Source organism: Rissa tridactyla, chromosome 15 (genome assembly GCF_028500815.1).
Source record: "Rissa tridactyla isolate bRisTri1 chromosome 15, bRisTri1.patW.cur.20221130, whole genome shotgun sequence".
NCBI lineage: Eukaryota > Metazoa > Chordata > Aves > Charadriiformes > Laridae > Rissa > Rissa tridactyla.
Window position 1 is genome coordinate 4,806,188 of NC_071480.1, and position 144,179 is coordinate 4,950,366.

General features: G+C 45.5%; 1 protein-coding gene across 2 annotated transcripts; it reads right to left on the minus strand.

Moving 5' to 3' along the window:
* Window positions 1–10,395: 10,395 nt before the first annotated feature.
* Window positions 10,396–120,702, minus strand: LOC128917909 (protoheme IX farnesyltransferase, mitochondrial). Of its 2 annotated transcripts, XM_054221600.1 has the most exons (8): window positions 120,581–120,702; window positions 119,864–119,988; window positions 118,037–118,361; window positions 109,011–109,135; window positions 47,411–47,481; window positions 27,897–28,129; window positions 13,031–13,507; window positions 10,396–11,697 (listed from the first exon to the last, which is right to left on the minus strand). In XM_054221600.1, the coding sequence occupies exons 1-7, from the start codon at window positions 120,621–120,623 to the stop codon at window positions 13,065–13,067; spliced, it is 1,365 nt and encodes a 454-aa protein (XP_054077575.1). In that variant the 5' UTR covers window positions 120,624–120,702; the 3' UTR covers window positions 10,396–11,697; window positions 13,031–13,064. The 2 variants fall into 2 exon arrangements, with proteins under 2 accessions (XP_054077575.1, XP_054077574.1); XM_054221599.1 differs by having other exon boundaries at window positions 10,404–13,507.
* Window positions 120,703–144,179: the final 23,477 nt, after the last annotated feature.

Consider the following 144,179-nt stretch of genomic DNA (forward strand, 5'->3'; position numbering starts at 1 on the left):
CAGAGACGAGACGCAGTCGCAGGAGGAATCGCTTTCTAGTTTCCCTCCGCGTGCTGGCAAAGCCCTGCCAGCTGGCCCAGACTGGTTAATTGTGGAGAGAATTACAGAGGACACTTCCAGGCGATGCGTGAATCACGGCTGGGCAGCCACCGTGCCACGGGTGACACAGGCTGCCTCTCCTGCACCCAGATTTACTCACCTCTTTTGTGTTTTCTACAATTCCAACCAGGAAACCTGCTCCTTGCGCGCAGAGGTTGCTCCGTGGCACGTTCCTACGCCCATGAGGTAAGAGGAAAACCCTTCAGATGGAATAATTCTCCTTGTTCCTCACATCCACCAGCACCAGCCAGGATAACATCAACAAAATGTCACAGAAAGTTTGGTTTAAGCCCTTAATATATGTCAGCTGTAGCTTGTAAAAGTTGGATGGGCTTTTTAAGAAAAATAGCCCCAAGATAGGTTTTACTGTAATTGTATCTTCAGCAGTTGGACGTCAGGAGGTTTTTTTCCCTAGGAATGGCAAACGGGATCAGAAACAGCATGGGAGCAAAGGTGGGTCAGGAGGAGGGTTGAGACCTCTGAGTCTGAGCCCTCCCTGGAGCAGGGGAGGTGGGTTTTGACAAGTGGTTTGGGAACCAGCCATGGCTCTGTCCTCCAGAGCGAGCCACCGGCCTCCAGCCAGAGCCTGCACGTCTGCTCGGTGGCACAGGTCTCCTCCGTACCTGCTGCCACCTGGAGAGCAGGGCTCCAGCAGGGCTCACCCTCGGCTCTTGCGATTTAATGTCCCACACGCGGCAGTTGTGGCAGGAGCACAGTGTGTTGTGCCCCACTGATGAGGGCGACGGAGCAACGGGGGCTACATGGTGAGGAAACCGGGGTTGCTAAGAAATGGGCGCAAACAGAAACGCAAGACTGGGTTTGCTCCGTGCAGTTGCTGCAGAGACCTTTAATCATAATAGCTGCCGTCTCGCTAGCTGGTTAATCAATAAACTAATTGAGCTGCATCAGTACGGTCTCTGGATCCCATTTCTTGATGATCGATTCATTACAGAGCCGGCACTGGGAAGGTGCAGCTCCTGACAAGGGGACGTGGTGGCACTTACTGGGGCAGCGCTGAGACGGGCCCGAGGGTGCAAAACGCCCTTGTTAAACCAGGGCAGAAGGCAGAGAACCCAGCACACCTTCAAGCCAAGGTGACCAAACTCACCCAGCAAGGACGGAGCTGCGGGCTCACCCTGCCGGCACCCACCTTGGCTGACCCTTCCCAGGCCGCGTGCCCAGCAGCTGCAGCCATCTGCTTTCCAGCATCTTCTCCGTGTCTTGCCCAGTGCAGCATGTCCCAGTGCCGATCCCACCCTGTTGGTCTACTGCCGAGTTTCACCTTGTTGCTTTATCTCTTCCCAACTAGAAAATCCGTACGTCCTTTTGTACGTTATTTTCCTGCCACCAAACAGGCCGGTTCTGAAATGCTCGGCATCTTCTTTCTTTTTTCTGCGGCGTGAAGACTGGTGTGTCAGTGACAGGGCACACACGGCTCTTCCAACATCTGTGGGGGCCAGTCCTGCTGGGGCGATAAATAGGAGCAGGTACCCAAAATGAAGCCAGGGTGCTCTTGGTCCCAATCCAGACACGATGCCGTTTTTCCCGACATGGTCACTGTTCTGCTCGGAGAAAAGTCATTTACCTTTTCATGATGTTACTCAAGTGCCTGTTCATGGGGAAATAAACCATTCCAGAGTGTGTAAGCCTGGAGGGCTGTGGCACGCAGTGACCTGGCCAGAGAGGAGGTGACCAGCCACCACCACCTCCTTTTTGGGAATGCATAGCACCTAGCACACCGAGATGTAGGGCTTTGGTCCGGGGCTTTTGCATGCTATCACGTGTCCTCTTCTATACATATGTTCCTATAATGGTTTTTTGACCTTAATGTTCTTCTGCAGTGCTCTGAGATGTTCCTCAGCCATGGGTCCATGTCCCCAGCCCTTGTTCCCTTGCAGGGTCCCAGGAAGAGAGACCTTGTGTATTTTTATCCCACTTCATCCACCCTAAGAAGTCCTCGGTGCTGTCCCCTCTCATCCTCTCTGCCACACGTGCCCTTTGCCATGCTCCCTGTGGCCTGGTGGCCTGCGGCTCTTTCAGAGCAGAGGGGAGCTGAGGATTGCCCATGTCTAAACCTCACGTGTCAGCCATCAGCCCTCTCTCCTTTGGTACCGCAGCAGCTCCATCACCGCTCATGTCTGCTGAACTCCTATTAATGTCACGATAGATTGGGATTTTGTCCTGAAAAACATATGCGTTGGTATTGACCCGCGGAGGCACAGCTTGTGGTGGGTCAGGATGGCTGGACCAGCAGCCAGTGACCACCCCAGCTGCAAACAGCCAAATGGTGGGGCCGGGCCACCCTGGGGGTGAAAGGGAGTGGGGTGACAGCGGGGAGCATCACCAGGACTCAAAACAGGTCAGCTACTGGCAAGGAAAGTGCCCAGGGCTTCGTGCCATCCTTCCGCCCATAAGCCCAAGTGCCACATAGAGCCCTCCAGCCCTCAGATGTGGCTTCGTAACCACAGCAGCACCCAGGGACACCCCAGGGACATCGTCGCCTCTTGCAGCATTTTGCTGCCCGGTCCCGGGCGCGCTCCCGCCGGGGCAGCACCGCTGTGCAGATGTAAGAGGAGATCTTGTTTCTCTCAACCTGAAACCATTTCCTTTCCCCCACTGCCCTCCCTCCCTTCGCCCCCTAATACGTCCCCGGGGTTTTAATATCTATTTCTCCAAGTGCCACGGGCCAAATTTACTGCTCGCATAACTCCACCGACTTCAATGGAGAAGAGCGTTTAGGGTGCTCCAAGGAGGCATAAGTAGGAGTGATGTGATGGAATTGAGTAAAGGAAAATATAGTCTGACTGTCAAGAAGAGTTTCCTACCAGCGAAATCTATAGACTGTGGAAGTTTCCCATGGGAACAAGCAGAAACCAAGTTGCTGAAGTCATTTTAAAACAGCACAAGAGAATAGGAAATCAGCCCAGCGACTGGCCAGAAGGAAAGGCGAGATGACATAATGCTACTTCTCCTTCTCTAATTTCTGCGGCTGCGTTGCTTTGTCCATGGAATTATTTTCAGGCAACTGGATTTCTCCTTGGTTTTTGAGCGATACGACGGCCCTTGCTGCTTCTGAAGAGGTTTCAATTCCTCCGCTAAATTCTGTCCTGGATTACAGCAATACCCGCTACAGCCCCCATTCGTCCTCCTGTTACTCCTGCTGCTTCCAAACCTCTTCTGGGGTCTTTTTCCCTGACTTACCTGAGTCTTCGGCTCCAGTTCTGTCCTTACGGAGCTGTACAAAGCAAGTCAGCCTAATTTGGGAATAGTAGCAGGGCTCACGCAGGCCAACACAGAGGCGCGCCAGGCTACGGAAGCTTTTAGACACGGATCTGTAACTTACTGGCAAGCAGGAGATGGAAATCTTCCTGTCTTCAGGGATCCTTCGGGTAGATTCCTGGTGGATCACCTGCTGGAAAATCAGAAAGGCAATTAGCACTCGGTGAAACACGGCTTCCCCTGGTGACCTTGGGTTCTGGTAACTACTGCCTGCCTGCTTGGGGCTCGGTGTGTGACACCGGGTCCGCACACGCCGCGGACGTGCCCAGCCGCCACCCGCTGCCTTCTGCGATCTCTTGCCCATGGAACTCCCTACTGGATTTATGAATGACTTAACATTCGCTCGCCGTCTCAACATCAGCAACTTAAAGCTCCACTGCTAGCAACCTCCTACCTCGCGCGGTTCCCAGATAATTACAGATTAGAACCGGCTAATTTTTATTTTTGTAAAGCTGTCAGAGATCTGTGTTTGTTATTATTGTCTCCTAGGTTGCCAGTTGCATAAATACATATGTAAAACCCCCTTTGATCTCTAAGTATAATGACACAGATTTATCAAATGTTTGCCTTTTTCTGTCTCTTTGAAAAGGCTGATTTATGGAGTGCAGTCCCTACCTCCCTTCCTCTCTTGAAATATGAAGTGTTTGTGAGCAGCCAAGGTAATATTTAATATCCTGCCAAGAATCCTTTGCACTTCCTAACAAATGAACTACAACCTAACCAAATGGTTCACATCTGTTTAGCCTCTTCTCCTTTTTAACTAAACAAATTAGCATTAGAATACCTGGGAGGCGCACAAAGTCCCTTTCTAGATGACAGAACACAGACAATTATTAGCAAGGGGAGTAACTGTACTGAAAGGGGCAGGCAGGGACCCAGCAGATGTTTTCGCATCTCCTGGAGCGTCCATGAATGACCCGCGCCGCAGCGGACACGCTGCCACCGCCTTTTGAAGCGGGCGAGGAGTCCATTCACGGTCCCCTTCTGAATGAAATGAAAGGCAGCGGCCTCAGCTAGCGAAATGTTTCATTTAAAGCCCTTCCACGTCACTTTTGCTGGGGTTCCCCCCCCCCCCCACCCCATAATCGGCTAAAATAAAGAGCATCGCCCCACTCCTCCCCGCGCTTGGAGGTACTCCTCTGCTCAATGGGCAGATCTGGTTTTATTCCTGTTTTCAGCCATGGGTGCTCATCCCAAAAGCATCAAACCCCCCCGCCTCATTGCCCTTTCCCTCCGTGAAATAAGGTGTAACGGGTTATTTGGCTTTTCGGAGAATGGCGAGGCGCAAACCAACATCTGCGAAGTGTATTTTGGATTATTACAGACTTCCACAGTCTACACGCAGGCAATTAGACCCTCCAACCACGCGGGGCCTTTCAAGCACCCCTCTTCCCGCTGGAGTCCCAAACACCTTTTAATCAGAGGTTGGGGAGGTTTTGGGAGGGGATGGGGTAAGATGGGCTCTCTGTTGAGCCCCCGTCTCATCGCAATCGTCGCTGGAGGAGGGAGCCACACGAGACACGCCGTTTTATTAGGGCTAACACTTAGCCTTTGTTGTAAATGTTTTTGGAGAAGAAAACACTCAAAAGCCTCACAGAGATACTGCTATTAATATATCATCCTAATAACAAGTGATTAAAACCAACAACAGCGACTACAAAAATGCGGCTTTGTAGCACTGGACCGCATGGGACGCAGCAGGGAAAATCATTATGAACACACCAGCGGGGTGCAATTATAAATAAAAACAGCTCTGTAAAGGCTACAAAAGCAGCAATAATCAGTCCGGTCTGCGGTTTAGTAAGGGCGAAAGACATTTACGGAAGGTGCTATTTATTACCAGCGACAGGGACACCACTGGATTACGGGGTGCAACTTCAGGATAAGTCAACAGAGGGAGTTCCCTGCCATCGCGGCCGAGCCAGCCCCAGCCTGCGCATCCCTGCGAGTGGCCTGGATGCCTGTCTGTCCATCCGTCCGTCCGTCCAGCATGGCCTTCCCGCAGTCCCCACCGTCAGCAAAGCCCGGGAAGGGATGGCAACGCTGGAACAGGTTCGTTCGCTCCGAGCTGCGGCGTCAGACAGTGGCTTTGGCGCTGGGCAGGGCTGTAAGGACAGTCCCCGGCCAGGCTGAGCCCTGCAGGTGGTTCCTACAGTTCTGCTCCTTCCAGCATGAGGGATCCTGGCCTCACCCACGGGCAGCTCCGGGATGTCCTCGCGGAGCCGTCCGTGCAGCAATCCCAGCCAGGCTGCTCCCGTGCGGAGTGCGGGATGCAGCGCAAGATGCTGGGTGACCCCTGGGGACCAGCACTGCCGGGCAGCAGAGCAGCAGCGCGGAGCACAGACCCCTTCCCGTCCCCAAACGGAGGCATTTGTCACCTATCGGCAAATCCCAGAGGCAGTGCCGGGCTGGCCGAGGTGTCCCTCGGGATGGGGACAGACCCATACCTCGTGCAGTGCCGTGAATGAGGAGCACGGCGCAGAGCCGCTGCGGGGCCGCGTGCCCGAGGATGCTTCCATTGCGCTCGTCCCACTGCTCATTAGTGAAGTGAGGAGGGTTAATTAGCCCCAGCCCTGACACATAGCCAGCTCCTGCCCGTCCTCGTTCCTGCTGAAAGCCAAGTGCACGTAACAAGCAGACGGTGGCCCTAAGGGGCATCAGACGGGGCAGAGAGGATCGAAATAATATTCCCCTTTCTGCCGCTGGGGAACTCCGCGGCACCAGCATCCTTCTTCCCCTCGTCGTGCCTCAGTTTCCCTCCCGCGCTGGCTGGGAGCCGTTGGGACAGCCAAGGGACAGCGTGTGGGTCACCCAGCCCTTCGGCTGCTCTGTGGCACGAGTATCGCTACGAACCTCCGAGTTCAGCTGATAAACCCAGGCTGTTCCCTTCCCCGGTTTGGACGTCGTCCAGCAGCTCCCCTGGAAGCACGGCGGAAATGCCTTAATCACCTCGTTTGTATCTCTGTTTCAAGTTTAATTTGATACAGTGCCTCCTTCTCCCCGGCCAAAAAAAAAAAAAAAAAAAAAAGAAGAAAAAAAAAGAAATATAAAAAAAATCCCAAACATCTCCCAGCTTTTCTCGGCTGCGCAAATCTTCATCTTTTTCCTTGCTCAGAAAGCAAAAGACGAGTCCCCGTGCCAGCATCTTCCTCGTGAATGAGCTTCGCTGCCCCGTGCCCGTCGGCATCTGGGCAGCCAGTCCCCCAGCATCGGGAGGAGAGGGTCGGTGGTGGACCCTCTGTCCCACCCCAGCACCACGGTCTGGTCTCCATCCCACCCCACCCGCAGGGACCCCTCCTGCCCTCTTCCCCCTTCTTGCTTTTCGGAGGAGGGAGACGGGCGAGATGTCCCTGCTGGTCCCAGTTAGGGACAGGCCGGTCCGTCTGGGAGACCGGAGCCCTTCTGTTTCCAATCGCGCAGGGCAATTCCCCAGATCTGTGTTTCTGGTTAAGAAAAGACAGTCCGGCTACAGCTGCAGTTTAGACGGGTACAAGCGATATATTTTATAGCACATATTTCATGAAGAAAAAAAGAAAGTATCAAAGGGAAGCTGTAGTTACAATAGAAAGTGTTAAAAAGGGGAGCGGGGGACAGAAAGGACCTTGCCATGTGTCTTGGACAGCAAAAGTCGGGGGAAAAAACCTCGACCACCAAACTGCCCCACTGGCCTCTGGGGCCACGCGTGGCTGAGATCCATCGGGTACCGCACGCTGCCGCGCTCAGCCGGCAGGACTGAGGCCAGGATCCTACAAAAATGGTAACACAGGTGTGAATTTAGGGCATTTTTTCCAGCTCTGGAGGGAGAGCACGGCATCCTCCTTTCCAGGCATCTCTTTTCAGCCCTTGTGGCCCCTTTAGGGACCGTGGCAGCATCTCCCCGCCAGCTCCCCAGTACGGTCTGTGCCCACCAGGCTCAGAGCATCTCTTCGGAGGCGTCAGCAGCAACGCTCAGACAAGAACGGGAAGCAGTAACCTTGCAGGGACATGGGGAAACGTGCGGTACCTTCCCAGAATGGAGAAATGCACCAACCCGAACCCGCTCGCGCCCGCTGTCAAACCCTCAGTTCTCGCGCCAAGGCCTGGAGGTGCCAGAACTGGTTAGGGAGCGGTAGGAAAAACGTCTCCGCATTGTGGGAAAACAGCTTGTTTCGCCAACCTGGTTCTGTGAAACAGTTGAACTGCGCCTTTTTGAAACACTGGAAACTAAACCCCAGCCCCAGGCGCTGACCCGGGCTGGAAAATCTTCAGCGCAAACAGTTAAAAGTCTGGAAGCAGCAAAGTGGAGGTGACGGGAAGCGTACGAGGCAGGGCCGAGGACAGAGATTCCTGCCGGCTCTTTTAAACACACGCACTTCTGATGGCGGTCTAAATGGCTTTGGGACACCGCACGCACGCTGTGCTCTCAAAAGACCTCCTTTTCTTTGGGTCAAGGAGAATGGGATCGTTCTGGGGCTGAGAACTGCCTTTCGGAGGAGCGGGCATCCTTGCGACACGGCAACCCAGACCAACGCAAGCTCTAACAGAGCACAGGATCCCTCTCGCGTTCAAGAAACACTGCAAGCTCCATTGGCAGAAGGGTTCGGAAGGCAGCTCCAAAGCTTGCTGAACTTTGTGTCAAAGCCCTAATATTCCGTAGTACATTCCATTTCAGAGGCCGCTAAAAAACATCCATGGAACCACGCAGTAAATCCCAGTCCGAGGGTCTCCTGAAGGAGGGTCCTCACCAGTGACACTCCTGACCTCCTCGCTTGTCATCTCTGACTCCAAATTAACAACATGCTGTTTGGGAGATGACAAACATTGGAACCAGACTCTGACTTTGGCAGGGCCAAAGGGCACAGACCGAGGGGCGAGAAGCCCTGCCCCGCAGGACTGACCTTCTCCATGACTGGGAGGAGGAACAGCAGCACCAAGAGGCAAACGACCGACCCAAGGCCGCCCCACCAGCGTGGTGGCATCCTGCATCCCAGGAGCCCTGGCTGGGGACGGCTTTTTGCCTGCTTAAGAAATACCACCACTACAAATGCCATCAGGAACATCTTGCAACGGAGCTTCTAGGATTACCACCTCCAGCAGAGCTGCTTGGTAGGAAAACAGCGCTGATATTTCTGTTTTAACAGCAAAGTGTTCTGTAGACAGCCTGTATTTCCAAGGAAAGGGGAATATCTAATCGCCTCTGGAGGGCAAGCAGGACAACACGCCTTCTATCTGTAACGATAACGATTTCTAATCGTATCACTCTGTTTCCACTCCTGCTCTGGTGGGATCGTCGGAACTGAAAAGGACGTGTGTGTTTTGTATAAGCCTTGAAATGCCGCGGCCCGGCGGAGTGGGAAACGCCGCTGGAGCCCGGGGAGTGTGAATGTGTTACTCTGCTGGGGCAGATTATATCGGAGATTGAGACGGGAAGCGAGAAAAAAAACCAACCCAGTGGGGGAAAGGAGAGGGGAAAAGAGCTGTGTGTGCCGGGGTTGGGTTTCCTCACCCCCGCCGGGACACAGCACAGAGCCCCCCCGCCTGCCGGGCTCGCTGGGACGCCCGTCACGCCGAGGTACCGCGGGGGGGGTCACGGTGGAGCCGGGGGGTCCTCGTCAACACAAGAGCTTGGCGCGATTCAGAGGCTCAGCTGTGGGCTCTCCTGCGAGGAAAGGCTTCCGCCAAGATGAAGCGATTCGGTGAAGGTCAAAGGAGAGACGCGGGGCGGAATCTAATCATTAGCCATCGCCTGCTTTCCAGGGCCGTACAGAATAACGGGTACGGGACTGACGAAAACACGAGCTGTTTACTCGTCCAACAAGGAGAAATATCATCATCCCTGTTTTACAGATGGAGCGCATTCCTTCGACGCAGATCTGGAAAGAATGAAGATCCCCTGAGCCTTAGGGCTACTGTTTTATCCACAAAACCACACAAAAGGTTTAAAGTCCAAACAGACTAAAACCAGCTTTGTCCTTCTGAGTCACTGGCTCAGATTCCTCTGTGAGCTTCGGTACGGGCTTCTGGTGGGGGAAAGCTGCCCGCTGTAACAGCGACACCGAGATGGGACCCTCTCGGCTACCAGCAGACCCTGGGGGTGGAGGGACGTGGCACGTCGCTGCTATATTTTACACTACTACATAAATAGCAGGGGCAATTGTCCAGGAGGGGCAATTCATGGGGAGAACCTGAATAACCAGGATAAGGGGACGACAAGAGAGTTGGGGGTGTTCAGCCTGGAGAAGAGAAGGCTCCGGGGAGACCTTCCAGCCCCTTCCAGTCCCTAAAGGGGCTCCAGGAAAGCTGGGGAGGGACTCTGGATCAGGGAGGGGAGCCATGGGACGAGGGGGAAGGGTTTTAAGCTGAAAGAGGGGAGATTTAGATGAGATCTCAGGAAGAAATTGTTTGCTGTGAGGGTGGTGAGCCCCTGGCCCAGGCTGCCCAGAGAAGCTGTGGCTGCCCCATCCCTGGAGGGGTTCAAGGCCAGGTTGGACGGGGCTTGGAGCAACCTGGGCTGGTGGGAGGTGTCCCTGCCCAGGGCAGGGGGTGGCACTGGGTGGGCTTTACGGTCCCTTCCAACCCGAATCATTCTATGACTCTATGACAAACAACCTATATTCAAGTTCTCCAAACGGGACAAGGCAAAAAACATTGCAATTGTACACAGGATTCAGGTTCAGATTCCAGCCTGACGCTGGCACAGCCCAGGACTGAGATGCAGGAACTCCAGGCACTGCCCCAGGTGTGCAAAGCGGCCACCGCCAGACACTCTCATGCTCCTCAACTGCCTCCTTCCCTGCAGAATTTAGGCAGCAAGAAATATCAGCAGTGCTGGCGCGGGGATGGCTGACATTAATCCTCCACGTAGGGTCACAGGGACCACAAACACCTACAGACGGTTCAGTATTTTTTTCATTTCCATAGTGGCACCAGCACTGTTGAAAAGGACACCTGAGAGCAGATACTGTACTACCCATCGGTAACCAAGATTTCAGTTTGGCAATGTTTTTATTTTCAAAGCACACGCGACAGCAAAAATTCCTAAAGGCAGTAAAATGACGGCAGATGACATCAGCCATACCTGATACATGGCCACTTTGGAGCACAGCAGAGAACGCCTTCTAGGTGAAAAAAGGCCCCCCCCTTTTTTTTTGCAATTAAAAAATTAAGGTATTTCTTACCTTCAAATCCCAGATCCACTCATTGTAAAACCATGTTCTCTCTCCAGGCCAGCCCAACTGGGTGTGGAGATGTTGGTGCAACTCTGTGACCTGCATTTTGCAGACACTCAGCGATGATTATAAAGCTCCTGTCTGGCCCTAAAACCCGTGAACGTTACACATTTTGGCCCAAGAAATGAAGATGACTGCTCTTCAAAACTCAACCACAGGCATCTCCTGGGGACCTTTAATCAACGTTGAGTTTGTCGGGACAGACCCCGTACTTGCAGGCCATCCCCAAGCCTGGCTTCGGAGAAAACCACAACCCTCCTGCTTCAGCATCACTTTCTGCCTCTGGGAGCAAAACCTGTGGTTTGCGCGCGCCATCTGCTCTTTTCAGGTTCCTCTCCCAGCTAAAGGTTGACCAAATTCTTCGGTTTTCCACAAACCCTTTCTACTCACACGCCAACTTACTTTCAGCATCCTTTTTGCACAATAAACCCCTATTTCGCAAGCTGTCCTTGCTCTTGCAGCGATCGAGAAGAATATTGTTGCTGCGAGAAATGCCACAAAACCACCACATACCTTTGCAATTAACTGAGCTGTCCCGGAGTTCCGATCACAAGCGAATTGTTTAAAACAGATTTTGAGCATTCACATATTTTTTTTTTTTTGTACAGTACGCACTTTATTGCAGAGAAGACCGGATGCATTTTTAAAACAAATTGAGGAGTCGCACAGTTTCCAGACATTTCTACAAAGTGTTGCCCGCAGTAACCCGAGTACAACGGAGTCCGTCAGACCAAGAGTCAGAGGGAACCCAATCCTGTCATCTGCAATCACTCGAGAGACTCCGAAAATCTTGCAAACCCGTTATTTAAGCGCCACGTAAAACAGGTGGCTCTGCTCTGGCGAGCGCCTCCGCCCGCAGAACAGAGGTTAACCGTGTCACTCCTGATTTACACCGGCGGAACTGGGACCAGAAGTTGGGCTCGTAGCATGAAAGCAGCCAGCGAAGGTTTTATGTCGGCGTGATACGCACGTGGTGGCAGATTTGTGACGTTTCCTGAAGGGCTTTATCCGGGCTGAGAGCAGAGCCAGCGTCTCCCGTTTCAGGTGTGACTCCCTCTTTGGATCGACGCACGGCCGTGCTGCCCAGTCCCTCTCCACGGGGGAAAGAAATCTTGGCAGGAAAACACATCAAGTCATAACAGGCACTGACTACCACAATAAACCGTAACACAGCCTTCGTCTACCCTGGATGCCGCCGTGTTTGGACGCATCCCAGCGGGTCCCAGCCAGCCCGGGAAGGCTGCGGGTTAGCCGCAGCCCCGCGGTGGCACGGCAAGCGCGTTAGACTGGGGCTAGAAATGTTCTTCAGCGTATCAGTGAACAAAGATAATGCATTTTCCTAGTGGGACCATCCACAGTAACTGCTTTTGAGAGAGGCTGGCTGCATCAGGAATTTGAACGTTATAATAGGAGAGAAAAATCCCAAACTTGTTTTGTTCTGTAAAATTTGTTTCCTTAACCAATTACGCAGCCCAAAAGCGAGGTGCCTTCTCTCGGAGCCACCCCAGTGTGATATTAAATACTGATCAAACTCTTGATGCAAGTCCAGAGCTCGCCTGAGGACGCTGGCACTGAGTGGGCTGGCACAAGACACGTCAGCGTAGAAAAGCCTTAGAACTACCAGGCTCTGGGATGTGGTTCTCGCCTCCCACACCTCTTCAAAGCTTCGCTGACACCAAAGAGGAACGGCAATTTTTACCAGCTGAAGATCTGACACACGGGGCTCAAAGCCTAACGACGGAAAACCACCCGGGAGTCGGAAATTCCCCGGGATGGATGTAGGGCAGAATGGCTCAGAGCGTGTTCAAGGTACGTGGTAGAGGAGAGCCGTTCATCTGGAGGCTGTTTAACTGCTGGTGTGTAGCGTGCTGAAAGACAGTCTGCTGTACTCCTTTAGCATTGCGCCAGCTGTATGAAAGCTAAAAAATCTACCGAGGTGAATGGGAGCCTTGGGAAAAGTAACTGATTGGAAAAAACCTCAGAAATTGAAGGCTTCTGCGTAATAACAGAGCAGGGACGGCACGGATCGAGACAAGAGTTCACCCAACCCACCACGTGCCTCAAAGCTTAATTTGGAAAGGATGCTTGGGGAGCAGGGGTGATAAATCATTCATTTGTCGCTTCCCGACGGCGTGGCCAAGGCTGGCAGTGCTGGCGGTCAGTAAGTGTGCGCATGAGAACTGAAAACCTACCCACAAGGTGAGAGCCACGACTCACGGAGACTTTAGAAGGCCACCCCGAAGTGATGTGCTTCTGACATAGGCTAAATTTGAATCTGTGATGAGTGAGTGAGCCTAAGGGCTGTGAATGCTTTAAGCTCTCGTGTCTATTCCCTTTCAGAAGAAAATAGAAAATTATCGCATGAAGTGGTCGCTAGGCACAAATGATTCTTCTTCAAACACATCCCCACAGGTTTCCCCCTTGTAATTACTAAAATATACTACCTGATGTGTCACGAGGACGACAAGCAATTGACATTTAAGGCAATCTGATTTCCACAGCCCTCCCATGATCTCCACCGAGCAGATCGCCTTTGTCTTCCTTGTCTAGGAGCGACTTCTTGCATGTGAACATGACAAGCAGCAGCATCGGCAAATGCCACAGGCTGCAGAAGAAGAGCTTCCTGGAGCTGCTGCGATCCGCGTCCCTGTAGAACCGAAAGGCGAGGTAGGAGATGTAGAGGTTGATAGGGAGCGAAACGACGGGGAATGTCCACGTGGTCATGTCGAGGACAGGAGCCAGGGTTGAGAGTCCGATTAAGGCCAAGCAGTGACGCAGAGCCACCCGCCTGCAGAGCCCGGGGTGGGTGACGGACATCATACAGTAGCCTCCGCGGGAGTAGTCTTCCCGCAGACCCCAGCTCAGGGCGTTGAAGTGAGGGAACTGCCAGGAATAGAGGATTCCTCCCAACAGCAATGCACCTGCAGCGGGAGAGAGAAGGAAACGCGCATTAGAGGGGCCACCGCGAGAAGTGCTACGTTAAAGACGGCAGCGGATTCGGGCTGTATTTGCACAAGAGCAGCGCTACGAACCTGCCCCACGGCGCCGTGCAGGAGCCGAGGCACGCTCTGTAAGGTAAGGCACACTTTGCTTTTAACGGCATTTACACGGGGCTGCGCGCAGTGGCTCTTCTGTTTTTCGAGCACTTCATTTGAAAAGCATTTCAACAAGTCACTTCCTCCTAACGAACCATCGCTAATTGGTTTCTGCACCACTTTCAGTCTCTACCTGAGGGAAGATTGATGGAAATGAAGCAAAGTTGGGCAAGAGGCTGTTTTCCTGGGAGCCTCTGGCTTCTGCTCCCGGGTTCTTGAGTTGGAGCATCCAGAGAAGAAGAAAGCTGGTGGCAGAGCAGTGTCACACCGAGCAGGAACAGGGAGCCTGCTCAACGAGAGCAGAAAAGGAGGATAAGCTGCTTCCTCCTGAGAACGGGGAAAACACCAGCAGCCCGGGAGCCAGGAGCACGGCTGAGCTTTCTGTTTGCCCACTGCGAGAAGGAATGGAGCCGCTCCCGGCACGGGAGCCCCTCCATCACGGACCTCGGGCAGGCGACAGAACTGGCAGAAGCTGCTAATGAAGCGACAGAAGATGGAGAACTTTATATTCCTTCAAACCAATCGTAGGAACTTCTAAATAGTTTGACCAAGCAACTCTGTTCACGGCAATCAGCTACTTTTACCTTTAAAAAGGCGCTATGGCAGCACCACATTTTTCACAGCTATCCTCAGGACCCAGCACGGGGCTTATCGAGGCAGAAGCAGCTCATGTGCCGATTTCAGCGAGCTTCAAGGAGGCCCTCAGACTAAACTCCCTTCACTAATTTTGTCTGAAGACACAAAAAATCCCCCAAGGCTGTTGCACATTATGAACATTCCTGGATTTTCCTTTTGTTCCCCCAGCTCCCAAACACTCCGCTCCGGCATTAACACTTTCTTTGCATCTCCCTGCCTTCATGAGCTCCTTCTCTATGGAAATTACTTCTCAGTTGGAGCCATGAGTCTATCATTTTCTTAACGACTTGATAGAAACAGAAAGAGCAACACTTATCTGCGCACGTGTTAATGTATTTAAATTCTTCCCCAAATGTTCGCTTCTTCCCCAGCGACTGCTTGGGCTCTAACAAAGACCTTGTCACTGTCTCCTTCATGGTTCACGTCTTCTCCCCATCTGTTCCTTGGGCTGTGCATGTCCAGTTCGTGTCTTAAACAGCCACCATACGCTGGTGTTGACATGCAAATAATAATAATGATAATCTAAATTTGCAAAAGAGACCTTTCTTTTGCCCTACCTTATCGAGCGATGAAGGAACAACCCATTAGACTTAATGCGGGTTTCCCGTTGCCTATAAGGTCCGGTAGTGGTATAAAAGACCCATCTCATCACTTACTACAATGAGTAACAAACAGCCCATCAGGGAAGTACGTGCCTCTGAACGTTGATTACATTAAGGATGGGGATAGATCCTCATATATCGGACGTGCAGCTTTCAGACCAACTTTGCTAGGCATCGCAGGTGATTTCCTGGACTACCCCCAAAACACTTGCAAATCCCGCCAGTCGATCCTCCCAAAGTCGACTTTCAGGGTGCGGATGCTTCAGGTGTAAGCACCTTCTCTAAAGTGGAACCTTTTAAGACGGTTGAAAATGGTGCACCCCAAAATTACCATGAATTTCAGAAAATCGCGGCAAAAAAATGTAATTTTGTCCCTAACAAAACAGGATTTGATTCAGTTCTGCTGAAACCTAAGGGAGCAGCTCTACTGAAAGAAACTGAAATAAAAGTTAATCAAGCAGCAGTACTCCCTACACCAGGAGAAACAATGGGGGAAAATGTTTTTGGAATATGTCATTCTTTAGCTTTTTCCTATTCTTGATCCTGAACGCGATAAACCTCAGATAGGAATATTTTTCAAGCTTCCCCTCTGAAGCGCTTTAGAGATATTAGCTTGTCATTTTTCAGAACTTTGGGAAAGGGAAGCTACAATTCTCCGTCAGCCGAGGAGCCGTGAGTAGGTGGAGCCGGGGCCGGGATTCCGAGGCAGAGGCCGTTCCTGCTTCCCACGGCTACGGAGCAGCCGGCTCTTCGTCCCTGCGTTTGGGCTGGAACACGGGCTTTGCTTATTCAATTGTTCAAACGTTGTGTGCAGCCAAGCTCAAAACACACCCTAAACCTCAAACACACAAAAACCTTTCGCAGTTCTCTCTAACTATAACACCATTAAAAGAAAAAAAGTCATCTGGAGAAACTTTTAAACACAAACAGACCAACTAAACTACTCGAGGCTGGATTCCCATTTACAAAGCTCTGGTTTTTACATGCAAGCCTTTGGAATTTAATTACTTTGATTACATTACAACCATTGAGATAATTGATATTTTACAGAGAAGCCGAACAGTAAAACAATTTAATAGCCCATTATGGGGATTTTAACCGACCCCATCTTTTTGTTAAGTTTCCCATGTGCCCTGGACATCCTGTAATTTCCTCTGCCCGGGCTGAGACCGTGGGGTTGTCGGAGATTTTTAAGTGTCACGTTAAGAGCGATGACTCGCAAAGCACAGCACACGGTACGGTACAATTCAGCATCAAATGAGCCCACAGTACGAATCCCGTCCAGCCCGGAGCAGACACTGCAATACTCATAATTACTAGATGAATGCTAACTATGTCATAATTAGGTCAACAATGTTTTTAAGCAATATTACAGCGAGACTAACTCTGGAGAATTACCTGGTTCAAAATAGCGCGGAGTCTACTCTGCTGCTTCCCGACAGTTTGGGAACTCAGTTTAATCAATGCAAATCTCCTTTTTCTCCACCGAGTTTGTAATTTAGCGAAAACCAGAGACGAGGTCGTTCACAGCCGTAACGTGTGGAGCTGGCGGGGGGTTTGGAAAGGCAAAGGCGGGTGTCGGAGCAGAGCCCTGGTCTGCGTTGGCAGCGGGGGACAGCAGCACCCAGGGACACCGCAGCCCTCGGGCTTCTCCACGGCACGTGGAAAACCTGGGCGCAGGCAGACCCGTATGGAATTCTTGCTTTTCCATAAGCATTTATACACCGCAAGACCACAAGCACCCGGCTCGTGGATATCCTAAACTCGTTACCCTTATTTTTGGCCAAATTTTTAACAGCTGCAAGTTTAGCCCATTTGTGACCACTTCCAAACTCTTCACTTCTCCAAGTGCGAGAGCGGGAGAGCTGCGAGCACACGCTTCTAAATCCTGGCACCTCGGCACACAAGTCCTGTTTGATTATGGAAAAATAATGGCGTCTATTTAGTCAAACAGCACCAAGTCTCCAATATTCTTTCGCTCTTGTGTGCAAAACAGGTATAAAATAATTTCTTGTTGAGTTCCTATCATTTAACCATTTTGTACAAGTTTAAATCATCTCAAAAGTTACAGGATTGCACAGAACCATGCAGGCGGCCGCAGAGTTAGAGATAAATAACAGATTTTACCATTCATCATGAATTTGAAGGTTAAGCTATTATTTCTTTTTAAAAATTCTTTTGGAAGTATTTAAATAGCGATAATATATCTTCTTTTTAATAAACAAGAGCAAGCTGAGATTTTTATTTTATTTTAATATCTAAGATAAAGCCAAAATGTCAACCGGCACTGAAGAAGCCAGAAAATGGTTCTTTCTTTCTGTAAATGTATTTTTATCTAGTGAAATACTGAAGCTTTATAAATCGCCCTTTTTCTAAAACAAACAAGACACTAAATTCCACAGTGATTCGGAAACTGCTTGGCAAGACATTTTAAGGTTCAACAAATTTGGGTAAGACTTGGAAATAATCGTGAGACGAGGCTTCCAAATCCAACTAGTGATTCCGGGCTTGCAAACCGTGGTAGCTGACAGTCTAATTTTTAGAATTACGAGAGCAAGAAGCATCCCTCTCTGAAGCTACACTTTTCACGGTGTCCAGAAGGCCACGTGGTACCTCTGAACTTTGATGAAAATTTCACGCTTTATCCTTTTTAAAGCAATTTATGATGACCTCATTTGCTGGATGGTCCAAATCTCAGGCGAGGGATGAGGCCTTGAGCAACCTGGTCTAGCGAGAGGTGTCCCTGCCCATGGCAGGGGGTTGGAACTAGATGGTCTTTAAGGTCCCTTCTAACCCGAACCATTCTATGATTCTATAATGTCATCCCGATGAGTCCTTGGCCTCTCTGCTAAGAAGAGGACCTAAGAGCAGGGAAGTGGGAGATGGTTTTTAGGGTGCAAGCCCTTGCAGGGTATGAACTCTGCCCACTGGCCAACATGGGGAGAGCAGAGCAGTCGGGGAGCAACACCTTCTTGTCTCATCCACCCTGGGCTTGCATCGGGATCAGTGACCCAGAGACTCCCTCATGGACATCCCCCAAATTACTCACATCCTGTAAAGGATATGGAGTCTGTTCAAGTCTATACACCATCTGCTCAAGAAAGAGTGGGCACATTCAGCCGCTGAGCTCACAGTGCCAACAGAAAGTGGCCCAGGTTGCCCAGAGAAGCTGTGGCTGCCCCATCCCTGGAGGGGTTCAAGGCCAGGTTGGACGGGGCTTGGAGCAACCTGGGCTGGTGGGAGGTGTCCCTGCCCAGGGCAGGGGGTGGCACTGGGTGGGCTTTACGGTCCCTTCCAACCCAAACCATTCTATGATTCTAAATCATGCTGGTAGCATCGTTGTGAGCAAACAGTTTAATTCACATAAAGCAGCCTGAGGACTGCAAACCTATTTTCTCACCCACTAAAGGGCAGAAGTAATGTCTGGATCCTGCTGGACTGTCTCGTGCTGAGGATGCCACTCTCTTAAGCAGTGATTTGAAATATGCCTCTTTCATGCTGGCAATACCTTTCATCATCAAAGAGCTTCATACATCGTACACTTGGCACATGGAGCAGTAGCGATGATTTCACCCACAGCTGAATTATTTCAGCTGTCTGCCTTGAACAAGGCACAATAGTTGGGGATGATCCCATTGAAACTCTCCAAGAAATTTTTAAAGGCAAGTTCTTCCAGGGCAGAAAAGGATTTTGAGCTACAAGAGGGCACAGGCTGGAGCCCAGCGTGCATCGGTGGGAGCACCAGCAGAGTCAGCTGGAGCCCAAGCAGCCCGGGCAGGCGGATGAACGTGGCCCTGTCTGCACAAGTCAAGGCAAACATCTCCGAGGTTATCTCCAGAGACCGCTGCATCGACATCGTGCTCCTGAAAACACACCGGGGATGAACAACTTATTATTTCTTCTTATCCTTCTCATTGTTCTTCAGACAACACACAGTGCCTGCCCTCTGCATAGTGTTCTGCAAACCTCTGGTATCACTTTCAAGCTCTGGACAGGACAAACGTTATTTACTTAACCAATAAAACAAAACAAAAAAAAAAGGAAGGGGGAGCTGATCTGTAGCATCGATTCAAGAACGGACTCGCTCCTTCCGTCTTTGCTTTGGTGCTGCATATGTACGACTGGGAAGTGGCCAACCAGGCATTAAAATAAACATGGAATGGTTAAAATATCAGCTCCAAAACAGATGTTGAAATCTTACTGCATTTCCCAAAGCTGGTGTTTACTGCCTTGGCAACCTAAGAATGCTGTTTTGCTTAAAGCACAATTTTAGTAATTCTTCTGCCTTGAATAATGTGAAGGAATTTTAAAATTATTTCCAGACCTTGGTAGCTCCCTGACTTCTTAGAGGAAAGCACCGGCCTTTTGTCTTTAGGAAACTGGTCTGAGTTTGGCTGCTGTCAGGAGGGAAGGCTTTGGTAGTCGAAGCTCGGCCTTTTAACGGATCGTAGCCAGGAAACAACCACACACCGCATTTCCTTGATAGCACACAACTGGCTCTCCTCCCTTCAAAGATGTTGAACAAATTACTGCTCTTTAATCCAGACAAGGTAGATTAGAGCTCAGAGGCTTGACTTGGACCAGCTGGATCCACCTGCTTGGGAGCAACCGCGCTGTCTCAGACCGCCTTTTTCACCTTTCCTACAGGAAATTTAACAGAACCAGTCCAAAACTCTGTTAACTGTGATCCCGCGTGATTTTTACAGGATGTTACGCTCGCAGGGACCGTACTGGATACATCCCAAAAGCTTTTATTTTCTCTCTTTTCTTTTGCGCTCGTTCACAACAAGTTTAACACGGTGGCCTTCCCCGGCGATTTCTAACCATGCAGCAATTATGGGGGTAAAGAAAGATTTTGAAGCCTCGTCAAAGCCTTGCTGCCCATTGCAGGTTCAATGGAATATTAAACACCCAAAGATTATTTGGAGGGGTCGGTACAAATATTCCGAGTGGGTTGGAGAGTCGCGTCCCTAACACAGCTGTACAGTCCTGGTTGATTAAGCTGGCGGAGGCATTTTCTGGCTGTGAAGGTGAGTTGGAAGTTGCGATAATTACTGCCCTTCCTTCAGCTTATTTTGGTGATGGAAAATGACGATTAGGGTAAATCAATCAGCCTCCAATTACGAGTGTTCAAGACACTGCCCTGACACAGTCACTCCTGAGGAAAACTGCTACCTACTATTTAACTTTTCCCATTGTCTTAGGGAGTAGAAAAGGGGTTAACACCACAAAACTTACATCTCAATTTCTGATTATGAAGCCTCCTCAAACACAAAGGACTTCGGGAATTGCCTAGTCACGAACTTTAACCCAACCAATTTAATTCCCCCCTATTCTACCGCCGTGGCATTTCCCATATTAGCACCACCCCAAGACAACAACCGCCGCTTCTGCTTCCACTGGGAAACAAAAGCAGATGCTACTGCTTGTGTCGGATGCCACGCAAGCGGCCTTGAGAAGGAAAATAGGAAAAATATCACTTCTAAAGCCGTGCACAAGGTCTCCGGGCCGCAAACAATGGTCCCGGCTGTCAGTGCGGGCACGTACAGCCCTGCGCACGGCCCTGATTGTGAGCCTTCAAGGTTACACGGTCGTGTAAAGGAAGGGCGAGGAGGAAAACACTGGAGAACTCAAAAGCTTCATGGTCATGGGTTTCAATAGCTGTTTCTTTTGAAGGCCGGCACAAAAGGCTTGTGGGACAGGAGCGTCACGGGGCTGTGATAGACTTCTCCGGGCAGCACACAAAGGGAAGGGGATGTTGGCCGTGTGTACGGCTTGTCTGCAGAACAAAAGGACGATCCTCGGTGTCCACCAGGAATGGGAAATGAAGTTGGCAGTGGGGTTTTGCACCTCGAGGGAGCGTTCCTGGCCTCTGCCTTCCACAGGAGGCAACCAGACGCCCTCAGGTACGCTCGCCATGGGGAGAGAAGCTGCGTGCGTACGGGTAGACACGGGCATGCACACTTCTTGCACGACACACGACAGGTTATTACAGCTGAAAGCCTCACAGGGAAACACCTCTCATTATATAGGCAAGGTTGAGAAAAGCACCACCGCCGTACAGAATTCATCTTAGCTAAGCCCAGCAACGTATGCCATAAAAAAAGCGAGCCTGTTGGGTAAGATGAAAATATGGTCTTTGCACAGACCATTCGTTCTGCGCTAATCTCTTTAGGAAGCATTTGCCAAAGGGCCAGACTCAGTGGAGGACTGAAAACCTGCAGAGCCACACAGGGGCTCCTCGTCACCCTGTGTCACACACCAGGACATCGGTGCTTCTCCCATGGGCATTATGTCACACACTGGGACATCGGTGCTTCTCCTACAGGTGTTGTGTCACACACCAGGACATCGGTGTTTCTCCCATGGGCATTGTATCACACACTGGGACATCCGTGCTTCTCCCATGGGTGTTGTGTCACACACTGGGACATCCGTGCTTCTCCTACAGGTGTTGTGTCACGCGCTGGGACATCCGTCCTTCTCCCATGGGTGTTGTGTCACACACCAGGACATCACGCCTTCTCCCGCAGGCATTGTGTCACACACCAGGACATTGGTCCTTCTCCCATGGGTGTTGTGTCACACACCAGGACATTGGTCCTTCTCCCACAGGCATTGTGTCACACACCAGGACATTGGTCCTTCTCCCATGGGTGTTTGTGTCACACACTGGGACACTGGTCCTTCTCCTGCAGGTCTCCTGCAGGTATTGTGTCACACACCTGGGGCACATGTCCTCCTGTGCTCCATGAGCCGTGCGTGGGGCAGAGAACCGGCAAAGGGCACGTTGCCTCTGAATTCGTGGAGTTGGTCCCCCAAGGTGTCCCAGCAGTGAAACTGCCATTTCTTTTGTCTCTTGTGAAGATGGAAAGGGGGGAAAAAACCCAGCCCACTGGCTTTTGTCCTAAATTCAGACCAGCTGCTTACTACTATTGTCCCTCTGCCTCGGTTTTTACAGTCTTTACCCCCACAAAGCACACTCCTGGGCCAATTCTCATATGTCAGTGACATGAATACCTCCGTTTCCTCTGGAACAGGCCACAAATTCTGTCGTCTTTCATCCGAGAAGTGAAAAGCATCCGAAAAGCTGAGTTTCCTAGCGGGAGTTGATAGTTGGAGCCTCCTCTGCTCCCACAGCGGGACGCGGAGGTGCCCAGCTTTGGGGGGCGGCTGGATCTCAGACCCGCTCCCACATGAGGGGGCGTTGGAAGCTCCCAGTGCTTAACTGGAAGGGACACAAAGATCTCCCAGCTTATTTTGCAGGCAATTAAGCTGTTGCTTTGCTCTCCCTCCTCCCGGCAGCCAAGTGCTACACCAGGGAAGGTATGAGAGACCCCAGCCATTGACAGGTCGGGGGCAGCCCCCCCTCGCCCCTATTCTCTTTTTTTTTTTGTTGTTACTGAAACCATCCATCTGCCAAATGTCACTAGCTGATAAGAGCTGCCCGTTTTTAAATCCCCATTTGTAAATAGATGTTGGCTGACATAATTAATGTCTACCATACAACACAATTTGAATTACAAAGTAAAGGCAATTTAAAAATCAGCCTCCACATGATTACAATTGATACTCAGTCTATAAATTCCATAGCCCCAGGAATTATTTAAATTTCGGAAAATGAATGAAAATCAGTACAAGATGTCTTTCGGGAAAGCGAGACCAGAAGTGGAGCATCTGAGATAAACTAAATAGTCTCTTGAGATAAACATTCTTTGGTGCAGTAATACCTATGGCTCCAGGCCACCGTGGGTCTGTAATGTCTGCTCCGTCAGGGCTCTTATCTGCTGTGCCACTGCCACCTACTCAGAATAAATCCCCTTAACTGATAAGCACATTATGTTGAGGACCCCTGCTTGTCACTTCCATCTAACTGGGTGGTTTATCTGAACACCGCCGCACTGGATGGCTCCGCTCTAAGACACCGATACCGCGCGCCGGCTGGGATGGAGCCTTCAGAGCAGAAGTACAAAATGTATAAGGCAAAATACGGGTTACGGCACTGGGAAATGTTTACCCCAGATTCCGTTTCTCCGCTACTGAGAAACAACAAGTTTAAATGGACAACAAACATTTCTAACAAGCAAGCTGCGGAGTTAGTCTGGGGAGAAAGACCAGCAACACAAGAGTAATTTAAAGCACGTATAAGGTCGTGCCTCTCGCACGCCGAAATAAATAGTTCTGGAACATCCTAAAGACGCCTGTACACGGGCTCAGCATCAGCGGGGCACAGCCGGGGATCCCGCGCGTGGGTCCTGTGTAGGAGGAGGATCCAGCACCCAACAGGACGCTGCTGAACTTTGCCTCTTTCTCCTGGCTTTGTGCTATTTTAAGGCTTTAAGTGAATTTCGTATTTTCCTTTGTAAAAATAATTTGAGGGCGTCTAGGTTTACTAGAAAAACCAATCTCTTTGGAAATAAACAGCACCACAAAGGAGCAGTGAAATCTGCTTTCAAGGAAGCAAACGTGTTACTGCAAATCACGGGCCGGCGGTTAAGTTCTGCATAAATACAGCAGATACGTGGCAGCGATAGCCACGTGATAAATTACATTTATCACACACCTTTGACCATCTCACCTGCACTTGGCTCCCCCAGCGAGGAAATGTTAACTTTCCCAATCTTTCATCAGTTTCAAACAGCTGCCATTAAAAAAAAAAAACACCGCACAACCCCCCCCCCCCCCGCCCCAAACCCACAACAAAGAGTTCCACATCTTCCCAGAGATAACCTTATCTTTCTCTTTTGAAATGTGAGGTTTTCCCTAAATTACGTTGGCACAAAACCTAGGGTTGGGGGCAGGATGTTCAATCAGGCTTAAGAGCATATAATTAAAGTTACTTAGCAGGGACAGAAATGGAAGCATCGCTGGGAATCGCCGTAAGATCTGCAAAAGATAGTGCAGTGTCAGAAATACCAGCAAGCGGCAAAGAGTCCAGTTGGAGGTCCGTGCCAAGTGGTGTTCCCCAGAGGTCAGTACTGGGTCCAGTCCTCTTCAATATCATAGAATCACAGAATGGTTCAGGTTGGAAGGGACCTTAAAGCCCACCCAGTGCCACCCCCTGCCCTGGGCAGGGACACCTCCCACCAGCCCAGGTTGCTCCAAGCCCCGGCCAACCTGGCCTTGAACCCCTCCAGGGATGGGGCAGCCACAGCTTCTCTGGGCAACCTGGGCCAGGGGCTCACCACCCTCACAGCAAACAATTTCTTCCTCAGATCTCATCTAAATCTCCCCTCTTTCAGTATAAAACCATTACCCCTCATCCAATGGCTCCACTCCCTGATAAAGAGTCCCTCCAATATATTCATCAATGACCTGGATGAAGGGACACGGTGCACCCTCAGCGAGTTTGCTGATGACACAAAGCTGGGGGGGGTGGCTGACACAGCAGAAGGCTGTGCCACCATCCAGAGAGACCTGGACAGGCTGGAGAGTTGGGCGGAGAGAAACCTTATGAAATTCAATGAGGGCAAGTGTAGGGCACTGCACCTGGGGAGGAATAACCCCCTGCACCAGGACAGGTTGGGAGTGACCTGCTGGAGAGCAGCTCGGTGGAAAGAGACCTGGGAGTCCTGGTGGACAACAGGATGACCATGAGCCAGCAATGGGCCCTTGTGGCCAAGAAGGCCAACGGCATCCTGGGGGGCATCAAGAAGAGTGTGGCCAGGAGGTCAAGGGAGGTCATCCTCCCCCTCTGCTCGGCCCTGGGGAGGCCACATCTGGAGCGCTGGGTCCAGTGCTGGGCTCCCCGGTTCAAGAGGGACAGGGAACTGCTGGAGAGGGGACACCAAAGGGCTACCAAGATGCTGAGGGGACTGGAACACCTCTCTTGTGAAGAAAGGCTGAGGGATTTGGGTCTCTTGGGGCTGGAAAAAAGACGCCTGAGGGGGGACCTTATCAACGCTTATCAATACTGAAAGGGGGGGTGTCAGGAGGATGGGGCCAGGCTCTTTTCAGTGGTGCCCAGGGACAGGACAAGGGGTAACGGGCACAAACTTGACCATAGGGAGTTCCACCTCAACATGAGGAGGAACTTCTTTGCTGTTGAGGGTGGCAGAGCCCTGGCCCAGGCTGCCCCGAGAGGTGGTGGAGTCTCCGTCTCTGGGGACATTCCAAACCCGCCTGGAGGCGTTCCTGTGCCACCTGCTCTGGGTGACCCTGCTCTGGCAGGGGGTTGGACTGGGTGATCTCCAGAGGGCCCTGCCAACCCCTGCCATTCTGTGAGTCTGCAAAGTGTTTGCATCGCTGGAAAAATAAGGGTCCCAGATTTTTATCTGCAAACATGTGATATTTGTTTCTTGTAATAGAAACTGTCAAGGTATTAAACTTTGCAATAAGAAAGTTATAAATAAAATGAGGATAAATTAAAACAAGGCCACTCCCATTCTGAGACACTTCGTTATTATCTCTGGAGGAACCTAGGAATCATCTCCAACTCTCTGTAACGACCGAGAGCATCTCGCAGCACGAGCTATGCGCCAGTGATGCTATTGCACTCCGGACGTTACAGAAGGATGCGGCCACGGCTGTCCCAGGGTACCACACACTACGCTGCCGCGCTGGGTTACCCCTGTCAAATGCCAATGAGAGGTAGGTCCACACTCTAAAATATTGCTTTCCCTACAACCAGCAACACGTACAACAATGTGGCTGCTGTGAGAAGATTACAAGGAGAGAAAATCCACAGGAAAATGTAAAACGCAAAAAGCCAGCAGTTAAGTGGTGAGAACTTTCCTTCTCATTAGTTTTCTAACTCCCTTCCTTCACATTCCTCTCTGTTATTGAGTGGAATGATCCTTTTTTTTTTTTTTTTTTTTTTAAACGAGGTGCAAATGCATTTTCACACCTCTACCTAAAACTAGGTGAAGTCTCCAAGCTAATTACACATTATTAATGAGTTCAACAACTGTGGGTAGGCTGGTTAGCGAAGGGGCGCAGGTCTGCGTGTCGTGTATGGATGCACACGGACACACGCTTCTCCTGGCACGGGTCTGATGCTGTCAGGTGCTGAACCCTCTTCTCCTTTGCAATAATAGAACGTTCAACACTCAAAATTATAGTCTACAATGCAATTCTTTTCTTTTATTTCTCTATTTTCTTTTTAAAGGTGTTTTAGGTTTTGTTTGTTTTTTAACACTGAAATGCACTGAAGTATTACATTCAGGGCACCGTTTTCAGGACTCTCCCCAGGGGTGCTGTATTCCAAAGACCAGTATCAGCTCCATAACATTTTTTTCACCGACACACGCCGGAAGCTGACTGTAGAAAGTTTTAGCTGCCCAGAACACACAACGCAACACCGGGTCACGCACCGGCAACATCATCACGTGCTGGCGAAGTCTGGCTCTGAGCTATCATCTTCCACCGGTGGCACCACTGCCAGAGACTATCCCTTCCACAGCAGAGCTGGCAGAGGGACACACAACCACATCTCAGGCGCAAATTAGAGAGGAAGAGCTTATTTGGGACAAAGACGGTGCTCCCTGCTGCCCGCCCTGCCTGCCCTACAGGGACAGCTTCGCGCTTTGCGAAATAGGTCTTGAAGAGCAAGTTGCAACTTGACGAATTCAAGACGATGAAAATCAGTGCCAGTTGACTTTAACGTGCCAGGCTTTACCTGCAGCAGTTTAGCTAAAAATCCGGGGTGACAATTTGAACGGTGACAGCCTCTACAGCAAGGGGTTTTAGTGAGCTCCCCCAGTCCGGTCTGCGCAGGTGAAAACGTGGGCACGTGAGAGTCATCTTCTAGCATCAACTCTGCGAAGAGGTGCCAAAACCTACGCAGAAATCCCTAAACGACGTCAGATCCAAGATCTAGGCAACTGCAGACAGAACGCTACAGTCCTTAAAAATATACATTTTGTGGGTTTAATTCATTGTCTCCTCTTTACAAATACAGAATTTCTAATGATGTCTGCTATGCACTCCTTAACACGAGACACTCTACATACACACACATACCATTTATAGGTCTAAATATAAAAAAAACCCAAAACTTTCAGAGATGTAAATGTTTGTATAGAAGTACTACACGTGATTAAAAAAAACCACCACAAACCCCTTCCTCCTAGCTCTGGATCAGCTCTGGATCGGAGCACGCGTACACAAAGCCAATTCAGCCTGACTTTTATAGGGAGCGCGCAGCACAAATGAGGAACGGCGTGCTGCCGATTTTGCACAGATCCTGATAATTCCTGCTTAAAAGCCTTGTTGTTGAAAGTATTATTCAAGCCTTAAATATGCCGCGCTGCGGGATGAGTGTGCGCTCAAAACATTCTTAACAGACCTGTTAATTGAACTCCCTGAGTTTCTTCAGAATGTAACTATGTGGAGCCACTTTGATTCTTAAGTTTCTCGCTGGCAGGAAAAACAAGCCCTAATTGTGTCGGAGTTTTGCTGCTGAAGAGATCAGTGTTTTATGAGGGATGTAAAAATGGTTCACAGTTACTAAAATAGAAATCTTCGTTTGCTTTTCAAGGAGAGGGGGAAGGAACATTTATAACTCAGAGTTTAGAAGTGAGCAATTAAGAAATACACCAATAAATTAATCTTCCCAGGGTATTTTCTGGCTTGTGGAAAGACAGTAATAAACACATCTGGGAATTTTCCAGCTGAAAGCTCCTGACTTGTGAGTCAGATCTTACCGGGTATGGTTTTAATCCTGAAATTACATAACATTTTCTTCCATGTGAACCCCAAAGACACTCTTCTCCTTCTAGATTTTTTTTTTAAGATGGCCTAAACACATATTCAATAAGACACGCTCTTTCATCAACTCACGTTTGCCCCTGAAATGTCGCCGTAAGGATGATAAGACCATGTCTACTTCTTCAGTCTGTATGGTACCGCACCGTAACAGGCTTTGGCACTGCCAACAGCAGAATATATCTGCTTTCAAAGCAGTATCGAGTCAAAAAAGCATAAAGAATGAGGTTTAATGGCAACCGCTCGCTCAGACGCGCGGGTTTTATACTCACCAGCATCCAGAGTACCGGTGGCCGCAGTCCAGCCCATGACGGGGGGAATGGCGCCAACGACGGCTCCCACCCAGGTGTTGGCGATGCTCATCCTCTTCATGGGCGTGTAACAACACGTGTACAGGAAAATGTTGAAGGCTCCCAGGCCGCCGGTGAGAGGGTTTACCCCCAGCGTCAGCAGGGCGATGCCCGGGACTCCGCAGGAGGCAGCGAAACAGACGGCGAGCAGGGGGCTGCGGGGAGAGCAGAGCCACACACTCAGCCTTCGAGAATTACTGCTGCCCCGCTCCTTTTGCCTCCTCCCAAAAACGGAGACGGCATTTTTTGTTATTTTTCGCTCGCCCAGCCCAAACGTTCCCATCTGACCCCCCATCCTAAGACAAGCCTTTCTAGAAAAGGTGAGCCAGTCCTGCCGCAGATTCGCAATGCCAGGGGCTTCCTACCCTTGGGGTCGCTGCGTTCAACAAATACATTCAACCCAGGCAGGAAAACAGCCCTTACGGAGAACGGGTGCTTCCAGCAGATCTTTCATTTTAATCTTAGCAAATTTTGACCTCTGGAAAAAGCGCCCAGGGTTTAGAATAAACGAGAATGGTTGTAGCTTGTCAGATTTTTAATCGATTGCAATTATCCAATGGGATTCTTTGGCTGACACGCAGCAGGGCTAGACACAAAATTAGGAAGCGTTTATGAGGAGAAGAGTACACTCTATCATTTTGAAACTACATCAGCAGCAATACAGTATTTTTTGGCTTTACTGAAAAAAAGGACGAGTTTTCTACGTTCCCATTTAGCTTCTGCACTGTGCTAAGCAGGGGCAGCACACCAAAGCAATTCTGGCAACAGGCTCGAAATCAAAACTTATTACCTTCTAAGTATGACTGGAATTAACTGAAGATATTTTAGGTTTGGCCAAAAGCAGCAAACAATAAAGATGCAAATTATTCCTGTTGATTTCTACTGCACATCAGCTAGGTGCTCAGGGAAGGTTGGAAATTGCTGTTAAAATCTGTAAGCAAGTGGCTGAAGCTATGTAAAATTCTGCTAATGTATTCCACAATTAACATCCAAATAGGATGAACAAGGTTTTTTTGTTTGGCTACCAAACCCACACTTCAAAGGCAGCACCGTGATGCACCCCAAGGAAGCTTTAGTTGTGTTCCCTTGCACCAGGACAACGTAGAACCCTAGAATCGTCGAGGATGGAAGGGACCTTTCAGATCATGGAGCCTGCGGAGGGCTCCAAACCTTCCCCAGGAGCAGGCATCTTCCTCACCACGGATGGGTCCATGTGCTGATGGACCTCAGCTCCTGCCCACCGCTGCTCTTGCAAACATGACTTACTCCGCCCGCAGAGCCAAAAAGTCCTTCCAGCTGAAATATTCTCCAAACGGGATTTATCTTCCCAGTCTAGACCATCGCTTTGAAGAACCGATATGAAAGAAAAAGTATGAACCGCAGCATTCTGGTCCTTCAGCGGGGAGGGTGAACACAGAATCGTAGAATGGTCGAGGTTGGAAGGGACCTTTCAGATCATCGAGTCCAACCATCAACCCGACACTGCCAAAACCCCCACTACCCCATGTCCCTCAGCACCACGTCTGCCCGGCTTTTCAATACCTCCAGGGACGGTGACTCAACCACTTCCCTGGGCAGCCTGTTCCGTGTGTGGAGATCTCTTCCCACACCCTTGTTCGAGGGTGTTTGGTACGATGGAAAGAGAGAACTAAATGCCACTAAGAAATAACGTGGTGTGGGAGACCTCTGGAAGGGAGGAAAATGCCATTAACTCAGTTGCATTTAATAACCCACGTGGCTAAATACACGCTTCCAGTCATCCATATAAGAGCAGAAAATATGCGTGCTTGCACCAAATGTCTCGGCATGAAGTTTAGCTTTACACGTTTTGTCTAATTGAAAACTATGCAGCCTTTGTATTCTGTGATCACTCTGCCCTCTGGCCAAATCCTTACCCCTAAAATACGTGTTGCAAGCACTGCTCCAAACCTCGTAAGAAAAGCTTTGCTGTTTGGGATGAATTTTATGGGAGTTTTATCAGCAAAAAATCCTACCATTCAAATTTTGATTGTTAAGACCTTTGTTGGACCAATATGGCACAGAGATCCTAAATAACTGCAAGAAGCAAAATGAGCAAACCTCACACTAAAGATCTGCCTTCAATTTAAATTAAATTGACTAAGTCATTTTATCCAGCTTCTCAAAACCATCAACAGATTTTAGGTTATGGAGCATGCACAGAGCACATTTACGCTCCCGCATTCCCAGGCTCGGTGTTACTAATACATCAGGAATAGGGGCAGGGCACGTCGTTGCCATCCATTGACAATGAGATGTATAAAATTTGAGAGTGTTTTTGGGAGCTGCACTGTGAAAGGAGCCATACGGTGCTGTGCCCTCTGTATTTGCAGCTCGCGGTGCCCTTTTGCAGAAAGGCAGGAAAACACAATCTGTACCAATAAACTGCCTCGACGCCGACTACAAAACTCCGCAGACGTTGCCCCTCTGTAGTGAAAGCCTGACTGGGTTTGGTTAAACAAATCTATCTTGACTGATTCCTGAATAAAATACAGTCAGACAGTAAACACCAGATTAACACAATACACACTCTGAAGGCGACAAAAGACCAGCTTGACCCGACAAGGCCGGGCTACCCATGTTCGCTCCCGCAGAGCTCGCAGACATAAATGAGGACACAGTTTGACCTAACGCAACGAGCGCTTTTCTCACTAATCAGGAGTGAAGACTCATCTACACGCCTCCAATTCAACTGAACGTTACACACCATGAGCCGGGCAGACACCAGCCCTTCGTGCCTGTCCGGGGAAGGGAAGGTCAAGGCTGGGACGGCAAAACCCTTCTCCATGGTTGAACCCAGCATTGCGTCTCTCCCACGTTGCTTCCCTGCGGGCACCAGCCCTGACAGCAGCGCTGCCTTCCGCATCCAACTGATGGGTTGGAAAAGTACCTTTAAAAAAGGAGGTTTTATCAAAAGGGAAGGGTGAAGTTACCTGACTGAGACCTCCAAAAAAGTTGTTCTGTTCCTCATAGATGAAAACACATTTTTGCTTCTCAGTTTCTTCCTTTTTGCCTCTTTAAAAGGAGGCAGTTTGCTCCGTGTCTGTAATACTCCTGACAATCTCAGGGGACAGTATCAAGTCAACGACGGCTGTTCTTCACAAGCAGTTGAACTATATTACTTTTAGACGTCCCGAAAGTATCGCATTTTCTACTTCTCTCCAGTGTTTCCTTAGCAAACAAGGAACTGTAAAAATCTTCAGGAAGAGTAATTGTCTGACTTACAAGTGCCTGCCCCTAAAACTCCAACTGAGATCAGAAACTCCAACTGTGATCTGATGATTCAGCTTTGTTGTTTCTGCCCCTTAAAATACTATTTGGCACTGCAGCCAGAAATTAGGACCTTGCTTTCTTGGCGAGACATGAGGTAGAGGAGAATTCAACTCATTCTCACGTAAATATGTCATGTTTATAAGGTCTGGGAGAAGTAAAAGCAACTCACTCATCAGGGAGAAAGAGACTATTTGAGGAAAAGGTAGAGAGATTTCAGTCACTGGTGCAGCTTTTTCTGCTTCAGCGACTCCCAGGATTTTAAGAAGAAAAGACTGACTCTCAGTTTAAATCACAGCAGTTTAAGGGGTATTCTGATTTCTACTAGTTTATGGTTTTCTAGGGACCATTATGCATCTCCATGCTCACATTAGGTCTGTCAAAACTCTGGCATGTGGTATGAGGCTCATTGAGCTGATGCACGTTCCTTTGCCGGGGCAGCACAGGAGAAGAGGACCCCATTCTGGCGCAGGAGAAGGGCTGGGAGGCTGAGATGTCACTGGAATTGCCCCATCACCTAATGTCCACGCGGTTGCTCCCACCACAGCCTCGTGCCAGCACGCAGTCCAGCGTGCATCACAGGAGCATCGGTCTTGGGTAACCCAACGTCGGGGAATTCTCACGTGGTGGTCAAAAGTGGCTGCGGGGTCTCTGCTGGTTTCCTTCATCCTTAAACCATCCCATGTAGTAAGCGCAGGCTGATGACAGACGCTGGTACTTAAGTCTCAATTCATTTGGGCGTTCACTAAGGGAATCACTCCCATGGGAAAAAAAGGCAATCTTCCCTTGGAAAACTGGCCAAGGAGCTAGCTCAGAAAGCAAACATATTGAGTAAGAAACTAGGTTTTATGATGGATTCTTGGGAGGAGTTGGTTTCAGTGATTCGGCTGATTAAAATCAGACTCTGGAAAAATACTACAAGTGCCAAATGAGTTCTCTTCAAATTTCAACTCTAAAATAACCAGCATGTCACCACATAGGACACCTCCTAAAGGAAAACCCAAAACTGGTCATTCTACCTTGTCCCTCTTCACTGCCTTATTGAGCATGCACATGCCAAAGTCTGGCTAATAATACTGCTAAAAGACATTCACTTTCAACTAAAAGCTTTTGAGAGAACTTCAGCTTCAACAGCGAATCATCAAACCTTTCTTGATCCAAAGAAAACGCGCTGACGCTTCTCTCCCCTAGAGTTCACCCAAGATGGACCTTCCCCAGTCACACTGCACTGAGAGCATCCAAGAGGAGGAGGAGGAGGAGGAAGAGACCCAGGTTTCTCATTCAACTCAGGCTTTTGTTGACGCAGAGGTGTCTGGAGAGATGCTGTGGGTCAGGCTGGGCAGGATGGCTCAAGGACAGCCCAGCGCTGCTGGGGAGGAACGGGAACGCAGGAGGAATCCCAGCTGGGGGATATTCAGGCATCCCTTGCACAGGCGACCACGAGGCACGCACACGGACCCTCACTCACCGTATCGGTCACGGCAACTTTGGACAATGCAGCAGCCTCGTTTAATTCATGGGCGCCAGCATAATCTCCAAATCTAGTGCCACTTGTATAACGATCTTACACACACGTGCATGAAATATATTTATTTAATGGGCTCCAGAGCCATGGATAATAGGACTTATTGACTCACAGCGCTAGTTGGAAAAATTGAGAGGGGAAAACAAATTAAAGCGTTTGCCCATCTATAAAATTAATGTACTATTTTACCTATTTCACAGCAGCATTAGCAAGCTTAATGTCTATAAAGATCAATAGCATCACTACTACACATGCTTTTCTTTGCTGTTTTTGGCTCTTTGGCAAAACATTTTGTGAAGACGACTGTCAAAGTACAGTTAGAACTACAATTTAAAAAAAAAAACACAACAAAACAGTATTAAAAAAGGGGAAAAAGTTTAAAGAAAATTTTGTTTGAAAAGAAAAATCCAGAAGCCAGACAAAATTCCCTCTTAAAACCTATCAATATTTAGAAACATGGAAAATTCCTGTATCAGCATCTAATGCTTCGACCTATCTCTGTGAATATATTGACACTCATAGAAATACAAACACAAAGCCCATCTGAATCCTGAATAGGCGCATTCATGCCATCAGCAGTCGTATGCAATTCATGTTCAGATCTTATGTAAATACATAAGAAACTTAATTTGTGACCTTGTGTTAATGGGAAATTGGGCACGCAAAATATATTTACATAAAAGCATAAGCCTGACTGTAAGTGCCCATTTAGGACTGCCTGCATATTTCTTTCAGGTGAAGCATAAGTGCTTATATTTGAAAATTAGATTCAAAGCCTAACACAAAAGGTAATAAAACAATTTCTGTCTTCTCCCTGTCTGTCAAAAACCTTTTATAGACACATCACCCGCTTCTAAAAGAGCAAACTAAAAAAAAAAACCAAACCCAAACCAACAATGCTCTCTTGTTTTGCTGCAGCGTGCATAGAATACCTTAAGGGACTGAAACATTCCAATTCCTGGTTGATCGTTAGATCTTATTATTATTGACAACTGTCCCTAGAGCCACGAGGCCAGGCATCGGTTCCACCAAATGCAGGATGATGATGTGAAATAAGCAGGACGGGGCTGGTGAAGGGCGCTTATTTAGAGTCACCTCCACACCCGAACGAAGCCAGGATGCGCATCCTCGCCTGCCTCAGCCTGCGACTTTAATAACGGCAAACACTCTCCATAGACCATACCCTTAAATTGCAATTTTACTTATTTTTCGAGGAGGCAAAAACTGATTTGGGTTCTATCCGGTGTGTTTTCTGTTTCATTTAAGACACAGGTTCAGCAAGGCCGCCACGCTTCCTCCCCTCCCTCGTTTGCTGCCGCTGCCCGCAGGAACGGCCCGAAATTATCCCTGACTTCAGCATCTTCCACGGCGGCAGGTAAACGGTGCCGAAGACAACAAAGGTGAGATTGATGGCTCAGATTAATCTCAATATTGCTACTCCGGGCGCAAATTCTATCTGCATATAGTGTCAAAACAATTTGTCGTAATAAGAAGAGGAAGAGTCTGAACCAGCCTCATGCGCAGACGGGCTGAAAATGCCGGGAGCTCAGAAGAAGGTATTTGGCAGACAAAGAATACAAGTGTGATTCTCATTTCTGCAACTGCATTTCACCATCACGGGCTGAGATACGAGTCCAGTGCATGAGCGCTGTTCCAAAGCCATAATTAAAATCAGATTTCAGGAGTAAGCATCATAAGTTGCTTATTATTTCTGGAATCTGTAGGTACTAAAAATGTCCCCAGACTACTCACCAGTACAAGGCTGCCGGAGGAAGCCCCCTCCTCTTCCTAATTTTTTCCAGGTCAGCAGCAAGTTATTAAGGCTTCTGAAGCCGCTTACAAACTCAGACAAAAGCATCAGGCTGAAGTTTTTACATTTTTCCGACAGCAGTGACAGGTTACGCAAACTGAAGTGCAAGTCACAACTCTTTGAAGGTTTCCATGGTGGCGACAGCCGGTGGTCACAGAGTCATAGAACGGTTTGGGTCGGAAGGGACCTTAAAGAGCATCCAGGTCCACCCCCTGCCCTGGGCAGGGACACCTCCCACCAGACCAGGTTGCTCCAAGCCCCGTCCAACCTGGCCTTGAACCCCTCCAGGGATGGGGCAGCCACAGCTTCTCTGGGCAACCTGGCCCAGGGGCTCACCACCCTCACAGCCAAGAATTTCTTCCTGAGATCTCATCTAAATCTCCTCTCTTTCAATTTAAAACTGTTCCCCCTCGTCCCATGGCTCCCCTCCCTGATCCAGAGTCCCTCCCCAGCTTTCCTGGAGCCCCTTTAGGGACTGGAAGGGGCTCAAAGGTCTCCCCGGAGCCTTCTCTTCTCCAGGCTGAACTCCCCCAGCTCTCTCAGCCTGTCCTCACAGCAGAGGGCCTCCAGCCATGGAAGATGGCCATGGAGTTCCTCAGCACAAACACACCTAACCCTGTGCAGAAAACCGTCATTCTCCCCAGCTGATGCTTTACAGTTTTGCTCATCTCCTGACATCTTCTCAATTCCTGTGTCCAGGCAACACCAAGAGTTGCCGAAAACCAGTCCCAGGGTAGGAGCTGAACCTGTGGTCACCATGACTGTCATACAGTACTGAGCTATGACTTGGTCACCTCCCCCTCAGCTGGAGCCTCAGCCAAGGTATTTATTCTAATTTTTATTTATTTTTTTTAAAGATCAGCACCCAAGAACTGCTCAGCCCTCTTCAGCAGCTTTAAAGATCCACCAAGCAAATTAAGGAAGGCCACCAACCCCAGCAGTTGCACCAGACGATCCCATCCCACTTGGAAGAGACAGAAGGAGCTGCGGACATTACGCGCTGCAACAAGACATGACTCTTTAGAAGCCTTCCGCCTCCTATGACTTAGGTAATGGGAGGAAGGCTCTTCTCCTTCCAGCACACATCTGGATTGCATTTGCGTGATTTCCAGCTCCGCTTCCCCAGATGGACACATGCCTGAAACCAGCAGTGGGGTCATCTGATGGCGCAAGTGCCATAGAGTCAGCTGACGGCGAGAAACAAGCCAAAAGGCTGTAAAAGGCACATTTTGCCCCTGAATAGCAACGGTAGCTTTCCTGGAATGATTTTTGAAGGGAGGTTAAAAAAAACATTCGTACAACTTCTAAGCTGAAAGTAAGGCACGGAGCATTCAAAATCAATCAGCGATCATGGCAGACAACTGAACAATGGCAATCTACCAACAGTGAAATTAAATTTTAACTTTCCACACAAATCCTTTCAGGCTGCATACTTATATGTTTAGTAATAAAAACCATATTCATGACCATCGTCAGCTGCAAAAGTTCTATAGTAATAACAACACCACTAATGGAAAATGAAACTGGAACAACATTGCCTGGATCAGTAGCTTCATCACTGATGACTTCTAAAATGATTCTAATTTTTTTTTGCAAAAGACATGAGATTAAACTCCAGAAGAGTCCTACAGACAGACTGGGGATGTACCTGATAGAAAAAATATCCCCACTCAGATTTGAGATTTTAAATCAAAGTGGTTACATGATGATGCGTTATGACCCCCAATTAGTTTTGAGGCAGCGTATCTTTTTTTTTTTTAAGGGCTCAAGGCATGACCGACAAACTATTTTTATATTCAACTACAACTTTCAATTACAGATTGGATTAGTCTCAAGGAGAGATATTTCTTTCCAATTGAAAGGAAAAAAATAGCTTTAACATTGGCAGAACGGGCATGTCGCTAGACGCCGTTCTTTCTTTCATGCAGATCTGATCCTGGGTCCCTCAGAAGCTTTCGCAAACACAAGGAATCCAGCTCTCGCCTCCGATACCACCTTCCACAGGTGCGCTGTGACTGAACATCACGAGAAGCCCAAGAACCTGCCGACTGAGGCTTAATCTTGCAAAGCACCAGAATTACATTAAACTGAACGATATCTATCAATGAGCTAAACCGGTACTATTTTAAGGGGAAAAAATGTAGAGAAAGATCTTAATAGATACTCATTTATTCTCTCTCAATCATGCAAGAAAGTTCACGACTCAGGACAAGAGATGAAGGACGATGCATTTTAAAACTAAAACAGGAAACTAAACTACGCCTTTAATTGGGAATTCAATTTTTCCCCACCAACTGCAAAAATCAGAATACACGCTTGCCTCTCACCACTGAAGACTGACAAGACGTCCTTTAGGAGCTGCAAACAAATGGGGAGCTTGTCAAGTCTTTTTTTTTTTTTTTTTTTCCTTAACAGATTACTTAACTTTGTCTTCACAGGTGACGAAGCAATATGTATATTCCGTCAGCGTCTGGCGTCTCGTCCCCAGAAATGTGTTGCTGTGGCAGATGAGGCTCTACACGCACTACGAGTACTGGATTTTATATCAAATCCCCTTTAACTGGGTCTAATGCTACCACAATTTTTAAGATCGCCAGAACACCCTCGTTGCAATTCTGCCCGCTTATGTTTTTCTAACTGGCTTTTTGTGATTTGGTTTCTGGTAACGACTATGACAAAGATGTTGATCATCTCAGATTGGGCAGCACTTTACCCTGAATGTGAAAAAAAATAATAAAATAGCATGGAAACCAGTAGAGAAGTTCTAAACCCAGCTTGTAACACAAAATCTGAGCTGAGGAGGAGCTCTGTGTTAAGAGAAGTTCTGAAACTTGTAGGTGCTCCCAAAAAGCCGAAGGATCTGGGTTAATGGGTAGCATTTAAGCACACTTCAATCAGGAGCTCCACGCTACAGCATTGTGTCTCCAGAGGAAGAGTTTACAGACCTGAACCTCAAATAAACCTCTTTAAAACGCAAACGCCTTTGAAAGGAATCGCCCCTAATACCTTCCCTTTGTCCACAGGGCTCAGCCGGGCCCATCAGCACCAAGCCGGATGCGGTTTTGAATGACATCTGGACCATCAGCAGGGAAACGGGGCAGGATTCAACCAGTGATGTCTAAATCTCCCAAGGAATGTCATCCAGCGAGAACTTGGCATATACGGAGCTCAGCGATGGATAAACCCCTGTAGTTGGCTGGCTCTCATCTTGGAGTTGCCTCCTTGAGTTTTGGCGCTAAATTGCCGACCCAGCTCTGTCTTTGCTGTATATAGTATATAGCTAATATACTTGTTCAGAAGTGTACTTAGCATAAATAAATACAGACTAGGATAAAATATCCCCTGTCTGTGTCAATTTGCTTCTCTCCCTAGTGAAGAAACAACCCATGCACGGAGGCCAAGCTGCCCCGTGTTGGCTACGTATCGCTAGTGTATAAAAGCACAATTGACACTGTATTTTAACCAAATTGGAGGCAATTAGTTCCCCTTGCTCCTCAAAAATCTGAGCTGCAGATGTTCTGTCTCCCCCACCAGAGCCAGGGACTTTAAAACTATCATAAACAAACACGGGTAATTTAAAACAATCATTTCATCTTGAAAGAGACACATCTCTCTTTTTTATGCCTGTGTAAATCAAAATCGGCTCGATCGATTCTGCTGAAAGTTTCCACAAAGACGCGACGTGTAGGCTAGGATGAGACAAGAGGGATTTCAACTCCGATGAAAAAAAGAGAACTTGGGAATCCCACCCTCGGCATGGAGCTTTCTCCTGAACACATCCTGCTCTCCTTTTCACCAGTTTAACTCCAGGCAAATGATGCCAGGACGCGGTATTCCATTGTTCACGGGTTCAAGAGTCTTCCCGGAGGACGGAGACCAAAGCAATCACCGGTCTAGGATGAGACTTGTAGTTTTCAAATACCACGTTCAGAGAGACATAAAACTTTTTATGCCGCCCTTTGCTATTAAGCAGAAGCTCCAATTGGGCCTCGTCGCTTGGCTCGAAGTAAAAAATTAAAAATGAAAAGGACCCACACTTAGAAAATGTTTATGCTCTTATTACATCGGCTAAACACAGCAGAACGCTAATCATAACAACTCCAAGCAGCCCTGCAGAGCGTTAGCACGCTCCTTGGTATACGGCTTTGTCAGGTAGGAGTGAAAGGGCAAATAATAATATTCACAGCTTCCCCGCAGTCACGAAAATGTAAATATTTTTTTAAAGTGCTTACAAGACAGACCTACAGTAAATTTGAAAAATGTCCCCCCTAATATTTAAACTAAATCTTCCTCTTTAACCTAACAAACCTAACCTTACAACACGGCAGTTAAGTGACCCATTCATTTTATTTCAAAATCTCAGGTCTCTCTTCATTTAAGAGCCCGAGACCAGCTGACAAACAGGATGGATAATACGGTCTCTCTAGAAACATTTTTCTGTGATTTAGAGTGATTAAACCGAACACATGCTTCTGCTGAGCCCTCAGCCAACGTTTGGAGAGCAGTGGGTAAAGAAGTCTCAGGCCAGTTCTCAACCTCATAAAGATGGAGAAAACTGAAGTTCTAGAGTATTTATCAACTCGTTCTTCAAAAAAAGAGGAAAAGACAGGCCAGCCGCTCTCCGTACAGGATCACACAGAATCACAGAACGGTTAGAGTTGGAAGGGATGTTAAAGATCACCCAGTGCCACCCCCTGCCCTGGGCAGGGACACCTCCCACCAGCCCAGGTTGCTCCAAGCCCCGGCCAACCTGCCCTTGAACCCCTCCAGGGATGGGGCAGCCACAGCTTCTCTGGGCAACCTGGGCCAGGGGCTCACCGCCCTCACAGCCAAGAATTTCTCCCTGATATCCAATCTAAATCTCCCCTCTTGCAGTTTGAGGCCGTTACCCCGTGTCCTATCATTACACTCCCTGCTCCAGAGTCCCTCCCCATCCTTCCTGTAGGCCCCCTCTAGAGACTGGAAGGGGCTCTAAGGTCTCCTCGGAGCCTCTAAATACATTCCCAGGACCAATGAAAATGAAGGAAATAAGTTATTCACTACGGCCACAGGCAGCAGGACAAGAAGCGATGGTCTGCAGTGGAAGGAGGATCAGGCTCCAGACACCACTGAGTGGAAGAGCAACGGAGCAGACGAGCCTGCCAAATTGCAATTTAAGTCAAATCCTTCCTGCCTATCTGCAGATTCCTCTGCAACACCGCAAGCATGCATTTGATATGCGTATCATTTCGTATCATCGGATATTCGTATCACCTTAACGCTCTAGAGCGTGCTCTTAAGCAGTTGCTCTGTTTCACCTGAGAGGTGAAGAGGATCCGGATGGTCGTATTTTGGGATTTCTGCATTATCAGTTTGGTAGTTTATCTGAAGTCAGCATCTGGAGTTTTATTTTACAAATGTTTGGTGGAAAAAAACCAAACAAACCAAAACCCCCCTTCATATAGCATCAAAGTGCATGAATACAACACAATTACTGTCACACGCGGGCAGCAAGATGAGTCACTGTGGCTCACACTCCTTTACAGCATGATTTATCATATAATATTCCTTGTGATTCTTCGTCCCTAGCAAAAAAAAAATAAAATTAAATAAAACACATCAAAGAGGTTCTCCGCGCATCTCAACCTCAGGAATGCAGCTTTTCTAGTCAGAAAGACTGGGGAGCAAGCATCTGTGTTAGCGCCGCTAATGAAAGTGTAAGAAAAGCCTCTTTTATATCTGCCTCGCGAAGTTGATAACATGTAAGTTATAACTTGTATGAGACATGATAAACTCTGTCCTCTGCAGAAAGAAATGCACTTCTAACATGACTTACTGTAAACAGATCTCAGGGTCTAGCAGCTTCTAATCAGAGGCAGCTCCGTAATGGACTTGTTGAGCGGTGACATTTCCTACAGCACTTGGCGCTCGTTGAATAACGATGCTGTTGTGGTTAAGCCAGATAAGGTTCGATACTAATAGAGGGAACGAAGTGTGGGGATTTTGACTGCACTAAGCCAAAATTTACAAACATGACCCTGAAATGTTTTGACAGACAGGGGAAGAAGAGCCACCAGGAGAACACTGTGCTAAGACGGGGAAAGGGTCTTGGTCTTCGAGCTTTATTTTTGCTTGTTTGTGCAGCGTAAGAGGGAAAACTCCCTTTACGGTCACCTTCGAAGAAAATGACTCATCACTAGTCAGTTAAAAAAAGAGAGTCAATGGTTACAACTCGCATCCAAGAGGCCCGTTCACGTGGGACACAAAGATGGAAGGATTAGTGTACAATAGCTCGGCTCCCCCCGGCTCACGGGGCTCTACCCCCTGCGAGGAGCTGACATGAGAGGATAAGACAACTCCATTAGGAGCCCGGATCGCTTCTCCCCACAAGCAGATGGAGCAGCCATTTACCCAAATGCACCGTGACTCCTGCTTTTTACATCAGCATCTGGGATGTTGCCTAACGTGGGGCGACGTACAATGGACTCCGATTTATCAACTGTCCCACGTGCAATGAAAGATTTCGGATAAATAATTTGGCCCCCTCGGCTGAACTGAAAAGCAGCAAGGCGTGAGGGGTCAAGTGTTTCCGCAGGGTTTATATTTACCCAACAGAGCTGGCGGCAAAGGAATGTCTCTGTTGAGCTGGGGCAGAATTAGGTCCAGGCGGGAGGAGCGAGCTGAAGGCACGGGCTGGAGAACCAGTAATTTCTTCGTTTCAACTGAAACGAATTTGAACGTAACGTTAGAGTTATTAAAGCAACCCTCTTTATTGCCCTAAGAAACAAAATATATATGTAGTTAGAGCTATATAATTTCCCGCTAATACGCATTTTGATCTGAGGATAATGTGCAGTATCACCATTTTTCTGTGAATTCTACAAAAGGCCCCTAATACCTTAGAACCATTTAATCAACATCCTACGCAGGCAGTGAATAGATAATTGAAATATAAGTACTGTCATCCATATCCCCTTTGGGAAAGTGACACAGTAAGCATTATATCATTCCATTAGTCCATCCTTTGATGTGGGTTTTATTCTCATTAAACTATGTTTTAGCCTCCAGGTTTCTTTCCCCCTCCCCGCCCCCACCTCTCCATGACGTGGCTATGCCAGGAAAAAAAAAAAAAAAAAAAAAGAAATATAAAAAAATCCCCCGCTGTTCAAAAGGCAAGAGCTACATTTTTACAAGCAATTGTACATGTCAAAAATATAAAGCTGCCTTTTTAATTTCTTGTTTACCAAATACAGTCAATGACAGCTTCTGGAAAACACAGGGTGGGGAAAAAAAATAAGACGCCAGGAGGGTGGTGGTGGGGAAGGAATGCATTTACTTGTTTTCAAATAATAAAGCCTGAATACAAGCAAGATAAAAAAAAGAAAAAAAATGCTTGAAAAGGCTGCCGTGGTGGTGTCTGCTTTGAATTGTGCCCTGTTTAAACAAGAGGAAAGCCTCCCACTGAAAAAAGAAACATTTTTATCATGCAAAAAGATCTCAGGGCAGTCCCTTTAAAATGAGGTATTTTCTAAACAAAATATTGGAATGTTTCCCTGCAGGGAACGAGCATCTGATCTCTTAAAAATGATTATCCTCGAAGAACCGCAGATTTATGGACTTTTTGTTTTATTTGTTTTCACTTAAGTAGAATGAAACCTGTCTGGAATGACCACCCAAGGGAGCAGCCCCATCAGCCAAGCGCAGGCTGGTCTTTAAACGGGAACCCAAGTTGTTCCGAAACCCTTGGGGAGGGTTTTAAACCTCTGGCTTAAAGCTGGGCTGGGGAAACGCTTAACGCAGGTCTCAGCGTAAGCCGAGGACACGGATTTCCTCTCACTTACAGCACTGGAGCTCCACCAACATCAGTAGAAACCTTCCTGATTTACATGAGCGTTAGCAAGCAAAGAGTCAAGCTAATTACACAGAGTTATCGGCAGTGATTATGGAGGGGATTTTTATTATTTTTTTTTTTTTAAACACACTCACGTTTTTTCAGCACAGCCTGGTTTTGTTACACTTTGTGGTGGTAAGTCTACTGCAGGCAACCAGGTGGGAAACTCAGCTTTACACAGAGCTGGTCTTGAGTTTTAACGTGTTTTTGAGTATAGAACGTCCAATGTGTTGCAATATTCTATCAGTTTATGAACGTCCAACTGATATATCTGCAGTTTTAACTACAATTCATAAATACGAGCCATCAGTGAGAAACAGTGCTACCTTAGGAGCTCTTTTTGGTCGTCTTCTTCCAGAGTTTGGCTTATAGTTTAAACTGACCAAAGTCAAGACTCCACTCAGAAATATCCAACAGTAGGAAAAGCGTTACTGTCTCCATTAATTGCAATAATCATCAACCGCGGCCATACGAAGCAGGAAGCTCACATATAGAACCACAGCTCCTTGGGCACTGCTAAGTGAGGAGGTTAGAGGGATTCTAGGAAAAAATATTTACCAAACAACATGAAGATTATGCCTTTTGAAGCACCCAAGGCATTATCCGTGTTGTGCCGCCTTCTGCCAAGTTAACAGACTTCAACTTCTTAAACGCAGAAGGAAAAGGCCAAAGCCAAAGGACTGGGTAGAGAAAATAATTCCAATTTGCCAAATACTGCGGGAGCAGAACTGAAAGGTGTCCGTGCAGTCGCAAATTAGTTATTTAGAACATGCTGTTTGATGACTTTTTTTTTTTTAAGAGGAAAAACTATTCCTGTACAACTACTAAGTTTTTTTTTTTTATGAGTGCTTAGCACAGCAGATCCAGCAGTACATTAAGTTCATAAAACCAGCCACTTTTTAAGAAGACCGTGCACAGTTCTGTGTAGAAGGGTCATCAAAACTGTCACTTTGTACAATATAATGGAGCAGGACACTTGTCATCCTCGAGGCTAAGCTCACTCAGCTACTGCAGCTAATACTAGAGGTTTATTTAAATTAATCCGCAGGAAAATTAAATCCATTACCTTAAAAAGCAAGGGAATAAATCATACCCAACAGGAAACCAGGAAAAGCTGCCGCCATTTCAGTCGAATCTAAGGTTGTGTGAGCGCATGGAATTTTTCCTTATCAATGACATAAAAAACAATTCATAGCAGGAAAACTAATATCAGCTGTTGTTATAATGCAAAAAGGCAAACATGCCCAGCGAGTTTAAGACTGCAGCCAAAGTACGAAGAACATCTCAAGCTGTTTGTGTTTCCAAAGAGGACTGGAGGGGTCAGGGGAGGGAGGAGGACATGTGGGCAGGCTGGAATGATGGATGGCGTTCAGTGGCATGCTGTGTTTGGGTCTCCTCTTGTTATTTTTGCAACAGGATGTCTCCGATTACTCTCTGAATAGAGAATAAGGACGGTTCCGTCTCATTGCTCAAAGGGAACATTTTTTTCAGAGCCGTACCAATCACACAGGACATTGGAAAGCAAGCAGTCAATGAACGATCAGGTGCTGTTTGTCACGAATCTAGCAACAGCGTCAGAAGAGTCCCTGGGGGAATCAGCGGTGGGTTTGGGGCTGGCAAATAAGGTGCAGGTACGTACCCTTGGCCCTGTGTGCAGCAGACCCCAGCTCTGCAGAGTCCTCTGGTATCACTGCCTGTACGGTCTGGTCCAAGCCAAATGATATAAAATATATATATAGCAGGGGCACGCTGAGCCTCGAAATAATGATTTCATCCATAAAGTTGGTGCAATACGGAGAGGACTTCACAAAGGATGGAGGACAATCACTTTTGCAAATGCCAGCCTTCCAGAGATCTTTGCAGAACTGGTTCCCGGCTCACAAGGTGCTGCCTGGAGCGATGGTCAGGCCAAAGCTGCCTACCTTCAACACATCTTGAGTGTCACCAGTACAATAATGACACTGTCCCCAGCCAGACCACGGAGGCCATGATGACTTTCACACTTCACAGTGCAGCCCTGGCCACAGCGCAGTTCTTTGAAAGCTACTGAGGTTCCTCACTGATGCCAAAGGAAACTGCAAGTCCTGGGCAACCTGTAGAAAAGGCTGAGACATGGGGACTTGGGAATGACACGAACGTGTGCACAGGGAAAGGCACACACCCAAGTGTCACCAAGACAGAGGGGTTGTGGTGTTTCCTCAAAGTGAAGGCTTCAGGCAGAAAGGAAGGGGAGAAACGTTGGAAGCAAGGTCAGTTAGAACTGTCAGTTGACCTTAAACCGAAATAAACTTGGGGCTGAAGCTGCCAACGGAGGCCACAAAGTGAAACACACGGGAATAATTTCTCTACAACAGCGTAATGTTTCCTAATGAGCCAGCTCCATGAATTAGCCCATCTAAAATGGAGACGCCAGCTCGTCCAGGGACAGGATGACTCAGTAACACCAAGGACCTCTCACTGGGGGTTACCAGTTTGATTCTGGCCCAAGCTCAAAGCGTCTAAGAATTGTCTTTGGGATGCCACAACCTCTATAAGAAATGTCACTGGTCTCAGTGCTGTTTCTCAGTGGGCAGAAGTTCACATCAAAGCCACCATCGAAAGCCTTTCCAAGGAGGTGCAATGAGCCAACATGATGGAGAGCTAACAGCATGCTCACTCTTCAAAAGGCATCTCAAGCTCAGGACTGGACTACGCGAAAATTGCTACCCATACTGACCAGTTCTGTATCAAGGACTATACAAAATGAGTAAGAGAGAGGGAAAGAGAGAGAAAGAGAGAGAGAGAGAAAGAGAGAGAGAGAAAGGGAGAGAAAGAGAGAGAGAACGAGAGAGAGAAGCCCCATTTGCACTGGGTATCACAGATGTTGTAACACAGCATAATTAAAAAAAGCAGCAAACATTTCATGATATGATGCAGCTAAAGAGAAGAAAATGTCAAAACTCAAATGGCAGACAAATTTTGGGCAAGAACTCTGTACATACCCCAAGCTCTCTGGATCCCTTCCCGGAGCCAAGACACCAGTCTCTTACGTACAATTTATCCATCCCTGTCTCGTCGGTTTTTGACTAATTTTAGCATAACCATTTAAGGGTTTTATTTAATCAGCCAGGAAGGAAAGAGTTCAAGGAACACCAGGGAATATGTGGCAAAACATAACAAGGTTAGATCACTTGCACTGGATTATTCTCCTCTTGCACACCACAGAAGAAATAACCCCCGTCAAGGTCTGCGTGTTCAATGGTCTACAGGGAACCAGAGCGGCATTATTCAAGGTAAGTGACACTTTAAAGAACTTTAAATTAGCTGTTGACAGTCAGGTAGATAGATTGATGAGTGATTACACGAAGTCCCCAACATTACCATTTTGTGGTGAAAGCAAATATGAAGGGGGGGAAGTAAGAAAATCCGTTAAATATGGTTTTGCCAATCTGTGGTGCATTCAGATGACAGTGAAGTTCATTTAAGGACGCAGGAAACTTCTAAACCAAATTGCTTTCTCTGAATCAAAAGCTGACAGAAAGTTTCCTAGCTATATTTTTGACTCCAGACACACTGCAAGCCATGCTAAGAGACTATGATAAAAAAAAAAAAAAAGAAGAAGAAAATTCATCTTTCTTCCTAACAAGTGTTCCTTCTTCCAGGGCTGAAGGCCCATGTGCGAGTGGAGCACAAGAGCAGCTCCCCTGAACCGCACAATTAAGGCTGACTCACAGTGCGTACAACGCATGCCCTCACTGCAGTGGTCCCTAAAATACGTTTTTAAATAAAATTAACTCAACTCAGGAATCTCTAATTAGCACCATCTTCAAGAACAAATCGGAACAAGTTTATTGAAGCACTCTAACTATTTACAACGCAAGTGAATTTACCCCCGAGGTTCACTTTACTATTTTGTCTCAATTTTCTTGTAATTTCATCCATCACATTTTTTTCAGTCCTCCAAAGGTGATGGATAAAACACAGAAATAAATAGGACCAACTGTTCGCAGAAGCCTAAGGGAAAACATAATTTTGTTATAAATAATCCTTGGCACAAATCATGGAAACGCAATACTAAAATTGTTTGTTGAATCATTTATGAATTGGGCCTTCAGTTTTAGTTTGCAAATAAGTTAGAGGGTTTTGCTGATGTTCTTTTTTCCCTTTGCTTTTTTAGCTGGAAAACAGCCTTTGAGAAACTGCACTGATATATAACCCAGAAAACAGAGTGAATGAAGGATTTTATTTTTTTTAAGGGAATCCCTATGCTAACACAGGTCTTTTTTTGTTTTTTTGAGGGGGGCTGGGGGGATTTACTGGTGGATGATGATCAAATAAATGATGAAAATTTTTTACTTTCTTTTCGTAAGATGCCACCATTGTGTGCTTTCACCCCAAGCTTTGTGCTACGCATGTGGAAAAGGGGGGTTGGACTAGATGACCTTTAAAGGTCCCTTCCAACCCAACACATTCCGTGATTCCATGAAAAGGCAAAGACAACGCGGTGCCTTAGAAAACCACTAAAAAAATACATGAGTTGCAGATACCTCTGCTGGGAGATTCAAATGAATGTTTGTGATCTAACGGATAAACGTGACTACTAAAGCCAATATACACTTTTGTGTTTGTTCTTAGACGTGAAATTTTGAAGATTTGCCGTTACAAACTAATGCAAAAGTTCAGCTGTGCGTGCAGTCGTCACACATGAAGAAATACATGAGTGGAAAGGCTGCTGCCTTGAGAAATTCAGTATTTTAAGGGACGGCTGATTACCCAAACTCCTCACATGTAAGTTATAAACGTGAAGAAATATCGAAGAACAGAGAGGTGCATTTCTTTCTTTAGTCTTTTGTCTGAAATTGCTATTTTTCTATCATCTGAAGAGAGAGAGAGAAGGTTGGAGACAGATAAAAGCAAGGTGAAGACTCATTTCTCATTAGCGGGGCAGGTGTGCACAGCCTTACCTGATCTGTCCTCGCACCAGTGGTCTGTTTTTTGTCCTGTTCATATTGGAGTCAAATGGAACCTCAAAGAACTGTAATAAAAACAAAACAAAAAAAAAAAAAAGAAGGAAGAATCAAAATGAAAGGATGCCGGAAAACATGCCATGCGTGGAATGTACCGTCTGCATCTGCAGGTGCTTTAATCTCTATTTTTGAAGGTTCGGAAATACAACGCAAATGGCAAACTCCTTTTACAGAGCTTTGATAGTCTGCATTAATGCTTTTGGCATCCCCTTAGAAAGAAAATCACCTGGAGGACAAAAATAGTTTGCACAAGTCCCCAAAAGTTAATTATTTGAAGCAGCTTGATTCCAAGTTCTGTTCTCCACCGGATTGACACAGCTTTTACCCATACACAATCGCACGCACACATACATACAGCCCTCGCAAACGTTGTATTTTTGGTATTTAAAAGACAAACACTCAATTTTTTTCAAGATCGTCTAACTTCTGAGAACCTATAACCCACCCCAAAATCAATCAACTCTTGTAAAATGCCACCGAAACTGCGCTGAGCATCCAGTTCGAGCAGCGGGGACCGCACACGCCATATGGTGTTATTTAATGTCACAACCCAATTTGACTTTAAACACCGCCTCTGGGAAAATTCAGGCGGCACCATCTTCACGCTAGGAATTCCTGCAGCCTTCCGTATGATCTATTTTATGAAGAATGTTACTGGAAAAGCCGAATGCGCTTTGCCACGCAGCAAACGGCAAAGCCAATTAGTTTTACGTGCGCAAAATAATAATAAAAATAATAAGCATATATTTACCCATAGAAAGAGCAGGATGTAGTTAGAAAAAGAACATTTTCTACTGACGTTATGTCTGAGGTTTTGGGGTAGGATCCCATTTATGGTGAATATGTAGGAAAAGCACCATAACAAATCATAATTTCAAACAATCGGACTGACAGTAAGCCCAGTAAATTGCAGACAGATTTAAGGTGACTGTACGATAAACAAGTACGTGATAAAATCTATGTTATTCCAGCAAGCTGATGCAACCTTTTACACAACAAGAGACAAAATTAACAAACATCATTTTGACAGTGACACGTTACTGGTCTTGCTACTTAACGGGGCTTCATTCCCAGGGGACAGGGCCATCGGGAGCAGCAGGGATCCCATCGGAGCCCTACAGGTGCCCATCCCGGGAAAGACAGGGCCATCCATTTACGGGCACACAGAGATCCCAGGAACCACCTTCCCCATCTAATTACTTTGAAGTAACGACTATATAACAACTTGAGAACCTCTGCTGTTGCTCCTACATATTGCAAGCGCGGCAGGGATCAGATACCCATAGACCACCCCTATCATGCTCATGATATTCTCCATCCGTGGTGACGTTTTCAACCTCGGGTTGAACCATCTTCCTGATGGATTTAACCATTCCCAGAGATAAGGTTATAAGAAAGTCCAGCACATGTCCAAGCGAGTGCATGCACGTGCTCAAGCCCACATGCTAAAGTTATCCTGTTTAAACAAAACTTGCTAACTATGCTCTAAAGCCAAGAAATTTGGCAGCAGGGATCATCTTCACGTTTCGTCATGCTTGTGAAACTGTCCAAACCTGGGAAAGAGCGAGACTTGGGCGGGTTTTTACTCTTCTCGTGAGTAACAAGCAGTAGGACAAGAGAAAATGGCCTCAAGTTGCGCCAGGGGAGGTTTAGGTTGGATATTAGGGAAAATTTCTTCACCGAAAGGGTTGTCAAGCATTGGAACAGGCTGCCCAGGGAAGCGGTAGAGTCACCATCCCTGGAGGTATTTAGAAGATGGGTAGACATGGTGCTGAGGGACATGGATTAGCGGTGGTTTTGGCAGTGTTTGGTTAATGGTTGGACTTGATGATCTTAAAGGTCCCTTCCAACCAAGACGACTCCATGATCCTATGATCTGCAGTGGCAACGGTCACTCCCACCTACAACCGAAGTCGATGGAGCCCCTGGTTTAGAAGAAGAGCCGAGAGGAGTCTGTGGGGCAACTGCAATGCCTGGAGCCGGCAGCTGCCTGCGAAGGGCAGGTCGGATCCACACGGCTCCAACGCTGCCCTTGAAACACTGGATGCTTCACAAAGAACCTCTATAGGAAACCGCAACCAGTACCTTCGGAGCAGGGAAAGCACCCGGCTGGATCCGAAACCAGTGATTGCTTCTGACAGCTCAGCGTTTTGCTAATGGTTTGTTTCACTGTTACATTTCAGAGACAATTATGCTAAATGAAGAAAAAATGTCATTTGACATCCGACTGGTAGAGCAATACAAGGGAAAAATTCTACACGGCTAAAGTCCTTCCTCCCCAAAATATTTTGAGCCACGCTCAGTTTTGCTTTGTTTTTAAATACACAGTTTTCCCTTTATTTCTGTTTGCAAAGTCTGACTGCCATGAGCTTACTTCCAGTTTAAGCCTGGGCATGCGAGGAGATTCTGGCTGATTTAAGAGTATTTAGGCTTATGAATAAAGGTATTCCACGTGCGATGGATAAAATCAAAATAACACACAGGTTTTAAACTCAGTGTGTCTCAAACATAAAATGACTGAAATAAAGAATAGTTGGACTTTAAACACCGTTGAAAGAATTCAAACTCATGCAGTCGAGTTATCAGTATAACCCGACAATACCATTATCAGTGTACAAAATATTGCCATATATTTACTATTGTAGCTAACTCCCGAACAGAATATAAATTCTGAATCATAAACTTCTCTGCTGAGTTAAGTAGTCAAAAAATGTCCGTCTCTGTTGTACACAGACACGGCTGCTCCCGAAATTCAGATTACTGCATGACTAAAGTCTGAATTTTTTCGCTTTTTTAAATCTGACAATCTGAATAATCTGTTCCTGTCAACTGTACGCACGAAACCACATATCCGATTGAACCACAGTTAAGAAAAAGCCTTTTATTTGCAATGCCCCAGATTCCTTCACTGAGCTAGTTGCCATTACATGTCAGCAAGATGCCATTTATCAAACTTTTCCCATTTTGCTCCCAGATGTTCAGCAAAATTCTCTCCCCACTTGAAATTATTTTCCCCTGATATTCTAGGGAAAAAAAAAAATGAAAAAAATGTGCATCTCAAATATCATTCCATAGGAGCGAAAGGGCGAACTCAAACATATTATCTCATGCCAGGCCAACGCAGCACTGCCTGTTTCAGCAAACAGTAAATTCAGTAAGATGAATCCTGGACAAATAAATATTTCAGAAGCACTCAAGAGGCTTTTTCCTCAGGAAGTCCGACTGCATCAGTTCAGCTGGACAAGGCAGAATATTATCTGCCCTAGGTATTTGGGAAGCCAGCCATCAAAAGGACAGACAGAGGGTTAAATCTACAGCATCTAAAAATCCCCGAGAGACAGAACTTGGCACCGGCTTTCCAGACCCTAACCTAAATTTTAATCAGTATGCATGAACATTTAAAACACGATGATGGAAAAAAATAAATCAGGCCAGCTAGTACTTTGTGGTTTATTTCTCTGGCAGGCTCATCAGGCTCTTTGTGTAGATCTCATCTAGTTAATATACAGTAATTATATCTTAAACATCTAACAATTCTGAGATTAGCTGTCACATTACTGCTTATAGCTGTTTACACTCATGGGGTTTTTTTCCTTCAGCTTCTTCATATTGGTTTCCACTTTGTTTTTAACTGAAATGTTAAAGAACGTTTAATTTCTTCAAGCTGCCTCCTGGGAACAGCAGTGAATGCAGCGGGCAGCTAATCACTCAGGCTTCCTGGGGGGCACAGAGATTAATAATTTTAGTTTGGACTGAGCCAAGACTCCCGTAGCATCGCCTCGCAGAGGCAGATGGCATTTCGCTACGCCGGCACTTCGAGGACCAACAGGGTACGGAAAGGGTGAGATGGCGTCCTGGGCCTTTCCGGGGACGGGACGACAGGACGCCCTCTCGCTCTTTCCGTATCATCAGTTAAACACCGACACCACCTATTAAGTTTTCAAAGACAATGACCTGACTATTTGCAGTTAATTAAGCCAGCGGAGCGGATGGAAAGCCCTGAGCACGTGCTGCATTTGCCACCTGTGGTCATTCCCGCGGGAGAGAGTCTAACTACGGAATTATGGCAGCGCAATACCTTTACTCCTGGCCACGCAAACACATAAATAGAGGGCATTAAGAGGAACAATATGTCATAGGGTTTATCAAACAGATCACCCGCACTTAGGCTAGTAAAGGTCTCTCATATACCACTCCGGATTTAGAGCGTATCGAGCACCAGCCTGGCCCCCGTCCAGGGCCAGCTCTAATCTGTGACACATGGTGGAAACAGCAGCGGCTGAAATAGGCAACTGGTCCTCCACGTATTGACATAACATTTTCCTCTAATGCTAAACACATATTTAAATCAGAACCGATAATCCCACGAGTCTAAAGATGGAGCGGAACCCTGCTATTAAAAGACAATTTAATTCAAGGCAACTCAGTGGTCCTCCCATTGCGATACCACCCCTGCATCTCAGCAGGCTTCCATGTGCCCTTTGGCAGCAGAACTGCCCTCCGGATGTATCTATTTCTCTCTGAAGGGCAGTTCAGGTGAATCTATGGCATTAATGAGCGAAGAAGAGATGAGGCTGTGGCCACAGAGCAGTCACCTCCTCCTGCACTGACATGCTGCTGGTCTCCAAAACCCTCCGTGCCTTGTATCACACTGGGGAGGTGGAGACGAGCTACGAGGATTGGGGCGGGTGGTGGCCAAAGCCTCTCCTCAGCTAAAATCTCTTGCTGCAGACCCAAGGTAACATTTTTAACACAATGCAAACAATGAGCAGTACAACTGGACTCCCCACTTGGGCACTTCACTGAACCTCTACAGCCAGGGGTGAAACTGGGCTGTAGAGGGCAAGTCTTGCAAATATTGGTTTTGTTGAATTAGATGCTTCTGGGGTTCTCTGATTTCCCCTGAGCTCCAGTAAGCTCTGATCCTCTTTGGTTTTCTTTGGTATTGCCAAAGAATGAGCAGTTAACCAGAAACATCACTGAAACACACACTGGAAACCAAAATGGCCCATGAAGCAGGGAGGAACGGGTGGACCAAAACACAGTGGAGAGCGCGGGGACAGAACGGGGTATGGCTATCTGGAGAATAGCCTGAGGTCTCCTGAGAAGGTGACATCCAGAAAGGCATTCCTCGCAGCTGGCCACGCGGACTCTAAGTTCATCAGGTTTTAGCACCAGCCTTTCACGTGAAGTGTCCCGGTTCTTCCATGCGTTCAAAGGGAAGTTGCTGTAACAGCACTGGAAATCCGTCAGACCACGAAGAGTCGAGTTCCTCCCTTAGCGAATGCTCTTCCCCTGCGTATTACCTCATTATTTCTACTCCTCGTGTTTTCAGTGATTTATCTTACATTGTGATAAAGTAATATATAATTACATAAAAGGAGAAGAAAAACATAACACATAATTTACGGTAAATAAGATCAAAGTCAAGAGTATTATTATAGGTTTTCTTCTGGTTTCCTTTCAATCACTTTTACATGAAAACAACAAAGAATAATTAAAGTATATTACAAAGGTCTTTTTAGTCAATTGTGCACAGATGTGACTAAAAAAAAAAAACAAAAAAAAAAACGCGAAGGGAAGGGATTTTCAAAAGCACTCATGTACTGATCTAACATGGTTCTCACGGCAGCCAGTGGCGGTTTGACTTCAATGAGAGCAGAGACAGACCAACACGGAGCGATTCTGAAAATCCCACCCTAATTGTACAAACAAGGGAAGGCTTTAGAGATTGCTGGCTTGGAGATTGTATATTTGAGAATCATAAAGGGCACACAGCACCTGTTTGTCTTCAAGATATGAAAATAAAGCAAGGCAAATATTTTAAGGATTAGAAACAGCGCTTTTTTTTTTTTTTTTTTTTTTTTTTTAAAGGCAGTATCTGAAAACCCTCTGGCTCTGCAGTTCCCGGTCTAGGTATAGATCTGCTTTAATATTTTCCATTTCAAAGAGGATTCTAATTAAAACCGAGACTGATGCAAGCCTGAACAATGTTACTTACAGTCAGAGAAGGGCAGTTAAACCCCAAACTGTCATGTCCCAGCCAACCCAAGAAAGGTCTGATAGGTAAAGCAGCTGCCACGGTTTTATTTATTTTTTTTTTAAAAAAAGCTTCCACTAAAGACACATTCTTCTCATTAGCCAGTGTTTAGAAGCCCATTGCTCCGTACAGGGAAGAGAACGGGAGGTGACTGCAAAGAAAAATGTTGATACCTGTCATTTCAGAAACCCGTTTTGAGGATGGAGAATGCAGAGCCTCACAGACTTCAATTAGCGCTGATTTGTCCCCTCAGATTAACGACGTACTGTGCGGGCTCTGCTTTTAAGCGCTCAAGAGATGACACGTTGCTATTTCCTTGACCGCTTAGAAGCGTGTGACATTTCTAAGGATCCTCAAAGACATCCACTCCCCCCAAAACTGAGATTTTTTTTTTTCCCCAGCTGTTTCCTTGCGCTGAAGTGCCCTCAGCGGGCAACGGTGCCCGCAGCCCCCGGCACACCGCTCTGGCCTTGCTTTCAGCTCATCCAAAGCCTTTTAGCGGGTCTGACCGAGGTAACAAGCGCTCATTAAACTCTTACAGCTTAGTGGCCTCTTCATCAGCACTTTTTCATCACCACATTTGGCGATACCGGAATTACCATCACGAGGAGCTTGGAAAGCACAAGACATGTTAACACTCCGGAGTGTCAAAACGACAGGGTGCTAATACGCTGCTGCTCTGCCTGCGAGTCCCATCACCACGACGAGGGGTCGGGACGGGGGGAGGATGACGGACGTATCCCGAAACACGGTGGCTGCGACAGCTGAAGCCCGGCCGGACGCACCGCTGTCACCGCAGGTGTGGGTGCGCCTCTGGCGTTCACCTGGGGCAAGGCGGCGAGGGAGGAAGGAAAGACCCTGGGCTCGCATGCGTTGTGTCCAAGCACGCTGCAGTAAGCACGGAATTAATCACGGAAGAAAAGATAATTAAGGACTACATGAGGTCTTCGGTTGTACGAATAACTTTGAATGAAAGAACGGGGGATTTGCATCAAATTACTTTAGCTACTTTACCCCTACATACAATATTTGTCTTGTCTTCATCTTTAAATCAAATTTGCTAGCCCAAATGCATGGAGATAAAAGAACAACCTCATTTCATCTCATTTCTTCCAATGCACCTGATGTCCAAAACTTGAAATGGGAGAAAAACCATGAATCTCCTGTTTTGGTAAACAAGCAGACAGGTCGGGTGACCACCACCGAGTCCAGCTCTTCCCACTGACATCGTATTTTGCTAAGAAGATATTGTAACAAAAATGAAATAATAATAATAAAAATGAACCCAGGCCCTGATTTTATAAGCTGTTCAATCTTGCAAACTGCTGACGCTGGGAGCCACCTAACTAGTGTATTCCCGAGGCCTCGCGGAGGTCAGCCACAGCTCCCGGGGAAATGCAAGCTGGATACTGCAAACGGGCTTTCGGCCTTCCGTGATCCACCTTGGAGAAAACAGCTTTCACAGGAAGAAATACTGGTTTCTGGCCAGCTGCCAAAGACTTGTAATAATATTAAATATTTACCACCAACAAGTCCTTTTTATTCAGCATGCAATTAATGCATCCACAAACAAAGCTCTTTACTCCAAGCCTTCCTCCAGCCCCGCTTCCAGGAGGGCAGGCACTTGCCCATCAACGTGTCTGGGCTTCTTGAATCAAAGGGAGCAATTTCCAAAGCACTGAATGCCTCCCTGTCCTTTTCTTTTGGGCACAGACTTTGTCACCGTTAGGTCCTTCCTTTTCACCTTAAAATGAAAACTGCTAAAAACCACGTTTCAGGTCTGAGCCCCCAGTCAGACAAACGCCTCCTGCCCCTCCTTTGTGCTGACCCGACCAACTACACCCACAGAATGACCTGATCTGGCCAAAAGAAATCGCTAATTTTCCCCTGGATTTTTACATTTTTTGATCCGTGTCATTACATCAGGTCACACGGGACATGAAAACAGGAGAGGGAGAAAGGGCTGAACTCCCACGGCTGAGCTGGTGCACCACAGACCCCAGGACAGACGCAGCAACACAACGGTGTGTCTCCCATGTCGGGGTTAAACTCTTCTCCCCATCCAGGCTCGCGGAGATAATGCAATGAAGCAACATCCATCTCTACGCTCTGTGCTGCCCTGGTAGAATAAGGGAAAACTTAACCTGCCCACGGACACTTCACCACCAGACCGTGATCACCCCAAATCCATCACCGACCCAGGCAGGACATTCGCAAGTTTTAATGATGAATTATAAGCAGATGGCAGATGCAGAAGTACATACCTTTTGCTCTTCGGGATCTATTTTATTTCTATGTATTTTAGGAACAATTACTAGAGCTGAAGAGAAATACCACCTTTCTGCCTACCCAAATACACTCTGAATCGCTTTGCAAAGCCATTTTCTCGGAGAGACTCTCGTATTAAATCATATTTGTCAGGATGCCAGCATGCCATGAGTGCAACGTATAATTTAAAAAACAAACAAAACTTCAAATAACAATCTCTTCGCTGAAGATAGGAATCGCACAAGGTCAGTGTCTGGTTTAAGTTACTATATGTCCTAAAATACACAAGGCCGGGTCCTCTGGACACAGTGCAGCTGCTTTGAGCAACACTGCAGATAAAATCCGATACTGAAGATGGCTTAGACAAATTCCTGTGGTGGAATAAAGCTGTTACTTGGGAACTCTTGGGGGAGTATTTCTGCTGCCCAACGCAAGTGCTTAAGTCGAGCAGGAGCTCCAGAGCCAACCGGGAGACTTGCGTCTCCTCCAGATGGCAAGTGAGAGCAGAGAGAGGCGGGAGCTGGACTAATTGAGATGCAAAGCCTTAACTTCTCTCTAGTAACTGCAGAGGGATGGATCCCGAGCTCCTGGCTTCAGCCGGGGCAGTTGTAAAAGGGGCAGGTGACTCCGCAGCCCTCCAGACTATCGGTATCGGCTGCTTTTCAGTCCCCTGTGGCTACTAGAGAGAGCTATAAAACAAAGCAGCCTGGCTGCTGCTCTATTCTTGCCCAGGAGATTAGAGCAAGGAAGTGGAAAGGTGAGATTTAAATCACTTCCACACGTCTCCTGGCTCCAGCCCATGTGTCCTGGATCCAGGTCATTTTAATCAGCTTTTTATAATTTGTCACTCAAACGATAAGAATACTAATCCACCGCGATGTGCTTTCTGCCAGGCACCCGAATATTAATCCATAAACTGGTCTCTTATATCACACGTAGATGTGTTTGCTTTCACTGCTTACGGCTGACACCTCCTGTTAGTGATGCTTTCTTTCTCACAAGACAGACAAAAGTAGTGCCATACATAAAGCAGAAGGCTTGCCCGCTTTTGGCTACGGAAAGGTTATTTATGTAGTTGCATACAAATAAATTACTTATTCAAAACATCTTTTAGGTTGGGAAATAAATTAACTTTTGTACTTGAAGTTACTGGCACCTGTGAAAAAGAATTTGCTTTGGTCCATCTGTATGCGGGAAAAGAAAAATGTACAGCTCCTCCCGGCCAAAATGTTAAAAAAGAAAACCAACCAAAACCCCAAAAAATCCCACAAGGAATGAAATCTGGGAACACTGTAATATAACCAATAAAAAAGGCCGAATGTGAACACGGGTGTAAAGTGGCATCAGTGTTTACCGACATGCCTCCGAAACACAGTCCGGTAACATTGCCCAACTGTCGCTGAACCGATCGGCTGGACCTACCCGCAGCTCAAACCTCTTAATATTCATAAAATCATTCCTCAAGAGTTATTCCTTTAAAGTATTTAAAGAGTTGATATCAGGAAGAGTGTCAAGTCACGCTTTTATATATGGCACATATAGGGAATCTACCGGGTCTACAGAAGAGAGTTTACAAGTATCCCCTTCACAATAAAATTTAAAAACAACTTTTTCCGTTGTTCAGATGTCTGAAAAAAAGAGCAAGAAATCTCTGCAGGGGATTTAATGATTTACACTTGGCTGGCAAGAGAAGAGCCTCGTTGCTTCGCTCCACCGTGTGCTCGCAGCGCCAAAAGGAGTCTAGTTTCTTCTGTTCTGCAGAGCTTTAAATGTTAAGAGATAATACCAAAGGCACCTTGGTGAGTGCAAAACTGTAACTTCATTTGTATAACACCAGCGTTATTTTTCAGAACAGCTTGGCAATAAAGCAAATTAAGAAAAGTCACTCTGCTCTCTCCCATCTGCACAGAGCTTAACAGAAAGCTGTCAATATCCTGATAATATATATATTTTTTTCTTATTAATTTCACAGACCACAAAGGAAAGAAACATCTCTGCTGGGGAATGTAATAGTTACGAAACCTCCCTGAATTCTACAGCTGACGACGAAGATGCAGTTCTGTGAACAAAGGGTTTGAACTGAGGGTCCTCAGACCGCACAGAAGAGGTTTGGTAAAGACTATCAAGAAAATTCCATGTGGTGGGTCACATCTGTGGCATCTTCAAAGCATTCTCTCCTCCTTCTAAAGCTATCGCAGCTCTGCTGACCAAAAGACGTGGAAGAGTCACTCACAAAATTGTATGAAGTTTCTGGTCAAGCCTATCAATTTTACCCATAGTCCATTGGTTTTGGTAAGGGATCTCCCTTCCAAAAAACCACGATTTTATGCAGAATGTGTAGATCTGCCAAACAGAGTAATGAGGTACAATATAACAACAGATATCCAAGGTACATTTAACACTTGGCACCAGCTTTGCGGACAAAACCCAGTAACCATCTACTTTTTTTCTTTTTTAAAAGCATAACGCGCAAACTGGGCGCATTAACTGGGGATGGCCATCGTTACGCTCTTCCGCTAAGGGCTCGATGACAAACCAGTACGCTGAGAAGTCAAGTTACAAAGACAACTCAAACCAATAATTAGGTCTCACCTTTCCCTCCCCCTCGTTAAGAATGAAAGTGAAGCAAGAGTCTCCCGATGACCCATCAGAAAGCACAAACACCCAAACCTGTTGCAGGGGCATCACATCATCCATCTTTCTAAAGCTGTCAAGAAATGTTTGTCATTCCAATACCGCTTGCATCTCCCAAATGCTAAGATAACGCGCCCATCAATCTCAGCTGGAGTTAAAAGAGGAGTTGAAAAATAAATAGTTCTGAGTCATGTTACTAAGAGGGATTCCACACACTATTAATTTTAGCTTGGAAACCAATTAAGACACCAAATCAGCATTACCTCCCCTCCCCCATTTTAAAGTATAATGACCTATTTCGCTTGCTTAAATTTATTTATTTTGTGACAGTGATCCTTTCAAATGCTTTAGAAGTTTACATAGTTTTAGTTCTGGCTTCTGGCAACAAAAAAATTTTTGCCAAAAGGAAGTCAAAGATATGGACAAGGCAGCATGATTCTCTCTATTTTAGAAGGCCATTCTTAAAAATAAAAGAACAATAATAAGAAACATAATAAGCAAAAATTGTCCTAAGCACTGCATGGAGCATCAACAGGCTGTAATAAATTGGTGCTTTCCACTCCCACCCTGGGCCACCCTTCCTTCCCTTCGACTCAACTGTGGCTTCTTGCTGACGAGTGCCACCAGCTCCGGCAGCACTTCTGAACGTCAAAGCAGTAACCGAGTGATGCCAGTGAGCAAAACTGCATGATCCTTCCCTAAAAAGGTTATTAAAGCAGGAGCTCGCTGCCCACCCGAAGGGCTCAACGCTCCCGCCCAACTCCCGCAGCTCACGCCATGGATATTACCTCCACCCAGCAGTGAACAACAACAGCAGTCACAACAACCCCATGCAGCGCTACGGCATTGGGGCAGCGTGGCTCGAAAGCAGCCCGGCAGAAAAGGACCTGGGGGTGTTGGTGGACAGCCGGCTGAATATGAGCCAGCAGTGTGCCCAGGTGGCCAAGAAGGCCAACAGCATCCTGGCCTGTATCAGGAACAGTGTGGTGAGCCAGACTAGGGAAGTGATCATCCCCCTGTACTTGGCACACTCGAGGGGCCCACCTCGAGTACCGCGTTCAGTTTTGGGCCCCTCGCTACAAGAGGGACATTGAGGTGTTGGAGCGTGTCCAGAGAAGGGCTACAAAGCTGGTGAGGGGTCTGGAGGACAAACCTTATGAAGAACGACTGAGGGAGCTGGGGTTGTTTAGCCTGGAGAAGAGGAGGCTGAGGGGAGACCTTATCACCCTCTACAACTACCTGAAAGGAGGTTGTAGAGAGATGGGGGCTGACCTCTTCTCCCTGGTGACAAGTGATAGGACGAGAGGAAATGGGTTCAAGTTACGTCAGGGGAGGTTTAGATTGGATATTAGGAAACATTTTTTCACTGAAAGGGTTATTAAACATTGGAATAGGCTGCCCAGGGAGGTGGTGGATTCACCATCCCTGGAGGTGTTTAAAAAAAGGGTAGATGGGGCACTTAGGGACATGGTTTAGAAGTGGCTTTTGTCAGGGTAGGTTAAAGGTTGGACTCGATGATCTTAAAGGTCCCTTCCAACCTCAGCAATCCTATGATTCTATTCTAACTTGCAGCAGCTTTTTAATATTGACATGGAAATGCCACTCTTGTCAGATTTGTTTTCCAGGTGCCTCAAATGTCACCTTTGTTTGCTAAGTGCTAGTCCAATATGAAGTTTTCTGAATATCGGGGCTGGGGGGGGGGGCGGAAATCAACCCTGCACCTCAGTGGCCTGATTTCTCCTGGGTGCCAGTATCCATCCGAGAGCTTTTGCAGGGACTATTTCAAACGCCTTTCTGTCTGTGCCGGCACAGGGATTGGGAAGCTTTGACTACATAGGCCTGATTAAATCACAGAATCACAGAACGGTTCGGGTTGGAAGGGACCTTAAAGCCCACCCAGTGCCACCCCCTGCCCTGGGCAGGGACACCTCCCACCAGCCCAGGTTGCTCCAAGCCCCGGCCAACCTGCCCTTGAACCCCTCCAGGGATGGGGCAGCCACAGCTTCTCTGGGCAACCTGGGCCAGGGGCTCACCACCCTCACAGCCAAGAATTTCTTCCTCAGATCTAATCTGGAGAGCTGGGACTGGTGTTTTATTCAACCACAAGGGAAACAGAAAAAATCACCTGGATTCAACAGGAAAGTTGACTGAGGGTCCTCGTACAAGGGGTGTAAGTCAAACTCTGCATCAAGGGAGTTTTTCACATCGTGGGCATTTTCCACTGAACTAAACCCCGAAAGATAAAAAGTCTTTCTGTGATAACGGAAGTGCATTACAGTATCTAGTATTGGACCAAAACCTGAATGTCTTTATTCAGCAAAGGAGGAATATATTGTGAGAAAACAGAAGACAAAGTCCAGCGTCAAGGTCCCACCGATCAGAGCAGGCTCTCATTGCTGGCAAGTATAAGATAAAACAAAGGATTTATTTTGCACGTCCCAGAGCCCAGATCAGTACATGATGCCACCCGCCCCAGCTTATCTACGGACAAGCATAAAAAATTAAAAAATAAAAAGCTATCCTTTCAAGAAAGGACTGTAAAAATCAAATCAGTTGCTCTCGTGGAAACTCTTGAAATAATAATTAAAAAAAAGTCATTACGCACTGGAGCTAAACCGAACATTGTAGTATTTCTATGACAAAAAAATAACCCGCTGAAACATCTACTTTTGGGCCAGATTTCAAGTTCTTCAGTGAGGAAAGCGCGTGTATATACCCCAGAAACACTAACTCTGCAATTCCAAAAACAAGCTTGCAACAAAAAGTTCTTAATTCCTAAACAAAAGTACCCATAAAAGACATTCCTGAGGAAAAAAATTCTGCTTTAAAATTCACATCCCACTAAAATTCCAGTGAATTTCCCTAGGTAGGCAAGTCCTTAAACGTGTACCTCCATTTAATTACGCTGCAGTTCTTGTGTAGACAAGTCCCGAGATGCTCTTACGCGATAGTCATTAAATATGAAGTGGTGAAATGAATTGCAACATTTAGTAATGCTTCTTATGAACCACGATTTATAGAGGAAGCACGAAATAAAACTAAAAAAGCACATGGTGACCCTGTCTGCATGTTGGACTGGAAAAAAAAAAAAAGGACAGATATGAAAATAATCACTGAAAATCAGGAATACTTGGGCACAGGCAGGTACCAAAACTCCTGCTGCAGAAGGTAATGCTCAGCCCACCTACTCATGCGATCGGAGTAGTAAAATTAGAAAGAAATCCAATTACATTTTACAAGTCACTTAAAGACTGAACACATCATGAAAATAATTGGCAGAATTGTGCTATTTAGTAAATACCATTTTCTGCTTAGCTCCACACTTGAGCGCTTGTTTGAACCGAGTGGTGAAAAGTTCAGGTGTAACTCCCAGTTTCACTACATTAAAAAAAAAAGAGAAAATAAAATTTATGGTTTGCGAAACAACCATCTGTTCATGGCCGCAGGAATGACCCAAGTGCAACATACCTCAAATTGTGCTCCCAGAAAGAAAAAAAAAAAAAAAAAAAATTAAAATAAAATAACTGCAATCAGGCAAAAGAACCTTTGAACGCAGGCGCCTCGTCGCAGCTAAACGCAGCCGGGCATCCAGCTCCTCCGCGCACCTTGGCAACTCCTCTCGAAACACGCGCTCATCCAAATAAAGGTTTAAAATCTACCTTCTACGCTAAAACGTACGCAAAACAGGTTTGGAGGATTGCTCAGAGGGTTTATAAGCACTTCATTTACACACAAGCATATGCATTTACTATATAAATATTTATCGTTTGGCAGCTCACTCTCCCAATCTGCATGGGGTTCCTCCGCTGGGTTTCACCAGCGATATTTCCTCTGAATTTCCCCATTTCCAGATGCTTCGCTCCTACAGCCCTGATGGAGAACAGTTGTGCCTATTAGCAGACAAGCTGCTGACAACTAAGCCCAGCTTCTAAAAGCTGGCAGAGAGATAATCTGGCACCGAGATCTGATAAGTTAAACGAGAAGAGGCACGGTGGCCTGCAAGCCCCGAGAAGGCAGGGGAAAAAACTAGTCAAGCCCCGAGCCTTTCCTTAGGATGCGTCTCATCTCATTCCAGAGGACTGCAGTCAAATCAAGGAAAAGAAAAAAGTCTCCCCTCAGTCAACGATCTTGTTGCCCGGCACCGCTCAGCTCTTCACCTTCTGTTAAAAAAAAAAAAAAAAAAAAGGGAAGAAAATGGTGCTCCACGAAGTTATAGCCTCCAAAAGAAATTCAGTTTTCAGCCTTCGATTAAAAAAAGGGAAGAAAACGTTGCTCCGTGAAGTTAGTCTCCAAAAGAAATTATATTTACAGATATATTTAATACAGATATATTTTAAAGGGGTTGTTTCTCCTGCTTAATTGTTTAAAAGACAAGGAAGACAAAACCCCCCTGCTTTATTTTGCTGTAACCTCTTGCCTTTCCTTCCCTAAATAAGTAGTGATAGATAAACTTCATTTTACAAAAGGTATTATTTGGGGGGGAAGGAAAAAAAGGCAAATGCACCTGGGAGTGCAGGAAATGCTTATTCACACCTTCTCTGAAACTCTCTGAACACGGGAATTCCTGTGATCACCCGGCAGTGGGACTAAAGGACACGAGAACCAGCCACACCACGTACGAACCAGCAAGACCATCTCAACCCCCTGGCTTTCAGTCTCCTTTCTCGCAGGGTTTGGCACGCCGTGCACGGCACACGGTGGGAGATTTGCAGAAACGCCCCAGCCAGGGCTTTTGCCCTCGCATCCAGGGGAAAAAAAATTAAAAAAAAAAAAAAAATACACACATATTTTTATACATATACACAGATATACATAATATTTTTTTTTAATTATTTTTTTCTTAATCTCATGGTCATCTATTTGCAAGGTAACAGCAGAGATTACAGGCTGCACTTTTCTCTCCCCATGAACTGGCCGGGGCAGGTCAGCGTAACCGGCGCAGCCCCACCGGGAGCTCATCCTGGTCTGGCCCCGGCAAGGACAAGTTCAGGCAACATCCCGCTTAATCCATCCCCGCAGGAATGTCATCGTGACTTCCCAAAGGATGAGCCGTACCAGCGCTTCCCAGTGCTGTGCCAGACCAGACAGTGGTTTTATTCAGACAGTGATTTTTTTTTTTTTTTTTTCCTTTAGACAGCACTGGAATCCTTCCAGGGTAGATAAAATCTGAATTTTTCCATGCAAAGAACTAAAATACTCATCAGATATATAAGATCTCATTTATATTCTTATACTCCTCCTCAGGCATTCAGTTTTGGCCGCTGTTGAGAGACGGGATTTCTTTGTTTTGACCCCGAATGACTTTCCCGATGCATCACAGAGGTGAAGGGGATCCCCTCCCTCTCCTGCTGCTGCCCTCCCACCCACTCCTTAATTAAAGATGCTAAGGGCTAACATAAACCACGTCGCAGATTAAAACTGGACTGCGATGCATGAAAAACAAGTATGCGGATAGGTTGGGGAAAACAGACCGTTGGCAATTATTTTGGTGTTTAATATACAGTCTTTGAATTGTTTTAAAATAGATAGCAAGGAGGATTATTGCAATTTAAGAATAAAAAAAAAAGAGGAAAAAAGCACAAGGAAACATATTCATAGAATCACAGAATGGTTCGGGTTGGAAGGGACCTTAAAGCCCACCCAGTGCCACCCCCTGCCCTGGGCAGGGACACCTCCCACCAGCCCAGGTTGCTCCAAGCCCCGTCCAACCTGGCCTTGAACCCCTCCAGGGATGGGGCAGCCACAGCTTCTCTGGGCAACCTGGGCCAGGGGCTCACCACCCTCACAGCCAAGAATTTCTTCCTCAGTTCTCATCTAAATCTCCCCTCTTTTAGTTTGAAGCCATTACCCCTCATCCTACCACTACACGCCTTTGTGAAAAGTCCCTCTCCAGCTTTCCTGTAGGCCCCCTTCAGGGACTGGAAGGTCTCCCCGGAGCCTTCTCTTCTCCAGGCTGAACCCCCCCAGCTCTCTCAGCCTGTCCTCCCAGCAGAGGGGCTCCAGCCCTCCCAGCATCTCCGTGGCCTCCTCTGGCCCCGCTCCAACAGGTCCATGTATTCTTTGCTTCTGCCAGGGATCTCTTTAGGAACGCAACTAATTAAAAAAATCTTTTCCAGAGTAACACAGTGAATGGAAACGCTGTTTAACGGGATTTATCCGAGTTGGAAGCAGCAAGAGAGCCAGGCCCAGCAGCTTTGTTTTGACGGGGAGCGCAGGGGGCTGCTGCTCTCCCAGACACCGAGGCAGCAACAAACCGCCTCCGCCGCCAGGTTCATCCAGAATACCTTTTCCATGAACTAATCAAATAAGCATTTCTCAACTGAAAGAGGAAGATGTGAACCAAAGGGGTTTTCTGTAGGAGTTTTTCCTCTTCATAAAGAGTCCCGAAACTTTTAGTCCAGAAGGTCTTAGATTATCAGGCTACAGCCAGCCCGGTACAAAGCATCCTTGATGTCTAGACCAAATGAAAAGATTAGCAGCCCTGCTCCGGCGCTGATTACACCAGGCTTATACTATTTTTCCAGCGGATGCTTTCATAATTAAATATCAAGTAACAGGAGGCACTTTAACATTTATGTCACCCCCACCTATGAAAACAATAAAACTTTTTTTTTTTGTTTTGTTTTTTGCATTGAGAACTAGAAAGTATTCAAAATCATCCCATGGCTGTAAGAGCAACCTGTCAAGCTGCAAAGAGAAACCTAGATTTTAGTGAAGAGGGTCCCTTGGGAATGCCGCGCATCGGCAAAGCAGAACAGCAATCACATTATGCCTGTAACTAATACGGACAAAGTGGAATGAGTAATAAAAACCAACAAAAACCAACTTTCACTCTGATTAGTGATCACAGGCTAATAGGTTTCAATTGCAATTTAAAATTGGGTGGGACAACCAATCACTCAGGTCTCTTCGCCACCGCGCCTGCAAAAGAGGCATCAGGACTACCTTCACAGAAGGATTTCTACTCCAAGCTTTGCCAGGGTCCGAGGTTCCTCAAACGTAGGAGTCGGGTTGATGTGGGAGACAAGAAGAGCCCGTAACACCACCCTGAGCACAACGAGAAAGGGCCTCAAGGGCAGGTTCTCCAATCTCTCAATATTTTTAATAACTGTCTTGGTCCAGGCAGGTCTACCAGCTCTTTGGGATGAAGAGAGGCGAGAGATTTTAGCTGGTTTGAAGAGCTGTTGTTCTGCATAATGCAAATATATCACATTTTAAATTCAGACAGGGCCACTCATAGGAAAAAAAACCCCAAATACTAGATATCCAAATGGAATGAGTATTTATCAGAGAAATGAACAGACAAATAGTGGACCTATTAAACAAGATTCATACCTTCTTAGTAATTTCATCAAAATACGAGACAACAGGCCAGGCTTTTATGAGGATTTTTTGTTTTAAACAACTGGGTTTACATAAACCTTGAGCAAGTTACTCACCCCCTGGTTGAACAAATCCCCCCCTGTGCTAAATAAAGCCGAAGGGGCTGCGCTGCCTCTGCCAGACAGGCAACCATGTCGTACGAAAGGGATTAGCGTTTCATAAATTGCAAAAAAAGTTGAAGATAGTTGGAAACCTTCATCTAATTTCCAGCTTAAATTTACGCATAGCTAATTTATGCCCATTATAAGGTCTCCGGGGAGACCTCGGAGCCCCTTCCAGTCCCTAAAGGGGCTCCAGGAGAGATGGGGAGGGACTCTGGAGCAGGGAGGGGAGCCATGGGATGAGGGGGAACAGTTTTAAACTGGAAGAGGGGAGATTTAGATTGGGTATTAGGAAGAAATTCTTTGCTGTGGAGGCGGTGAGCCCCTGGCCCAGGTTGCCCAGGGAAGCTGTGGCTGCCCCATCCCTGGAGGGGTTCAAGGCCAGGTTGGCCGGGGCTTGGAGCAACCTGGGCTGGTGGGAGGTGTCCCTGCCCAGGGCAGGGGGTGGCACTGGATGATCTTTGAGGTCCCTTCCAACCCAAACCATTCTATGACTCTATAATTTGTTCTTTTGCCAACACTGCTCTACAACCAGGTCCTTTTCCTCCCTGGTACTTACCCCCTGATATATTTATAGAGAATTTTGTCCACACCAGCTTTCGTCCTGCCCGGCCATGGAAGCCCAGGTCTTCTAACCACCTCTTCTAAGTGTGGCCCCACATTCCCCCCACACCCCCGCAAGTCCTTTTTAGCACCTGTTCCCCTTTGAATTAATTTTTCTTGCATACGGGAGACCAGAGCGGTGCACGGTTTTCCAGATGACTGTCTGCTAATGGCATTAATAGCTCCCTACCTCCAAGAGAGAGTCAAGCTTGCATTTGCCTTTTTCACACTACCGGGCAGTCATGCTCTAAAAAAAGTAGATTTTTTTGGAGGTCTTTTTTTTGAGTTCTTTCTGCCTAGGAAGGTTTGATCCAGGAGTAGAGAATACTCTGAACTAGAAAGCAAAAAACCTGCCTTTTAACCTAGGGCAGGTATTAATAGCTCACAGAGTGATCCTGAAGAAGTCACTTCGTGGTCCTTTTTTTTCATTCCCACACTCGCCTATTTAAATCCAGAACTCAGCGAGGACAAGAATCACTTCTTTTATCTAAATTAACCCAGCGCCTCGCAAAGATTCTCCTTGTGGCTGGAAAAATCTTCATGCCCCCCCCCCCCGCCGCCCCCCCCCCCCCCCCCGAGGTTGGCAAGTTTCATGAAATACTCTAATTTAATTATTTTACTGGTTTGTCATCGTTTGGAAAAGCCATATATAAAAATACATACAACACACAAGTATGTGTAAGATGGGGTGGAATTAGTAAATAATTCACTGTAGTGAATCACAGCAAAATCCAAAGGCGTTTCCAGGAACTTGCGAGTTTTCTATTATTTTTGCAAACGTTCCCATAAACGGCCATTACTGAGCAATCTTTGGGGAGACTGCAACGGGTGCGAAATTTACTGAAAATGAGAAGAAAAGCTGGATTCGGGGAGACATAAATTCACTGGGCAATTTGCAACGTCTGCTGCGAAACCAGCCCGGCTGGGGATCGCGCTGGTTGGAATTAACTCCGGGTTCTCAGCACGTCGCCCCTCTCAGAAAATTGAAATTGCGAATTGAGAGATGAATCTTCTTGGATATATTTCAGAAGTCTTTGTAAATTATACAAACTGGCAGTCAGGGTTAGGAATCCTCAGACGAAATATGTTAAATCTGAAAAAAAAGCAACCCTCTTATCTAAGAGTATACTCAGCAGGAGAAACCAGTCCTCCCAGACTTGTCACAGGGCACAGGAGATCTGAGCATCGTTATTAATATACCACCAAGCTTATCGGAGAGAAACTATACGTTACCAACCGATACCCAGGCAGGAATTTAACGTCTCCTAGCAGACTGCATCCCTCCCACCGCTCGTACAGGTTTCAACTTACGCTCATGAAAAAATATATCAAAATTCAGACAACTGCAACCCAAACCAGATCCCCACCAAATGCAGCCACTACCACGTCCAATTAAAAAGAGAATTTTTATATATGTATAAGATGTATGGTTATATTAAATTATGGATTTAGAATGTTCTAGGTATTTTTTTTTTTTTTTGCCTTTCCAGTCAATTAAAAAACCCACGCTGGGTGGCAAGAGCCAGGAAGGAGCTGTGGTGTTATCCAAGTTTTTGCAGCACCTGAGGACGAGCCCTCCCAAGGATGGGAGCTGGGAAAATCCTCCCCGTTCGTAGAGCTAGGCAGGAGGGCTTCCAAACGGCACATTAAACACACAACGCGTGCTAAAAGATCTTTTCTCTTCTGATCGGAGCAAAAAAAATCTCTCCTGGGTGATGCTCCTGCGATGCTGAACTGCTTCTAGTGAAGGCACTGTGTGCTCAGCCTGCCCCAAAACGCGCCGGTGACTTTTCTCATGGCAAAGTAAAACTCAGGGCAGCAGGGATGCCCAGGGAGAACCTTAAGATGAAATTTCAATGCAGAAAGTTTTACTTGAGCTACGGAAACGGCCGATCCCGGTCCTTCTCACAAACCCCACGTTTCACAGTCACGCTGTTACACTGCCCCAGCACGGTGCCTTTGCGAAAGGCCTATTTTATTTTAAAATACACTTTGGATTCCAGTTGTCTGCCTCAACAACGCATTTGCCTGAATTATTGCTAAAAAAAAATTAAAAAAAATAAAAGTTATTCAACTCCCCACCACTTGTCTTTACGGCTCATCTCCTCCTGAGTATTTGTAAGCAAACCAGCCACATTTATTCCCAGCTATTAATTTAAATGCCGGTAGGAAAGCAAAGCCTGGCAGGAAAACAAGGCGGAGCGTCTGTGGTGGAAATCACTGCACTGAAGTCTGCAGGTGGCCGGTAGGTATCACCGATAGCATAACCCAAGAACAGCAACCAAAAGCTTAGAAGACCTATTTCTGGTGAAGGGTTAAGAATTAATTACGTGGGGATGATAGTTCAGTGGTTGGAGCATCAGCTCCGAAATAACCGGACTTGTTGGGAAGTCACTGGTTGAATTCCAGTGGGGCCAGTTTAAGCCCTTCATCCCAGTGAGGTAGACGCATTGGGCTCCAGGAGGGTTATTGCCCGCGGGTGCTCCGGCAACCATTTAAAACCCTAAATCTTATGTCTGAGTGTTATCATGCAGTGATTTCCCCTAAATCCAGGCAATATTGCGCAGCACGAGGCCCGTCCCTGGAGGGATGCGACAGTTTTAGTGCCCGAGGACACACGACCACTCGCGTCCCGCTAATTCACATGACCCCACCAGGCAGCTCCCCTTCCCACAAGTAAAACGTGTGAATATTACAAGCATTTTGGATAATATCTATATTTTAATGGCAAGACACAGTGGGAAACAACTTCTGCCCATTCTTTATATTAATTGAAAATAAAAGGATTCTTCTAAACTGGGTCTGTTTCTTTGATGTGTTTGTCGTTGATGTTAGCTGCTACGCAAAATTTCATCCTTTTTCTCAAGGCATATAAAAACATGACAACCATTCACATTCCACTGCGAGCATTAGCAAGGCTTTAAGGAAATTATTTTTATTCCTCGTTATATAGAAGATTACCTGAGAGGTCGTTATTATTATTATTAACGGCAATTAGCATCAGACAGCAATTTATAATTTCTAAACCCAGATACAAACATTAGCAAAATATTTGCCAGCAGAAAGCCATGTGTTATTCCCATTGCGTGGGAAACAAATTGCAGAATTCAAGTGATTTGTGTCTTTACAACTGAATTGGGAAGCTTATACAAGAGTTATCATGCGAACAGCACATCGGGGATACTTTCAGTAGGCTACAAATTATTCTGAGACTCTGACTCACTCTCAAACAAAACGTTCCTCGTCTGAACTCTCTTACAGGCAGACTTTACTATAAAGCAAGAAAAGCTTCAGAACCCACTCCGAAGAAAACAGCGATAAAATTTTATAAAGAAAAATCACTTGTAAACCCACCGTTATTAAGAATTATATTTGGACTCCGGGCTGAGAACTCAGCTGATGTAAGTCTATCCTAATGCCATTTAATTGAGTTATATAGATGCAAACCGCAAAAGAATCCACTCCCCGGCCTACCAGGAAAACAATCTCTGCTCACATTCTCTGCTAACGTTGGTCGCTATAAATACAGAATAAACATGCGAGGATGAGCCACACACGCGGGGTTTTGGATAGAATATTACGGACTCATAAACAACTTTAAAATGCGCGTGTAACACTTGGAGCAAAGGATGTAGCTTTATATTATGGGAAAGCAAACTTGCCTGTGAAAGTCCCATTTCTAACGTCTCCATGTGGCCAAGGTGAGAGGACGGAGAGGAGAGCTCAGGCTTTGGGAGCGCTTTAGAGGCGGAAAAAAACACCCAAACCCCTGCGAGAAGCTGGCCTGGGGGTGATGATGTGCCCCAAACCCCCCCCCCCCCCCCAGCACTGGCAAAGCAGACCCGCGAGGGTTCTCCCTCCTTGCTGGGAAGCTCGGGCTCACCAGCATCACCAGTGCCAGACCCGCCAGGGAGCCACTGGTGGGGTGCGGATGCTCCGGGACTGATGGACTCCGGCAGCACCCGCTTCATCCAGCGCCTTCTGCGCTGCTTCTCTTGCACCAGAGAGCAAGAGGTTACCAGGGAGGTGTATTTTAACATTAATCCATCGTAATACTTCCAATAAGTGACAGCTTAAACAATACTTTTCAGACAGAAGCAAAACGTCTGACATTTTGTCGCCTTGAATCACGAACAAAAAAGCAAACTTCAGAGTGCAGAAGAGGTACAAACCTAACAATTGAAGAACAATAAGGGAAAAGCACATACCAAGGGATTTCTCAGCAGAAGAATGATATACTAGACAAAAATAAAAGGATATACCATATGTCGAGTAATAAAATTGGCAAACCTAGTAAGGTTCAAATACTGCTATTATACACATCTGGGTAAAAGAGAGGGGGGGGAAAAAAAATAAAAATCATTAAGCAATCTGAGAACCCCCAAACAAAGAAACTGTAAAATTCTGAACTGTAAAGCAAAGGAAACACACTTAATCCCTCAGGAGTTTAAGTATGTATTTCAACTGGGTTATACCATCCCTCAGAAGGACGTGGAAGCACACAAAAACCCGGAGACACAATATAGGCACTGTGCGCCGGCCGGCAGAGAGCCAACTGGCCCCAGTACCCGCGGCCCTGGCACCTGTTGGGTTTATCATCGGCAAATGCATTACCTCCTTGGGGCACACAGGGAAGAAAAAGAACTTGACAAAGCGCCCCGTTTTTTTATTTGGGTTTTTGTTGGTTTTTTTTTTTTGTTTTTTTTTTTCCAGCAAAAGCCCACGATTGCGTACCGGCAGGATTTTAAAGCGGGATTTCCAGCTGTAAAACAAGCCGGCCTCAATGCTGAGGGAGTCGGGAGTTCCGCCTGTTGCAGAGCGATGGGCAGAAATACAGAACCAAGCAGCAAATAATCTAATCCTGTCCTCATGAAACTCCGTTTCATCCACAGCCGCAGATGTAACCTCTTCCCCCGCCTCCCCTGAGGCGAATTTATTTATGAATGTTCCTATTAAAAATAGGACTACTCGCAGAGTAGCTTACTTTCCAGGGTGAACAGGAGAGGCAGGATACATGCAGTTTAATGAATAAATATCTTGTGACAAGACATCTCTTTTTACGGGTCCATGTCGGGCGGGTTCACCCCGCCGGGCTGAAAACACCGCGATAACAGACCCCTGCACGAGGAGCAGCATCGTCCCACATCCATTGGGTATTTTGGGGTGGCTTTTTTTTTTTTCTTGTTTTGCTTTTTTCAAATGCAATTAAAAGTCCTGCGGCTGTATGAGAAGTTTAGAAGGAAACCACAGGCAGGTAGCCAGCTACTCTTGCCTTGGATTACAACATAAAAAATAATATCTATCCCTACTATTACAGTAACACAAAGTGCCTCTTCTTTTTCCCCCCCCTTTTTTTCTGGGGACAGAGCGGTTTACAAGTTAGTTATCAAGATTTTTGGCACCATGGAAAGGTTCGTTATTGCCATGACTCTCCTTGCTCTTAAAAGGGAGGAGGAGATGGCATTGCCCTACCAGGGCAGCAAACGGCACCTAAATGGGACCGGGGAAGCGGTGGGGGAAATCCTACAGCTCACTTGAAATCGCACCGTGAAAAATGGGGTCTGGGGTTGTTTGGGGGGCAGATGAGGAAACAGAGAGGGAGCCTGGCCGGCCGATGGGATGGGGGAAACTTCCCAGAACGTAAGGGATGGCCTGCAATAAGTAATAAAAAAAAAAGCAAAACGTGAGAGCACGACGTAAAAGGGACACAAGAAGGCAGCTTTGAACAATAGCAGGGCGCGAGGGGAGGACGCGAAACAGAGATGCGTTTGAATGCCGAAGGCACAGAAGGGAAAATCTCTGCGGTGCTTTTCATCGCTACGAACAGTGACTTCTGTTCAGGGCTTCTGGAAAAGCACGTGGTGGATTTGGAAAAGTCTCCAGCCATGGAGAAAAAGACCACGGTGGAAGATCTTCATTTAGGGGATGACCTGGCAAGATCCTGACAGCTTTCAGCAGCTGTACGCGGAGCCCCGGCCGCCCGCCTGCCATGGCCCTGGCTCCCCGGCCTGTCACTCTCAGCCCATATCAAATGAAAGAGGGATGGGGCAACCTTGGCAGCCTGCGTGACAGACGGGCAGGACTGGGACCACAGGAGGAGCCGCTGAAAGCTCGGAAATCGCTGATGTGTCCCCCCCAGCCTGAAGGACACTTGCCATGCATAATGGATAGGATGCTGAGTATTTTTCCCAGTATCCCAGTTGGTCTGCCTACCACTTGCTGCCTGCTTCTCAAAAAAAAAAAAAAAAAAAAGGGGGAGGGGGGAAAAAAAGAAAAAAATAAATAAAAAAAAACCCCCTGTGAAATCCCGTGGTATCAGAACAGCTTCTGGGATTTGAAAGAGTCGTTTGTGTGTTGCCACCTTCCCAAACGATGCAAAAAGAAGCAGGGAGGGCAGGGGAAGGGTTGCGTTCGCAGCGGTACCTGCCCAAAGCCCAGTCCTGCTGCCACCCGGGCCAAAGGCTGAGCTTTTCAGTGCTTGAAAATCAGGCATATGTGCTTTTTATTTCATACCACGTACAAGAATTAAAGTAAAAAAGACTGCCTAAGACAACCAACAGAATTACAGGCAGCAGAAAACAGTTTACTGCTGGAAAACCAATATCCAAACCAGCTCTAAAAATCCTTGGGTTTTCACAGACACCGGGCATTAGCTGAGCTACGGACTTCACCAGGTTCAGGATCTTTGAGCAAAGGGCGGAACAGCAATAGAAAGCTTTTCTGGTACTCATAGTGGATTGGAAAATAACTTTTTTTAAAAATAAACAAAACTGAATTCAGCTTTTCAAGGGGGGAGCTTGCTTTTACAGTTCCCTACCCAACAGCCTCAAGCGAGCCCTTTCCCTGCCATTCCCAACCAAAAGCGAATCAAGAGCTGAAAAATTCAGGGACCATTTTTCACAACCAAGAGTCCAGATACTTGCTTTAAACGATATTTCAAATTCTACTCGTCATGGCAAAGCTGCTTTCACAGCAGCGTATCTCGTAGCCCGGTTACATGCTGTTGTGTATCTGCTTATAAACTCTTGTGTGATGGAGACAGTTAAAAAGCGACGGGGTAAAGGTTCAGCAGGATTTTGGGAAGTCTAATTGTACACCATGGTAGTTTGGACAAGCAGCAGAAACTGCGAAAAATTGATTCTCTTCAGTTTCCACAAGTGTGGAAACCAGGATTTTTTAAACCAAATTAAGCCCCCAAATGTAATTAAATCCATAAAAGCTATGAGGAAATTGAGTCCGTACTGCACACTAACGCTTAAATTTATAAGCGGGAGGAAAAAAAATCCACAGGAAAAAACACATTAAATTCTATAAATTAGTGTGACAAAATAAGGAAGGGAATTCTTTAATAAGTTATGCTTTTCATGTCATCCAATTACCAAAAGCAGTGTTTAGGAGTCCAGTTTTTCAAATCCAAATCAATTTGAAAAGACTGCGAGAGCGAGGTTTTGGTTGGATCAGTGTCACGACGGGGAAGGAAGGAGAGTTCCTTGTGGAACAGGCAGGAGAACAGAACAGATTTTGAGAGTGTTAAAATAACAAAAATAAATGAGGATTATGTGGCGCCACCGCTCACACATTTGAAAATTTAACTAAAAAGAACAGTAAAACAGTATGAGACAAATATATGGGATTCTGGATCCTAATAACAACGTTTCTTGATGATGCAAGAAGGGAAAAACTGACTGAAATCACAATTACTTTTTGGGAAAGCTCCTTCCTTTATGAAAACATGTAATATGATGTTGAATGTTTGGGGTTTTTTTTTTCCCCTTACTACGGACAAAAGGTTTCCTATATTCCTAAATGATGTACTCCAGTCTCCCGCGCACTCATGTGCATGCAAAGTCATCTCAGTTTAAGGGTGATGCATTTTTGTGCTCAACCATTTCTATTGTATTTAAAGATATCTTAGGGAAAGTCTCATCAATTGTTCAGCCGTTAACGAAGATTTCTTCTGCACTTATTTTCCCAAAAAGGCTTCACCTAAGATGTTCAAGTCTGCATAATTTTATTGATCTCACGAGGTTTTTCAAGAGCTGACACTTGATTCCCGGAGGTAATCTCAAAGTTGAACATCAAAGTTTATATTACTTTGCTTCATGTTTCTTCCCATTTTCTTTTCTTTCCTCTTTCTCATTTTGAAAGACTTTATAAAATGCAAAAAGCACATGATCTTAAGCAACATGAATCTTCAGAGGATTGCTAAAATATCTGATGATTGTGTCCAGAAGCTAAGTAACGTACGGGCTTCCACTGCTGTAAATATTTCTGGCATATTATCTGCAAAAACTAGATATGGAGAAAAGCACTATTATTTCATTCAGACGCTCAAGATTACTTAATGCAAAGCTCTCTAGGTATATCATTAAAGACAATAATAAAGCGCAACTATTATTGTGCTCATCAGATTCCCAATTTTCAACTGCAGAGAAGAAAGCCTCATAAATTTCCAATATCATATGCTATATATTAAAAAAAAAAATAAAAATTCATCTATAAGGACAATTTCCTAGCAATTTTTTTTTTTTATTCCATGAAGTTTTTTTAAGGATACTGCAGCCAGTTTTCTCCTACACGCCCTCTGCAAAAGAGCAAGGCACAGGAAACAAAGATTTTAGGATAAAGAGGGAGGAACGATCCCTAAACCGAATCCCCCCCCCCCCCCTCCCCCGGCATCCCCCCCAAACACAAAGCATGAGAAAACTGAAAGAGAATCCGGCCAGTGGAAAAACCGGAGTTGCAGAACGCGTTGCAAGAGCACAGAAGAACAAACAACCAGTTATCTGATGGCTTCAGGAAAAGGAAAGTGTAGGAGGAGGAAATAATATTAGTTACCCTGCAAGCACCGTTCGCAATCGGAGTAGGAACGACTGTGAAAGGAAATATTGCAGCTCCACCGGCCCCCGAAGGATTATAAATCTTTTGGCCCTTGGGAGCAGGTACAAAAAAAGAGAAAAAGTATTTCGATCATTAAATAACAGAGAGCAGTGCTGAAACCTTCCTGGCGATAGCACGTGCAATCAGGTGTTGGCCAGACGGACGGCAAGTGATTTACAGCGCCGGCTTTGGTGGGTCAGGAGCTTTCTCTTTGTAAATACAAAAAGGTGCCTCTAATTTTGTAGTATTAAAAATCAACATGTAGATTTGGATAAATTCTCTAATCTTGCAATGAATTTTATCATTCCGGAGTTCTTGGCCAACTCTTTGTGGTTTCTTAAATAGTTTTATGAGGCAAGGGAAAAAGATGAATGGAATTTTTCCTTTGTAGGAACTGTAATAATTTTAAACCCTGGTTTCAAACTAAAAAGCAATTAGGCTAAACATGGAACACCCCAAAGAAAAAACCTGATCATGGCAATAAATAACATCTGAAAACCACAGCAGCTTCAACATTGAGCAGCTCTTTCTTCTAGTCAACTGGGAAACAGCTACAGGCTGCCAACGGAACGGCGCGGAACAAAAAGATATCAATAATACATGATCTTTAAGAAAAGAATTCAAAGCTAACAGGAACAATTAAAATATGGCTTGAAAAGTAAATTAAAAGATCACTAAGGACTCCTTTTGGATTGGGATTTACGCCCTACGACAGGAGTACAAAACAAAACCCCCTCCGCTTCTGCTCCACGCAGCACCTTCCCAGCGTAATCCCCCGCATACAATCGTTACAGTGAAATAAAAATATCCAGATATAATAAATTATTTATAACGCAGCAGAACATGCGAAACGTTAAGTGGCAGATGTTAACAGGAACAGTAGATTTTCACATATTTTTGAGAAACGCTGCAAGTTGCTGACGGAGAAGATACAGAACAAAATTAGCCCATGAGCTAGTTGAATTCCCAGAGCTCTTTCTGAACAGAGAGGGTTTGGTTCAGTTAAAGAATCTTTAAAGGAATTTTTCATACCTGCGTATACTTTAATGCACTGACAATGAATTATAATTTCGACCAAATTATTTACAATTCTAATTAAATTACACTGCAATATAGGATTTCGGATATTGATTTAACTCATCTAAACCTACGTGACGGACGATTAAACTGCAGGAAACAGACTCTGGCCTTGATCTCAAGAGGCTTTGTACATTGTAAGGACCCGAGTCTTAAAATTAAACTTTGCGCCCAGTTTTTAATCACTGTTTAGAAGAGACGGTTTTGAAGAGATACTTCTCCCCCCAGTGAAATAATTGTGCTTGTGATCTGATGATTTTTCTGGGTTGAGTCGCACTGATTTTTCGAGATTTGTTAACGCAAGTCCGAATAAGAAATTTTAAAAACATGCCTGATGTAGGGAAACATGCTTGCACACCCTCACATCCACGCTTTCCGCCTGGAATTTCTTAAGCCGTGCCTCGAGAGAGAAGGGAGAAGTAGAAAAACAGACGAAGGGAAAAGCGTTGCTGAAGTTATGCCACTGGCTTTTTTTTTTTTTTTTTGCTCTAAGACACAGAAACCATAATTTTAAAGTCTTATGTTAGTGAAAATAATGAAATAATTTAATACTAGCCACCCAGGAAGTATCTTAAGCCATTTTTTTCATTACCTAGTTTCTTATATAAGTTTTGGGTATCAAACTTGATAAAATAACATTGGGGTTATTCTAGGGGTTCATAAAGTGTCAGAATAAACTCTGGGTAGTAAAACTTCACTTGGCAAAAAACGGTCACCGCGTTTAGAAGCTGTAAAACCCACGTCACATCATGAGCTACAACGCTCTGGGTACCCATCAGTCTGTTTATCACCGTGCTCGTTTGTGGCCACGGAATTAAAGCCGAGAGCGATGTAAAGGATGAACTGCCTGGCGTCACCCCAGATACACCTTCTCTACGTCACAGCCAAGGTGACATTTTAATAAATAAGGATTTATTTTTATTTTCCCAATAAGCATTTGCTAAAGGAAATCTCATATATAAGAGCATGCGTGTGCGAGCATAACACACATATTTCATTTCTAGATAAAAAAAAACACCCAAAATGGATGGGATCTCAGAGTGGCTTAAAGCCATTCCATGCGTGGAGGCTGGATCCCGCGAGCGCTCACGTATGAGCCAGCGGAGTTGTGTTCTGGAGGCAGCGGGATCACCCTCTGCCGCCTGACACGCAAGTACTCAGCATTCACACGACACAGTCTTAAAACACTATGTATCCTACCCAAAAAAAAAAAAAAAATAATTTTTTTTCTATGTACAAAATTGCTGCGTTTCCATAAAACCTCCTGCTAGATTTACTTGGCTTTAAATAGAGCTTACTTGCAAAACGCTAACGCAGCCTCTCTCTGTATCAATTAGCACTATTACCGAGGGGGTGACCCCTCACCTCTGCGAGCAATGATTAAGGGCTGGAAATTGTATTGATTTTTCTGTTAGCTTGATTTCCTACAGCCATCTCGCCATCTAGAATTCTGCTACTCCCTGCCGAAGGAACTTCACCTTGCCCAGGAACGCTGAGGGTTTCCACGAGGCAAAGCTGCGCTGCCGTCCGTTATTCCCAGAAATTCAGAAATATATTCATCTAGCACCAGTTTATTAATAAAAACGGGCCCCGCCACCGCCAGCAGCACACGGATGTGCAGGTCTAGGTTCTGCCGCCACAGTCTCGACACTGAAGCCACGACAGGACCTTCGCTGCCCTCCCCAGTGAAATTACAGCCACATTTTGGAACAGATTTTGAAGCTCGGTAGTTAAAAGCTTATTATTAGAACAGTCATAAAAAGCAGGATCGAGACACACTAATGCAGCGCTCAAAACACAGTAGGCATTTAATCAACGCCCCATCCCCAAGGATCTACAGTCCAAACCCTGGATAACACTAGAAAGGACTGGGCTTTTTTTTTTTTTCCTACTACCTCCCATCCCAATTGAGATCGATTTTTCTAATAGTTACGCAGTGGATTTAAACTGGAAATGCGGTGGTTTCAGCTCTCCATAGGCGATCGCTACTACAACTGAAAAAGACAGAAGGAGCTTACACCTCCACCCGCCCGCTTCCCAAAAATCGCAAGTCCAATCAGCAAAAAACAGACAAAGAAACTTGAAAAGTAACCACCGCATTTTTGCCTAACAAGGTCACCAGCGTGGGAAGAGAGTAGCAACCAAAGCTATTGAACCAACTACATCAACGCCAACAATTATAGCTACTATATATATTTTATTTTTTTTTTACCCAATCCTACTTTATTTTTGCCAAAGAAAAGCAAGAGAACGCAAAGAAAGAAAGGCAAAGGAAGCAAGAGAGAGAAAAATATGAAAAGTTGTGCCAGATTAATGCAAGTTTTAAAGCAAAACGGAGAAAACTGACAACAGAGGGGAAGCTTTGCCTTAAACTAATACACATTTATTTAAAAAAAAAAAATATTTAAAACATTGTGCATTACAAAATGCACTTACTGAAGCTCCACTCACAAGGACATATTTCTCCTCCTCTGTCAAGCTTCATTTTTCCTACTGAATGTAGATCCTGACTAAACCAAATATTTTTTTGAAAGTTATCTCTAGCTTGCCTACATAAATACATTATTATCTGAAAAAAACCCTAATGTTCTTAGGAGGGCAGAGATGCTGAATAAACACCAGCTTGGTTTTTATTTATGTGAATGTTTTAAATAGCTTTTAAAACATTCTAGGAGAGATGATTTTTATTTATAGCTTAGATTTTTGTGTGTCAGATTTTTAAACAAAGGGGAGAGGAGCTCTGCCCTGCACATTCAATGCCGGGCGGACATCAGAAAGGTGTATAATTTCAGAAGCGGGGAGACCAAATTAGAAAAATAACATCGTATTTGCTCACGTTACTGATTTCTCCTCTCCCTACTATTAAAGCTGAAATCCTGTGTTGCGGCGCAGGTTTGGGTTTTTTTTTCGGAGCAACACACAACACAACACGGCCGGAGGAATCTTGCCGAAACCTTCGCAGCATCGCGGCAGCTCGGAGAATAAGGAATTAGAAAATGTGACATTTGACAGGCAGCGGATAACAAGGTGCAAAAACTGCAAAGTTCCTGTAGGTAGAAAGAAAGCAAAGCAATGTAGTGGAAGAAAAAATTCCTGACAGCTCTGACACATGGGACCTATTTTTCTCCTCGATGCACATGTAGTTCTCCTACGAGTATAATGAGAGTTGCGCGCACACGGGGAGGAGGAGGAAAGGTTACTCCATACAGCAAACCGCCCGGCCGGCTCTTTTTAAAAATATGATGTCAAAGAAAGTATAAAGATATTTTTTGGTAATTCTTTGAGGCGACTAACCTGTTCGGCAAAGGCTTTAGGTCACTTCAAAGTAGAAGGAAGAAAAGGCTAATGTTTATAACGTCTCAGCGAATGTCTAATGCCTAAAATCAATCACTTGTCTACTCAAAAGATAACTCCGGAGATTCCAGTCCCCAAAGTAACAGCTACATCAATCCAACGGAAAGCAAGGATAAGAGGATTGACTGCAAAAACTGAGATTTCGGTGATTAAAAAATGTTGTTGAATAGCTGAATTACTCAAATGCCTCCATTTAATGTCATCAATGTATTGCTCCAGGAACGGAGATAATAAAACCCCTTGTTACTCCAGCCCAGTAACAGGAGCCTCCAAGGAGAATAAATCAAGCACAACAGCAGATCAGCCGTGATTAAAATACTCGTACCTAAAATCGTGAGGAGGTTCAAGCACGGACGGGCATTTCTCTGGCCGTGAAGGAGGCGTTTTGGCTGACAAAGCAGGGGCTGCCGCTGCAACGCCGTGATTCAAACTTTTTCTCCTTTATCCAGGTAGCAGCTACAGGGTTAAACTTTCCAATTATCAGATGCTGGTTGCTGGTGAACGTGTTTCTCTGGATTTTAGACACCCCTTTTTCTCTTAAATGATACAAGAGCCCCTCTTCTCTTCCCTTTTGCAGCTCAGAGCAGGTCTCTCAGCACAACCCAGTTTACCCCCCAGGAATGCAAACCAACAACTCCAGCCACCGAATTGTCACCAAGAACGTACTTTCCACTGCTTAAGTTGCAGGCTATTATTTTCAGTGCTGCTTTCCAGAGCGTTTTTGTCATTTTTTTTTTTTAAACCCATCCCTAAGGACTAAAACATTCCACAAAACCGCCCCAATCTTCTCCCAGGTGCAGCAGCATCCCTTTTCTGGAGGTGGACACACCTGTGGCACACACAAAGCAACACCAGCTCCCGCAGAGCGGAAACTGCATCTGAGAGAGGAGCTGGCTTTTCATCTCCATTGCTGGAGACCCACGAAACACATCTTGGACACCACTCCCCTCTAGGAGAACTCCAGCTGACACTTTGCTGCGCACACGCGGTGTCTCCGGAATGGGACAGGACACAGGAGACGCTCTCCAAGCCACCGCAAGCCCAGCAGGACTTTCATCCCCAATTTTCAATGGACCACAGGCCGAGTATTAAGAAGACTGGTGGAGGTATCCAAGATGGATATCCACCTTCAAGCCACCAAGTTAAAAGCTCAGCTCCGAAGCACTTCTATATAACTGATCTCCACACAACTGCTTGATCCAGGGAAAAAAACCCAAGACCTGCAGTTGTGTTCTTCGAAGCAGAAGGACACTTTATGTTAAAATCTTAATTCTCATAAACCTTTAGCATGAGACCACAGAGAAGGCTGCACCTCCCAGCCGATGGCTACAGGAGAACGAAGTCTATTCTCCAAATATACATTTATATGGAATACAGCTGAGGTTGATTAAATGTGATTTCTGTTTATTTTAAACATGTCAAAACCTGAAGTCTTCATATGGCTTTCTAAGTTATAGGCTATGTCTTCTACATTAATGAAGTGTATCAATGTCACCCTCTTTAAAGAAGTAACTTATACTCACACATTTTTAAAGTTAATTCTTAGGAACATCTGTCAGCTCAAATGAAATTTCATCCTTAATAAATGATCCTTCCCAAATGAGGGGGGGAAAAAAGTCACCAAGGGAAAAACCCACCCAGTGATGAGCAACACAATCTAGATAATTGCCACCTTGCCAAGAACGTGTGAACTTAGTTTTTAAAGTTCTTTAAAATTTGAAGCAAATTCATTCTTCAAGTAATTATTAAAATGTGAACTAAGTAAATACCAACTTAAGCACTCCCCACACACCCTCTCTGCAGAGCTTTCCTGTAAACAGCTTGATATTCGCACTAGAAATTACACCAAAGTAGACAAAGAGGTTTCCCTGCCTACAAACCAAAGGCATCAAGCCAAGGTGTGAAAGCAAGTGAAAAGAAAGGGAAGAAGGAAAAAAATACAGTAATAACACTACTTACAACTGCGAAGTTTTCTAAAGGATTTGTTTTAAAATTGTCCTTGGCCATTCTGGATTCCAGTGCTGAACCACGCTCGTGAAACTTTATGGATCTTTTGAAAATAAAAATAAAGCCATTTAATATTCCCGCTTTGTAAAATAGGTGGGTAGAGTTCATGTTGTCACAACACGTGAGAAGTGAGGACAGGCTCCAACCCCTTGCCCAGCAGCAGGCATCCCCCGCACCGGGGATGGGTCCATGTGCTGATGGACCTCAGCTCCTGCCCACCGCTGCTCTTGCAAACATGACTTACTCCGCCCGCAGAGCCAAAAAGTCCTTCCAGCTGAAATATTCTCCAAATGGGATTTATCTTCCCAGTCTAGACCATCGCTTTGAAGAACCGATATGAAAGAAAGAGGATGAACTGCCCGTAGCATTCTGGTCCTTCAGTGGGGAGGGTGAACACAGAACCATAGAATGGTCGAGGTTGGAAGGGACCTTTCAGATCATCGAGTCCAACCATCAACCCAACACTGCCAAAACCCCCACTACCCCATGTCCCTCAGCACCACGTCTGCCTGGCTTTTCGATAGCTCCAGGGATGGCGACTCCACCACTGCCCTGAGCAGCCTGTTCCGATGCTTGACAACCCTTTTGGTGTTCACCCAACGCCCTGGGCTGGAAACCCACTCTCATGTAGCACGTGTATGGACTCGTAACAATACATACACAAGGATTCACACGTGTACACACACACCCCCAACTTAAAATTGCCTTTAAACCATATTTAGAATTCTTCCTTTCCTCTTGTGTGTTTAAAGAACTGAATTCCTAAGTATTTGTAAATTAAAACTGATAAGGATTTTAATAAACTGAACTGATATTGGAAAGGAGCTTCCTAAGGATATAACCAAGGTGGTTTTTAATCCTACACCACGACTGTTGTAAAGACAAGTGAACGGGTACCAAGCTTTCATCTAAAACTCAGGACTATTCCCACGAGCATGCAGCAGAAGCAAAGCCGTACCAGCCTACGCGATAAATATTTAGGTGCATCTTTTATGCGTTACAATAGTATCTCTCCCAAAAGAAAATAAACTTTATGAATGAGTCAGAGCACAGATGAAGGAATTTTCTCTTCTGAAGTTGATAATTAATGTTGTTAATTTGAAGCCATGCACTTCATTCTGTACGTAGTCACCTATTATTTAAGGGTTTGCTCTTCATCTGTCCCTCCCAGCAGACTCAAAAACATTACTAAGATTGTTCAAATTAACCGCTCAAAAAAATAGTCAGAGTCGGTGCAGAAATCCTGTCTAAATAGCTGGCTCTTATGAAAAGTACAGACTACTACGTAATACATAATATCCTGTATAATATAACAGTCAAAGCTGTTATGTTCCTGGAAAATGAGAAAATGTTACCATATGTGAAGATGAGCACTTCTATAAATTAAAAATAGAAAAATAACGTCCTGCAAGCAATATATGCCAGCGTGGTCTAAATATAACTTTGAAAGTGTCACGCAGTAACACTGCGAACTTGAATTAAAAGTTGACACCAACCAAGAGCAAAGATAATTATCCAGAGATGTGTGCCTTGCTCCCATGGCACCCCTGGCATCCCCAGGGCCGGCCGAGGTGCAGGATGCTGGCATTGGCCTGCAAGCCAAGAGGCTTAAATCTAATATATATATATATATATACATATATAAAGTGTGTATATATATATATGTATAAAATATAAGTGCAGCTCTGCAATAGCTTTCACAATAGTAGTCTTAACAAGTCACTGTACACCCGAAAAAAGCACTTTTAAAATTAATTTACTAATGAAAAGAAACTTAATACTTAAAAAAAAAAAATAATCTTCAGATGAGTTTTCTGAATATGTGTTATGTCCTACGTGCCAAGTTCTGCTCAGGTGACAGCTCCTACTCCTCTTTGCTGGACAATAAATTCCCGCTGTTTCAGCATCCGGAGGGTTTCCAGCAGCACGGGATGAAGTTTAAGCACTAAAATCAGGCTCTCCCTGAATCAGGAACTGCAATCTCGAAATGTAACTTTAGTTTTAAACATGTATTGAATAAAAAGAAATTAAATACTCAACAGGCTGTTTCCTGCAGTGTGTTTGGGCGGGGGGGAGGCGGGGGCGTTTGGTTTTTTTTATGCAAACGTGGATCCCCCTGCCACAATAAAACCGTGGATCCCCCTGCCACAATAAAACCGTGGATCCCCCTGCCAGTGGGGGTGTGCATCGGGGCAGGTCTCTGGGTTGGGGAGAAGCCCCAGCCCGGACCCGGCTTGTGCGAGCGCAACAAGCTCAGCCCCCGGCCCCAAAGGTGCCAAAAGCCATTGCAGGAACAGAACCGGAGCCACAGCCCCGCATGCAGGGCACGTACGGACTTCGGCAAACGTTTGCTAGACACGCTTTATAGGGAATACAAGAAAAAAAGCCCCAACCCAGCGTCTCACAACATTTATTTAACCAAGATTTCCAAACCATTCAAGAAATCATTTCTCACTCCACCACACTCCACAACCTAGATTGTGATCCTAAGTTATTCTGACAGAATCCTTTTAAAGTTCTCCACAGCAGAAAAGGGGGGAAGCCACTCAGCTTTACATCCAGGAACTGCAAAATCTGGGCTAGGGCCTTTTTTTTTTTTTTTTTTTTTGTCTCTGCGGTTTGCTGCCATAATTTCAAAACCACACACAGCGCCGGAGTCTCAGACCACTATTAGAAACGCGACTTCGGAATAAATTAAGAACACTCGTGGGAAGGGGAACCCAACTTTCATGTGGCTTCCTGGAGGCTGTTTTGGCACTGGAGAAAAATCAGACACTACACAGTAGTGGCTTGGTAATAAACTAACCTACAGCGGGACTTACAGCCACCGTCAGGCACGCGGTGACGTGGACAGAAAACATATGTAGGATGAAATCATGGTGCCGTGTCATTCCGGAGCACAACGGGAATTTTTCAGTGCGGGCATAAATACACGCACAAACATACAGATGTGACGTCCACGTTGCTGGGAATGAAAAATTAAGAGCTTTAGAGCGGGTCTTTCATTTGCATCTTTCTTACTATTATTATTTATTATTAAAGAAAACTGCTTATTTTACAGGACCCCGTATTTGCTAAAATAAACGTATCATTATTCAAACAATAAATGCAGTGCATATGTATAAAGCAAATCGTAAATTTGTGAGATAAAGCAGAACTCTTCAGGTTTCCAAAATGAGAAAGCGCTTGGTGTTTACCAGGCACAAAGACACAGGCACCACAAAACACTTTTTTTGTAATTAAAAGGTCTATTTCTGGCAATTACCACGCAGTTTTCTCAAGTTTTCCATCTTCTTGGACAGACAATGATTTAATTCATGTTTTAATTATGTTACAGAGAGATTACTATTCTGTAACAGATAAATAGCATTAAGTCAGTTAGAAGTTATTTCAGGCATTACAAAAATCACTGAGACTCCCTGCTAATACGGGCCCTTTCTTTTCCAGCATTGCTCTGTCCCCTACCAATGTAAGAAAGATCTACACAATCAAATGGAAAATGCAGCGACATGCTTCTCAACGGGAAACCCAAATTGGCTACGCACCAAGCACATCAGTATTCAGAGATTTTAAAAAAAAAAAAAAAAACAAAACAAAAAAACCAAAAAAACCCAAACCAAAAGAAAAAAAAAAACCCCAAACAAATGGGGGGGGGAAAAAAAAAATCAAATTAAGTTGACTGTCTCCTAGCACTTTGGATTACTCCAATTATAAAATCAAAGACGTTCCCATGCTAGCAGATGCCGATGGGTGGATGAATTAAACACGCTTTCGCTACGAGATGTCTTCTTTTGAGGTTCGCTGCCCTCCTGTTTTCTGCTAGTGCGTAACAATATTCATATTCAGCTCTGTAGGCTAAATCCCACTCCTGGTAATGGCAGCGGAAAGTCTCCCATTGATTTCTGTCCCAGCAGAGAAAGAAAACCGGCTAAAGAAACCGCAGCTACAGTGAACTAACACACTACCCCACGCCAGAGAACGGAGCACAGTACTGCGCAAGGCAGGAATAAACATCAAACATCGAGAAATCCATCGTTTTCTCTGAACTTTGACACGCTATGATCAAACATGTAGTTTAACTTTTCAATTAAAATCTTATTTTGCTACTGGAAGTAGTTTCTGCGCCCCACCTCCGACTCACTCCAAAGAGCATCTGGAAGCTCAGACGTGCCCTATTGAAAATATTTAACAGTCAGTGCTAGGATTTACCTAACATTGCTAAAATATTATCAATATTTGTTGGCAAAAAGCTGTTGAAGGCGCGGAGGCAATTAGTTCAGGGAGCACGCTTCAGAAAAGGAGGAAGAATCCCCCGAGATTACTAGGAAAAAATGCGAACGCTCAGGGCATGTTGTTCCATGCGAGACACCCCCCCCAACAACCAAACACAGATGTCCGATTAAAAGGCCAATTAAAGGAACATTAACCTTTAACCAAAAATATAACAGTAGTTTAAATTAGTCGAGAAAGTCAGAGCAGAATGTTATTTCAAACTCCTTTTCCTACGCAGACTTCTTTAAAGTGTTATCCATTCATTTTTGTTTTATGAGGGCAACGCTACCCATAAAACTAACATTTTTGAGGTTAACACATGGCTAACTTGGAGAAACAATGTTTTCACAAGAATGTAAAAAAAAAAATAAAATAAAATAATAAAATATCCCCGAACCAGACTGCACCACGTATCTGCGATACACATTTTACACCATTTGGAGAGTTAAGGTAGCAATGCAGGTTTTAACTTTTAGATTTATCAGTGAAGTTTATTTAGCATAGCTTGCCACACGTTTCTAACGCTCAATCCTGCACCATTAAATCCTAATTTCAAAAAACAACCATAAATGCTCAAATACAGGGGTTAGGCTGAAGTTTAACAGACGGCGTGCAATAATTTAACGCACCAGGCGACGGAACGGCATACTGGCACAACGTAAACTTTGGAGTAACATCTAAAATGGAGACGAAATGGTAAAATGCACCCAAGTTAAATTGTTTAAAATCAAAAATAAAATAAAATAAAAAGAAAAAATAAACCAAGCTCAAATACAGGGGTTAGACTGAAGTTTAAGGGTGAAACAGAAGGCGCACGATAATTTAACACACCAGGCGATGGAACGGCATATTGGCACAATGTAAACTTCGGAGTAATATCTAAAATGGAGATGAAAAAGTAAAATGCACCCAACTTCAGCTGCTGAAAATAAAAAACAAGTGGGGAGAAACGCACAAAATACGGGGAGCAGGCAATGAATCAACACAAGTGCCTCTTATGAAGCGCAGCGCCCCGTTACTGGCATTTTTCTAATTGACACCGAATTAGCATTTCCTACCCCAGCGAGAGCTGGAGGTGGCAAACGCTTGAATGGAGCCCGCTTGACGGCTTGGCTGCCGCTGGAGGTGGAACCAACAAGATTTGGGGAGCGGAGGAGGCGGTGGCGGGCACCCAGACCCCCAGCCCACGCGCTACCGGCGAGCCCTGCAGCCAGCCCCGCACCCCCAAAAAACAATGCGCCGATTCGGCAGCGCCGGGAGCCCGGAGACGGGGCTTAATATGATTAGTGCTGCCGGCTCCCCGGCCTCAGCACCCACGGGGATTGGAAAAGCCGAAAGGGGAGCGGATGTCTTCTGCTACCCAGAACATTAGATCTGAAGTCTTCTCAGGGGGCAGAGAATAAAGATGAAACCTTTTCACAAGCGGCATAAAAGAAATGCCAACGCTCTCGCACATACTCCCTGCTAGCACAGCTCTGCCTTGTTTTCTGGTGGGCTTTTTTTTTGGTTTTTCTTTGCTTTACTATTACCGGCAACAACAAAACCTATTTTCCTGTAAATTTTTTATCAAAAATATTTTATGGTTATGGTTCTTTCAGACTCTGCCTAACTCCTGCGTGTGGCACCTACTGTATTTTCTCTAGCTTCCCAAGTTAGGTCTCTTAAAAACAGTTTAATAACAGTAGTCAACATTAGCTTTTTTATACTGTATTAGCAGGAGAAAGAGTACATCGTTAATTAAATGACTTGAAGATATTTACTTTAAGTAAAAGGTTAAAAAAAATGTACAAAATTGAAAATAGTTTTGATAGCATTTTGGTATTTAATGGGGTACTGCCTACCATGGCTATTGCAAGTATCTGTCAAAGGAACTTTTTATTTGTGTGCATTTGCTTGCAATCAACTGCCGAAGAGACTCCAAAGGCAAAGCTAAATGTTAATTAAGGTTAGCTTTCAAGGAAACAAATCCTACAAATGTCTCAGGAGTAAAGTTATCATCTGATTTTTGAAGCTGTGATCTGCAGAGATGTAGGCCGCTAGCACAGCCGATGAACTTGAAATTAAACTTCAAAGGGGGAAAAACTTGATGTTCCGAATTGCTTTAAATACAATGAAAGAGAAAGACAGCTTCAAAAATGCGTTTTATTAATTGTGGACAGGATCCTTGAGCAGATCCTTAGCCGGCACGCTCTGGCCGGTGCTATCTTACAAGATAAATCTGTGCTGCTGAGCCCCGCGCTGACAAGATCCACCGTGCGGACCTTGACGACGGCTTGGGGAGGACCACCCAGAAAGACAACCCCACGAAATACCTCTCCTCCAGCAGCAGGAGCTAACAGGGCACATAACAGGGCCCAACACAGCCTCTGAAAAAATGAAATACTTGCCAACAATTTACAGTAGAAATCCACCCGGCTCCAAGACGACAAACCGCAATCACTTACTGCTGGGTAGACGGTCTCGGCGGTGGTTGATGCTCGCGCTACTCCAGTCCGCCGGCAAATCTGTTCCTGTCCTAGTTCAAGCGGTCTTTGGTAAAACTAATATTCCAGAACAAGAAAGGAACTTGCCACTTATGCGCATAAAAACATTTTCATGCCTTTGATAACCGCAAAGTTGCTTTCTCGTTGCTACGCATTTCTAAATATTTTTTGCATCAGCCGCTGCAGGAGACCCCTCTGCGGTGAGCACTTCCATCTCTCCGTGATTTTTATGCTTTGCTTTCCCTGCATCTGTTTCAAAATATCAGAGGAGACTCAGTGTTGAAAGCTATCGACCAGACGAGCACCCCCTTCTCTCCGCATTCAAGCCTTGTTATGTTTCCACCGCAGGCTGATGCTGAAGCACCTTTAATGGCTCTTCAACCCCACAAACGCACTATGCCCTTTCTTCGGGGCATCGCACACAACCCTGCGAACTCCCAAACCGACCTGTATGGGAAAGCAGAAAAGTCAAAACGGGCCGTTGTGCCTTTACACTACCTGCAGCTGTTACTTTGGAGCAGAAAGATTAAAATTTCCGCTTTTTCTCCATCCCGCTGCTGGGTCCTGCAGGACATTGAGCCACACGAGCCCGAGCACGGCCGATTGGAGAGCAGGAGAAAAATAGCCCTGGACCCATATGGTTTGACTTAACATTAACTGATTAAAGGTATTTTGACTAGTTCTACAGTTAAATTACATGCACCTGTTACACACATTAGTAGCACCTACACCCTACTGCAACCCCAAGGACACCGGCCTGTGGATGTAAAACTCAAGAAGATTACGTTTCACATGTTTAGCACTGGAACAGAGTAGATTTATTTATCAATTTCACAGTTTCCTTGAAATAAACCATTTACATTAAAATAATTCCACCTAATATGCCATAAAAATAACATTTAAATACTCTAACTTATAGCTTTTTATATAAAATGTGCTATTAATTTCATGATCTGTGCAAAAATAATTTATCGGCATCCAGTTTATATTCTGTATTTTCGAGTTTTCCAGGGCCAAACCATATGAATCGTGAGAGAAAACGTTCCCGCCCTTCTAATAGCTTAAATTTCAGTAATTAACCATAAAAAATAAAGCCAGTCTGTCTACCATGTATAAACCTTTTGATGCATTAATTATTTTTGCTCTGACAGCTGGTCACCAACATATATGCTTTTGTTACCGCCTAGGAAAAGGCTGGTTCTTTGGTTCACACACCAGACTGACACTGATTCAGCTTCAGTTTGGGGCCCATTTTGGTAAAAGAGAGATAAAAGGGTATTGTGAACATAAACACGGTAAACAATGTATTAGGGACACATCAGTCCAGAAGACTATGTATGTATTTCTAAAATTCTCTTTGCCTTTATGTTCCTACAGAAGAGCAGACACGATTTGCTGGGACACCAAAAACATTGTACTGGAACAAGTGATATAGTTTAGGGGGAAGAAGAAAAAAAAAAAAAGGGGTGGGGGGGCAAGTTTCTGAGCACACCAGTGATCCTCCAGATCTGAAACTCAGATGCAAGAGCTCAGCTGAGCTGGGGCAGGGGAGGAGGTACGTTCTCTTTTGAGCCTAATGAGAAAAGTCAGCGAGAAAGTCGGGGCAAGAGCAGTAGTTCTCTGGAAGGCGGCTACAGCATATATGCATTTCCTCCACCCAACTTATAAACATCCCGGAATGGGTACTAACGACAAAGGAAAACACTGCAGCGACTGGGGTGGAAGTCTGATTTCGGAAGCAGAAGCCACCCTCCTAAGCCAGACACGTGGAGCAAATTTTGGACCCCTGAGATGACGGGTTAACCTTCAATCCCCACGCTGAAGTCTCCAGAGCCTCCCTCCATCCACGTTGGAGTTGAACCTCTTCTGACTTCACGACAGCGGTTTAAAAATCAATATTCCCATGTGTCAAAACCAACATTTGAGTAATTAGAGCAGCAAAAGCTGGAGCACTCTCATTAGGGCAAGGCTGCTCAAAGTCATCTGCGTCTTCTGCAGCAGACTTGGGCTCGCGCCTCCTTGGGGCTCTACTGAAGCTCAGCACAAACCGCACATGCTTAACCTACATAAATCAGACCTCTTATCGACATCCCTACATCGAGAAGTGTGTAACTCCTATCTAATTTTAAACTCTATGGTTCCTAATGCAAAAACTACAGGTTTGCACAACCTTCCTAAATGCCTTTGCGATACGTAAGAAACTCAGGGCCCTCCAAATGGGCTTCCCAACCTGTTTAGCTGGGATTCAGATGAGCAAACCAACTGGAAGGGCTGAAATCAGGGGTCTTGCTGAGATCATCTTTCTGTTACGGGCTGAAGGGTCTCACGGGATTACAAGTACCCCACCGATGGGCATTATTGTCAGCAATCCCATCCTGGATGACACCTCTACCGCACCCGCTTTCCAAAGATGCTACTTCTTTTCTCAGCACAAACAGAAGGCAGCGGTGGTTGCACCAACCCTCCCTATGTAGCAACAGCTTGACACTTCAAAATAGGGCAATTCCACCTCAGAAAGACAGTTAATGTACTTCACAATGATAAGATCTCAAGATCTTCTTTCACCCAAGAACAGGACATGCTCGGATGGACAGACCACTTGACTTTCCTATCAAGCTGTCCAGATCTTTAAGGGTGGAAGCTGATAGCGAAGAATTGCAGAAGTGCCTTAAAATACCAGGTGAGTAGATATCGAATGAGAGGCAGAGGCCAGTATGTATGAATAAATGTAAATGTTACGTTACCCGTGGAAAAGAAACCAATCATTTTCCCTTAGGAAGGACACCACGGGGTAGGAACAGGTAGGTCTATGAAAGAGTCAGTCACTATTCAGGAATCATTTTAAAAAGAAAAGGAAAACAAAAGCTACAGGCACCATAGCAGAGAGAGCTGATTGCTATGATTGATTACCGTCCCAAGAGGTCTTGTTTAATTTTAATTATGTTAAGGACTTGATTAATCCAATTTGCTGTTCTGAGTTCTGCTCACTAACAGAGTGTGTGTATGTGTGTACACACGCACGTGTCGGTTGAGGGAGGGATGCTGCCCTGCACAAACACTGCCACTGTACAAATCCCTTCTATATCCCTGTCTACACCCTCAGGGGACACAGTTTGGGTCCCCCTTTCTCAAAAAGAAGCTCGCAAACCTAGCAAAGAAAAGACAAAGGCAATCCCAGGTACAGAACAACTTCCAAAACGGAGTAGATGTCTTCAGCCTGGAAAAGGGCAAGCAAGGGTGACTATTAGAGATGTCTATAAAATAATACATGGCATGGAAAACCAACAGGGAGATGAGTAGTCATTGTCTCTCCCAGTGCTAAAAAGGGAAACTGGAGAAGTTCATGGAGGAAAGTTTCCACAGATACAAAGACACCATCATTTTTTCCAGAAGTCCCTGACACAAAACTTGCTGGAGAGTCTTCTGGAGACTGATCCCTTCATGCCTGTGCTCATCTTAACCTTAAGTATCTTCTACCATTTATTTTTGATACTGATTTCACCTACCAAAGCAAAATATCTTTTTCCATCTCCACTCCAAACAAGTGTGGTGGGGAGACGTCAAGGGACAATGAAAAGGAGAAGGAAACTCAACAGTGCAGAAACTGGAGAAGAGCTGGAGGCACAGACCAGTCTTCTCCAGGAACGGCCACTGTCCCTGTGGGCACCCAGGGAGCTGTGGGTGCTGCCCAGTCATGCTCCAAGGAGGATGAGAAGGTCTCAGCTCCTGGGACCTCCCATGTCAGGCATTCTCCTCTAAACGCTGCCGATATCCAACAGGGCCAGGAAGAGATTAATGAGGAGGTCCCATGACCCGATGGACCTGAGACAGGGAGGGCATCAATGGGTCCTGCTGAAGAGAGGATTCCTGCATCAGAGCACCCTTTGGCCTAACCTGTGATGGTCTTTCTTATGAGAGAAACTAAGCAAATAAAGCTTGCTTATGATTTACAACAAGTGGAGAAGGCTTTTTTTGGTTGTTTATAGAAGTGCTGTTTATGCTCAGCGCTGAACGAGCACTGAAAAGTTGTGCTTTCTCCTATTTTGCTTAGGGAATGTTGAGCAAACCAGCCCCACCGCTCCCCGTGTCCCACGTGTGACAGATGCTCAGCTCCAGGGACGTTCTGCGGACCCTGCGGTTAATGCTAGTGACATCTCAAGCCATAAAAATAGACTTACAGGCATCCACTGGAGCACTCCGCACCCTACCGTAACAACCCCTTTTGAACAACTCGGCAGCCTGGGATCTGTGTGCCTGCCCTCAAATGTAAAAATGTATTCATAAATAAGTCAGAACCCATCACAATTAAGCTACTTTCAGTATTCAAGATCATAATCAAAATCAAAGAGATGATTTACTCTGAAGATTTCAAGTGACATCTGCTGAAATAAAAATATAGTTTGGAAAAAGATTGTAAAAAGATGACTACGATATTACCAATAACTTTTACATCTGTCATTAATTTTCACTTGGTTTTATCTGCTCTCCCAGTCTGCATCCAATTTCACATTGACTTGTGTTTTATTACAGTCCCAACGCGGAGCCCATCAACCAAAAAGACTAATAATTGCCTATGAAATGCAGCAAATAGCGAGGATATTGTTTCCCTTTACTTCGCAAACCATAGGGTCTTTAAGCAACTGGTAAGAAGGAGCCTCGATAGCCTTTAAATTGTCTCTTTCCAGAAGGCAAGAGGCAACGAATATGTATGTAATAAAGCAGAATTGTCCCCTAAAACCTGGAAAGGGTTAATTAAGTTACACTTCTTGAACCGGTTAGTGAATGACGTTGAAATGGCACAGAACCATTTTCTGGCACAGCGTACCCGAGACAAACTTCCCCCAGTGACCATAATTTAAGGCTACTTCTTAAAGAGCCTTTTAAAGCTCAGCACTACAGAGAACTGCCGAGGCCTGTAATAGTATCTCCCTCGCCTTCCTCCCCTGAAAATACACCAAACTCCAAAGTATACATTTAACACCCAAGGGTCCTACCTGTCTTTAAGGAATTTTTAGGAAGTAGATGGCTACCTCAGGCTATTTAAGTACTTTGTAGTAAGACATCAATGGCATGTATAGAGATATTCCTTTGATCATTACACCACTGGAAAAAAAATAAGAAAACAACCCCTAAATCTTCACGGTATAAATTTACGCTTGGAACTCAGCGACGTAAGAATCATCATCCTACAAACCCACAAATAGCATTCAATTCAGTCCCGGTGTTCTCACTCATGTGATAGCCTTTGATATTCCCGAGGATGAAAAATGAATACATTTTACTACAAAGACGATTTGTGAACAAAGGCCGTTTTAATTTTGGTTTTCTATTGAAGAAGAAGAAATCAAAAGTTAAAGGGGGAAATCAACAGCTAGACCAACGATTAACCAACGATAAATGAATGAAATTGAGATTTTCTCTTTTGTAATTCCCAGCAGCATGTTTCAGAACTTTTTTTTTTTTACTATTCTGTTTTTCAGTTCAGAATTCAAATTACAATTAGTAGGAGGCAGAATTTAAACCATTTTCATTTACGTTACCTGCACCGAGGATACAGTATCGTCTTCCTTTAGCTGTATAATGAAAAGCCTCAACAAAGAAAAAAAAGCAGTTAAAGGAGTTTTATTTTAAGGGCTGCTCTTGAAGAGCGAGAGGATGTGAACATCTGTGAAAAACAAGTGCAGAAAGACGACTAAGATACGCAGATAAATCATTAGTTATATTAAGATATGAAACAGGCACCCAAAGAATGGCATAAAATGTAAATGAACTTTGGGATCTGGTCTCTTAATTTGACAGCTGTTTGACAACTGCAAAATGGAAAACTGACCTCAGACAACTGTGTATAAATGAGACTATTAAGCAGAAGAATTTCACATGGAATGATACAATATACACGGCAGTAACTCCTCACATGGGAATAGATAAATGCAGACTGGAATTTTTATTGTCTTTGAAGGTGGTGATGTTAAAAAGACTTGAATTTCACAAAGAGGAGCTGTACGCTACATTATCACAATTAATGCCACTTTCTGAAACAGCGGGACTGTCGCCCACAGAAGCACACTCACACGTAACCCACAGGCATTTAAAAAACGTACCCGAAGGAGCAGCTCTAGAGCCAGGGAAGAAACCGTCTTCTGCACCAGGGCTGCAAATCCGAAGCCAGCAAAAGAATACAGGGACTAGATCACGGGATAACTCATTTGAGGGGTTTCTTTGGAATTTACGGGTAGTCACGATTACGCATGGAAATATCTATCAGCACAGCAGAACCAGAACAGACACTGCTCCGTGGAGAGACTGGCTTAAGGAAATAGTCTGCAATTTTGGCCCCCATGGAGAGATGTTCCTGGTAAGAGTGGCGAGGCAGAGAGAGGGAAACACCTACCACAGCTGCCTGAAGCACGGTTTAAATCTGATACTCTCATCAGTAACAGAGAATTAAACAGAAAACAGGGAGAAAGCCTACTTTTAGATGTAACCAACCATTTCTACTCATAGTTCTGCTCCAGATCCCCCGATAAGGGCAGATCTTCCAAGAGCATCCCCAAGCACCACTTCTCCGCGTTCTCCAGCGATGCAGAGAGCCATTTGTGATAAATATGTTTCATTCCAAAAGCAGTTAAGCACTTGGCTGTTTCTTTTATTTCTCTCTTTGGGACAAATACTTAAAATCAGCCTTCCCTGCCTTTGTTTTTAACCACAAAAAACACCCCACAGAGGATGCACAACCTGCAACAGAAGAGACAAAAAAACCCACCCAAGCACTTGCAGTGAAATCCAGTCTTAAAAAGAAAGGTTACAGCTCTCCAAGCACAAAAGGTTAGCAACAACTGCAGCAGAAGTAAAGCAGCTTTTTGGGGTCAAGAGAAACCAAAGGGTGGATTTTTAATTAGAAAAGCAATTTGCTGTGCAGCTCCTTTAATTTTCAGTAGCAGTTTTGGGGGGGGAAAGGGGGGGAGGAGGGAGGACTTGGGTTTTTTGGTTGTTTTGGGTTTTATTTCTTTTAAAAAAATCTCATGTTCAGTTGTATGTCTCAGTGTCACTCAATTTGTTAGTAACTAAAATGAAACTGAAAAATAAACAAAGCAAATGCCAAAGGTTTAAAAGAAGATGTGAGCACCATCACCAAAACCTTTGTCATCCAAACCACCTGTAGCAACCACGCACTGCGAGAACAGACTCCTTTTGTTCATTTTTAACTTGCCTTTTGCTAAAAGCTCTCATTCTTGGTTTCAAGAGACAGTAAATAACCATTTCCTAAATACCTTCTCCCTGCTGGTTGTGCTTTTACAGAGCTTCCTCACGCTCTGCCTCACCGTCACCTCCTTAATGCTATTCGGAAACTAATTATGGCATTGTGTTAATACCCCTGATTTATTCTTATGCAACGCTGGCAGAAAAACAGCTCTTGGAGTCCAAGATGACTAGTCTCCAGATATCACCAGACCGACAGAACCACGTCTGCATGACGACTTGAAGAAGGTTTGTGCTTTATAGGTTATCCATTTTCTCTGACTCTAGCAGTACTTCTAGTAAAATATTTTAACTCTCCCTCCAAAACCTGCCCCGCTCGTAAGCCTCTGCATCACCTCTTGGCCCCACTTCAAAAGAAACTTTAGAAACATCCAGACCAGGAGGGAGTTAAAGTCAACCGTCATCTTGCAGAGGAGGCACGAATGATTTCCACCAGGAGCGGTCCTCGCTCTGCAGACTTTCATCAAGGATGAGGCACGGGAATCCAACACCCAGATCGCGGTTCAGCCTTTACCCAGTTAAGGTTGAGACTCTGCCAGGTGATATTCTGCATCTGTCCCTTCCAGACACTGCCCTGCTACTTATCCACAAACTCATGGGGACTTTCCTTGGGGTGAGAAAACCTTCACCGAGCAGAGACAGCCGGATGAACCAGGGGCTCTCTGCCCCGCATGCTCCCGCTGTCCGGAATCTGCTAAAATGACGGTAGAAACACTTTGGGAATCAAGCTGTACCCAGTATGGACAGCAAATTAAACACAGCAGAGTCCTCCGCCTCACTCCAACTTTGTTTTCCATTTCCAATTCAGTTCCTTCCCTCTCTAAGGCCACTTCAGATAAACATTTTTATAAAGGATGTCCTTCAAAGATAGTATTTTCCGTTTATTGCCCTTTAACAAACACAAGGCATTTTAAGCCTTAATGCATCTTGTAAAAGATTATTATTTTTAAAAGTATCTAATTTCAGAACATAAAAATTGAAGCTGAACTATTCAGCCTGCTTTCAAATGCCATCACCTTTATGATACTCTCTGAAGTAAAACCGGATTGTCGTGTCTCTGTTAGGAGCATCAACATAAATCTTGACTGTAATAAGAAACAAGTCTTAAAAGGGGGATTATAGGGACAGATTTTCATCTTCTAGAAGTCTGTTTTCCTTCAAAAATTTACATAATCTATCCCGATCCAGACAGCGTTAAGTTAGCCGTTAGTGACCTGAGAATACCAAACCTCAGAGATGTGCAAACATGTTTGCTTTAAAGTCAAAGCTTATTATTACGAAGCTGCTGCAACTCTTACATTTCCATCCACGCGTCCCCTTTTATTTCTTGTCCCAGTTTAACAATACTTCCAACATGCCTTGTGCTTGTTAATCTGGATGATGCACCTAATGATTTGGTATTGAAAACTAACCTCCTCCTTCAGTTTCCATACAGATCTCATAAAAACCAGAAGAAATGGATTACTGCCCAGAGCTGTGGTTTACTCGTTCATTAAACAGCTTACACTCAGAATCCTCTTAAAAAGTCACTTAGTGGTAAATGGCTATTCGACACTACAAATAAAAAATTTTAAAAAGAATTTACTACAGCTTTCTATTCATACCGGTGTTATAATCCCACTGGGGATACTGCTGAATTTTTGGTGCAATTTGGACTGCCATTTCCCACCAGAATCCAAGGAATTGTGGAACAAAATATAAATCTATATTAAAAAATATAAAAGTATATATAAAAATTAGTAAATAAATATATATATTCTACACCTTCCCAAGGAATGCATCAGATGCCCATCTATTTAAAGCACGACAAATCTTAAAACAAAAAATCCAACCGTCAGAACTGTGGGTAGAAGAGATCTTTTTAGGACAACTGACAAACACCCCAAGAGCTGGCCCACATCGATATCGTGCACGCCATGTGTGCTCATCCTACCATAAATTAGGCAGCTGACCCACTGGAAACCTCTCGCGTGGCGTAGGCACGCTTCCAAGAATCGAGCAACATACCTTGCGAGTGCCTAGAGCAACATCCAACCCACTCCGTGAGCAGAAATACAAAGAAAAAAAAATCAAGAAGCATTTTATGAGTAAGAATTCTAACCGGCATAAATCAACTCTCAATGACTTTCTTGTTTCTTCTAGGATGTGACGCGTGTTGATTTTCAGTAAACTCTAGGCTGCGGGTAGTAAGTAGCCTTACCAACAAACACAAGCTTGGACAAATTTTAATACTTCCTCCAGCACTTCCAAGGTTCAGTTCAGTCACGTCCAGGAAGAAGATGGATGGTCCTTGAGTTTTTACATGCTTAATGCAGCTTGTTTCCATTCAAGACTACATCTCTCGTGACAGTAACTACCTTCTTTGATTTCTACAGCCTAATCAACTTGCTTTTCAATCTTCCCTCTACCCTCCCCTGAAAAGGGATGCAACTCGGAGAAGTGGTTTGCTCTTTAAAGGCAAATCCTCATACTTTGACACTCCACAACTTCACAGGTTGCAAACTCTGCAGGACACATCTTCTTACACTGGGAAAACACCGGACTCTATTGCACTACAGATATTAAATAATAAAATTCTGTACTACCACCACAGATACGACGGGAAGGATCCTCTGTAACTTGTATCTGCAGACTCTACTTCAAAGACCTGGTACGGTGCCTTCAAAAATTTAATGGTTAAATGCCACAGCACTGACACAGGAGCAAATCACCACTATTACATATGACGGGGAGTTTTCAAAACTGGAACCAAACCCACCTATTGGTGCACCACTTCTGTCAGAGCTCGCTTTATCACGCTCTCGGTGACCTGCCACCATGACAACCTCAGAAGTGCTTTTCCAAACTACTTACAGAGTTTGAAGGAAAAATCAAAAGAATTATATCACTGTGATATTTGTGCCAAACTACCAGGACAGTTAAATTCTATATAAAGATAACGAAAAAGGATCAACGCGACCAAGGTAAAGAAGAGTTGAAATAATTAAGCACTTCATACTACACTGTCGTCAGACTTTGTAGTATTAGTTACTGCATGGGCTACAGAGACATTCACCCAGTACACGTGCGCGTGTTTACACCAGACGCCTCCTGAAACCTGAAGTACAGTTACTCTGAGCTTCCCCACATGAGAATTCCCAAGAAAACAACATTTTCACTGTCAATAAAATAGCGCATCTCTTCAACCTCGCAGTCACAGCAGTTCCAGCAACTGTGCAAGAAAGATCCTTTCCACTTTTCAGCAGAGAACATCCATAGCAATGGCTGCTTCACTCTTTCCTAGGAAAAGGTGTGCCAAGACCCTCCTCATCCCTTTCCTCATAACCTCAAGGTATCGCCTCTTCCTTCTCCCTACTCAGCTACAGCAGAGAAAGAGATGATTCCCCTGGGACTGCCCAAAAAACTACCCAAAACCCATTTCTGAGCTCCGGCAGATCAGGTCAGCAGAATCGACTTTGCACTAGGCTTTACAGTAAAATCTTGCACCTTTGGATAAAAAAAAAAAAAAGAAGTCAAAAGACACAGGTAAATTAACGTCTCGCAGCCCGTACAAACACGAACATTATAGGTGCTTGCTCCAGCCCTCCTTGCCTTTGCCAACTCTAGCTGATGAGCATGACGAGCGCTCTGCTAGCTCGGGCCACTCTTCCCGGCCACCACTGACAATATCGGAGCGCGTAACAAAGACAAAGCAGAGCAAAACTTTGCATTAACAGCAACGACAGTCATGCGAGACTAAAGAAAGAGGACTTTTACTCCATTTTACTGCACAGAAATCCCGTCCGATATTATGAAGACAAAGTAGAATGTGAACTCATGGCATTTACACGGTATTTTTTAACAATGGAAATTTGAAGAGAAAAACCCTAAAATAATTCAAAAGGAAAGGGATTGTTAGAATGCTCTGGGTTTGTGTTTCAATGAGCTATTCCCTAAAGAAATGGTGTTGGTAGGCTGTTGCAGGGAACCAGGAAGTAATTTTCCTTAACCCTTGTGAGTCATACTTCACCACATACTCGTTATTTTTCGTACAGCACAGTACACAAAGTACCGGATCGCCTTCTTCAAAACTGTCAGGAGTCTAACTCAAGGCAATAAACAGGATGAATATAACACTACGTAAATTACAAAAAGAAAATGACATTTCACTAATTATCTAATAAGATTAGAATTTAATACTTGCATTGCTGAAGAAATTCTCAGCAATTTGGAAACATCAAAACATGTATTTAAAGACTGACAAAAAAAATAATAATAAATCGACTAGCTATTTTCACTTTTCCTTTTCTAAACTTGGAAAGGCAATACCCCTGTGGATCAAAAGGCCAGATAAATCTTATTAAGCACTAGGTTTTCCCTTTTGTCTAGTGCTCTCACCACATTCCATCATTTCAGTCCTTTGAAATTCCTTTGTTCTGCCTGTGATCAGGGTTTCCAGGGGAAATCTGGCATTGGATCTAAAGGGAACCCCACACCACTGAAGTATTCCTGACAATTAATCATTTGGTAAATTATATCTTTCTTTTCCCCCTACCTCACTTGCCCTCAGTATTTCCAGAGAGCCTTTTAGTGCGGTGCTAACGAGAGAAAACTTCCTGCAGCATCAAAACACATCGTCTTGAGGATTCACGTACGCACAGAAGTTAGGCCGTTTCTGCAGTTATAACCCGAAAGTTCTAATCTGCCAGACTGATATTTCAGAATGACAACAGGAATTTTCTCTGTATTCCCTCTCAGACCATATCTATCATCAGAGCCTACATGGAAGAAAGGACAGTTTCAGCCGGGGAGAAAGAAAACAGAGGACCTCGCAGTGTCCTGGCGGCGGGGAGGAGGCTCCATGTCCACAGCCACATCTCCTCCATAAAATCCCCGTTGCCATCCCACCTGCTTTCTGGCGTTCGTTCAGGACACAAGCTGCTCACCAACAAGCACAACCCAGGGGAGAAAGTCTGCACCCAATATTTATACCGATTGCCCCGTTAACTAAATAACAAACAATAGGACACACTTATTTTGTGCATCTAGTGGAATCTTTATCGGATCAGGAAGCCTGATGACCCGCGAAGAAGGGCCACAACATTAAATACAATTTTTTATCCACTCTTTAGGGTTTTTAGTTGGATTTTAATTTATATGAAATGTAACATAAAAATCAAACCAAAACATTTTGATTTAAACTCCTCTAAAATCTGAAGCTTTACACTAATAAGGAACGCCACAGAGGGAGACAACGTAGTGAAAAAGGATGCTGGTTTATTTATTTGCACTTTTTTTTGTTGAACATCACACTTTGGTGACTGGGGTCTCAGTGCTCCTCCCTCTAGGGCTGTGGGAAGCCATCCACTTTCTTTTGAAGACTCTTCATGCGCAATACTCACACAATATGCATATGAGGAAAGAGAATTTCTTCCAACAATGGTACGCATTAATTTATAATATTTTTCAAAGATCCATTACTAAGTTTCAGTTGTAGGTCAAATAATTTATGCTTTGCAAAGATAATCTCTGCATTTAAAATTTATCGGGCCTTCAGCGGTTGGTTCTCATTAGTGCTCATCATTTTCACTCTCGTGAAATACGTCTTCGCAAGCTGAACCATTCCTACTCGATATCAAGGATTCCTACATGCTAACTTGATGTAACTGTTGCAATTACGAATCATCTGACGGAGCCGTAAGTTATGATCTTCAATGACCACTAATGAAGGTTGCCTAGCAGTTAAAATATCAAAGCAGCATATATCAGCACACTTTGGAGCACAAGATAGACTTCTCCAGTGTTGCGCTTCTCTTATATTTATTATGTACTGTAAATTACATACCAGGCTGCCTCCAACACTGACATTCCCGTACTCCAGAGTTAAACACCAGGTTTTAATAACCACTCCTGACAATCTTTTGATCGCCGGGGGGGGCAGATGAAAGGCCGGGCCGCCTGCTGCAGGCAATCTGCTCAGTCAAAACAGAGGGGACTTCAGAGGGAGACAGAGATGCATCAGGTGTTAATCCCAGCTGAAGATCCAGGAGTGCGGGCTGATGGACGCGCTCACCATTTCCAGCCGAAAAAAGGGGAAGCGCCTGCCAGGATGCACGCAGGAAGGACAAGGTGCTGTTAGCCAGGCATGAAATATTTTGATTTGGAAACCCAAAACCTTGGAAAGTCATTTTAGGCTCTTTCTAAATCACTTTAAACTAATCACTCAACTATCTGATTTTTCAAATACGCCGTACGGAGCAAATCTTGTCGGCATTTAAAACAAGTTCTCTCATTCAAACACGGCAGTGTACTAATCTGCTAGGGAAAGAAGCAAAAAAAAAAAAGAATAATTCTCTAAGCTTTCAAAAAGTGGACAAGACGGAACTTTGAGTAGATTACTTGGGAAAAACCTGCACCGAGTGGAGTTGGGCTGGATGATCTGACAGACGTCATCTCCTCCAACTTGGGTCTGAATTACGGCATATTAATAACATCGGCGTCGGAATAAAAACTTCCCACTACATGCCTTCAGACATTCAATAAAGCATGTATTTAGTATGAAAAGTTTAGGCATGATGAGATAACACCAAATAACCACTTGGTTCGGGGGAACATAAGAACTGTTGCTGTTGTCTCTTTGTGTTGAGTTTCCTCACTGGGAAATACAGAGAAGGGAGTCTGAGGGACTACCAGATTCCTGCTATTTTTCTTTTCCACTTCTTCAATAATCCAAGCATCCATCACTAACTACCACTTTCTGCACATTAGTTTAAACCTTGTTTTATTTTTCTCTATTGCTTCAATCCTTCTAACAGATTTCTCTATAGATTTCTCTATAGATTTCCTCAGAAACCACAGCAGCAGCTCCCTGAAAGGAACACAACTACTAACGTCACATCACTTTACAGTATTTTTCACAGCCACAGAAAGCAAACAGTTTCCTTGGGGCCTAATAGTCCAATCTGAACCATTGTTACTTCTATGACCAAAAAACCTGCATTAAACATCTCTCAGATGGGGAAACTGAGAAGCAAGTAGTATTGCAGGGCCTCTGATCAAGCTAAAACCAGAATATTTACAAAACTTGCAGAAACAAAAGAAGATACAAATTAAAAAAACTCTGTGCTCACGAGATTGGTGGGACCCAACCACATACAAACCTCCCAGGTTCCTTCTCATTCACAAAAGCTGTTTGATGGGGCAGGGGACGACAGAGGAAAGAGGGGCTGAGTTAATACTTAAAAACTATTTCATCCGCCGCATCTCATTCACATAAAATCATCATTGTTACTGCTTGACCTGAAACAAAATGTGGAGTTGATAAGGAGAAGACTCGACTCCACTCCACCATGGAAGCTGGCGGCACATCTCCTAGCCACCCTCCTCCTCCCAACGATGCAGGTGTTCACAATAACTAATTCCTCATGGGTTTGTTTTTTTCTTTTCCTCTCCTTGAAAAATGAATTACTATTTTTACAGGCCCAGCAAGCTAAAACGGTTACAGCCAATATATCTTGAGAGAGGAACAAGGTGTTGGACCTCTGACAATCAGCGCTACACATTCTTTCAGAACGTTCACTCCAAAATTAAAAAAAACGAAACCCTCAAACTTAACATTTACCTCCTCCTTTCATCCCGTTGCATGACCTTCAACACCAGGTAGCTCAGAAAACTACAACTACACAACAAACATCAACTCGTTATGATTAAACGCAGGAATACGAGCACATTAGCAGGACTCCAACTGACGACGTCGTTGCTTGGCCCGTGTGGTAGGAACAGTTTATCTGAATTGGAGCAATTTGCCCGGTTTGTTCCCTTGAGACCACGCATTGCTCATTAGCACATACTTGCAAAAACAACTGTAAAAACGTTGATTTTGCCCATCAGTGCAGCAAAGCACAGCTTCATCTACAGGCAGCGGAGGTGTGATGAGGATTTAAAAATGTTACTGTATTTGTAAGCTCCAGTTGACCTTTCTCTGGAAAATGGGGCAATAGTTGCTTGTCTAAGTAGGCTTATTATTTTTGTAGCATTTTTTAAGTCATGAGTACTGGCCAATCGAGTCATTACAGGACAGCAAAATATCATAAAAGGTGAAGACTGCAGCTATCCTTCTGGTAAGGTAGAGATAGTGAAGTGGATTAAAAACTGGATGAGAGGCTGCTCTCTTTTGACTTTACTTAGCCTGGTGCCCACCACCGCGGTACCCAGATGACCATCACTGTTTGTCCTAACAAAAAAGACCACAGACAAGGTCCCCGGGCTGGCAACTGAACTCCAATCCTGAATTTCACTCCGTTATTTTAATGCTAAAGCCACCCCTCCCACCCTTAAACAGCTACGCTTCTAAGGGATCATCGCTGTCAAGAGAGGATGACATTAAGAGCAAAACACAGCCATCAGATCAGAGCCTGAAGGGACGGGGACATTCACTGGTCTTACATTCGTTCTCTCATTCCCATTAACATATTTACTATATTTCTTCTTTTCAGCTCTCTAACTTCAGCTAAGATATTCAGTCCGGTCTGCTTCCTTTTCAAGGTGCCATCAGTCAAATCCAACCACATCATTTTATCTCTCGGTTACTAAATTCAAACCATTTTAAACATCCTGCTTTCATCTTTATAGCTCGCTCCCACTTTTTAACCGTGCTGCAGTTACAGAAGAATGTACTTGACATATAAAATGTGCATGCGATTCCTTTAACATTTTAATGCCGTGTATTGTGTTGTAAACATCTCTTCATGTTTTATCTCCTTCTCCATAAATCAGAGGCTAGTATCTTAGAAGTCTCAAAAATGACATGTTTTCTCCATAATATAAATGTAACAGTCTACTCCTTGAAACTTGAGTCAGCTTTCAAAAAAATCATCAAAACCCAGAGCTACAAAGAAGCAAAAGATTATTAACTAATTAAGCATCATTTTCTCCCACTCCATTTCTGTGACAGCATGAGTCTAGCATAGAAAAAGAAAAAGTTACAAGATTCATCCCTCACCAATCAGAAAACCAATGTTTTTGTTATTCTTTCTTGTCACTGTTATGAACGGCACTAAGGTAAAATACCTTCTTGTGTATCCGTACCAACGTACAACGCTGCAAGAGTCAGGAAAGTGGACAGTACAGAAAAGTGATATGCTAGGAGTAATTGTTTTATTCAAGATTAACATGCAGTGTTTACAAGATGAAACCCCAGAACATATTTCCATTTCCTTACCATAACTGCAATTAATAAGACTGATCTCTTCTAATGAGATTTTCCGGTGGTTTTGGCTAGCTTAGTAATGTTACAGTAAAAACGTATCTCGGTCTATTCCTTGGTAAATGCATTAAGTGATTTTTTTTTTTTTTTAATTAAAAACCACCGTAAAATATTGATTATTTTGAAAAGATAGAACACTACTAAAGAACACCTGTCCAAAATAATTTTAAGTTACTTTAATGACGGAAAAAAGAAAGTGCGCCATTAGAAAAAGAGGGGGGGTGGGGGGGGAAAGAAAGAGGAAAGCAGTTTTAGCAGGTGGGAGTGAGAAGTGGTGACATGTTGTAGTACAACAGTGAAGGGCTGAAGGATATAACGCAGTGTTGCCTGATGTGGAAGAGAAGCAGGGACCACTGGATTAACGTGCCACTAAAATGCTAGATTAGGTGCGAGGTACAACTCCGAAGGATTGCGATACGAAGGAGTGAGGCAGAGGCAGAACTGCTGGTAGAGGACAAGAGAAATAAAACACTATCTTTCCTCTGGCACCTCCCAGCAGGAGTTTATTCCCTTAGAGCCCACAGACCCAACACGCTCTACAGGAAAACCCGAGGACCCGCCGGTATTTATCCACATCCCCAGAATTCATAACATTTTCCACCAGCCTGAGGGATTCTGTTTCTATCAAACTACTGTCCAACATAAATTACTCCAAGATTCTTCTCCTGACAGCTTCTACACAAATGTTTCTACAATGACCTCGCTGTAGAGCGGGCACCACGTTTCCCCCCAACGCAAGCCCGTGCTCAAGTACTTTTTGTCTATGTTTTCCAGGATATTTTCAAACACAACTTTTTCACTGTCATTTCACACACACAAAAAAAAAAAGTCATCAGTCTTTAAAAAATAATTACCCAGTTTCACAGAATCGTCATTAAAAATACATTATTTCTACTTGCATCGCAAAGTACAGCTAGAATTTAGAATTTACGGGTTGTGAAACTTGTTTGTAAATACATGCCTTTGATTGATAAATACCCAGATTGTACTTCTATAAACAATGGAAAAATACAATGCTGCCAAGTCCCATAATTCTTTTATTATTACTTTATTGTTAAGGACAGTGAAAGTGGGGCAGGAACCTTCACTCTGTCCAATTTTTGTAACTTTCTAGCTCTTGCAGTTAGGGGAAAAAAAAGTGCTTAGAGTATGGCATACACCCATCTGAAATCAAGAGAGGAAGTGATAATTAAAGGATCATTTTAGATCAACTTCGTAAAGGAACAAAATACGACAACTTGGTCTCTGTGTGTTACTTAGCGTAGTCCTGGCTCCCTCCCCAGTAGTTAATTCAACCTAAATAGTTAATTCAACTTCATTCAATGCAGGTAAACTGGACTCAGCTCCTACCAGATTGCTAAAATGAAGTGGTCAAGAGAAGGAAAAAAACCACTCCTAATGACAGAATTTGAACCGTTAAAAGTTTGTATCAATACTTCCACAAATATTACGGAATCTCCATCACATTTTCACAGGACCAGGCTCCTCACATCCTGTCCTAAATCACGGGGAAGAATCTTAAACAATCGACACGTTACCTTCCCACGACATAGCTGAGGACTGTAAATCGCGAACACAGATTTAGCAGGGAAATGAGGGGTGGGAAAGACGAGTTGCCCTTAAAGATGTACAGATTTATAGCAAGATGGGAAGCGGAAAGACGGTTATCGTATAAAAAGGTCCTTAAGGGATAGCAAGGAGCAACAAGGGAAACATGAGTCATGAGCTGCCAGAGAAGAGGATGCGTATGGGGAGCAATGGACAGAGCGAAGTAGCAATAAAGGAAGTTCCAAGTCAAATGTGCTGCCTCCCAAAGGTCGAGAAGGATACCCAAGCTTACAGTATTTATCGAAAATTAAATTCCCAGCCAATTCGGACACTGCAGCACCGGGAAAGGGCTGCTCATCGACTGAAAGAATCCATTGACAAACACGGTCCTGGCCCACAGCTCTTTTTTTTTGCTTTGTTACCAACTCTGCTGCTTTGTTTTCCTTAATGAGAGGAGTTGCCTTGAAGGTCTATCTGCATAGGCAAGTGGCTCAACATGAGCGAGTGGGCAAACTTAAAGCATTCAGCTGAGATTCTGAAAGAGTTTTACACTCTGTGAGGCCGGAGTAAGCTTCTCCATTTAGGGGCATATTAACAGCTGTTCCTACGGTGAGACAACAGTGAGTAAACAGTGAATTTTGAGGCCAAGCACAAAGTTACTGCACTCCTAACTTTCCCTTCCCATTCCAGCAAGCCTCAAAAACGTCAGACTCCGAATTATGGTGCAGGATTTCTGGTACTCCCAAGTATCTCAACATTTTAAAAAGTGCCTTCCAAGAGTTTTTAAATACAGAGACAAAATACAACACTGAGCAATACGTAGAAGCTGAAGACAAAGAAAAACAGCTGCTTGTGCGTGAATATCATCTCTAGGATGATCTATCAAAATCTCAAGACAGACAGGTCACATGGGAGTCTCTAAACAAGAAATAATTAATTCTCCTCAGTCCAGTAGTATCCACATCAAAGGTGAAAGTAAACACGACAGTAAATATTTCAAAGGAGTGATAAGTCACAAAATGAATTTTTCATGTTAAAAAAAAGTAGTAAAGGAAAAAAGGGAGGAAAAAACCTTAGCTCTAAAATCGTATCATAACCAAGAAAGCGTCTCCTTATTTATGACAGCTTTTCTACCCAGACTTTATGTGAAAAATATGTACATGATAACCAAAGGTATACTTCAGAAAATAGCACGACTGACTTAAAATTATTTTTCAAGGCTACCTAAGTGTTTTCAAGTTAGGCAGGCTACCTAAATATTTCCAAGCAACGAAAAATCATGCAGCATCTTTCCTATTTTGCAGGGAAAACAGACGCGAAGTTAGCTGCCTGCCCCAATTTTAAGCTCAGTGAAAACAAACAGTAAAACCTGTACTTACTTCAGTCTGAGCAAGACACGTGGCTTATGGGTGCAACCTCAACAAGCACATCAGGTGCCTACAACTGAGGTGGTACAAGGTGTCAACATCAAAGAGGGCGACTCAATCAAGGTGACTCCAGGATGTAGATCACAGGGAACGTCCGTGCCCTGTGACATTCACAGGGTCCCAGCACTCACCCCCCCATCTCCCAGGTGACTGTTGGAACCCCAAAGTGCTATCAAAGGTGGCACTGCTACTGCCACTTCTTTTTCAGGCCATATTTACAATTGAAAGTTATAAATGTGGCTACTATGCTTTGTAACTCCGTTCAACACCACGAGCGTTGTTCCCCATTCACTAGTTCAGCTCTCACAAAATCAGAATTCCTTTGGGACTTAGGAAGAGCCTAACAGCAACTTTGCTTCACAGCTGAACTGCAGGAGAGCTGAGACACCAGCACCACGCTCCACAGGCACATTCACCCACGCAAAGAAGCACCCAGAACATCTGCAGCACAAAACAGCTACCACTCAATGGAGACTTTCAGTACGTTTTGTAGATGCAGGGGATTCCCTGATTCCAGCCTGAGCGTAAGCACGCAAACCCCACCAAAGTCCCACTACAGACTTTCAGAAAGGTGCTTTGAGCCATTCTTTAAGCAGGTCCGACAAGGTCATACAAGAACACAACCGAGGAACCAGGCTCGTAAGGCTGGAGCCCCGATGGCTATTCTTATACTCCAATTACACAGTCATTCCTATGTCATTTTCAGTGACCCATGCTCGGTATTATCAAGATAAACATTATTATTGGGAGGCTTAAAACCTCATCAACTCAATTCTGAATAAACACACTGTGCCTAGCAACTACACTTTAATTCGCAGACTTTAATCCTTCCATGGTGTCAGTTTTAGTGGCTCAGAGCTCAGGCGGCAGCTGAAGGCACTGCACTGCCAGCCTTGGGAGCATCTCAGAAGCCAGGACACCCCCAGTTTACGGTACGGGTGAGGAGATGGACTGACCTGATTGATGGAGTTGGCAGCACAGGAGGCCAGTCCGGTTCCGAGGGAGGCGAGCAGGAAACACGTCAGGTCAAAAGGGACCGGAGCCATGGCAAAGCCAGCAGACGCCGTGCTTACAACCAGAGCTGCAACACAAGCCAGAGTACAGGTCAAGGCATCAACGAGAAACCATCTCCTTTCTACAGACCACTAGGGTTAAGATTGCTAAACCCTGTAAGAACCTTTGGGCAGACTAACTTTTTACTACTTTTATTGATCAAAGTAGCTCCAGGAACTGCATACAATTAATACCAAAACTCTACATAAAGAGGGCAAAGATGAGGAGGAGAACTGTCACGAATGAAATGAGAAACTCAGAAGATCAGCACATCAGTAGATGAGGTGAGAATAAAACTTAGGCCTCTGTATTCTCTATTTTATGAGCTTGCCACAGGACCAAACTGCAACATGTACAGGTGATGCATTTGTTCCAGTAACTCACACATCATTGCAAAATGTAACATGGAAAAAAAAAAAAACAGTAAGAAAAATCCCAAATTGCGAGGTACGCATTATATAGCGGGAACTTAAGCAATGCAGAAAGTCAAAAAGAAACTCCGTGCACGCAGGCTACAGCTGGTGGAGTAACTTCACTGTTCAAGCATCTGCTCACACTGGTCCCATTTCACATGCACAACTTCAGGCAGAAGGTAAAAAAAAAAAATAAATAATAAATCACATCATCACATGGACCCAGCAGCTTTTAAAGGCCTCAAAATTTGAGTGGATTAATAAAAAAATCCCTGTCAGTTTTGTCATCCAAAATCCTAGCTTTAGTACAGTACTGCAAGTCACATGCGTAAAATGAAAGTTACCCAAGTCTCGATCCTAGTATTGTAATTACCCAAATAATAGGTCTTAGAAACCTTACTGTTGGCAAGAAATAATACATGAAAAATTTCTTATACTATAAAAGTCAGCACATTTACTGAATATTTTGCTCATGGCCTTGAAACTTACAATCTAAAATTAATAGTTATTAAACAGAAAGTATTTAAATAATATTTTGCATGTAATTACACGTTCCAGACCTCAGCTGGCTCAAATCAAAGAATCAAAATGTTCTTATCTTCCCAATTCCTACAGTCTCCCGCTTGCCTGAAGTTAAATGACAAATAAATAACCTTTGCTGACTGAAAATACCTGGATTATCTGCTAAGCTGCGTTACTTGAGATGAAAACCTAAATGTCACAGCAGCGACCTGCCGGCGAGGATGCACATGCAAAGTGCTAGTTTTACGAACCGTGCCTGCTTCAGAACCTTCGGATTTAATCCTAAAAAGACAGTGACGAAAACTAGCTGCTCATCAAAACTTTCCTCTAAGTATTAAAATCCATTGGCAGCTGAATGTTATTATAATAATACACATAATATTATTATATACGGGAATTATTTAGCCCCGTTATGGATTCAGAGGCTGCGAACGTGCTGCATCAGGGTCTCTGCCCGGTACCAAGCGGGGTCCCCCGGTTTCAATGCCCCAAAGCAGCGCCCAGCTCTCGCCGCCCTTCAGCTACCGCTAAAATCCAGTCGATCTGCAATGCAGCCCTATAACCCCACACAGACACGCAGCTACTCATCATTTCCGAAAGACTGGACCCCATTTGTTACACAAATACAACAGCATCTTGGTTTCAAACCCCTCGGATCCTTCTCAGTAGAGCGCACAAGAAAACAGGAACTGCATTGGTTTATAACCAATAAGAGTTAAAAAATACACCGAAAAGACGACAGTGAGAGAGTGGCGTTTGCATTTCTAAGAGTGATTACATTCATTTTTTTGCATAATAAATCACACGCTCACTTCTAGGCAAGAATTTAATTAAAACTTATCTTAGAGAGCACTTTACGCCAATTTATTATGGGAAAACAGCAACTCATTTACTGCAGAAGAAAGGTGGAGCGGATTGGCAAACAGTCAGTGTAACATTACCGTTACACTGACCTCAAAGAAATTCTAATACCGTACGGCTACAGCGCTAATTAAAGTCCCCATTGATTTCTCTAGATTAATTTCAGCCAGTCATTTCAGTGTGACTTATCGGAACTTCATTTAAAAAGTCTGAGGCCCATCCTCTCACTTATCCCATCGAATCAGGTATTTGGAGTTGTTTGGGCAGCGCTCTGGACACCAGCGCGTTCCCCGCTTGCCTCGCGGCCCAGCGATTCAAATCCAACACGTCAAGAGTAAATAAGAAAAGGTTCCCTTTGGATTGGGAAGTTTATTTTCTTTCACCGTGGAAGCGATCATTTCTTCTTCTGTTTTCCTCATGGAGGAAAAGTGTATTTAATTGAGAACACATCAAGGGAATGAGGTCATTGACTCTGTTTGTTTTTTAATCTCTGTTAGTTTAGTGCTTTAGGGGCCAAATTAACTTCACCTTATTGCATAATAGATGGAATTGATCCTTTCAAGATTTGTTGATGAGAGCTGGCATTATATATGCTCTTCAGAAAGAAGCCAGGATTTAAACTTATGATCTCAGCCTAAACCTAATTTTTGGTCTTTTAAACATCTTTAGCTTTAACAAAAAAAAAAAAAAAATCAACAAGGGACATTTGTCTCCAATTTCAACTTAAATTAAAAAGAAAAAGCTAATGGATTGGTGACAAAAAGAGTGAATTATGATGTTTCTAGCATAAAAACACATACAAAAAGTCTGTAGTGTACAGTAGTCTCTGCATTCCTCTTCGGCTTCATCGTAACGTGATCTGCCTTTATAAATCCCCGTATTTGTATTTATAGCATGCGAATCACTAAGCCATATTTTGTTTACCTCCTATTAAAAAGTAGCCAAGCCAAAATAAAAGCGTAGAAAGCCAAAGCAAACCAATTCAGCTTTAGATTGCCTTTCTGCTCCTGGACTGATGGTATATCAGTACATATGGAAGGACAAAAGCACATGCATTTCGACTTTGATTAAAGAAACACTTTCACTGTTCTACTGCAAATGTTTCCATACTCCTTAAAGGAAATCAGCATTCCCAAAGCTGATGGAGCATCTAAATTTGTTGTTGATTATAACCCGCACACTAAAGGAGGCCAAACTCCCGAAGCAAATTTAAATTTGGGACAACCATTTGAAACAACTCTTTCTATCATATCCTATAAAATTCAAGTCCCATATCACAAACAGAGCAGATGGTAAAAGATTATCACTATCAAACAATTTTAAAATGCTTTGCAAAAAAATAAACTGTAATAATACTGCATCTCATTAGTTTTCCTTGTAGCACGGAAAACAAATTGCCAGAAAGCTACTGCTATTAAGCTTTGTTTCTTTGATAGGATAATAGTTACCGTTTTAATAATCACAAAATGAGAACTACTTTGACAGGCACATGAGACATATTTATAACTGAGAATAAATGTGGACTAGTAATAATCTAAACGACATATACCGATAAATCTTTGTCAAAGTTTCTGGCTATATTAAAGCTACTATTTAAATAAATGCCATTATTCCAGAATAAAATGGAAACGTACTGGAACTCCGCTAAAGTAAATGGATTTTTATTTACTAGAGCGGCTGTTACCAGATTTTTAGCCTACGAACACAACATAGGCACCATATTTAGCCACTGTCGCTCGATTACACTGGGGTTTGGTAACAGTCAAGAGCCATTATGCAAAGCTGGATGGATATCCATCATCTTCCTTTTACAAATACGCAACAGACCAAGAGATGAAGCAGGATGTTCCCGATCACACCATAAGTCAGTAGCGAACGTCTCGGGCTTCTCATTTCCAGTTCAACACTCCCGCGCTAGAGGATCGCTAGCGCACAGACACAAATTCCTATGTAAGCAAGACAGCCAACAAATTCCAGGTGTCTTCTAGTAAATGAGACAGAGTTATTTTCTTAAAAGGGGACATATGAAAAAATGCTCTATTTTAGTCTCCAAAACTGAAAATGATCATAAATTATCATATGTCTCCACTTTGTAAATCCTAAATGTAGGTCAGTAAGTCCATGACATAGCAACCATGCACAATTTTGCAGCTGGCAGTGTCTTCTCCTAAGTTTTTGTCTAACATTGTCTAGCAGCAACACAGCGTAATTCAGACTGGAAGGGATCTCAGGCGAACATCAAGTCCAACCTCCCGCTCAAAGCAGGTCCCTTAGGGCTTTGTCATCTCCAAGGATGGAAGCATCACATCATCTCTGTGCAACTTGCTCCAAAGTTTGACTGTCCTCATGGTGAAACTTTTTTTTTTCCCCTTATGTCAAGCCAGAACCTCCCATTTCAATTTATGAAACATGTTTTCTCTGTGCCAAGATTCACATATTCTACAGAAGATTTGAAAACCAAAGCATAAGATGCTTCCAAATCTGTCTTTCAAAGACTTTTGGCAGCTGATTGGAGAATTCCACATCCTCCTTCCTGTGGAAGAAGCTACTAACGATCAGATGGCGTCAAAATGCCATCTATTTACTTTTACCTTAAAAACAAACATCAAGCAAATTTATGGGCCTCCCTAGAGAATTGATTACATCAGTCTTGTGATCTTCTGTCCACAACATGCACATTACACGTGCCAAGAACACAATAGATTTGATTCTGATCTGACTACAATAAACCCTGGAATGACTCTATTAAAAGATGATTAATGACTCCAGATTTACATAGATGTAAACAGCCTGGCCTATTATAGCTCTAAGGTATAGACCACAACAAAACCAGAGATAATTTACTCTCAACTCTTCCCACCTCATGTTAATAGGACACTAGGTTGAACTCTCCGAGCGGTAGATACAACCAAACAACGTCTCGCAGCCTCAATGAGAGAAGCACGGCAAAATATAAGCTTACTTTGAGGAGGTTTCCAGATTTCTTGGTGTTTGGCGAAATAGTAACGTACTTAAAGGGAAGCAAAGGAGGGTTTCTGTTAGAGACGCTTTTCAGCAGTAAGGGCGGTAACACACTGCCACAGGCTGCCCAGGAAAGCTGTATATTCCCTGCTTGGGTTTAGGAACAGACAAAGCAACATCAAGTTAGGAATGACAGACCTAAAGGTGATCCTGACTTGAGGGAAAATGGATTGGGTTAGAAGCGGCCCTTTTTGGTCCCTGTGATTATGCACAGATACTGCACACGCTAAACCAAAGCAAGACACCAAGTGCAGAAGTTTTTCTGGTGAGATCCGAAACAAAGTTTTCAGTAATCAGAACAGAAAAGCAATGTTCAATGGATTGACTATTAAAACGTACTTTGAAGAAAATACTACCAAAACTCTAAAACACCTTCTAAGAGTTGGAAATTAAAAGTACCTTGCAATGAGATGTCGTAAAAGAATATAAAGGTTTTGGGGGAGAGACTGTGACTTCGCATATGACATGTGGGTAAATAATAACCAGTTAATACACAATTGTGAATGAAGAAGAATCTTCAGACAAACTAATATGATTGTGAACAGAAATAAAAGTGTTAACTGTAGTACATTAAAACACAGGATAAAGGAAAGGTAGATAAATATTTAAAACACATGGGCTCTAGTATGACTTTCTAAAGAAGATCCATGTTATGGTAGGCTGGAGTCAGGACTCGGCTCTTCCAGGCAGAGCAGAGATAGAGACATGGTAAAGACATAGCCCCTTCCTCAATGAACTTGCAAGTTTGATTAAAAATTCTGCAGCTGATTAGAAATTAGCAGTTAAGTTTGCATCTGATCCATGTTGATACATCCACTTCTCAGACAGGTGCTACATCAGGTGCAATACATCAATAGCTGGTTGTCCTCACCAAAAGACCAACATGAAGACATCCTTTAACAGGAGCAACGATGAGGAAATGTTCAGAAACCACAGAGAAATATCTCACAAAAACATTCAGCATTTTTCATATCATGCCTTCATCCAACTCCCCCAAATTAAACACTGAAGTTTAATTTTCCAGTGTTTTTGCACATAGCTCATCTTAGTTTTCATCTGTGATCACTAGGGAAAACATTACTTAAATGCAAACATGAAGCTAAATTTAAGATGAGACAACCCAAAACTCTTACTGTGTTTGCATTATAAATTATTAGAATTTCCTCCTATTACCATACCCTCACATCTCTCTCTTCTATTTTCAGCTACGCATGAACTTTAGGATAAAGTTGAGAACAATGACACTTATAATTCTGAAAACTTATCAGACATGCATTAGCTTGCCAAGTGCCTAGATGGTAAGACACAGCTGTTCAGACAGCGGCCAACAGAGAACACCACAGAGAAGGGAAAGGATGGAAATTGAACCCAAAAAGGTAGGTTACACGACAAGTAATTAAAAGTTCCCTAATTGTTTTCTATGGCAAAAGAATATAAACAAAAATCTTTTCCTGTTGGGTAAGGCAAAGCTTCTAATGGCAGAGTCACAAGAGCGGCAGTTTACATGAAGCAGGAGGGTATGGTAATCGCTAAACTCATTTCCTTTCAAAGGTGAATTACAGTTCAGAATACAAACAAACATTCTCTTTACTTTAGCAGCGGGAAAAGAGGAGGGCATAAGGAAGTCCCATTTTAGCATAATGCAGAGTTTGTTTTTTTGTTATTTCATACTCTAAAAAGTATAAATAGGGAGCCTGCCAAGAAAAACACACAGGATATGAGATCTATCAGAACTTCATGGGTGAAGGGAATGGAGTTGTGTGTCATTTGTAACTTAAAAACCGACCTCAGAGAGCTTATTTTGCTTTATAAAAAAATAAAATCAAAGAACTGCGTCGCCATATTCTTTAGAGAATATATAATTTGCCTAAATGATTGCAGAAGTTGGAAAAAAGCTAGTTCCATTCCCTTGCTCCACACACTACACCCAATAAGTTTCCTGTGCATCTCTCACACTACTCTATGACCAATAAAGACCAACAAGAGAACTCCCCTCGTACAAGCCCCTCTTCACCCAATTTATTCTTTTACACTTCCTACTTCCAATAAAATCTCCACACCCCAGATCACCACCTCCGCCAAACACATAAAGATCCCAACGAGAAGAGAGGTTAAGGTTTTTTTCTCTATCTCTATACCTTCTCAACAGGTACAAAGTTTACTACGCTCACCTTGTATCAAGAAGGGCACATCTCAAAATGCAAACTCATAGAAAACAACTGACAAGCCTGAAGCACTTGAAATTCTGTAACCAATGCCCTCTACAGCTTTCAAGGAACACCTTATTTTAAAATGAGCGCGGTGCTTTCTTGCCGGTCAATATTGCCTTTTGCAGTTAAACACGAGCCTACCAGAAGCTGTTGAAGAGTTTGGCAGCAATAGGGAGGCCACACAGCAAAAGCAGCCCATAAAATTATTTTCTCTAGAAAAAGACACTCTTCCATCTTGGTGTAGTTCTTGAAACTCCCATTTTGAGGAGCACCCGTAATGCTCCAGCACCAGTAATACTCGTAGGATTAACACTGAGCTTACCCATAAGGAGCATTAGCAACCACAGTTCATCCGCTCCCTCTCCTTTTTAAGGTGGTCACTAAATCATTGCATTTTAACTTTTAATTTCTGGATCTAGTGAGATTTTTTAAATTTAATTCTACTTCAATAACTAGCCAGCTTTCAAGTTCACATAGAAGAGCCACTTAAATAAAATCACCTCACTGAAAATACACCAGAAGAGCAAATCGTTCATATAGCACTTAAGTTATCCATGGTGAGCCCAACAAAACCAAAATATTACCAAAACTGAACGGCACGGGGGATAAAGAGACAAGACCTGTATTATGCAAGAATAAAGAAGAGGCAATAGTTGAGGTTGTATGTGGACAAAGCTGTTGCAACTTTGAAGTACAATAATCCTGGTAACCACTGAATGTGCCAGTAGGAGTTTTATATACCTAAATTTGAAACTACCAAGGCTAAGAGGTAAAAGCTGCATGGTAAAGTATCAAAAGATGAGCTTTTCATCCCTCGAGTCTACTAACCCAACTCTTTACCAGCATAAAATAAACACCTGAGCTTTTTAAAAAATAATGAGGAAGATCATTTGGACATACAAACAAGATCAGCTTTGCCAAGTCCAAAAGATGAGATGTCTCATCAACACTGAGAACTATACGGCTTTTTATTAGAGAAAAATCTAAGTGACCCTTGTACACTGTATGCGGTCTGTACAATTTTTCCATGGAGAAGCAAGCAATGAAAATATATATCGCAAGACAAAAAGTTTCAAAATGGAAACTGAATTCAGGATTTTTATTACAACAAATGGTTACGGCAAACAACAGTTTTATTATCAAGAATTTATTTCACCCACTGGAGAGAGGACCACAGTAGGGGCTTAGGAAATTATATTTCTGTTCTTGGCCTCCATACAGAGAAGATGTAAGTCTACGGTCAGAACATTAGTTTCCTTAGACATTAAAGTATATATAACACTACCAATGTGTAATGAAGTAATCTACAGTTGTTAAGTATTACTGTAAGGGAAAATGTAGCTAGGCTGCAAGGCAAACTGCTGGTTTGAAGATACAATCACTGACCAGAAAAATAAATTATACCTTATTTTAGAAAATCTAATTGGTCACAAACATTTTCCTTTATAAGATACGAAATTATTCATATTATCTTTTGTTAGTACTTTTAGTACCAATTTCACAATAAGCATTACTAAAGTGAAACTTAAGTAAATAAGCCAGAACATTGGTAAACTTAAACAAGACTACTTTAAATACTACTACTTTACAATGCTTGTAAATTCACTTCCTAATCCAGTTTCACTGAATTTTTTGTACTAACGCTTGCTTATGATTCCCAAAAGCTAGCTGGCAATACGATACAAGCTCCTCCTCACTGTTTTTAAACAAATTTAATGAGAAAACCACTAAACACTTCATAAAACAATTTTTCCCTGCACACATTTGATGGAATTGACCTGGGTACTTTGCGTCAGTCAAGCGGGAATTATCACACAAAAGCCTACGCAGTACCAGTAAAATGCTGAAAAACTCTGATATCAAACAGGATGTGCAGAAGAGAAAAAATGACCAGTATAGTACCTGTAAGCTTGATTTTGGACAAGCGTGCCAAAATTCCTGGCAAATCATCCAGACGTAGCTTCATTTCTTTCCACTGTCTGTCTTCTTTGGGTTCTGCTCTTACTGGTGCAACCGAGCCTTCAGTTTCTGCAGCTGACTTCACTTCTCTCAGCTCATTTCTGCTTGATGTCTCAGACAAAGGTTGATGAACAGGTGAAATTGGTCTAATCTTGTGTATAACCTTTTTTTCTTGATCCAATTGCTGAAGCTCACGAAAAGGAGATGCAACTGAATCTGACTTGGGTTTGGCTCGTTGGCTGAGGTCTTTGTTGTATTGCGTTACATACTGAATAGAATGAGAAATGTTAAGATGAATAGTTGAGAAGATATTTCTGTACATTTCAGGTCATTAACAACATGAATTATATTATTCTTATTGGTAGCAGAATTACGTCCTATGATGACACGACTGAGTGAGCCTGAATTTCAAACACTTATTCCACATGCAGAAAAGTTTCTGAAGTTGGACAAGATATTACAGAGGCAGATTTACAGTCAATCAGTTCATCTTTAAACAATTCCAGTTTCCAAATATAAGCACTAAACGTTTTGTATCTTTAAGATACGGGGGGGGAAAAAAAATCAGAAAAATGACAGAATATACAATTTACCTCCTACGACATAAAATCGTCACCCACATTAGGCTATTACTACTTAGCCCAAACTTTATGCTAATTTACGAGGCTTAACAATTTTCAACAGGAGTTCAAATGAACATATACTGAAAGGAAAGACAGTTGTCTCCTCTCTTTTAAAACTCTTGCAGAATAAAACACAAGAGTAAGAAAAAGAGCATTTAGCTTCTCCTATGTATTTTCTTTCCCAAAATATTCAATGTATTTCAAGCAACAGACATAAAAAGACTGAGCTTTCAATTAATCATGGTTTAAAGTACAAGTTAATAATTATAAAGGGAGACATGAAACCCTGTATGAATGATGTGAATACAGATGAAATCAATAGCAAGAAAAAAGGATTTGGGAAGTGCTGGTGATCCCCAGAAGCGTGGGAGAGACCCGCAAGAGATCTCTTGCTTCACACAGGAACGGAGCTCAAAAAATACCAATAGATGTACGTGCTCCTTGTGGTCAAAGGAGTAGTTAGCTGTAAGACTTAAGTCTTATCCGTATTTCATAGATATAGCTCCTAAATACAATGAACAGGACACAACTCAGAGAGGAGCAAAATATGTCTTTTACCACCATCCTCTTACACGTGCTACAACTGTTCAAAGAAGACGACACAATTTCAGGGGTTTGAATGATAATTACAGCTCTTTTAATACCTAAAATTAACAACCGGCCATAGAATGTAACCCATTAAGTTAACGAGCTCAGGAGTTTTGATTCAAATGAATTGATTAACTCTTCAGTCAGAACACACTACCCCACGAGTATGTTCCATCTATCACTTATATGAATGCTAGCCAAAATTTGATTTGCTTATTAGCATTTTAACAAATAACTTTGAAAATAATTTCATTCCACGCTTCTCAACATGAGATGAGCACGCCACTTCAAAGGCACAGGAAGCTTCTGGTCAGGTAGAGGACACACTGCAGCCCAAGGCATTATCCTTGCCACAGCGGGTTTCCCCTAACCTCAAATGTTTTAGATCCCAAGTGTTTAACTTTGAAGCAACGCAGAAAAGGAGACGCTTAGAATTGCCTGAGCTTCGTAGATATAAAAAAATACTATTTTTATCAACGAATCTCCATTTGGACTTATCACACGGGACAAAATGAATTAAAGAATGAGAAACATGGGATAAATAAACTCCCTGACTTACCATTCGTTTGAGAAAGTTAAAGTACTGAAATGTAACCAATCTGCCATTGGCTACGCGGCACAGATGCACAAACTGGCATGGTACCTGCCGTATTCCAGTGTTCTTCAGATGCCAGACAAATAACCCTAATTAAAGAAAAAATTAGAACATTAGATTCCAGTTCCCTCTCTGCCACTGAATTTGCTTCTAATTCAGACTCCAATGTCACCAGCTGTGACACAAGACACCCCCCAAAAAGGGAACTGGGGCTGCTCAGATCAGGAGAAACACGTTTGCAGGCACCAGGAGAAAGAACTGAAAGCAGAGGATTGGCCTGATGGTTTGGGCGAGTTCTTCCACATCTCCTAGCCCCCTAGGGAGGCATTCTTCGGTTCTTCTTCTATGACTGGCTCTACATGCTATCAATAAAATTACCTCGGCAAAATGGCACAAGCAGCACTGAGAGGAAGCTGCTGACACAGGGCAGCACCAAAGTCAAATGCATGAAAAGGACACGCCTGTACGACACGACACCTATAGCTCTATAGAGGTACAGGTACGGAGGGACACTTACAGAGACGTACAACCTGTGTATATCACTATATAGAGCAACCCCAGGCATTACTCCCAGCCCGGGGGTCATCCCGGGTCGGCACCGGCCCTGCCCCCCCCACCGACCGCGGCCCCCCTCCACCCCCAGACCCCGCCGCGGCCTCGCAGCCCCGCGGGCGGCGGTACCTGCCAGCGCCCGGGGCGGGCTGCAGCGGCGGGCAGCGCTCATGGCCGCAGCGCTGCTCCCGCCGCCCTCTCCCCTCACCGCCTGGGCGCCGCCATCTTGCCCGCCATGACCTCTAAACGACGTCCGGGTCGGCGCTTCCGGTGGCGGGGCGGGCGCTGGGGGTCGCCGGGCGGGGCGGGAGCGGCCGGGCCGGGGCCGGGAATCAGAGGGAAAGCCGGGGCTGGGACGTCCCGTCCCCGCAAGCCGCAGCGCGGGGGATCGGGCCCCGTCAGGCTGCGGGGAAGGCGCCTTTGGCCCCGCCGTTCGCCGCAGGGGCCGAGCCCGCCGCCTCCCGCTCCGCGTAGGGGAGAAGCGCTTCACGGCCCCGGGCGGCTGGGTTGGGCCTGGAGAGACAGCGCGGTGGGGGATGCGGTTGAGGGTTGGTCCTGCCAAGCAAGTGCTGGAGCAGCTTCCCACCGAGCGTCACCTGTAAACCGAGAAATACCTCCCGAGGGGGAGAACGGCTCGGTGGGTTTCAAGGTTTGGGGTATAACAAAGAGATTAAGGCGTTCAGGGCGGAGCTGGGGCTGGGCTGGAGGCTCCAGACACATTTCCCATGAAAAAGTGGCCCTGAGCCCTGTCCGGGGCATCCTCCCAGCCGCTTGGTCCTGGCACTGGTTGGAATTGCCTCATCTGCATCGCTGGGCTCATTTTCAGTTAACAGTTACACAGCGTCCGTGAAGAGGGTGCCATGGAGTTCACAGAAGGTGGCATAATACTTAATAAAAAGGACCAAGAGAGCTCTAATAATAAAAAAATAATCACAGAATGGTGGGGGTCGGAAGGGCCCTCTGGAGATCACCCAGTCCAACCCCCTGCCAGAGCAGGGTCACCCAGAGCAGGTGGCACAGGAACGCCTCCAGGCGGGTTTGGGATGTCTCCAGAGACGGAGACTCCACCACCTCTCGGGGCAGCCTGTGCCAGGGCTCTGCCACCCTCACAGCAAAGAAGTTCCTCCTCGTGTTTAGGTGGAACTCCCTATGGTCAAGTTTGTGCCCGTTACCCCTTGTCCTGTCCCCGGGCACCACTGACAAGAGCCTGGCCCCATCCTCCTGACACCCCCCCTTTCAGTATTGATAAGCGTTGATAAGATCCCCCCTCAGGTGTCTTTTTTTCCAGACTAAAAAGACCGAAGTCCTCAGCCTTTCTTCATAAGACGAATGCATAAATGCATTCTCGAGGACAGGGAGTCTCATTCCGCGAAGGACGTGAGCTTTGAAGAGCCAAAGGTTTGGTAAAAAAAATAAAATCTGTATTTAGATCCAAAAGTAATTTTGGAAAATGCAAGTTTGATTTCTGTACCCTTTGGGTGAAGTTACGCGTTGCAGGAGGTCAGAGCGAAGAGCTGATCCAGCTGTCCTCTCCTCCCCTCATACAAGTTCTGAGGGTGGCTGGACCCTTTTTTAGCTGCCTCAACTTGCTAACCTGAAGGGAAAAAAAAATGCTTATTTTGTTGATTTAAGTATTTGAACTCACCCCGTGCGGTGTCTGAGAGGTTGAAAGCCGGTTCATGGCATGGAGGAAGGGGCCTTGACTGGAGTCTGAACAGAAAGGGAAGGGAATGGTTAGGACTGCTCAAGCTGTAAAGCGTAATTGCACCCCCAGGCACCTTTAAAATGTTTTCTCTTAAGAGTTTAAGTTCAGGAGATGTAGGCTATAAGTCACTTAAATGCTTTTGAAAATCATTCTCAATATTTTAACATGGAAATCTTCCTCAGAACCATCCTCCTCCCAGGCTTTCATTTCTTTATAGTGCTTAAATTCACGCAAAAGTCATCTTAAATCATTATTAGGAAGATAAAATGAAAACGCTCACTCTAATTCACCAAGAATATCCTACTTCGAAGCATTTATTTCCACTCTCTTTCTATTTGGGGAGCTGGGGAGAAATTAGGACTTCACATTTCTTACAATTAATATCCTGTTTTACTCTGAGTTCTCATCACTCAGCATATATCACTTCACCGTTCCTGTTTGCATCCCTAGTTTTTTCCACAGGCTTGGCCTCAACTTAAATTTACACCTGCAAAGGTAAAATAAACATCACGTAGCAAACACACGCAATAGTTACACGGAGGGCTGGAAAAGCTGGGTGGTTTTAGGGTAGTTTGGGTCAGAGAGAAGGTAGAGGTAGCCGAGGGTTCTGTGTCAGGGCTGAGATTTAAGATTTAATGATTTTCATTGCCTTTCACTCGGGCAATAAATTGCACCCCCGGAGAGAGGGGGCAAAACACTACTTTTCTAATTAAGGAAAATGTTATCCACAGGCATCAAGACAGAGCAATACCTCCTTGTGACACAATAATGATGATTTAGGGCACACAGAGTGTCACGTGCCTGTTTGGGTTTAACCGCTAAAGCTATGAGAAAAAAAAAAATCTTAGGGTTTTTAGTGGACATGAGTATCCAAATGTCAGACTTGTATTTCAGCCCGAAGTGGCTCCACAGACTTTGGATCTCGTTACCAAAAGTTTGGGTCTGCAAAGAGCTGATTCTGCAGAAGCTGTCTCCATGAAATACTGGAGGCTCCATGAAATACTGAAGGCTTTGGAAAGCTCCAGGGCGAGGGATTACAGAAACGGGGATACGGCCCGTCCGGGGAGTGGCACCTTCCCCGCTCCATCCTGCGACCTTATTCATAAAAAACCCGGTACGATGTCACAGGACCACATGGAGGGTTGGAGGAGAAGCCTCATCTCCTGTCCCAGGGCTCCAAGGTCAAGCACCGTCATGGGGCAGAGTGATTCCTGAAGCACCTCTAACTTCTTTGCTAATTGCCAAGATGGGCCATCGCTCGGTATCTATTGCTGCTTCCCCGAAGTTATAAAGTAAACACTGCACCTACAGGTGCGTTTTCAGGGTGATGCGAGGGGCATTTAACCACACGACTCCCATTAATGTTAATTATAGAGCACATATTAACAGCATTATACGATCCTTTTTCCTATTAGCACCATCATAAATCTGATTGGTGGGGCTTAATTAGATCTCGGCAGCAGAATGCAATAGTTTGATAGACGAAAGGGCAAATTTGTGGAGACAGCAAACTATTATTACACTTTAATCTCAAAATCTCTCCTTCTCTTACTCATAACACCAACAAGGCTCCTTGTAAGATTGATTTGTTGTCAGAAAATGATTTAAAGACCGACTGTAAAAATATTATATTTTCCTTGCTTCAGAGAATGTGGCATTGATGTTAGAGCTCCACCGAGACTTGATGTACTTTCAGATAGGGAACTCTAAAATCCAAGTGCAAAATAAATAAGATGGCATCCTGCTGTTATTGTGGTAACCTTTACGGATCATTTCAGAGCTGGGGCTGTTGGGGAGTTCAGGAATACACCATGGGGGAAGCTGGAGCTTAGTGCAATTCTACCCCCGTCAGCTGAAGCCCAACTGTATTTGCTTTTTGGGGGCCCAGTTATAGCGTGTAACAGAAGAAGTGGTGTCCAAAGTGAAGGGTTCCAGGACATATCAGAAACATGAAAAAACAGATAAGAACTAAGACAGTATTAAAGGCCAAGCCAGGCTGTAGGGATAGAAAGCTGATTGACTTTCTAGCGTGAGCAGAAGATACCTGGGAACCACCAGTTACATCCCTGCGGAGATCTCCTTGAATTTGGGCTTGTCCCAGCTTCAGTGGTTGAGAAACTCCCGGTGATCCTGATGACCTGTTAAATAGTTCCTTGAGTCACTTGTAATGGCATGGGTTTGGGGGTTTCTGTGATTTCCTACAAATCAGCATTTGTGATGCACAAGCTTCGTATCAATGCAAGGCTGAAGCATAGATATATTTTAGTCTTAAGTAAAGAAACCCCACAACCATAAGAAAAATGTGCTGGTACCAGCTGAGAGCCTGAAACATCCCAATTCCATGCTACTAAAGACTTGCCCTCAGCAAATAATTCCAAATGGAAAGTAACAGGTAAAAAAAAAACAGCACATCAACCCCCCCCACACCCCCACCTAAACCCTTCCCACCATCCTGATTCCAGCGTTTCAGGGTAGTTAAAGCTTCCAAGAATAAGTGAAATAGTAGTCTGGTAGATGAGGGTTCAGTAGCCTTTCTGAAGTAGCGTGCCAGACTGGTTTCTTTCTCAAAGCAGAGTTCAAATATACCATAGGAAATCAGCAGAAGCTGGAAACTGCTGCCTCCTCCCAGCTGTCAAAGGTGGCCTTGCGCTGACCCTGCGGTATGCCATTTTTTGGCAAGCCCTGTGTTGCTTGCTCACCACCTGCAATGGACTACGAGCTATAATAGCTTCCTTCAAGTAAAAAACTTCCTTAGGTAGAGCGTTGCCGAGCGTCTGCTGTAAATTCAGCTGCGATCAGGTTTGGGAATTGACGTCAAATCTGGTTCCAACATGCGGGTGGTAGGAACCAAACAATGACAGGGATGAACCCTACCAAAGGCAGCATGAGGAGAATCACCCCTCCTAAATGGCAAAACCTGCCCTAAGGCAGCACAACCAGCCACGCGGATTCACAAAGGAGCCGCATAACCCACTGCAGTCCCCCATCACATCGGCCATCCCTTGTTAACTCACCCTGCCATGGCTGTTTGACAAGCAGTGATACCTCTTATCCCTTAAAGTTCTCAGCCAGAGTCAACAATAGCTATTTCCAGCAGCCCTTTGCCCTGAAAACGGCATTGTGAAGAAAAGGACCTGTGTCCTGTGCTCTTTCAGCTGAGAATTGCTGCCTGAATATCTCCAGAACCCCTTTCTATTTTTTTTTTTTCTTCATACCTCCTTTCAGAGGTCTTTCTTTTCCTGGAAAATCTATGTGAAATTCCCAAGCTGCCGAGGACTCAAAAGATCTAATAAAAATAAGATTTATTAAGAGCAGAGGGAGGAAATCAGATTAAAACTGAAGAAACAGCTTGCATAACTGATCTCCTATACTCAGCAACTGCTCAGGAAGTGCTCGGTACACACACATTAACTGTTTTGTGGAAGCGCTTCTCAGCCCGACAGCCAGGACCGGCAGGCAGTGGTCTGCTGAGTGTGTCTTCTCCGCAGACATGGCCATTAGTTGCACAAAGCCCACCAGTGCTCACGCTCGCAGCTTCTCAGCACCAGATGCAAAGTTGTGCTTTGCTAACCCACGATTAACCCGTTTTGGCTGCTGCTGGGGAAAGACGGACCTCCCCCGGCAGCACAGAGGGACCCCAGGCAATGCTGTGCCCAGAGGAGCTCAAGGTCTCCAAGCTCCACAGCCCAGTATCCCCCACCAACAGCCAGTATCTCTGCTTCTGCCCACCACCAGCTCTCAGCGGGAGCAATATAGAATCATAGAATGGTGGAAGGGACTGTTAAGATCATCAAGTCCAACCATCAACCTCGACACTGCCAAGTCCGCCATCGCTAAACCATGTCCCTCAGCACCACGTCTGCCCAGCTTTTCAATCCCTCCAGGGACAGTGACTCCACCACTGCCCTGGGCAGCCTGTTCCAATGCTTGACAACCCTTTCGGTGAAGAAATTTTTCCTAATATCCAATCTAAACCTCCCCTGGCGCAACTTGAGGCCGTTTCCTCTTGTCCCATCCCCTGTTCCTTGGGAGAAGAGACCGACCCCCCCCAGCTACCCCCTCCTTTCAGGGAGCTGTAGAGAGCGAGAAGGTCTCCCCTCAGCCTCCTCCAGGCTGAACGCCCCCAGCTCCCTCAGCCGCTCCTCACCAGACTTGTGCTCCAGACCCCTCACCAGCTCCGTTGCCCTTCTCTGGACACACTCCAGCCCCTCAATGCCTCTCTTGCAGTGAGGGGCCCAAAACTGGACACAGCACTTGAGGTGGGGCCTCATCAGTGCTGAGTACTGGGGAAGATCACTGCCGCAGTACTGCTGGCCACACTGTTCCTGATACAGGCCAGGATGCTGTTGGCCTTCTTGGCCACCTGGGCACACTGCTGGCTCGTATTCAGCTGCTGTCAACCAACATCCCCAGGTCCTTTTTTGCCGGGCAGCTCTCCAGCCACTCTGCCCCCAACGTGTGGCATTCATGGGGTTGTTGTGACCCAAGTGCAGGACCCAGAACCTGACCTTGCTGAACCTCACACCACTGGCCTCGGCCCATTGATCCAGCCTGTCCAGATCCCTCTGTAGAGCCTTCCTACCCTCCAGCAGCTCAACACTCCCGCCCAACTTGGTGTTGTTTGCAAACTTACTGAAGGTGCACTTGATCCCCTCGTCCAGGTCATTGATATTAAACAGAACAGGCCCCGCTGTGCATGCCATGAGACCTATGGGATGGCTCTTTCTGCTTCTCCTCCCTCTGCCCCATCACTCTTTTCTGCCCCCCCTAAGGCTATGATCTGCCATCCCTATCAGCCCATCATCCTGTCCCCCTCCCTGCTTTGGTTAGGATTAAACCCCACCCTGCAGCACCCACGTTGGCAGGACTCCTGACTTGATTTTCTCCCTCGGTGGCATTTTTGCCCAGGTAGGCAGCGCTCAGCCCCAGCAGTTCTCGCCCTGAGAGACGTGACAGGCAAGGCAGCACCCATCTGCTCAGTCCCTGTCTCCCATCCCTCTGCGGGGGCTGACTGAGCGTGATGAACCCCCCTGCGCCAAGCTCTAGGAAACAGCTTCAGCTTCCTCCTCATTTCAAATGATGCCCAAACAGTCCTAATTCAGTCGCTGTGGGCTCCAGCTCCTGGAAGCAATTCTCACTCTTTACTGTCCTCATTTGGATGCCTTTGCTTCTGTTCCTTGAATGTGGATTTTGGACTGAGGAGCTCCACCAGCCCCCGTTAACTTTCACCAGCCATCTCCCTGCTTATCCCTTGCTGAGTCCAAGCATGACACTGCTCTCCCTTCTGCTTCTGCTGACGCAGTTTCTCCAATTCACTTATGATTTCTTATGGTTTCTTTCATAGAAGACCTCTCACAAATCTTCATAGCTTCTTCTGGGTATTTTTCCTACTCTTTTTCCAAAATGAAAGGAAGGGGGAGCAAATGGATTTCGTCCCTTGTCTCTCATTCCAGACCCTATTCCCGACTGCTTCTTGGATGCGATTTTTCTCCTTGTTTGTTGCCACCCCAGCCAGGTGTGCAGGGATGTTGTAGGCTTGGAGGGTTGGGAATGGAGATGGCCACCACAAGAGGAGCACAGTTTTGAGTAACGATCAGCAACATGACAGTGGCTGTGAACCCTGTCCCTACACCCAGTGGAGCCTGCCTGACCTGCTCCTCCTCCTTACCCAGCGGTGGAAGACCATGGTTGTCCTAAGGCACCTTTGCCAGCTCTCTAAGCCGTCCCACCATGTAGGTCCTGCAGGCACCTGTCCTGAGTTGGGGAAGGACAATTTGCACTGTCTGAATTACTGCCCAACCCAGTGTGTGAGAAAGCAGCACAAGCATGGTATTTACAAATTATGCTTTAGAATCATATGTCATTTGCACATTCTGGACTTTCGGCTAATTCAGCTGAACTTCAGAGAACCAGTTGTATTTCTGCCCATCTGTATGCTTCATCTGCAAACTTAAGCCCTGAACCAGCTCTTACTGAAATCAATCAATAAATGCTTTCATAGACTTAAATGGAAGTTGAATCGGATCCACTGCTAACGCTCACACATCCCTAATTAACTGCCTGCTGCATCCTTGAGGTGAGGGGTCGTAACTCCTCAACCATCTCAGTGAAAACTGTGACCGAAGCCCCACCGGCAGCCTCGTGCTTGCTCACGCTTGGGTTTGTGCAAGACGTGTCCTCTCCCGTGGTAGCCGTAGCTCCGGTGCCTGTAACATCAGCACGGCTTGCTCAGCGCCTCGTGTTAGTTGTCTCACAGACTTAACAGCTTTCCAGCACATTTCCCGTTCCGTGTTACTTCCTCCTGCCCTGTACTATTTCAAGCCTTTATGTAAGAAGCATCACAAGCCCCTTAACATTAGGTTGTTTGGACAGTTGTTCTGCAGCAGAATTTCTTGGATTCAGCAAAAATGCCTTCTGCTGTCATAGCAGCACCAAACGCGTAAGTGCAAATGACTGGCTCGCAAGGGTAACAACACTCCTGAGCTTTGCAATTATGCGCAGTGATGCTATTATATAATTGATCTAGGGATTTCATAAATTATTCTTTTTATAGCTCCGAGCAGTTCTGAGAACACCCAAAGGCAGATTAGGGAGAGCCTTAATGCCCACTTCCCATGCTGAAAGGACATTGTTTTGTTTTGTGACCTGGAGGGTGTGGAGCAGCCTTGCTCTTAGGGAAAGCCCAGTGACCTGATGGCCATGCTGCCTGACTGGCAGGATTTCTAGCTGCTCCTCTGCCTACCTCATCCTCCCCTCAAAAAAGTCTGAGTGCAGTGATAGCAGATCCTGGTTTAAATAATCATAGAATTGTAGAATGGTTAGAGTTGGAAGGGACCTTAAAGCCCATCCAGTGCCACCCCCTGCCCTGGGCAGGGACACCTCCCACCAGCCCAGGTTGCTCCAAGCCCCGTCCAGCCTGGCCTTGAACCCCTCCAGGGATGGGGCAGCCACAGCTTCTCTGGGCAACCTGGGCCAGGGGCTCACCACCCTCACAGCCAAGAATTTCTTCCTCAGATCTCATCTAAATCTCCCCTCTTCCAGTTTAAAACCCTTCCCCCTCGTCCCATGGCTCCCCTCCCTGCTCCAGAGTCCCTCCCCAGCTTTCCTGGAGCCCCTTTAGGGACTGGAAGGGGCTGGAAGGTCTCCCCGGAGCCTTCTCTTCTCCAGGCTGAACCCCCCCAGCTCTCTCAGCCTGTTCTCACAGCAGAGGGGCTCCAGCCCTCCCAGCATCTCCGTGGCCTCCTCTGGCCCCGCTCCAACAGGTCCATAAATAATGTAGCCCTTGGTAACTTCTCAACAGCGTGAGACTGAACGGCTCACAGAAGGAGAGGACGGTGGCACTGGTGAGACAGGGTTGCTCAGGCATCGTCCCCACCGCTTCGCCCACGCACTCACTGCCTTGACCTGCAGGACGTGGCAGGCGGCCAAGCTAGTCTTACCTCCTAGGGCTGCCATCTTCTCACATCAGACCAGTTTAAGTGAAATTTGGTCTTGTTATTACTTGGATTGATCCCTAAGGAAAACCCATAACGCTGCAAGAAGTGGTCCTGGTGACTCAGACGCTGGCACTTTTCCTTCTGAGTCAGTGCTGAGCCCGTGGCCAAGCATGGTGCAGGGGCACGGCGTGGTGGGAGGCTTTGTCTTTCAGGAGTGGAACATAATTGAGGTTGTAACCACTCATCATCTTATTCCCCTTGTGCCTTCCCGTCCTCACTGGCTAGTTGCTGCCCGGTTCTGCTCTGGAACCCCCTGGAAGCAGCACTTCCTTGCAATAATGTCCTCACACCTACCTCACTGGTGAGCACAGGCCTCCCTGGCTGGGAGATGGGAGGGCCGTCTGGTTTCCCTCCTTCTCCTGGGTGTTAAGCTAGATGAGTCCCTTGTGGGAGAAGAGTGAGAAACTCCAGTGTTCCTCCTCGCTGTGAAGGGAGGAATGTTTTATATTTTTCTGATTTGTGCCTGAGGAAGAAAAGGCACGGAAGAGAAACACACCAGAGTTGGCAACAGGAGGTGCAGGAGAGACCCCTCAGCCCTACCGCTCTTAGCAGTAATCTACGTCCTTCCCCAGCGCCTTGCAGCCTGGGATGCTAGATGGCCAAAATAAATGAATGCCTTGCTTGTGTTTCCAGTCGATCTTTACGTCACAAAACACATCCAAGACACAGCAAGTCTCTTTTTTAGAGAAATACCATACGTGTCCTGTTGACTGCAAACTCCACAAGCTGTTTGGGGCCTGCAAGCTGCAGATCCAAGGCCCTAAGCAAGCTGATACCAGGAGAAGGCTGTCATGGTCAGGACGATTGATCCACCTGCAGACTGTCCCCAGCAGGTCCTCAGGAAGGGAAGAGCCCTCCATGACACGCGGAGGAAGGCGGCAGGGATGTGGGTTGAGCAGCCCAGTTCCAGGGAGGAGAGCAATGCTGGACACCTTCACCATTGGCTTTCAGCCTCCGTGGAAGAACATCTCATGGAGATGTTGGCAGAAGGCCCTCAACAGGGGAGGGGGCTTATATCATTTGAAAGTTGCCTGTTTGGGTTCCTGGCTGCTGCAGTGGGTCTACATCCCTCCAAAATAAGCGTTGCTGTGCTATTGATTTCAACGGGAGCAATGTTTAGCCCCTGGTGTACGTCATCCTGAAAGACAAACCAGGCTCAGAGCAACCTCCTCAACTTAGACGAAACAAAGCAGACTGAAGACGTCTTGATTATAGACAAGCAGAATACACATTCTCCTTATTTATGGACATTCAGGGCAGTCAGAGTTATTACAAATCATGCAGCCAAGCAGTCATTTTTTGAAGCTCTCGCATGCCAGACCAACTAACCGTGTTCATATTAGCCTCAGCAGTTGACAACCATAACGAAGAACTTGCAGAAAGGATAACATTTATGAACATATCAAAATGATTCATAATGGGCTATTAAAAATAGCAAGAGATGAAAGAGGCAGCCTACAGATAAGCCATTTTGAGATCCTCGGTAATTCAGAACACTGTTTTTAAAAGTCAAGTTTTAGCTATCACAGATCTGTCCCTGCTGCTCTGCAGATAACAAGGTGGGCTGTTCTGATCAGGGTGAGAGCTCTCTTCCACCTAGGGCTCTTTATTTCACTCTGCCAGCTATCACGGAGATCTTGAAAAAAGCTCCATGTAACTCACACCCACCTTCCATCTCCTCTACGCTGCCAAAGCGACAAGCCTGAGCACACATCGGATCCAGCCTCATTTCCCGTGGGCTGGCTCCGCTCAGCGCTGCCATATTCTAAGGGTTAATTTTGGCAAACGAGGGTAGCTGGTCAAGTAAAGCGTGTGCACCCCCCGGGCAGTTTTCATAGTCTGTCAGGCACTTGTTAACACACTAACCCATTCATTTTTTGATGAATTTGTGGCATGTTGGACACCAGCCAGAGGCTGAGCTGGGGAACAATATTTATTTATATCTACACACAATAATTCATGTCTGCCCAAATCACGGACTTTCCCTAATCCGCAGTATTTCAAAACATTTGCAGTTCTCTCAGCCGATTAGCGTTGGCTTTGCTTGGCCCGACCTAGTGGAAAGAAACGTAAGACAGTGAACGCAGCTGAATGCTTTGATTCACTGATAGAGGCTGACATTTCTGCCCTGGCTGTTCTATCAGTCCGTAATTTAAAGATTTCTTCTGAGGTCCAAAGAGCTGTGTTTTGTGCCGCGACAAGCAATATTGGATGTCCAGTCCTTGTTCTGTGAAAGGGGTCGTGCCACACGCCCGCCTGACCAAGGGCCTGTTTTCCGTGCCACTGAAACAAAGGAAGAGCCTGCAAAAGTTGCTGCTTGAGAGCTGTTTTCTCAAAGCGAACCACTGTCCACAATCTGGGAGGGGGGAGCTGAGGCAGCCCGCATCGCCAGCTTGATGGATCACAAAGCTTTCATAGCGTTGGTCTCCAGCCACCCCGCTAAGCTGCATAAACCACAGCGCTTGGGTTGAGAACTGCACGGCAGGACGGGAAACTACTGAAGATAGCTCAAAAATATCCTCCATACCTTCTAAGAGCAAAAAAGAAAGAAAAAGAGGGGAGAAAAAAAAAGAGAAGGGATTCAGAGGTTTGTTGGATAGGTTTGCAAAGTCTTTGGAGAAATACACAGCTCAGATGCAAACAGGTTTAGTCTCCATTAAAGGTAGGATGAGCCAAACATGCTGAAACCAGTACTGAATTTGGGTATGACCGCAATACGGTGTACCTGGATGGAGTGGAGAGGTTGGTGATTGTGCCATAAGAAAAACAGCCTCTGAAGAACACATGCCTCTCAGAGCTCTCAGAAGATCAGCGTCATCGACCTGTTGCGCAGAGAGGGAAACGAAGCTCAGATTCACCCAAAACACCGTGAAAAAACCTCAGCGCTCCGTCCATGAGCCCATTTCCCCCTGTGTGTAACTACCCTGGTTTGAAGAACCAATAACCACAGGGCTGCCGCTCTGGACCTCTGAGAAAGAGACAACCATGCTTCACAGAGTGCCGTCACCCAGCTCAGAGCTGGAGCAACAAAGGGGAAGGTTTTTGTAAAGGAAAAACTATTTTCCGCTTGTCTGTAGCGAATAGGGAGACTGAGTAAAATCAGCCTGGCCAGTATCACTCATTCACCGGTCCTGCACTGGTTGCTCAAGGCACTGTTTGTTTTCAAAACAGGCCAACACGACTTATTTCTATGTGGTGGCAGCCCAGGTCTTCTTTGGTCACATATTCACCTTCAGGAGACCTTTGTAATTTTCCGTGCAGTCCAAGCAGATTGTCTTGGATATTTTCAAACCCATTCTTTCTTACTTCTGCGAAAATGAGTGAAGTTGAAGCCTGATTTTGTTACACGGGGAAACTTGAAGGAGTTGCATCATTAACAGCAACTTTATCTGACCTGAATTTGGCTACTGCATAGTTTAAATCCCTTAGGGGACCTTCATTACTACAGCATTAAGGAAGCTTCTGAGTTTTTAAACTCCTCATAAATGTTCTTTTCAGAACTACACTATAAATTCAGCTTTTTATCACAAACTCTCCTTTCCTAAATAATAAAAAAACAACCTCTCCCAACTTATTTCACTCTATTTCATGACAGTGTTTTAAAATACAATTTAATACTCATGAAACGCACTGCAAATCCAAGTTTGGTATCTACGGGCTGTATCTGGGAGGGAATGTTCTGATTTGGGCCAGGGTTTTTTTTTTTTTTTATTCTTACTACATCTTACTTGAATTAAGCTCACTACTTATGTGATCATAGCCAAGATGAAGATTGTATGGCACTAGGTGCTATATAAATCCAGCATAAGATGCCACCCAGGCCATAGATAAGTAAAATCAAGCAGAGAAAACCAAGGGAAGAGGGAAGTGCTTTTTGTAACCACTTTACAGATGTGGCGCAAGGACACGAAGAAAGGAGAATTTGCAGTAATTAACTTCGGGCACCAAACGTAGGAGCCTGAGCTCAGAGGACAGATTCCTCCATCGCCAGTTGGGTTGTCTCCAGGGGTGTTTGCACTGGTCGGGGGGCGAACGTGTGTCACAGAGGTGGGGACCCTGAAGGAGGGACGTGAGAGAGGAGACCCCAGCGAGGGTCTAACCCTGCGCCTGGCAGGGCTCAGGCAGGCAGCCGGTGGCAGCAGTGGCAGGAGGAAGCCCACCACCAGTACATCTCACCCCAGCAAGCCTCCTGAAACCTCCACAAGGTTAATCATCATCATGTCGGGCTCCATCAAGAGCCAGTAATGAACCAGCAATAAAAAATAATTTATCTCATTAAGATACTTCTGTCAGCTATGTGTGTTGGTGTAGAGATGGATGCAGCGTACAAGGGCCAGCGTAAGACATGCTTCACCCACAAACATGCCCATGAGCCCTGGAGAGATGGGGTTTGATGAGACGAGGAGTTGTTAATTAGCCAGGCCGGCTCAGGAGATGACATTAGTCTGAAATATCTGCATCTCCAAGAAAGTGAAATGGTCCCTATTCCAATTAAAGGCAGCTGAGCCCATCGTCTCCGTAATGAGTGAATAGTTGCTGTTTCAGGGGGAAAGAGGAGACCCAGGTGGGCCTCTGAAGGACTTCAAGGAGGAACAAAGCGTTAAGAGCAAACGCATCCTGCCATGAAGGAGGGTCTCGGAGGGAAACCCTCCGCAGGGTGCATCTCCACGGGAGGGTGCAAACGCAGCGTCCCCATCCCGCACAAGTGTGGGTGCAAAGCATGCTCAAAAAAGGACAGCAGGAGAGGACAGCAAGCCGGCTGGGTAGGGAGGAGAAACCTTTCTGACGTGTACTATAAGGAGTTTAAACACAGCTTGCTTTTAATTTCTTCACCTCCGTCCTTTACACACATTTGTAATTGTTTCTGTGTTCTAGATGTCCTGAATAAAGGCCTGTCAGCCAGGCACGCGGAGTTCTGTACGATATTCCGTATGTGTGATAGTAACTGCTCGTTTACCTATGCAATATCCTCAACGTGACGTCTAAAGAACCAAGTTAAAAGTTTATCAAGAAGTTTCGGTTGGGACGTCGCAGAAGGTACCTAACCTTGAACAGGATGCGAAACGAAACCCGTCTTATGTTCTTTGGCAGTTGCTGACTTACACATTAAGACAGCAAAAGATATAACTTCTGGGCCAAAGTCGAGCCAAGAGTGTATCCCAAACTAACCTTGGGTAATTATAATGCTAAAATACGTGCCACTTTGTGAATAGTGAGCATGCTGATCAGGTAACCTCCCTGAATGTTTTCAACATGAGCTTAGATGCACATGTATAGTTAGCTGATACGTATACGTATAGTTACAGCTGAATGAACCATTATTTACCAATCAATCAGCTGTATTTTATCATTATAAATACTGGGTGGTTGGGAACATGTGGTGTGCTGCCTGTTGTTAAACGCCCAGCACCCGATTTTGCAGAATTGAAATAAAAATAAATATCTCGACTCAGCGTGTTGATTGGCTTTTGCCCACTGGGTGAAGAACCCTCATTTAGGGACAAGAAAAGGACACCTCTATTTATACTCCTCTACTCTGCAGAGTCCACGGGTGTAAGTTCATTCATTTACAACGTCCCTGTGCCACTCCGTGGCCAGCAGCCCACCCTCCCTCCCCCTGCCAGGCGCTGCCCTGGCTGCGGTGTGACACACGGGTGTCCGTGCGTGACATGCACCACCTCTCCATCAGCACACGTGGCTGCTGCCGGCTCCAGGAGGGCATGGAGCAGGTTACGCTTGACCTGACCACCTGGGGCTCTGGTTTGGAGACTCTCACCCCGGCTGCCACTCAGCTCTTGTGGTTTCTTCAGTGGCTCAGAGGCTTTTTCTCTATTAGAGATGACCCACCATCTGCCGACAGCAGAGCCAAGCCATGGTGGTCCTGGTGGCACGGCCGCTCTCTGAGCTGGGGCTGAGCATGGGAGGGAGGATCACGAGGGCTCGCTGGGCTCCCGCAAGGGGAACTCCTAATTAATTGTCCATACAGTACCTCTTTCCCTTATTTTTCTTGTTAACGACTGATTTTTAAAAAGGGAGTTCAGCAGCTCAGCCATTTCAAAGTCGCCATTAATTTAATCTTCCTCCTTATTTATTGATGGAGCTACTTTCTCTCTTGCCTTTTGTGTCCCCGTGATATATTTCTAAAAGCCTTCCCGATGCCTCGGGGAGCAGTCACTCATTCGGCTGCCCTTGCCATCTCCCTGAAAGCCTCCCTTCCTCGGCAAGACGTGCGCTCGCTTCCGCGTCCGCAACTCCCGCCTGCCAGAAAACTCTGTGCTCTTTCCAACTTCCCCACCATCTCCATTTTCTGCCTCGATTCCTGCTCCTCAGTCATTGCATTTTCCTCTTTCCCTGTAAAAAAAACCCTTAAGGATGGGAACGGCACAATGCAGTGTAGCCCCTTCCCCTTGCAGAGATTTGGGTGACCTGGCAGCAGCTCTGCGTCCGTCCTACTTTCTCCTGAGCTATCGCTCACCCTTTTGTTTGGAAAGATTGTCCTTTCCAGCACGCTGTGTTCACCGGACTCCCCAGACTACCTTGTCGGAAATCTAATACCTTCTCCTACGCCTGTATTACGGTATTACAACAGTTGCAGTCATTTAGTATTAATTAGCATGACTGTAATTTAGTTCAGTCCTTGTGGACCTGGTGGTGCCCCAGTTCTGCTAGGGATGGCACAGGCACAGCGAGAGACGGTCCCTGTCCCAAAGCATTTACACTCCACAGATGAGCCAGAAGGGAAATATCTTTTTCCCATTACACCAAGGGAAGTGAAGGAAGAAGAGCTTTGCGGGGGAGTCCAAAATCACCTCTAATGGCTGAGCTCCCACGCAGAGCCTAGTCCACGGCCTTGCTTGTGTTAATCCCCCTTGAGCGAGTTGTCCCGGGTGACAGAGGGACAGGCAAAGCCCTCCTGCCTCCGCCAGCACGGCACGGCACGGCAAGAGCCGCCTCCGCTCCACCTCTGCCAGCCCCGGCTCTCCCCACAGCCCCAGCCCTTCGCGTCTGCCCCGGGAGCTTCACAAATGCCAGGAAGCTCTCCGTTTGCTTAAGTTTTAGATTCCTCTTTTGGATCCACTCCCCATCCCGCTGAATTATTTCGTCCCTTCCTAATCAAATTGCCTTTCAGCACGATGACCTTCAATTAGGCCAAGGTGTCCCGTGGCTTGCTCAGAAATCCCAGTAGCAAACTGACAGTTGCTGAACTCCTCTTTGCTGCGCGAAGATAAGCTGTAAGCCAGAGCCAGAGAATATTAATACCTGCTCCAGAAGGAACAGAAGGTTGTTTCTTAGTTGAGGAAAACTGGGTTCAAACCTGTGGGTGTGTGCCCAGATGGGCTGGGTGTGTTAGGAGCACACACTTGCTATAGAAACTTAAATATTTTCTTTAAGGAGCAGCAACTATTCATTTAAAAAAAAAAAAAAAAAGGCATCAGGTTTTTGAATATAAACAGGAAGAAAGAGTGGTAAATAATGGACGAGTACCTCCCAGCTGCAGGGAAGTGCCTCGGCAGTGCTCACGGTCGGGCACGGCCTGTCCCTGGGGGGATGCCAACGGCCCAGAGGACGGACTGGGAGACAGTATGTTGCTGGTCACGTTTGATTTCTTCCATGTCTTTGTGAAAGAGATTTCTTTACGGTGGTGTTTCTCTGGTGAGATGGATAAGGGGTCCAGCCTGTTGGCTGCACAACTTCCCTGCTGGACGTTAGAGAAGGACGGGTCCCTGCTCTCCCTGCTCGAGAGCAGGGTGGGATGAGGACGGCTTCCACTTCCACACAGGGCATTAAGAAAGCTTCTGTTTCACCCCAAGATGAAAGAAACATAAACTAAGACGCCTCAGAAAGAGCTGGGCAAGACAACTGCCACTCACTGCCACCTCCAGGCACTCGCAGCCCCTCGACGTGGCAAGGGGAGCATGTGGTTGTCTGACCTCCTCGTGTACAACGAAGATTCATTTCCCCTTGGATGAATATGAGCAGCGAACAGGGGTATAAAATACTGGAGAATTTGGGCTGTGTCTGATCTCCAGAGTGTAAATTAGAAGACCCTTTTGCTGAGGTCAGTAGAGCTTCAGTGGGAAAAAGACGTGAGCGTAAAGCCCATAATAGTCATTTGCTCAGAGGTGAGGAGGTATATGAAGGGTTGCCCTGCAAACACCTCCTGTAGTGCCCCACGGTTGGCGCATCCATTTATACCTGCGCAAGGAAGATAAAGTAAACCGGCCCCATCTCGGAGTGGTAACCCAGTACCCCCTCTGCGCAGCAGAGCCAGTGTCACGAAGAAAATGCAGGAAATCTAGATGGAGCCATTTATCGATGGTTTATTGCATCGCTGAGGCTGGGCCGGAGCTATAAAAACAGGGGACTTCAGAGTTCACGGTGATGCACCTCGGGAAGTGTGTGATATTCGGCCCAGCTGAGCTCCTTTGATGTCCTTTCCTTGCTCAACTTGCAAATCAGGCTGTGGGTTTGGAAGCCTGACTTTAGATATTCATTTTCAAAAAGACTGGCCTGAATTTCTACCAGAGGCAGAGAAAAAAATTGTCTGCCCTGGAAAACAGCCATTCAGAAACAATTTCTCCTGAAATTCTCACTACGGGTGATGAAAATCCACAGCAAAGGGGGGAAAAAAGAAACAAGATGAATTAATGCTCTTTTAAAAAACTTTTTACAACTGATTTCTAATGAGGCATGGCCAATGTTGTTGACATGCAATTGGATCAGCTTCAACTCCTGGGACGACTGTTTGATGAATGGACAAATTCCAGGGCTGGAGACAAACGCTGCCTTCCTCTCCCACAACTCAGCACTTCTCCCACAGACTACTTAAACCTCCACCAGAAATGACTCGACTCTATATTAGTAGTTTAATTAAAAGTTTCCATACGCAGGTCGCCTTTGCTCTCACTGGCCTCTGAATGGGGAAATTAAATGCCCGGCAACAGAGAAAGGCTTTGAGCTGGTTTTACGGGGAGAGCTGCTAACCCACTCCACCGCCGTTTACAACACCCTGACTGTGCCGTAACTGGCCTGGACGACTGAGGCCAAGGAAGATGCTGTGCCTACATAAAGCAGCTCTCTGTAAGCCCAACTGCAAAGACAGATATTTATTTTTATCCTATTTGTTGCAACAAAATGTAGAAACCAGAGTGGCATTACCGGCCGGAGCTGCTCTTTTTATTAAACTCATCTGTGGTTGGAGACCAGATGTCACATGTGTTTTCTGGGGAAAAGGCTGAAGGTTTGACCCATTCACATGTAAGGGGACCTCACTTCTTTCTAGCACTGGAGCCTGGTGCTCCACGTGTCCGTGCAGATACGAGCAGGCACAGCTCTTAGCACTCGAAACCCAGCTCTTGGCTGGAGTTAACCAAAGCTTGCTCTTCTGAGCCAACCCACCAAAAATGTGTGGCTGTGCAAAGCTCGGTTCAGCTCCCTCCAGGAAAAAAAAAAAAAGGAAAGGCTCGTTTTAGGCACTAACAAAAGCAAATGAAATGCAAATCTAGCTTCAAAGGAGTGTGGGAAACAGAGAAAAGAGTTGGTTTACCAACATCTCAAGGGTTTAGTCTGCTCACAGGGGATGTGGGCAGCCCCAGCTCAGGTTTCCCATGTGCCGGAGGGCTCTGCACGGTGTAACTCCCCTCCTAGGGCTGTCCCTGCCGAGCAGGCTGCGGGGTCGGTCACATCCTTTTGGCCCTTGTCTCAGTGACTCGATGAATACTTTGCAATAAGTGGAACTGGTCCCACTGACGGGATGGATGGAGCTTGCCTGAGCATGCTTTCTAGGTCTTCTTGTTGGAGCCTTTTTACGGGAGAAGTGGGTTCAGAGTCGTAATCAGGCAGTCGTGGGAACTGAACTTGATCTCCCACGTTCCTGATCTGCTGCAGGGAAATGGGAGATTCACCAACCTTCCTGTAGCTTTTAGGGCACGTGATATTCCTTTTCTAAGCAGAAGTGTTTGAGTTCTGGGAACACAGTTGAAGGCACACAGCTTTTATAGGGGTTGGGTTGTTGGGGTTTTTTTTTTCAGAATTAGCAAGGAACTAAAAAAAGACCATCTATTCCCTGATCTCCACCTGGCCCAGTATTTCCCATCTGTGTGGGCAGAGGGGGAGAGGAGGGTCGTGATTCGGGGCTGAGGACAGGCAGCCCCAGGGATACAGAACAGAGCTGCAGGGTCAGCGGTTTGTCCCCCGAGGCCGGAGCGGGGAGCTGAGCCCGGGTGAATGCGCAGGGATGCTCAGCACTGGGGGGACAACTGAACCTGCCTCCTCGGTGAGTGGCAGAGCCACCTCCTGGGTGAGGAGGTCACTCACACCCCTCCTCTCCATACCCACTGGCTAGGGAATCATAGAATCATAGAATGCGTTGGGTTGGAAGGGACCTCTCAAGGCCATCTAGTCCAACCCCCCTGCAGTCAGCAGGGACATCTTCAACTGGATCAGGTTGCTCAGAGCCTCATCCAGCCTGGCCTTGAATGTCTCCAGGGATGGGGCCTCCACCACCTCTCTGGGCAACCTGGGCCAGGGTCTCACCACCCTCAGTGCAAAGAACTTCTGCCTAATGTCTGATCTAAACCTGCCCTGCTCTAGTTTAAACCATTGCCCCTCGTCCTGTCGCTACACGCCCTTGCAAACAGCCCCTCCCCAGCTTTTCTGGAGCCCCTTCAGGGACTGGAAGGGGCTCTAAGGTTTCCCCGGAGCCTTCTCTTCTCCAGGCTGAACCCCCCCAGCTCTCTCAGCCTGTCCTCACAGCAGAGGGGCTCCAGCCCTCCCAGCATCTCCATGGCCTCCTCTGGCCCCGCTCCAACAGGTCCATGTCCTTCCTGTGCTGAGGGCTCCAGAGCTGGACACCGTGCTCCGGGTGGGGTCTCACCAGAGCAGAGCAGAGGGGCAGAATCCCCTCTCTGGATCTGCTGGCCACGCTTCTTTTGATGCAGGCCAGGACGAGACTGGCCTTCTGGGCTGCCAGCGCACATTGTTGGCTCATGTTCAGCTTTTCATCCACCAGTACCCCATGCCTTCCCTTTCCTTTCCCTTCCCTGCCTCAAAGCATGGGGCTTCCCACTTCTGTGGTTGAAAACTGTCCCAGGACCCCATCACAGGCAGCAGTGAGGAAAATCCTTGAATTAAAAAGCTGTTGCTTCTCTACAGCAAGCTCTCAGGCGAGCACCGTTCTCACAGGCATCTCTCCGCTCTCCTGCCGCAGCCCGGAGACGAGGGGTGACCTGTGGAGGGAGAAGTGGCCAAGTGGGGCTGATCGTGCCTGCAGCGAGGACGGCTTCTCCACTGCCTTCAGCAGCCTGATGCTCCCAGCAGTTTCACTGCTCCAGGCCTGTCTTTGCACGTTGGGGCTTTTTAGAGCCATAATTTTCTGCGGGAGCAGGTGAAATTTTTGTATTCAAAAGCGTGAACAGTCAGTCCTGACTCTAGGGTAAGCCAGGGAGATGCTGGAAGGAAACTGGGGGTTTGCCTTGCCTTGTCTTCCCTCTTTGAACACCGGGGACAAACAGTGTTCGGAGTTTTAAATAAGAGCAATTTTGTCCTTATCCCAAACCAAGTGAAGCCAAGGCAAAGACAGATGCTCAGACAAGACCCCCAGGCTCTCCTGGGTACCATTTTGAGTGCTGACTCAAGCTGAGTGACCACCAAGTGCTGCCTGGTGGTGGCCAGTCTCTCTTCTGTGCCCGCGGTGGCCGTGTCCTGGTTCAAGGTGATGCCCTGGCAGAGATGGGGCTGAGTGGGATCACTGGTGCCAAGCGCAGAGGAAAACCAGGCTGGTTCTTTCAGCCCCTAAGTGGAGATTTAAGATTCTCATAGGCAGCCCGTTTTGGAGCTCTTGGCTATAGTCTATAGCGCTCTCAACCATGCACCTTTTATGAGCATTTTATTCATTTCAAAAAGTCATCTGGGTGGAAAAAAATTATATCTATATAAACATGATATAAGGAGTGAGCACATTACAAATGGGAGCTGGGTCGAAATAAAACGTACTGCAGCGCTTAAAGACTATTCTAAATAGATTCACACAAAGCTTTGCTATTTCATAAAACATTGAAGGATTCAAATGACTTTAAATACATCTGTAGAAATACAGGCCGTATTTTATTAAAGGTGTCAGGTCTGTCTAATCTCTCCCGTGTAAGATGTTCATTTTGCAGTAGCAAAGGCACAGAGATCATTAAGTCCATCTCCAGTGCGAGCAAAGACAGCCTTTGCCAGCTACCGAACTCTCTACTCATTAATATTTTAACATTTGAGGTAATGCTGAGAAACTGTCCTTTGTCACAGACACCGGAGAGATTAGTAGTAAATCTTTTCAAAGAGAACTACTGCATCCTCAGCATCCAAGGATTAGAAATGAAAATTGAACTAGTTGCAGTGCGAACGGCACGGCAAAAATAGCCATGCGGCGGGACACAGCCACCAAACGCGTCCCCGTGGCCAGTGAGGCCGGGGAAGAGCGGGGATGCTGGCCTATAAATGGAGATTTGGGGTTTCTTGCGACTCTGAAGCCTCCAGCGTCAGACAGGATGCCGGGCTAGACAGATCCCGGTCTGACCCAACATAGTAACGTTTGCACTTTTGGAAAACGGCAAGGTGAAGCCCTGAAGACAGGCAGGCTACAGAGGAGCCCTAAGGACAGATCGGGAACAGTCGCCTTCTGTTAGGGATAAATCTGACCTGGTGCCCGCAAAAGATAAACAGCAAAAGCTCCAGCTTTAAAGGCAGATGCAGAAGCAGAAGGGAGCTGAAGTGTAGAGTGAGAGTGTCAAAACGTGGAGGGTATTTCAGAGGAAAAAGCATAAAATGAGCACAGCATGCCCCAGGGGCTGTGGAGGGACGGTCCCTCTCCGCATCAGTGGGATGCGACGGGGCATCAGCAACGGCGCAAGGGCCCAGGATGGGAGAGGGAGGGAAGGCAGACAAGGCAAAAAGACAGAAGGCTCAGGAGAGGTTTGCACCCAACCGTCCCCATGCCTGTCTTGCAGGGAGACATGACAACATACCACCATGGAGCTGTGGGCGCATCAGGGCACTGCACAGTGCTGCCATCACTCGCCCGGGGGCACCAGCTCCTCCGAACGGCAGCGCTGGGGCCTGTTTACCCCTTAACGCACCCTCCGTTTTATATTCTGAAGCAGTTTAAGGCATTTTGTGGGGAAGGCGCTAGAGGAATTAGCTACTTGATTGAGGCAATAGCAGATTTCAAAGCAAGCAGCTCAGAGGGAAAACTAATAACGAATTGAAAAGTTCTACGAGGGACCAAACCGACAGCCTGCTGCCAGGCTCACACAACAGCGGCACTCATGTCTGGCACTGCTGCGCAAGCAGGAGGGATGATTTGGGGGTGAAGAAATGAGAAATGGGGAATGGGATAGGATAGGATAGGATAGGACAGGATTAGATTTTCAGTTGGAGGGGACCCTACAACAATCATCTAGTCCAACTGCCTGACTATTTCAAGGTATGTTATTAAGGGCATTGTCCAAATGCCTTTTAAATACTGCCAGGGTTGGGGCATTGGCCACCTCTCTAGGAAGCCTACAGTGTTCGACCACGCTCAGTAAATAAACGCTTCCTGGTCCTATAAATTATTCTGGTCCTATTTCTGGCCACGTGCCTGTGGCCGTGGGCACCTCATGGCTGATACAAGGCAAATCACTTCCCAGCACCTCAAATTTCCAGATCTCTAACACAGGGATATGAATTCTTCTCCCGAAGCCATGCCTCACACGGTGCAAGGTCTCTGCGCAGAAGGTGATACGTGAGAAAACGGCATCGCTCGTGTTGAAGTTGCCTCAAAAGCCCTACATGGCACCCCTGGGGAATGTGCTGTACCAGTGCATAAAGAGTCCATCCCTATTTGTGTTAAACGGACAAGTTGGGCCAACAAAAATAGTGCAAATATTTTACGTGTGAGGTCTAGAGAGGAAGGGCTGACTAGCAGAGGGGCTGCCAACAGGCATCTGCGAAACACAAGCTCAGCTTCCCATCTGCAACCCAGGAATGAACACGTGTGTTCATGTGCTCACAGGTTTATGGGAAGGGAGAGATTAAATGATTTGCCCAGGGTCCTGCAGGACTGTCGGTGTCAGAGCCAGCGCACAAACATAGGTAGGAATCTCGATTGCAGTGTCAGTGGTTTTACCAGAAGGCTACGCGTCATCTCGCACCGTTATTGCGCTGACGGTGAGTGGGTCAAACGAAGTGGCAGGGTGTAAAGATGTCGAAATGGCACAGAAAGAGGTAACCCAGCGATCAGTGTCAAACCCGGGGGAACACTGAGAGACCACCAAGGGTACCAGAGGCTGCTGCAGCAACACGACGCAGGATCCCCTCGAGAGACGCCAAAGCCATGGGAGGACAGTTAGCAGTAAGACAACAGATGTTCTACCACAAGGACAACGGAGGGGATAAAAAAAAAGCAATTACATGCAAAGATGGCACTCCAGCGCTTGCATGTGTGGCTTTTTCTAAAAAAAAAAAAATCCCAATCTGAAATGTTTTGGCATGCAATCTTGTA

Coding starts and splice junctions, on each gene's coding strand:
- LOC128917909 (XM_054221600.1), bottom strand. CDS start 120,623: ATGAGCGCTGCCCGCCGCTGCAGCCCGCCCCGGGCGCTGGCAG. Junction 119,989..120,580: donor CCCGCCCCGGGCGCTGGCAG/GTACCGCCGCCC, acceptor TTCTTTAATTAG/GGTTATTTGTCTGGCATCTG. Junction 109,136..118,036: donor GTCCAAAATCAAGCTTACAG/GTACTATACTGG, acceptor CTTGTGTTGCAG/CTCTGGTTGTAAGCACGGCG.